This window comes from Myotis daubentonii, chromosome 2 (assembly GCF_963259705.1).
Source record: "Myotis daubentonii chromosome 2, mMyoDau2.1, whole genome shotgun sequence".
In the NCBI taxonomy this organism is placed as follows: domain Eukaryota; kingdom Metazoa; phylum Chordata; class Mammalia; order Chiroptera; family Vespertilionidae; genus Myotis; species Myotis daubentonii.
This window is the reverse complement of record NC_081841.1, coordinates 192444254-192588432: the sequence shown is the minus strand read 5'-3', so window position 1 is coordinate 192588432 and position 144179 is coordinate 192444254. Positions and strand designations below refer to the sequence as shown.

Below are 144179 nucleotides of genomic sequence, written 5' to 3'. Positions count from 1 at the left end.
TTGATTTGTTGATGATAGCCATTCTGACAGGTGTGAGATGATAACGCATTGTCGTTTTGATTTGCATCTCTCATATAATTAGTGACTTTGAGCAGGTTTTCATATGTCTTTCGGCCTTCTGTATGTCCTCTTTCGAAAAGTGTCTCTCTATGTCCGTTGCCCATTTTTTTATTGGATTGTTTATCTTCCTTTTGTTAAGTTTCATGAGATCCCTGTAAATGTTGGAAATTAAACCCTTATCGGTGGTATCATTGGTAAATATGTTCTCCCATGTAGTGGGTCTTCTTGTTGTTTTGTTGATGGTTTCCTTTGCTGTGCAAAAGCTTTTTATTTTGATGTAGAGTTGCGCAGCGGAAGCGTGCTGGGCCCACATCCTCTTTTTGATAACTGGGCCTGGAAAGCAGTAAACTTTGGTGGGGTTATTTTCATGGAAGAGATATTAAAAAATATTAATTAACTACTTTTTCATTATAAGACACATTCATGTTTTTTAAAATTAAAAATAATGCAGAAATGTATAAAGTGAAAATTGAAAGCTCCTTCCTCTCCCAAACCCCTAATTCTGCTCCCCAGAAGTGTGTGTATGTGTGTGTGTTCCTTTTGTCTCCATAATATTATATTCTAGTACTTGCTTTTTCACTTAATAAATCATCTTAGATAATTTTCTGTGTCAACATGTTTAGACCTACATTATTCTTTTCTAAATAGCTATATTGAGTTTTATTCTCTAGCCCCATCATATCTATTTCTCCAATTTCCTAGTGATAGATGTTCATATTGTACTCATTTCTGTTATCACGAAAAATTCCAGAGTGAACCCTTGCTCATGTGTATGGCCATTTGTCTGATGGTGAAGCCTTAAGTGGAATCTCTAAGACTGTGTATTGTAAATTGAATTCATATTGTCAGATTTCTCCCCCCAAAATTGTACCACTTTATACTCTCACTAGCAGCATGTGAGAATACCCCAGTTTCTCATCAGACCCTCTTAAATGCTGGAGGGCTCATTAATAGGTGTGAAATACTATTTAATCATTGTTTTAGTTGATTCTTCTCTTAATTCATTGTGAAATTGGTCAGTTGGGCCGTTTTATTTCCTTCTTTCTGAACTGCTTATTCAGAGAGTTTTGCTGTTGTGCTTTTTCTTTGTAAAACTTACTTGCTTAAGAAAATTAGGCTTTTGTCATATGTGTTGCAAATATTTTCACAGTTTGACCCTTGTTTTTTTCCTTTATGCATTCTTTTTTTTTTTCTTTATTGCTTAAAAACGCTAAGTTTCTGTAGTCAAATTTATCAGTCTTTTTTCCTTTTGACTTCTGGGTTTTCTGCCATCCTTGAAAATGCCCTCCCCAGTACAACATGATGTGCCTTTGTTTTCTTCTAATGGTCCTATTTAAAAATTTGTCTTCACCTTGTACTCATGTGGCTATATGGAATGACGGAGGGTTACAGAGCCCCTTCCTCACCACCACCAGTGATGTCCCAGGACCATTTAGTGAACAGCCCAAACCATTCCTCATTGATCTGAAATAGCACTTCTCTCAAATACTAAACGCACCTATACACCTAGGTTTATTTTTGGATTCTATTTTCTGTCTAATGATCTGTCTGCCTACACCCACACCAATTTCAGATCCTTTTAAGTCTTGTGGCTTGCTTCTTGTTTTGATAACTCCGCTTGATTGCAGAGCTCTCCTTCTGACAGACTGCTGTAGAGTCACTGTCACTGGCTCCTGCGTGTTATAAAGTGGTTTGTGTCTCTGTGCAGATTTTTATCAGAATTGCACTAATAGTTGCCTTGGTAGTACAGTGGTCTGGGATGTTAAGGGGATAAGTCAGAGAAGGGACTGGATATAAAATCTGTCCAGAATGATAAGATGAGCACACTTAGGCCCTTGGTTTTGCGAACCCCAGGCATGCAGTTCATAATAACCTGAGAGCAAGCTTGTCAAACTCCAAGGCTAACACAGGCCAAATAAATGAGGCATGCGGCCCGCCGGCGGAGAGCTTGACATGCTTGCTGTAGAGGACAACCCCTCAGGGGTATATGGCCAGAGGGATAACAAGCCACGGAGGTAGACCAGCAGCCCCTTCCTCTGCCTTCTCCTCACACACAGCCTGCAGCCTGTCCACCTGCACAGCCAGCCTTACTGGGGGTCAGGTGAATCTGGACTTCAGGGCTCAGGCCACAGGGTCACCACTAAAACCTTATTAATTGGCTGTGTGGCGCCTTTTATTTCCTAGGTTAATTTCCCTTTCGTTCCCAGGTTAATACTGCTGAAGTACTTGCTTAATGTGTCTTGTAAGTAGCCTGTATAAAACAAAAAGCAAAGCAAATTGCAGTTTTCTTTGACCCAAATCTCTTCAACAAAGAATTCTAGTGCTGAGACTTGAAGTATATCATATTTCCCACAAACTAGATTGTTCTCGCTCTGCACCTCCAAGAAGAGAGCCCAAAAGGGACGTTTTACTTCAGCCATGTCCAAACAGCTCTGTAAAATCATAAAACACCTTTTTTGGTTAACAGTTAATATGTGCTACCGAAAAATAATGTTAACTCCAAACCTCAAAATATGTTTTGTTATAATAATGTTTAATAAAGCAATGTGGAGTCAAAGGTAAAAGCATAGTATGCTAATTTGACTGGATGTCCTTCCAGATGTCTTTCTAGACAACCTTCCAGATGAAGCTGGGCGGGGGTGCTAGGGAAGCCAGGGTCCTAGGTGCTGGAGGGAAGCTGATGCCAGCAGCTGGGGGAAGGAAGGCCTATTCTTGCATGAATTTCTTGCATGAATTTCTTGCATTAGGCCTCTAGTATATATATATAAGCCTAAGCCACTGAATGACCATCCAGTAGCTATGATGTGCACTGACCACCAGGGGGAAGATGCTCAATGCAGCAGCAGAAACCAAGGCATGGAAACATGGAACAGACTGATGAATCTCAGAGGGAAGGAGGAAGGGGGAAAGATGGAAAGAGATTAACCAAAGATCTTATATGTATACTAGAGGCTGTGCACCGGTGGGGCCCCTGGCCTGGCCTGCAGGGATTGGGCCAAAACCGGCTCTCCAACATCCCCCAAGGGGTCCTGGATTTCGGAAGGGTGCAGGCAAGGCCGAGGGACCCCACAGGTACACAAATCCGCGCACCAGGCCTCTAGTTTTCAAATACTTTTCTTCATTCTATGGGCTATCTTTCTTCTTTCTTAATAGTATTATTTGCAATACAAAGTTTTTAATTTTGATGGCAATGTATCTATCTTTTATTGGTTGCTTAAGCTTTTGGTGTTATGTCTGAGAAATCATATAAAATTTTTTATTTTGGGTAATGAAAGGTCAGAGAGCAATGATTATGTCTGTCTTGTTTACTATTCCCAAACTTAGCAATGCCTAGCACATAGTAGGGTCTCAAAAAATATTTGTTGAGTGAACACAGCACAGCAGGATCCATGTGCCCCAGGGCTTGTTTCCAGATGTAGAATCTCACCCTGACAACCTCTCACTCATTGCTCTGTGTCTGAGGTTTGAGTGGCTTTCTTCCTGGGTGCCTTTCCTGATATCTATGCCATCGAGTTTCTTGCAAAGATGACACTTTGGTAGCAACCACCTTCCTTCCCCAAAGCAAGCAGTAAGTTAAGACATTAAAGGCTGTGGGCCCCTGACCTAGAGGGTGTAACACATATGGGCCTGAGCCATAGCTGAGCCTAATGAACAATAGGCTGGGTTGAACTATGTGAAATTGCCTCTATTTAACCTATTTTGCCTAAAAAAAATGGCAGTTGAGCATGGTTCAACACAAAATTTTATTTTGAATTAGATTTAACCTAAGAACATTAAAATAAATTTAGTTAAAATTTATTCTCAACAAATATTTTTTTTGAGAGCCTATTATTAGGTCTAGGTACAGCACCCCTTTTTCCCCAGATAGAGCAAGATGCCGTTAATGGGCATATGACACACTGGCACTGCCTGTCACCTCCTTTTTCTCTTTCTGTTGTTCATCGTTCCAATTCCCTTCGTTCTCTCCTTCCCAGGTGACCAAGGACTAAGATTCCTATTAGAGTAGCTGAGACCTGCCAGTGGTCATGACAGCTGCTGTAGCAGTGCCCTCTGTCCATGTTTGTTTTAGGTTCATGTTTCATGTTTAAGGCCTGATGCTTTGCAAGCTGGAGATAGAGCTTTGCTCAAATTCCTTACTTCCAAGAGATAAAGTCTTGCTGAAATTCCTTGCTTCCAAATGCTCTTTTGTCCTAAGGGAATGATAGACCTTTAATTTCTGAGGAGAACTTCTTTAGTCTGACAAATTCTTAAAAGTTCCCTGAATATTTCTTACAAATAGTTGGAACAGAGCCTGTGGGGAACACTGAGCCCCTGATACTAGGCAGGGATCAAGGACAGGGGACATTTTGTACACAGCAAACCAATGACATTAAGTGAAGGTCTTCATAAATGATGATTTTTTTTTTCTGGATACACCAAGAGGAATTCCTCTTGGTCAGCTTAAATTTAAGTGCTTGTAATATTTTGTTGTCACTGTAGATCTCAAGTACTTGAATGATTTGGAGTTTTTTCTTTTCTTTTTATGTCACTAAATTTACTTTTTCATTTTCTAAGTGAAACTTGATAAGCATCTTGGATAGTACAATACATTATTCATAAAGAGCTGGTTGAAGTGAGAAAATTTAAGTTAGCCATTTTCTTTAGCAATTCTACTTGTATAACAAACTGTGTGGTTTAACTGTTGATGATCTATGCTCATGAATAAGACATGCCTATCAGGAAGGTATTCTGCAGCAGTTTCATATTCATTTTTGCTCTTCAGACTCTCCTTTCATAATTGCTGTGCTTTTCTTGTGTACCATATAAGGTCCAAGATTTCAGTAGGACAGTAAAGTTTTACAATTGAAGAGGCTGCATTATAATCAACTTCAAAGGCTGATTCATAAAAATTGGAGGTCATTTAAAGTTTTGAATGGCAAAATTCTGATTGTTCTTTGAAGGCCTTATCAGCTTGACAAGTGTTAACATTGGGATTCGCAAGAGTGCTATATGGTGGGTTACACTGAGTCTTGGAAAGTTCATAAGCACTTCATGACTTTTAAGTCTCAGGGCCTCACAGTGGGTGAAGCACATCCTATATAATAAAAGCGTAATATGCTAAGTGTCGGACCGATTGGTCGACCTCGACCAGTCACTATGATGTGCACTGACCACCAGGGGGCAGACGCTCCAACTGGTAGGTTAGCTTGCTGTTGGGTACCGGCAAATCAGGACTGGGCGAGAGGGCCAGACATGCCCTGGAGCCCTCCCGCGGTCCCTCCCGGGCTGGCCAGCCCCCATGGGCTCTGATTGCCAGCCAGGCCGAGGGGCCCCACCCATGCACGAATTTGTGAACCTGGCCTCTAAGTGTTTAATAAGACTCGGCTTGCAATCCAATCTGCCACCTCCCAGATTTGAAGGGTGCTCTATCACTCTGTCTTGCTGGATTTCTACTTTTCTTGCTTCCTTCAAGGAGATCATATTCCTTCTAATGCTCATAAGGTCTGTGTGGTCACTCGGAGGTGCTTCACACGCTTGCCAAAAGTACTTTGGGAAGTTATTTGTTATAATTGTCTTTGAGTTCTACCTTGAATTGTTCTTTAAATTTTAAAGCTTTTGAAGAGACACCTTCTAATTTATTTGCTTTCCCCCAGAGACTACCAGTGTTAGCAAAACAGAACAGCATTCTCCTGCTTGGTCTTCTCCACTACTGAGCTCTAAACCAGCCATCTCTTGCAACCTCCATCCCCAAACAAACAAGAAAATGACTGCAAAAATGTAGGAAATCCACTGTCCAACATGTGACTTACATAGGAGAAATAATAGCAGAGTCAGGAAAAGGGAAAAAGACCGACTCCACATAGAGAACAGACAGCTGGCCATGAACTTTCGGAGCAAAGTGTTAGAATCCTTAGTTTGAAAATCGAGGCTCTGCCTAGAAATTGAATGAGGCAACGCTCCACCACCTGTTCAGCTGTCTCTTTACTGGACCTGGCACACCATAGGAATTCCATCTTTTTCCAAATATCTTCAACCAGATGACATAGAGCATGAGGGATTATGCTAGTGTGAATCCTCAGTTGGTTCCACGGCACTGTTGGGGAAAACATGGCCTTTGCGTGTCTCTCAGTATAAATAGTGTTTCCGCCATGTCAGACCCTGGCTGCTTCAGATCTAGTTAGAACTAAAGGTTACCAATTGTTACAGTACACAGGTAGATATTAATGAAAGAGAAGGGAGACAGACATCTAATTTAAGCTGGATTAACTAAGAAGGGCAGCTTCACAGACCTCCAGGGGATAGCCACATCCTCCCTCAAATGGATGCTAATCCCCAGGTAGGCAGGAAAGATGGCTTTCCAAACTCCCCAGGGAACAACTGTCCTGTTGCCGTAGACTAACAGGGAAAGGGGACAGATAAACAGTGAGGGGAAATTCCTCTGCTGAGACATGCTCAGTAGAAGCCAAGATGGTGCAGGGGGGTGGTCCTTTTACTATGAGGCATGCACAGTAGGAGCAAAAATGGCACCATAAAAGAGAGGAAAAAACCTGGGGAAAAGATCAGATAGGATAAGGGCATGAAACCCCAAAGATCCAGAAAAGGGATTGGATAGTTTGAAAAAAAGCCTGTTCTTCCCCAAGCCCAAGGAAATATAATTAAAGCTTAACAAAGGCCCAGGTCTTGCGCGCTCCCTCTCTCCCTTCAGCAGCCACATGGCCTGAAGTGCACGCAGCACCTATGGCAGGCCGGAAGGGAACAGGTTAAGCTATGCTACTGGAGCCTCAGATGCTGGGCTCAGGGCACAGCAGCTCTGGGCCCTGGCCCTCCTCCTGGGCTCGGAGAGGACAAGTGCAGGCCTGCGGCCCCAGAGGCTGGACTTCTGAGCTGAGCCACCTGGTTGTGAAGGAGACATCACCTGAGCCCTTCCTTTGTTTTCGCTTCAATAAATCTTGCCACTGTACCTCACATCCTCCTATGCATCCCTGGAAATGCATTATGGATCCCTGAAACGCATTTTCTGAGAAACCATAGAAAAGTCCTATTTCTTCCGGCAACACAACCCTTCTTCTTATAGATGAGGAAACTGAGGCCCAGGAAGGGTGCATGGCTCATATAAGGGCGTGAGGCAAGATCACGGGAAGATCCTTGGCAGTCCAGAAAGTTTGACCTAATGATATTATGGAGAAAACCCTCTCTTGGCAATAGAATTCAACCTCAGATAATTTTGCTTGCTTGCTTGTCTGTCAGTTAAAATATTTCTGTGATCCTTGCCCTGCAACGGATTTTGGGGGCCGAGACCACTGAAGGACAGTCCTGAAGCACAACAGAGGGTCACCAGGTGTCAGTGGGACTTTGTTTTGCCTGAATGGGGCATAGAAAATGAGCACAGAGGTAGATTATTCACAATCACGGAGAGAGAAGTAGGAGCTTCAGACAGACTTGGTCGGGATGAGCAAAAAGAAGGGAGGAACTTAGGAAGAGAACACAATTGCCTCAAAGTAATTATGTTAAATTTCTGCTGCATGATGGGAAATATAAATTCCTTCCCCATTAAAGCGTCTGTAAAAATGTTTCTCTTACATGAGTATGATGTTGAGTCTGTTTATAGGGGAGGGGCAGTGCAAAGGGCTGGGTATGGATGGCCTCAAGGTGGGGACAGGATGAAAACAGGATAAGCTTTGTTCAACTGCCTGGGCTGCAGGGAGAATGCAGCCCCACCAGCATTTCTGGTTTTACTGGCGAGGCTTCTGAGGGACCCAGAAGAGAAAAAATGGCCAGGAGTTTTTCAATAGAGTTGGAAGGGTCCATGGAGGTGAAGACCCAACCTACCACCTTCCAGAGGGGAATAAGCGTTTCCAGACCATTATAGATTCTAGTGGAGGCTGGCTACTCAGAGGTCACCATAGGGACCTCTAGAAGTAATGTAATAAAAGAAGCTGCAAAAGTGTTCTCTTCCGGAGTGTTTGAGCTCTTGCTTCCCGGCATATGTTGTCAATTTGGCTCAAATTAACTCATAAAACGTCCCTACAAACTTCCCAGGAGTAGAGGAGGATAAACATCTTTCCTTACTGGTTGCCTGGGCTATGAATAGGAAGGGGCGGTGACTGGGGGTGTTAGAAATGGTCTAAAATTGGATGGGGGTTATGCTTGTACCAGTACAACTCTGTAAATTTGGCAAAACTGATTGAATCATATGCTTAGAAGGGGTGAATTTTATGGTATATCAGTTATACCTCAATAAAACTGTTTGAAAATAATAACAAAAACATTTCTCTATAGGCTTGGATGTTTCTTATGTCGACAGAATTCAAAGTTTTGTGGCCAAATGAGTGCTTCTCCAATTTTAGACCAGGCAATGCCCAGACAAGGAAGTACAGTCCAGTGTACCTACACCTTGTGTTACCCTTCAGTTACAGATGATGGAACTCCCACTACGAAACTGAGCATCTGGTACGTCCCAGAGGAGCACCAACTGACACAGCACAAAATACAGGGTGGCACTGACTCCTCATGAAGGCACAGTGGTGAGGGGCACCTCCAGGTGCTTTGTGTGTCCCTGGGCCCCCAGTGCTTGAGAAGTGCTGGCCTGTCGAGTGGTGCTAGAGAAATATTTATGGAAGAATGAAAATATGAAATGTTGATTTTCTTGGTGTCCTGGACTAATGAATACTACAGTTGATGTTTTACTTGCATAAACTCTACAGTCCCAGGTAATGCAGGGAAGCCAAATTTGAATAAATATGCTACTTAAATCCTGAAACTCACAAATTTAGAGAATCAGATCAAGACCAGCAAGTAGAGTGCCTGGTAGCCTTTTTCCTTGCCTGACCCCTTTGTTCCTTGAAGGTCCTAATGGTCATCTCCACTCACCATCGCCCCTCAGCCTATAAGCCTGTATCCCTGTTACCCTTTCCCATGCCAGTGGATTAAGTCCCAAGTCATCTGAGATAAGCCTGGAGGTCAGTATTGTCAGCTCCACCCGGGCCCCAGCACCTTTATGAAAGTGCCAAATCCCTGTGAGCTCCACAGCTGGGTGCCTGCTCCTTTTCCCTCCTAAGCGGGAGCGGGCCACAAGGCCTGCTGTGAGACATGACAACTGACGCAGGGCAAGGAGACTAATTCTTCTCCTGCCCATCTGATGGAATGAGGAAGTTCACCATCGCTTTGTCAGTGTCGAGGAAACAGAACAAAACACACACAAACACCGAAAGAATTATCCCAAACTCTTCCTGTTGGTAAATCCTTTTTCCAAGATCATTTTCACCGATTTAGCTGTGAAATTTGTAACTCGATCAGGCCTGTGAAGAATTAGGTAAGACCCCGAAACAGAGCCTACCTCGGCCACATTCCGAAGCTCAGCACTGATGGCCAAACAGGGATGTGCAGTTTTATTTTTCCTTGGGTTTGAGTACAAAATCTCAGTGTGATGTTTGGGTTGAAGGTGTGACACAGGTCATATTGAGAGGGTTAACTTGAAATGCAGGCAGATAGGGCAGGGTTCCAGTGGAAAACAAAGGAAGGTGGGACATAGGCAGGGGCAGACACAGCAGTTTGTGCAAGCTTAATTACAGAAACCAAACCAGCAGAAATAATAAAACGTTTTTGGACACAGAGCAGAAGGCATGGGAAACCAAGGGAGGGCCTGCAGCAACAAGGTGTACCTACACATAGAAACAGAGAAAGTTCAGGTCCCTTGCTGGGCAAGAACAATGAAGGAAGCAATCGGATGACGACACAGAGCAGGCTTGTAGCAAATATGTACCCCTGGACTACAAGGCTTAAGGGGAGCAGCCCATTATTGGCTCACCCTCCCCGTGAGGGGAGTCTGAATCTTCCTGTAATAAATTTCCCACAGTTTTGCTTAAATCTTCTGGTCCACAGAGCTCAATTTTCATGAGACATGACATCGGAAAAAACCCTGGGCTCATTGTTCCAGTTATCAATATCTCCAGAGCAGTGAAAACATGGAAATGAAGCAAGTGTTTCTGATTTTTAGCCCTCGTGGGGACCACTGAACTAGCTTTTTCTCAGCACCTGGACAGAAATGGTCTTCATGCCAAGGGACAATGTCTAGGACTAACCAGGTTGAAGCAAAGCCACAAAAGTCAACCGTAACCAAACATTCGCTAATACCCATTTAGGTATTCATTTGGTTCTTATGATGCTTGAACAGACTATGTGTTACACAATCTCTAGAATAATCCTGGGATATTCATTCACCCTGTTGAGGGGGAGAACAAATTTGGTCCTTTTTTGCCCTAAGAAGAGATGAGCGCAGGAGCTCCAGGTGGTTAGCTGAGGGATAAACAGAAGGGCATTCAAAAACCGAGGTGAGTGAATTAATTATTAAACAGCCTAGCACAATCAATACAATATTGCTGGTGTGTTTCCTTGTAGATATTTCTGGAGTTTGCTTCAATATTTAATTTAACCCCAAACTGTAGGTCATTAGAAAATGTGTATTTCAGGTTACCACAAGACACAGCTTGCATTATGTGGTTGCACCACAAAAGGACTAAAATTCTGGATGCAGATTTTGGGTCTGGTAGCTATCGTTTTAAAGACTTCCCCTTCAAGGAAAGGTTAAAAGACACTTTCACATGCTTTTCTCATTTCTGCCTTAAAAAAAATACACAAGTTGGCTTATTACTTCATTTGTAAATTCCTCTTAAATTAAAGAATTGCCAAAGAATTTGGTGTGATAGGGTCTTTGTTAAAGGTTGTAAGAAATGGAGTAATTAACATCAAAGTGCCGTGCCATGTGTTTCTCGTTATTGGTATGCAAACAATGAGACCAAAGGGGGAGAAAAATGTTTGTGATTTTGGTGTAATTGATGATGTAAAGGTAGCATTCTGCTCAAGGGCATGTGACTGGATTGCTTTCTTGGCAGGGGAGGGGGACATTAAAATTTTTTAAAAATTGATTGGAGAGAGAGAGAAGGAGGGAGGGAGAGAGAGAGAGAAAGAGAGAGATCAATTTGTTGTTCCACTTATTTGTTGATTCATTTGATGCATTCATTTGCTGATTCTTGTATGTGCTCTGACCAGGATTGAACCCATAACCTTGGTGTACGGGATGACACGCTAACTCACTGAGCTCTTGTGAAGACTTTTTTACTTGGCCTCAAAAAAACAAACAGAACCCCCCACACATTTCACTTTCGTCCTTTTGAAATTTGTTGGATTATTTCATTGAAGGATTGAATGAATTTGCCTCCTCTCCAGGCCACGCCTCTCTCCAGTAGGGAGGGCTGAGAGGAGTGATGGGTGAGGTGATCAGGATGTCTGTTGTGAGCACTCCTTGGAAATAAAATCACAATTTCACATATTGACATGATTTTTGTTTTTGTTTTTTTGTTAATCCTCACCCGAGGATATTTTTCCATTGATTTTTAGGGAGAGGGAAAGACAGAGAGAAACATCGATGTGAGAGTAACACAACAATTGGTTGCCTCCTTCATGAGCCCTGACCGGGGAGTGCCCGGGTGGGGAAGAAGCCTGCCCTTGACTGGAATGGAACCTGGGACCCCTTAATCCCCAGGTCGAAGCTCTATCCACTGAGCCAAACCAACTAGGGTGTTGTGTGTGTGTGTGTGTGTGTGTGTGTGTGTGTATGTGTGTGTTTAACACAGTTGCTCAGAAGAGCAATATCAAAATGTCTTTTGGATGTGAGGGTGATCTGGCTGCGACATCTGTCACCCCATTGATCGCCAGGGTTGATTTGGCTGATCTGGCTGGCTAGGCGGGTGTCCCCCTCCTCCCTCACCGATCCATGTGCATCCCTCCCGAAGCTGCGCACTCGGTCGACCTCCCCCCCACTTCCCCCCAGGAGAGGACCGGTCTTCTGTCAAGGGTATACGAGTAGCTGTGCTCCCCTGCTAGAACCTCCAAACAAGCTCTCAAAATGTCTTTGTTTGCTTCAAAACGTGCATATCAAAGCAGCTTCCCAAATGCTCCTTTTTTATTCTGAGGTGTGACAGGAAGGCCTTCCTTCCACACATATTCTTCCTATTGTGTCACTCTCACCATTTGAGAATTTTATTTTATTTTTTAATTTTGTCTTATTGCTTAAAGTATTATAAAGGGTAGTACATATGTCTCCTTTCCCCCCCCTTGACCTTCCCCTGGCCTCCCCTAGCCCCCAGTGTCTTGTGTCCATTGGTTATGCTTATATGCATGCATACAAGTTCTTTGGTTGATCTCTTAATCTCTTACCCCCGCCCCCCCCCCCCCCCAACCGTCCCTGGCCTTCCTGCTGTAGTTTGACAGTCTGTTCGAGGCTGCTCTGCCTCTGTATCTATTTTTGTTCATCAGTTTATAATGGTCTTTATTATCCATAAATGAGTGAGATCATGTTCCTTCTGGTCTGAGTCATTATCCTGCTCTTAGACAGGGCAGCCTAGTCATCAACACCTCCTGTATTAGCTTCCTGTGGCTGCTGGAACAACGTACCACAAACAGGGCAGTTAAACAACAAAAAGTTATTGTTTCACAGTCTGGAGGCCAGAAGTCCAAAATCCAGGTGTCAGCAGGGCCCTGCTCCCTCCAGTAGCTCTAGGGGGGATCTTTCCAGGTCTCTTCCAGCTTCTGGTGTTTGCTACCAATCTTTGTAAAGACATTACTCCAATCTCTGCCTCCATTGTCATATGGCCTCTTTCCCTCCCTGTGGGTCTGTGTATGTATCCAAATTTCTCTCTTATGAGGACACTTGTAATACTGGATTAGGTGTGAGCAGTATTAGGTGTGACCTAATTTTAACTTGAATACATCTGCAAAGATCCCAAAAAGACCACATTCACAGGTTCTGATTGGACATGACTTTGGGGGGGACACTATCCAACCCTGTGCACCTACCACTGTCCTTCCAGTGTGGCAGCCAGAGGGCAGTGATGATATTCATGAGGCAGGACATGTGGTCAAGGCTGTAGACACTGCTTAGGGAGGAACAGGACTGCTGAAGTGTTCTCTGAGGTGTGGCTCTGGGGCCTATGGTATGGGAGACAATGACAGGGGCACAGGAGCTCAGAAAAGAAACATTATCCAATTAACTTCTGCCTTGGACCATGCATTCCAACCAGCTCACAAATTCCCCATAACTCAATGCTGCCCACTATGCTGACTGAACCAGAGGAGGACTGTGAGTAAGTGCCTGTCTGAGTTAGGGTGGGGGAGGTCTGTCGCCATTGTCCCAAATCAGTGTAGGCAGGAACCACTGTGGGGCGTCTTCTCCAAGCCCCACACTGGTATTCGACTTTGTGCTTGATGTTCATAGCTATGCCTAAATAGGATTACTTTTTACTGATTTTAAATAATATTACTGTTTTAAAAAATATTTTTTTATTGATTTCAGCGAGGAAGGGAGAGGGAGAAACATCAATGATGAGAATCATTGATTGGCTGCCTCCTGCACGCCCCATATTGGGGATCGAGCCTGCAACCTGGGAAAATGCCCTTGACTGAAACTGAACCCAGGACTCGCCAGTCCACAGGCCATGGCACTCAACTAAGCAAAACTGGTTAGGGCTAAGATTGCTTATTTTAAAATGAAGAGTGTGTTTGCATTTTAGCTTTATGCAAAACTTCAATGTGTTAATGGAAAGCAAATTCCAAATGTCTATAAAGAAACATTCAAATCATTTACTAAATTGTCTTGTGAATGCTAGAATTTCTATTTCTAGTTCTGAAACAGGATACATTAAGGGGGCATGCTGGGGTCCAGCCCCAGCAGGTCCAGGGGTTCCCAAAGGTGTGGACGGAGTCCGCGAAGAAGGAATGACATGGAGACAGCAGCGTTCAGTTGATCATCATAGCGAGGTTCCTTTTTTTTTTGGTCCTGTAACATCTGTATTTATACCAGTTGATTTTAATCCTATTCATTCTATTTCAAAGATTAGGGCCTTTGTTATCTCCATTCCAAGGTTGTTCATAGTTAAAGTGATTAACTAACCGCCTGGCACTTAGTTAAGGGGTATTACTGATGCCCTTCGTTAGTCCTGTTAATCCTAACATAAGGGAAAAATCCTCACCTGGGGAAAGGTGGTCCTGTTTAAAACACATAGCGCTAAGAGGGGGAGCAAACATATGCCATATATGCCAGGTCCCTTGAAACAGGAGCTGTGCAGAAGTTTCTTCCCTGCAGCGACTGTGTCAAGCAGCAAGGGTGGACCAGCTTTCAGAAAATCCCCCCTTTTTTATTTTTTAAAGGATAGCGCGTGTAAACCAGTCCCCACCTCTCAGATTGGGTTGTTTAAGACTCCAAAGACCTGTTTGTGACTTTGCCAACAGGTCAGTTTCCAAGGCTTAACCCAAAATAAAAAAGGGCGAATTTGCCCAAACTGACAACACCTCAAGGAGTCACCAAGTTCTCTTGCATCCTTTCACTTGGATCTCTCTCTCAGTCTTTTTGTGGAGAGAGGGCTAAGAAAGAACTTTTTCTTGAAGATGCTAAACAGTGGCATCAAATGGACAAAATGTTTATCAAGGGACTTTAAAAATCTGACCCCAAGGAATCTAGGACACATACAGGTCATTCAGAGGTATACTTCTGATCTGGGGCAAATTCTAGACTAAAGAAATGATCGTCTTGGGTAAACGTTACAATAGATGAAACTAAGTACAAAGTCTGTTTCCTTATCTGTTAAATGGAGCGAAAAATACTAATCATCTTGCAGAGTTATTGGAAAGATTAAGTGAGTTAATACAGGTAAAGCATTTTCAACACCCCTTCCCCCTCCCCCCCCCCACACACAAAGAAACTAAGTGCAGGTTTTTAGAGACAGAGCAAGATATTGAAAACCTCTTTGAAGAAATAATGACAGAAAACTTCCCCTACCTGGTGAAAGAAATAGACTTCCAAGTCCAGGAAGCGCAGAGAACCCCAAACAAAAGGAATCCAAAGAGGACCACACCAAGACACATCATAATTAAAATGCCAAGAGCAAAAGACAAAGAACGTATCCTAAAAGCAGCAAGAGAAAGAAAATCAGTTACCTAAAAGGGAGTACCCATACGACTGTCAGCTGATTTCTCAACAGAAACGTTGCAGGCCAGAACGGAGTGGCAAGAAATATTCAAAGTGATGAATACCAAGAACCTACAACCAAGACTACTTTATCCAGCAAAGCTATCATTCAGAAGTGAAGGTCAGATAAAGAGCTTCACAGATAAGAAAAAGCTAAAGGAGTTCATCACCACCAAACCAGTATTATATGAAATGCTGAAAGGTATCCTTTAAGAAGAGGAAGAGGAAGAAAAAGGTAAAGATACAAATTATGAACAAATACACATCTATCAACAAGTGAATCTAAAAATCAAGTGAATAAATAATCTGATGAACAGTATGAACTGGTAATTGTAATAGAATCAGGGACATAGAAAGGGAATGGACTGACTATTCTTGGGGGTGGTGGGAAAGGGGTGTGGGGGGTGCGGGAAGAGATTGGAGAATAATCGTGCACCTATGGATGAGGACAGTGGGTGGGAACTGAGGGCAGAGGGTGGGGTGGGAACTGGGTGGAGGGGAGTTATGGTGGAAAAAAGAGGAACCAATGTAATAATCTGAACAATAAAGATTTAATTTAAAAAATATATATTTTATTGATTTTTTTACAGAGAGGAAGGGAGAGAGATAGTGAGCTAGAAACATGGATGGGAGAGAAACATCGATCAGCCGCCCCCTGCACATCCCCCACTGGGGATGTGTCTGCAACCCAGGCACATGCCCCTGACCGGAATCGAACCCGGGACCCCTCAGCCCTCAGGCCGACGCTCTATCCACCGAGCCAAACCGGCCTCGGCTTTCATGAGTTTTCTGTTTTGTTTTTTTTTTGAAATGTCCTACTATCACGTTCAGCTATCAATCATTTCTGAGAGCTCAAGCAGAAGGTCATCTTCGTGTGTCCCAGGATCCAGGTCGATCTCGGCTTCCAATTGGCCTCCTGAAATCTCCCATATGAGTTTCTCAAAACCATCCTCTACAGAGAGGGGGCGGGGGGGGGGGGGCTCTCCTGTGGAAGCAGTGCTGAGTCGGCGAGTTTTCGTGGCCATTCGGGATGAGGAAGGGCCGGATACTTGTGGCGGAGAGGGCTCTGACGAGGAGAGGGGTAAGAAAGAACGTTTTCTTGGAGATGCTAAACAGTGGCATCAAATGGACAAAATGTTTATCAAGGGACTTTAAAAATCTGACCCCAAGGAATCTAGGACACATACAGGTCATTCAGAGGTATACGTCTGATCTGGGGCAAATTCTAGACTAAAGAAATGATCATCTTGGGTAAACGTTACAATAGATGAAACTAAGTACAAAGTCTGTTTCCTTATCTGTTAAATGGAGCGAAAAATACTAATCATCTTGCAGAGTTATTGGAAAGATTAAGTGAGTTAATACAGGTAAAGCATTTTCAACACCCCTCCCCCCTCCCCCCACACACACACAAAGAAACTAAGTGCAGGTTTTTAGAGACAGAGCAAGATATTGAAAACCTCTTTGAAGAAATAATGACAGAAAACTTCCCCTACCTGGTGAAAGAAATAGACTTCCAAGTCCAGGAAGCGCAGAGAACCCCAAAGAAAAGGAATCCAAAGAGGACCACACCAAGACACATCATAATTAAAATGCCAAGAGCAAAAGACAAAGAACGTATCCTAAAAGCAGCAAGAGAAAGAAAATCAGTTACCTAAAAGGGAGTACCCATACGACTGTCAGCTGATTTCTCAACAGAAACGTTGCAGGCCAGAAGAGAGTGGCAAGAAATATTCAAAGTGATGAATACCAAGAACCTACAACCAAGACTACTTTATCCAGCAAAGCTATCATTCAGAAGTGAAGGTCAGATAAAGAGCTTCACAGATAAGAAAAAGCTAAAGGAGTTCATCACCACCAAACCAGTATTATATGAAATGCTGAAAGGTATCCTTTAAGAAGAGGAAGAAGAAGAAAAAGGTAAAGATACAAATTATGAACAACAAATACACATCTATCAACAAGTGAATCTAAAAATCAAGTGAATAAATAATCTGATGAACAGTATGAACTGGTGATTGTAATAGAATCAGGGACATAGAAAGGGAATGAACTGACTATTCTTGGGGGTGGGGGCAAAGGGGTGTGGGGGGTGCGGGAAGAGATTGGAGAATAATCGTGCACCTATGGATGAGGACAGTGGGTGGGAACTGAGGGCAGAGGGTGGGGTGGGAACTGGGTGGAGGGGAGTTATGGTGGAAAAAAGAGGAACCAATGTAATAATCTGAACAATAAAGATTTAATTTAAAAAATATATATTTTATTGATTTTTTTACAGAGAGGAAGGGAGAGAGATAGTGAGCTAGAAACATGGATGCGAGAGAAACATCGATCAGCCGCCCCCTGCACATCCCCCACTGGGGATGTGTCTGCAACCCAGGCACATGCCCCTGACCGGATTCGAACCCGGGGACCCCTCAGCCCTCAGGCCGACGCTCTATCCCCCGAGCCAAACCGGCCTCGGCTTTCGTGAGTTTTCTGTTTGGTGTTTTTTTTGAAATGTCCTACTATCACGTTCAGCTATCAATCATTTGTGAGAGCTCAAGCAGAAGGTCATCTTCGTGTGTCCCAGGATCCAGGTCGATCTCGGCTTCCAATTGGCCTCCTGAAGTCTCCCATATGAGTTTCTCCAAACCATCCTCCACAGAGAGGGGGGGCTGTCCTGTGGAAGCAGTGCTGAGTCGGCGAGTTTTCGCGGCCATTCGGGATGAGGAAGGGCCGGATACTTGTGGCGGAGAGGGCTCTGACGAGGATTGGGCTGGAGGCAGCACAAGACTGTCTCTGGGTCCCTCTGCCTCAGGCCGAGTGCCCGCTGTGTCCTCAGAGATGAGCGGGACCAGAGCCATGGCTGCTTTTGGGGCCGGGCTTTCCTGCCGGACCCCGCTGGCGCTGGCGCGGAGCCGCTTCACCGCTGCCATGACAGCAGGGTGGGTGTCCTCTGCCTTGCGCTTGGGGGCCAGTTTGGGGGAAGAGACCACTTGAGCCACTAAGGGCTTCACACTGGCTTTGGGTTTCGCTTGGACCCTTTCCTCCAAGGCCTGTGCCGCACACTTCGCATCCAATGTGGAGTCGCCAGTCCCTGCGGTTTCCACCTCTGCCTTGTGGGGTGACTCGGTGGGAAGCCGCTTTGTCAGGCTCAGGCTCAGGCTCAGGCTCAGGCTCAGGCTCAGGCTCAGGCTCCGTGTGATGCTCAGCGCAGTGGCCAGCACTGGCGGGTCTGCTGGCGGGGCATGACCCGCCTCTCCGTCTCCCCAGGGGGGTGGCAGGACAGACCTTTCCTTCTGTGAGGTTGCTCTCGCTGGCTGTTTCTGGATGTGCTTTCCTGGCATGGTCTCACATTTCTTGACTGGAATGTGAATGCCCCCTCCCGTTGTCTCATGTGCAGAAGCCTCTTTAGCCTGGATTCTAGCAACACTGCTCTGACATGCAACTTCACTGTCTTCTTGAGGTTTCTTGTCTTCTTTCATCCCTGACTTTTCGGTGATTCGGAAAAGCCCCCTTGGCCCCGGGGTGGCCTCGGGCTGAGGCTGGGAGCTGGGGCTGCTCTTGGAGCTCTGCAGCCCCCTCAGTGCCTTCTCCCGTTTAATTTCCTCCAGCGTCTTGACATGCACCTCCTGCATAGACTTTGTTCTCCCTGCAGGCTCCTCTGATTGTCCTTTGTTGGCCACCAGTGGTGGCAAAACCGATGATTTTTTAGTATCACTGTCCTTCTTTAACTCGCCACAGGTGACATTCTTTTTGCTTTTCTGTCTCTGTGCTTCCTGCGGCCGGTGTTTCTTTTCAGCCAGGACCTCAGAGAAGGTTTTGATTCGAATGGTGGAAGAGCTTCTTGGCCCTGAGGTAGGATCATCAGCTTTCGAAGGGCCTCCTGCCTTGCGTTTAGGTTGCAATTCTCCGCGTTTCTCACTGGCTCTTTCCAGAAGGATTTCTGCTAATGTCTTCACGTGGATGTCGCCAAGGTCAGTAAGTCTCTCTGCTGCCTCCTCGTTGTTTTGACCAGCTGACACACCTACTCGTTCCTTTAGAGACTTGGAAACTCGAACTCTCTTTGGTGTTTTGTCAGTGTCTGAAGCACCCATTTTCTTCCCTAGGCTCTGTGCAAGGGCACGCTTAGGTGGAGGACCACTGTCACCACCTTCAGAAAATTTTCGTTTCCCCAGTCTCTCGGTGAGGCTCAGTCTTATCAAGGGTTCTTCTCCTTGTTTGTTGGAGAGAGTCCCTGTCCTCACCGCAGTCTGGACATTCTCTTTTTCGGGACCGGGGAGGGGCTGAGGCTGGAGTAAAAGACGGGATACTCCTGAAGAACCTTCACCTTGCATCTTGGACTTTTCCTGCATTTTCTTTGACTTAATTTCCTCAAGAGTTTTCAATCCAACATTCAAACTTTCACCTTGTTCTAAATTGACCCCGGGTTTCCGGGCAGAAGCCCCTCGTGATCCATTATGAACTTTGGGAGTTGGTTGCAGGGTTGGTGTTTTGGTTTCATCACCTTCCTCAGAAAACTGATCATCATCGTCTTCATCATCGTCGTCTTCATCAACATCTGCAGCATTGATCACAACTGGCGGATGTGTGGGGGTAGGAAAATGTTCTGAACTTTGTACTTTCATCACACTTTGCAGTTGAGGGGCGGGATCAGACTGGACAGACAATTTGTGTTGTTGAGCTGTGAGCTGGGAAGCCTTCACTTGCCCCTCTGGTGACTCAGGCACAGTGGGCAACACAGTTTTGCTTGGAGGTAGAAAAAGGCCATCCACATAACGTCCTCTGTTGTGATGAAAGGCGCAGTTTAGCTTTCGGCATCCCCTTGGTTGATTTTCCCAATAACAAGGAATCTCACTCCGTTTTTTATCAATCTCCATGTGCCGAAACCTGCACACCCGCCGAAAACAGCGTCCTTCTTGCCAGAATGTGCAGACAGTTTCGTTTCCTAGTGCAGCTGCACAGTGACGGAATGGACAGCTGTCACCTTTGGTACATGTAGAATAGAAGAAAAAATAGCAGTCTTCTCCTTGCTGAGGCATGCTGGGTAGATCCTGAGATCAGGAATGTCTTCTTGCAAACAAGGCACTGCTTTCTCAAGGTCAGGAGCAGCTTCGAGTCCTCTTGAAGTGGACTTAGTCCTCCAGAAGACACCTCAATCACAGAAATTGCCTTTAAAATGTAATGATTAGCTGGTTGCCCTCAACAGGAACACCTGTGTCTTCACTGAGTTCCAATCTCTCACGCACTTAGTACTAGTCAATTTTCCAGGAAATTTCTGGGCAGGCAATATCCCCAAATCGAACCGAGGACACTATCGCCGGCTCCCGCTTGCTGCCACGTCTTTCTTCTTTGTTGGCCGCTGCCCTCCGCCACTGCCGGGCTAGAGCCCCAGCAGGTCCAGGGGTTCCCAGAGGCGTGGACAGAGTCGGTGAAGAAGGAATGACACGGAGACAGCAGCCTTCAGTTGATCAGCAGCCTAGCCAGGTTCTCGTTTGATTGTCCTGTGACATCTGTATTTATACCATTTGATTTCAATCCTATCCATTCTAAGCTACAAGGAAGTAACTGAAGGAGATTATCCTCAGTAAAGTTTATGTAGCTGAAGCATGATTGTTCATAGTTAAAGGGATTAACTACCCGCCCTGGCACTTAGTGAAGGGGTTTCACTGATGCCCTTCCTTCTTCCTGTTAATCCCTAACTGCAAGGGGGGAAAAATCCTGACCTGGGGAAACAACCTTTCTCCGGGAGGTGGTCCTGTTTAAAACACATAAGAGGGGGAGCAAACCTATGCCATATACACCAGGTCCCTTGAAACATAAGCTGTGCAGATGTTTCTTCCCTGCAGTGACTGTGTCAAGCAGCAAGGTTGGACTGGCTTCCGGCAGGGGCATTAATTTACTTTTTTATAAAGTCCAATTATTTTCAAGAGTAAATTATTTTTAGCAGTAATGGAAAGACCATGTGGAAAAGATCTGTCTTAGCAAATGATTGACCAGTCACTTAGAGTCCTATTATTTCATTTTTTGTGAATTGTTGTTCCTTTCTAGTTCTTCTGAGGTTTTAGAGGTTGCATGGAAGAAACAAACTTTCTTCTACCCTGCTATGTTCTTTCAGCTGGTCTATAACTCAAATTGACATGAGACAGACTAAGAAGAGAAAATGACCAAATTTAATTACATACATACGTATGGGAATCCCACATACTGAGAGAGTCAGACACCCCACACACATGAGTGATTCAAAGACAGAAAGTTGAAATGATGTATAAATGACATTTCGAGCTAAGCGTCACCTTAGGGCAGTGATGGCGAACCTTTTGAGCTCGGCGTGTCAGCAATTTGAAAAACCCTAACTTAACTCTAGTGCCGTGTCACATATAGAAATTTTTTGATATTTGCAACCATAGTAAAACAAAGACTTATATTTTTGATATTTATTTTACATATTTAAATGCCATTTAACAAAGAAAAATCAACCAAAAAATGAGTTCGTGTGTCAGAGGTGTCCCAGCTCCCAGTGTCTTAGGTTCGCCATCACTGCCTTAGGGCTTCACAAGGGGGGAAGGTTAGTCACGAGATGAGAAGAACAGATGTTCAGTAATTAGAAGTTGCCCTGCACTACAGATAAGTCCTAAAAGGTTATTTCTAGTGATAACTGTTTTTATGGCCCCTAATTAAAATTCTTTGAGGGAGAGGTAAAAGTATCTTGTGAACCTGCAGGGTTTTGATGCGTTCAGCTAAAAATAATTCACATGCCAGAGAGGACACCTTGGGGAGACCAGTTTTAAACTTCTTCAGAGTCAAAAAGTAACAAGAAAGCAGAATCATCATTTCAAATAAACTATAAACAAAAGAAAAATATCTCTTCTGTAAAAGGTAGAAGTGTTATGGGAATACTAGAGGCCCAGTGCACAAAATTCGTGCACAGGTAGGGTCCTTAGCAGCTGCTGGCTGCTGGCCAGGGCCTCCCTTCATTCCCACTACCCCCTGGTGGTCAGCACATGTCATAGTGAGCAATCAAACTTCCAGTCGGTCGAACTCCTGAGGGGACACTTCACATATTAGGCTTTAATATATATAGATTCTTTTCAACTTGAAAGTAAAATTGGTGATACTCTGAGGAGGCTTGCACCCTTCTTGGTTGCAGCTCCCAGTGGCCCTGAGGGCACGCAGCCCATCCAGGAAGCCCCCAGAGGCAAATGTGAGCAGGAGCAACGGAGTCCAAAGAGGAACGAGCAGTAGAAAATCTCAATATGGAAAATGCCCAACATGAAAATGAAGGAGGGGACCAAGCCCCTGTGCAGAATGAGGAGGAACCTCGCACTTTGGGAGGAGGCAAAGCCCAGAAGCCTGGAAGAAATGTCAGGGTGGGGCGGGTTAAGCGACTTGTCCCTAATTTTCAGGGGTCCATATCTAACAAGTGTGTTGATCACAATGCAGTGGGAGATAGTGTAGAAAAGATCACAAAACAGCAGATGGATATCAGGAGAAAGACTAAGGAGCAGCAAATGAGGCATGTTATATGCTTCCAAACTCCTAAACCTGATAATCATTATGACTTCTGCTTTATATCTTGAATCCCAAGGTTTTCACTGAGGCTAATAATTTGGCCTCTGTTCCAAAAGCTAGTAGTTTTGTGATTTACTTTTCTGTAAACCTTTTGCTGTTTCCTCTTACTAGTTTCTAATTGAATAATGTTTTGTCTCAGTTTAAAACTCTCTGTCCAGCAAGGCAATTTCACTTAGTTTCTGGAAAAAATATTCTTTTCATGATGTAAAATTAATAAAGCAACTTAAAAAAGAAATTAAAATTGGCATTGAGTTTATTAACATTATAGTGATTCCTCTGAATTGGCAGCTGGTTCACAAACATGGCATGAAAGGGTGAAGAGTGTCAATATGCCTCTATATTGCAGTGAGATAAACCTTTAGTGTGATAATGAAGGTCACACTTGTTTTTAATAATATATCTAAAAATACTGAAGGAATAACTTGAGTTTAACTTTTATTAATAAGTAAACTCATTAATAAACCATGTTTCTATTGACCCACCATTTACCATTTAAAACATTTTTTATTGATTTATTTGGAGAGAGAAACATCGATTCTGTTGCCTTCCATACATGCCAACTGGGGATCAAACCCACAACCCAGGGGCCATGACCAGGAATCAAACCTGAGACCTTCAGGTGCACAAGATGATGCTCAACCAACTGAGCCACTCTGGCTGGGCCCATTTGCCATTTTTTATCTTACTTAAATTTCCTCAGGAAGAGAAAGGAGGAAAATCTTCAAATATTAACAAATAAAATATGCCCCTATATCCAACTCTGGAAATGAAATTGAACAGATTATTCCTAGTTTACAGGAAATGCACAATATGGAGCAAAGGATAACCGGAGGGAACAATCAGACAAATCTAGAATATAGGGTATTCTACACAAAAACTGGCCTGGTCCCTCCAAAAGGCCAATATTAGGTAAATAATGAAGGGAGAAAGTTTTGGGACTGTTCTAGATTGAAAGAGATAAAAGAGACATAAAAACAAAATGTAATGCACAAGTCTTAACTGGGTTCTCTAATAAAAGGCATTGGACTTTATATTAGACTAGGGGCCCGGTGCACGAAATTCGTGCACTGGGTGTGTGTGGGGAGGGGAGAGTCCCTCAGCCCAGCCTGCCCCCTCTCACATACTGGGAGTCCTCAGGCGTTGACCCCCATCACCCTCCAATCGCCTGATTGGCCCCTTGCCCAGGCCTGATGCCTCCGCCAGAGGCGTTGACCCCCATCACCCTCCGATCGCCTGATCGGCCCCTTGCCCAGGCCTAACGCCTCCGCCAGAGGTGTCAGGCTTGGACAGGGGACCCCCATCTCCCCCCGATCACTGGCTCTGGCCCCCGCCCAGGCCTGAGGCCTCTGGCCCAGGAATCATGCCTGGGCAGGGGACCCCCATCTCCCTCTGATCGCTTGCTCCACCCCCCGCCCAAGCCTAACGCCTCTGACCCAGGCTTCAGGCCTGGGCAAGGGGACCATTATATCCCCCCAATCCCCGGCTCCGCCCCCACCCAGGCCTGATGCCTCGGCCAGAGGAGTTGACCCTCATCACCCTCCGATCACCAATCACCGGATTGGCCCCTTGACCAGGCCTGAGGCCTCCGGCAGAGGTGTCAGGCCTGGGCAGGGGACCCCCAGCTGCAGCGGCCCCGCGATAGTGGGCTCCGCTTTAGGCCCAGGCAAGGGACCCCTAGCTCCCGGGACTGCCAGCTTCGACCGTGTCCAGCTCCCATCGCTGGCTCCACCCCTACTTCCTGCTATCACTGGCCAGGGCGGAAAAGGCGCCTGATTCTCCGATCATGGCTGGGGGGCAGGGCAAAGGCGGCCCCAGGGCCGCCTTTGCCCTGTCCCCCAGCTCTTAGCTCCCCCCTGGGTTTCTGATCACTGTCAGTGGCAGGGGGCTTCTTCCTGCTTTCCCTTTCACCTCCCTGCATTGTGCCTACATATGCAAATTAACCTCCATTTTGTTGGCAGTTAACTGCCAATCTTAGTTGGCAGTTAACTGCCAATCATAGTTGGCAGTTAATTTGCATATAGTCCTGATCAGCCAATGAAAAGGGTATCGTCGTACGCCAATTACCATTTTTCTCTTTTATTAGATAGGATGATATTAAGGAATTAGGTTTTTGGCAAGAGTATTGTGTGCTGGAGAACAACCTTACTTTTTAGAGGCACACGCTGAGATTGTTTAGGATGAATTGCCATGCTATCTGTACGAAATGGATCAGAAAAAAGGATAATACAAATAGTTAAGTCAAGGCAATAGGTGTTTTATTTATGCTTCCACTAAGTTTGGAACTATTTGTGAAGAAAAATGTGACAAAGAACGATATATGTAGATGACTTGATCGTGAGGCAAAGCCTTCTGTTTTCTTGGTCCGAATGTTTTCACTACCATTCAGTGACACAGCAAAGCTCCTAACATTCAGTAACAGCACTTGGGCACATTGAAACAATCTCTTGTGTAAGTTTTCTTGTATCCTGTTTAAGAAGCGGTAATAAACTGAGAACCTCAAGAGAGCACATGGCACAACTGAAGGTGAAGGGCAGCGTTCTACTGTGGGAGCTGGAAACTGTGACAGTCAGTCTCTGAGGCATCAAAAGGAGAGACAGCACTGTAGTTAGTTGCCAACTATTGGTAAGAAGTGCCATGTGCTCTCTTGAGGTTCTCAGTTTATTGAGCTGCACCTCGTGCCACTGGCTCTCAAGCAGGAAGAATTAGACTCCTTAATCTTGCATCCTGTTTAAGAAGCGGCATCCAGACAATTGGTCTTTCTGGGGAAAAGTAGATTTGGAGACCATTGCTTTGGAACCGTGAGTCCTGCAGTGTCTCAATTTTCCGATAACAATAGGTAACAATTACTTGGTGCTTGGCCCTAAGTACTTTATGTACATTAACTTTACAACAACATTAGGTGTACCAGTAGGTCCACATACATAAAGAGACATTGACTCACCCAAGATCACCCAACTAAAATGTGGCAGAATTATGCTGAAGAGGAACTGCGTTAACGACTGCAATTCATTTTGAGATACATAAATAACAAGATGGATTGGTGAACAGAGAACTGACTAGATGAACAGATGTGGATAAAATGAATCTAGGCGATGGCTACACAGGTGTTCACTAAGCAACTCATTCGGCTTTTCTGTGTTTAAAAGTTGTCGTCACAAAATGTTGGGGGAAAATGTTTAAAAGTGGCAGAACTGAGATTCAAACCAAGACAGCTTTTCTCCAGAGCTCTTGGCCACCATGTGCCACTGCCTCTCAAGCAGGAAGAATTAGACTCCAGAAGCTTAAGGGAATTGACCAAAGTCTTGTTGCAAACATGTGATAGGACTTTATACTGAAGAAGTTATCTGGCCAACCCCTTTCCTGATAGATGAGTCTCAAAGAGAGGATGATCTGCTCAAGGTCTAGAGAAGGATTAGGACACTATCTCCGACTTTCCACTGCTCATCCCCTATTCCAAGTTGCCCTGTCTTCTCATTGGAGCAGCTAGGCACCATGATGTGTGATCCTGTTTATCATCTACTTGTTTTGGTCACAAAACAGGCCTTCTTACCAATAGTTGGCAACTAACGACAGTGTTGTCTCTCCTTTTGATGCCTCAGGGACTGTCACAGCTCCCACAGCAGAACGCTGCCCTTCACCTTCAGTTGTGCCATGTGCTCTCTTGAGGTTCTCAGTTTATTGAGCTGCACAGGAAATTTCTACCCCCGAGTTTAAACTTCTTCTGGTTTCACTCCTGTTTTAACACCTTGGATTCATAGAGCACTTTCTTTTGATGAGGTCAGGCACTTCACAGACATGATCAAATGACTCTTCCCAGACTGGTGGGTGACCAGCATTGTTAACCAGATGAGAAACAACAGCCTTGAAGAACTCAGATGATTTGTATGTGATTGCTGGGCAGATGAAAAAAAAAAAAGAGACAGCTGGTTATCATACTTGAAATGGAATCTTTATTGTTTGAGTCCTCTTTTAGGGGCCTGGGAAATGGATAACAGCATTTTGTATAAGGGAGTGATGTTGAAGAATAGAATTATGCTATCTCAGTGCTAGAAGGGACTATGGCGATCAGCTGCTGCAATCTCCTCATTTTATTGATGGGTAAGATTGGGAAAGTTGGGGGACTTGCCCAAGGTCACAAAGCTTATTAATGGCAAATCCTCCAGCAAGGTCCTCCATTGCAGGGCTCTTGGAATTCCAATTCTCAATGATTAATATTTTATTTCTTTTTAAGTAGTATTAAGTCACACACATAATTCCTTGCTCTAGGATCACACAAGCCCTTCTCAGCTCAGGGCAATTACGAATATGTCCTTCAGGGAAATTAACTTGGAAGATTTACTTCAAGCCTAGAGATCTAGAAGAGTCTGTAAATTTGAATCCATTTTCCTAGTATGTTAGCACAGACAGCACACACTCTGGGAGAAGAAATGAGGTGTGCTGTAGGGTCCCGCCTGAATGATCAGATCTGGAGAATGGCATCCACATGCATAGTACACTTAGGGGCCCACTCAACCTTGGGCTTCATTCATTCAGCAGTAAGTGACTGGCTAGTTAGGGGACAACAACTCAGAGCAGGTCTGGTACAGGCTCAGAACTGTCGCCTGGGGGCTTCAGAATTCAGTCTAAGCCTCAATGAGCAGGACACATGTGTCCTCCATAGTACTATGCCCTGGGCTCAGTGAATACTCCGCAGGAATGTGGACAATAATCATAGCGCAGTTTCATCACTGGTCAATAGATGATAGGCGAGTTATTAGTAGTTATTTTTGATAATGTAATAAGCAGCTACAAACTCACCACCCCAAATGAAAGCTAGGACTGTGACAATAACCTACTTTTCATGATATAATTCCACCTCATCCCATGCCCCGATGCCAAACTCCTTCCTTTTCTCATTCTAGGTAACCATCATCCTAAATCTTTCATTGATTCCCTTGCTTTCATTTTCATACAGTTTTGTGTCCATGTGTATTCTTAAAGGTCTGTGTATGAGTGTAGTTGTTTTTAACTTCATAAAAATGGTATTGCACTTTTTGTAGTATTTCTAGACTTACTTTTTCTTTTTTTTTTAAAATATATTTTATTGATTTTTTACAGAGAGGAAGGGAGAGAGATAGAGAGTTAGAAACATCGATGAGAGAGAAACATCCATCAGCTGCCTCCTGCACATCTCCCACTGGGGATGTGCCCGCAACCCAGGTACATGCCCTTGACCGGAATCGAACCTGGGACCTTTCAGTCCGCAGGCCGACGCTCTATCCACTGAGCCAAACCGGTTTCGGCAAGAATCATTATTCTTTACAAGTCACCAAGCACATTCTGCTGGTCCTTGCAAGTGGAGAACCACTGCCCTAGGACCTCACTCAGGGCTAAGTGTAATATAGGGGCTCCTTGACTTGGTGCTTCATTAAATTGGACAGATGCTTCTACCCCAAACCACAGGACAAAGACCCAAAAGAGTGCTTATCAAACTGAATTGTTATCTGGCAGCTTAGAGAAAACATCAATCAAGGGCCACACCCCAAGCGATGGACTCGGAAGACCTGGCAGTTGAGTCGTGGCCAGGTTTGTTTGGGAAACTCCCCAGGTGAAACTACAGCCCCAGAAAAGAAATGAAGACTCAGACTGTTATGGGTTCAATCAGCGAGATAGACCACCAACCCAGAATTTAAATTTAGGAGCCTTTATTAAGCTGGCCAGCTGACTACAGCGCATCCCTCCCCCTCTGGGAGCTTCGCAGCTTGTAGTGCAGACTAAGGGTCCCACGAGGCTTTTCATTTGTGAGAACTACAAAGCATTAACTGGCAGGGTTAAAAGTTCAGTAGGAAAACAGGATCACACCTGGCTGGGTTGAATCATAATACAATGTTTTTCTAAGACAATCTAGCAATTTCTCTCTGCCACGGCCCCTGACCCTAACACAATCAGTTACCTTTCCATGCCTCAGTCCCTCCCCCTAGCATATTCCGTAACCTTTCCATGCTGCAGTCCCTCACCTTTCCATGCCTCAGTCCCTCCCCCTAGCATATTCCGTAACCTTTCCATGCTGCAGTCCCTCACCTTTCCATGCCTCAGTCCCTCCCCCTAGCATATTCCGTAACCTTTCCATGCTGCAGTCCCTCACCTTTCCATGCTGCAGTCCCTCACCTTTCCATGCTGCAGTCCCTCACCTTTCCATGCCTCAGTCCCTCCCCCTAGCATATTCCGTAACCTTTCCATGCTGCAGTCCCTCACCTTTCCATGCTGCAGTCCCTCACCTTTCCATGCTGCAGTCCCTCACCTTTCCATGCCTCAGTCCCGCCCCCTAGCATATTCCGTAACCTTTCCATGCTGCAGTCCCTCACCTTTCCATGCCTCAGTCCCGCCCCCTAGCATATTCCGTAACCTTTCCATGCTGCAGTCCCTCACCTTTCCATGCTGCAGTCCCTCACCTTTCCATGCTGCAGTCCCTCACCTTTCCATGCCTCAGTCCCGCCCCCTAGCATATTCCGTAACCTTTCCATGCTGCAGTCCCTCACCTTTCCATGCTGCAGTCCCTCACCTTTCCATGCTGCAGTCCCTCACCTTTCCATGCCTCAGTCCCTCCTGCTAGCACAAGACGCTCACTTGCTGTTTGCTTAGTGTCAGCCTCAGCATCATCGCAGGAACACAGTGCCGGTCAGGGGACGCGATCCCTCACTTTAGCTGGGTTTTCCGTTCATTGCTGCTGAAAGCATTCTGACTGTCACAGCAGCTTTTTCTTGGCATTCCATCACACTCTTAAAATAAAAAGGGAAACCCAGTTCTTCTAATTCTGGGTTGGCAACTTAGTTAATTTGTGTCCCTAATTGCTAAGCTTTGAGCACGGGCTTGACAGAGACAGCTAGCAGAGTGCCGCAGAATAGAAACCAAGGCCTGCTGGTGAATGAGACAGAAAAAGAACCGGTTTGAAAGGACGGGCAATTTAAATGCCGAATGAAGGAAAACACAGGATCCTGTCTTTGAAAGAGATGTTGATTTTTTTCCATCAGAAAAAAGCAAAGGCAGAGTGTAATTTGGGATTCATCACAAATGAGTAATCAGTATCAGCTAAATCAAATCTGATTTAAACATGTGATTTCTTAAACGAGTTTTTAGTTAAAAAAAAAAAAGTCACTCATGTTCTATTAATGTGCTTCCAGGATTTTTCACTTTTCCTTAGAAGATGCCCAAATTCTGAAATAACTGGAGTTAGCCAGAGTTCAGCTAGCCCGAATAACTGAAATAGCACCTAAAAACGGGTGTTGGATGTTTTCATCTAGCACATTCCCTTCGTTTCTGTCAGGCCTGTTCCCATAAGCCCAGGGGCAGGTGTATGAATTCTGCTGACCTTTGTCAGTGACCGCAGGGCACAGAGAACACAGGGCAGTGGTGTGGAGCAGTTCAGCTCCTCCTCTTTCTCTGTGACCCTTGGCTGTCGGGACATTGTTCAGTGCTGCCTTCTCTGCGCATGGGGTAGGGTTTGGGGATACCCTGACGTCCTTCCCTCTTCCTGCCCATCTGACCTTTCAGGGCAGAAAAGGAAGGCAATGCAGAGGCCGTCCAGGGCATGAGATATACCCCTTCTGCCTGCAGGCATTTGCCCAGCTGCTTAAGTAACAGAAAGAAATTGTAGGAATTCAAGGAAAAGGAGAGACTCAGATGAGGGCTGTTGATACCCCTGGACCTTGCTGGAGAGAGTGGGCCAGCCCCTCAGCCTGCATGCACCCCACCCCAAACCTCTGTGACTTTGTGAATGCTGCTCTCCCCTCCCCGCTAGATAATAGGGCGAACACCATAGATGCCTTTTATTGTCATTAAAACAATCATGCAGCAAAAGGCTGGGGGAATGGTCCAGAGTAAAGGAGACTAGGAGATGAGAAAGTTGAAAGCAACATATGACCCTAGAATAAATAGATCCTGTGCCAGAAGAAAAACTGGGCTGAAAGACATTATTGGGTCAGTGATAAAATTGGAATGCAGATAGTAAATTAGATAAAAATATTGTGTCAACGTTAAATGTACTGAACTTGATAGCTGCACTTGGTTATGTTAGAGAATATCCTTGATGTAGGCAACTTACTCTCAAATAGTTTAGCAGGAAGGTCTCTCTCTCTCTCTCTCTCTCTCTCTCTCTCTCACCAGCACTCTCTGAAGCAAATGGGCATTTGTTAACAATAGCTAACTCTGGGCAAAGAATGTATGGATATTCTTTGTACTATTCTTTTTTTTAAATTTTTTTTAAAAATATATTTTATTGATTTCTTAGAGAGAGTAGGGGAGAGGGATAGAGAGTCAGAAACATCGATGAGAGAGAAACATCGATCAGCTGCCTCCTGCACGCCCCCCACTGGGGATGTGCCCGCAACCAAGGTACATGCCCTTGACCGGACCCGAACCTGGGACCCTTGAGTCCACAGGCCAATGCTCTATCCGCCGAGCCAAACCAGTCAGGGCCTTTGTACTATTCTTGCAAATCTTCTCTAACTTTTCCAAATAAAAAGTTTAAGATCTCTGGGCTGAATTTAAGAAACCTCCCTGTTTTCTGGTCTGTAGTGATTCCTTAGTCTTCTCTGTCTTCCATGACCTCAGCAGTTTTGAGGAATGCTGATCATGCACTTTGAAAAATGTCCTGGGGAGGCATGTGGTGGCCGCTCAGGCACCAGGGCCTTTAGAATGATTAAGCTGCGTCACCACGTCAGGAATCTTCCTCATCTCAACTCTAGGGCACAGCCGCCGTTCCGCATGGAAAAGAAAAGCTCGGCAGCAATTCGCACAATAAACATCAAGCTTGTCCTCCCACACCACAGACCCCACCCTCAACTGACATAATTGTTAACCCTCCGCCAACAAAAGCCCGTGGAGGATGCTCGCCAGCTTTCTCACACCAGAGGTGGGACGTGATCAAAATGGACACCCTCCAGCACAAATCTCTCCATTAGCTGCAAAGCCCTGAAAAGTATTCTGGAACATTGTCCCCATTTTCTAAGAGCAATTCTCATTCCAAATGAATGAAATGCAGACTGGTTCTTCCATATACAATTGTTCCAGATGAGGCGTCTCTGATTAATCAGTAATAAACTAAGGTAGAAAGGTGTGGTTAATAAACTGAAGTCAAAGCTCTGACTTGTGTGACCCAGTTGGTTGAAGCGTCACCCCGCACACAGAAAGGTTCGATTCCCAGTCAGGGCACATACCTAGGTTGCAGGTTTGATCCTGGGTCCAAGACACCTACAAGAGGCAACTGATTACTGTTTCTTTCTTGTACTGATGTTTCTCTCTCTCCTTATTCCCACTCTCTCTCTACCTTCCTCTCTCTCTAATAAATGAATGAATGAATGAACGAATAAATAAATAAATACATGTCCTTGGGCGAGGATTAAGAAATTAATAAACTGAAGTCAGGAATGCAGGTGGGTAAACATCTTACTTCCCACCTATTGTTTATCTGTGCTTGGTCTTGGGCTATTATTCTCTAAACAATAGTTATGCATCGTCTAAGTTGCTTGTTTCTTAATGCCAAAGGCAAGTTTCCTGAAACCCAGCACTTCATGTACAATTATTTCCTGCTTCCTCCCTTCTAGCTTCTACTGTTTCCGATTACCTTTCTCTCCCTCAACACATGAAAAATGGTATTAGTTGTATACTTTTACGTTATTGCTTTGTAAATTTTCATCCAAAATTTCATGCCCTGTCTCTCAATGGCCTAATCTTTTAGGTAACAACACCTCCACATATTGTCTTTACAGTTCCAAGGAAGTGGGGGAAAAACTTGATTTGACTTCCTCATGATAAAGGTTCCCATAAAACATTTGGAAACGTGCCTTCAAATGCAGGTTGATAGTAAAAATCCTTTAATCTTGAATTTTTGCCAAGAACTTTAATTCCCAGAAATTCATAATATTAAAGCAGTTTTCTTATTAATAAGTTGGTTATCAAAAGTTAATTCTAGGGATAATTTAATGTAACCTTTTATCTTTACTAGAGACACAGTGATGTTTTACTGTAAAACCTTTTACCCCCCCCCCCAACCCCCATGAAATTATCCCTATCACATAAATCAACAACACTAGCTTGATTATAAAGTTCTCCTGTTTCTGGAAGAGATTTTAAAGCCAGAGTTACCTGGCTTTGTGCAGGTAACAAAATGCTCCTGGCTTAGGAAAAAGGGGAGGCTTATGAGAGAAGAGACACAGTGAGACCTGTGAGAATTCGGACATTCCCTGGACGCAGCAGGTGCACCATGCTGCTGAACCTTCTCCCGCCCAGACACCTTTGGCAAGACGAATTGGTGGTGTCAGCCAGCGCCTTAGGTGCACAACATTTTCTTTCTGGCTGTAAATAGGTTTGTTTCTTTTTTCTGAACACCCATCTATCAAATAAATGTGGGCAAACAGTAGATTAAGAGTATCATTTGTTTTTTTATTGTCTTTGCTCTTCTCTAGTTTGTTGGAAGAGCTCCGTTGGCCATAAAGTAGGTGACACACTTAAATCATCAAATAATAAGAAATTACTATTCTTATTGTATTGCAACTTCTGATAATATATCATCTGTACAACTTATTTTAGAAATAAGTTCGCTCCATCCTCCTCTCTATTTACAGCAACTAGAGATCTTAATTCTTCATGAAACTCATAAAGCTTCTATCCCTTCATAAAAGGAATTTTCTCCTCTATGCATTCACTTATTCATTCCATAATTACTGTCTAACCCATCCCAGACACTGTCCTAGGTACAGGTCTGCCCTTTCTTGTACGAGGTGTGAAGGGGTAGGGAGCCACAAAAACATCTGTTTCAAAAAGCTAGGAAGCCAGGCCAGTGTGGCTCAATGGTTGAGCATCGACTTATGAATCACAGTTCAATTCCAGGTCAGGGCACATGCCCGGGGTTGTGGACTCAACCCTCAGTAGGGGGCATGCAGGAGGCAGTGATCAATGATTCTCATCATTGATGTTTCTACCTCCCCTCCCCCTCCCCCTCCCCTCTCCCTCTCCCTCTCCCTTCCTCTCTGAAATCAATAAACAATAATGTGAAAAACACACACAAGAAAAGCCAGGAAGCCACCATGATCCTTTTGAAGCACTGGAGAAACTGAGACAAAGAAACTATTTTCCCAGAGTTGAGGGCAGAGATGCAATGTAAGCCCTGAGTTACTTTAATTCTCCATCCTCCACTCCATCTCCCTGTGAGTCCATGCACTTGCAGCTATTATTTTACACAGACCATGGGAAAACGACGTTTGGGTAATAAATAGTGCAGTCCTTTGCTGGAGTCATTCAGTGTTCTTGGCACCTCACGTCAGCATGGGAAGGGTGGAAGATCCATATTGGATATATTAGCCTGCCAGCTCTTTCCTGTTGGCCTCACAAGTCCTCAACTTTTCATGTACAGGAAATATAATACTATGAGATTATGCTAAGTTAATAAACTATCACTCTAACCCAGAGCTAGGGCAGACTTGTAGACCAGAATCTATATGCTAATTTCAGGGGAAGCTATGCCTGGGACCCGGAGCAGGATGTGCTTGGAGCCCTCCAGCCCAGAGGGTGGGTGGGCCTGGAAGCTTTCCCTGGGTGCTTCTAAGTTGTCCTGGTTAGCCTAGTTTATTTTCCTTTACTTACGCAGGTGTTATTTATTTATTTATTTATTTATTTGTTTGTTTGTTTATTGGTCTAAAGAGCCAGGATTGTCACATAGAATAAGGCAGCCTCTTACTTTGATAGTGCTGAATATACATTGGGTAATATTCTAGCATTTGTATTACAGGTAAAACCCCAAAGCTGTCCCTTCCCTTCCTCCCAAGCTACTAGAATATGTAATATTGGGCAGGATATATAAACTCAAAACCAGACACCTCTTCCTGGGAATGTCAGGGAAGAGTCATGATGTCCTGATTTGTTCTGGCTCGAGGAGTAGTCTTACTGGACCTCAGACATCAAGACCAAGAGAAAAGAGAGAACAAGACAGGAGCTAGGGCCCAGCTGCTGTTGCTCAGTGGTTTAGCATTTACCCATGAACCAAGAGGTCACTGGTTTGATTCCAGGTGGGGTTCGATCCTCAGTGGGAGGCATGCAGGAGGTAGCCGATTGATGTTTCTCTCTCATTGATGTTTTTATCTCTCTATCCCTCTCCCTTCCTCTCTCTCTAAAGTCAATAAAAATGTATTTTTTTAAAAAAGACAAGGACTAGGAAAAATCATTTTAGTTTTAGGTCTGGCCCTAAAGGCCAGGTGAATTCCAACCTCTGGCTGAATTTGTAGGAACTAGGGCTGAGGTTGGAAGTGAACTAGACCTGACCCAGGGGTTGTGGGGCCAAGAGCCATATTGGAAAGAAAGCATCCTTGAGGGAAGACGAGGGGCCTAAGAGTAAGACTGAAGGGCTTCCCACCAGACTCCCTGCTTCTCCCTCCTCCCATCCTTACAGCAAGCTCAGAGCCCTCACTGGCAGCCATAGCCCTGACAGAGATCCGGTCATGCACTGGTTCTTCCCAAATTTGGCTCCATGGCAGCCACCCTGCTCTGGCCCCATACTTCAGCATCGGTAACTAGGTTCCTATTCCTTATGTCCAAGTCATCTTTTGAAGCCCCTTTTGGTAACCGGGCCCCTGTCTTGGCTCTCTGCACGTTGCCCATATGTCATTGACATTAGGAGTGGGTGCTACCTGCCCTCTTTAAAGAAGTGCCCTACATCCCTCACCAGGAAGCCAGGCTGAGGTAGAATATGCAAAGGCTCCCCTCATCTCAGACTGGCAGCCTGTGTCTAGTCCTTCATCCCATCCAAGATAGAGACTTCTGCTGCTATTATCCCAGTGATATTGGGGAAGGATGTGGGTTACTTGGCTGAAAACCACAAAGACAGCTGCGTATGGAGTATGCTTTTACACCCAGAGAGGAGGAAACAGCATATGCTGTTGTCATTGTAATCAGAGCTTGACTTGAGCTGCCAGAGTATAAGAAATGTATATTCTCAAAGTCCAGCCATTTCTATGCCTTTCTATTTCCTTTGTTGCTGTTGTGTTTGGATTTCCTAGGTTTCCTTAGGAAAAGCTTTCCTCAAAATTCCAACTGTGTCTCTGGAAATTCAAGAGGACAGGAAAGTTGTCCAGCCCCTGGCCACTGAAACTGGAAGGGCAACTAGCCTTAGAAAGGAGAGGACATTGACTGTGGAGGATGTGGCTGGAAAATGGGGACCAGTGGGTAAATCGGGCCAGAGAAGTAACAAGGACACTCAATAGAGCACCGGTTCTCAACCTGTGGGTCGCGACCCCTTTGGCGGTCGAACGACCCTTTCACAGGGGTCGCCTAAGACCATCCTGCGTATCAGATATTTACATTAGGATTCATAACAGTAGCAACATTACAGTTATGAAGTAGCAACGAAAATACTTTTATGGTTGGGTCACAACATGAGGAACTGTATTTAAAGGGCCAGAAGGTTGAGAACCACTGCAATAGAGGCTAAGGGTGATGCCAGTGATCTCAAAACCTTGCCCATTTAGGTGTCTTCCTTATGTATGAAGTTGGTTTTATTTGCAAAGCTATGGTTACTACCCCAACTCCACCAGACTGAAATTGTCTGCCCACCAGCATTCTCCTCCCTGGCTGTGTCCAGATGGCCCTGATGTCCTGCTTGCCTTGCTCACCAGGACATTCTCCTGCCACCTGCCTCCTCTCATGCCTATTCAAACTTTCTCCTGTCCTTCTTGCTAAATGCTTCCTCAGTTCCCCTTCTACCTTTTGGGGAAGGTTAATCTAATTCTGGGCTGTCCTCAGAATAGCCTGATCCATTTCCGACTTATGGTTCTGTCATTCTCAAGAGTCTCAATGCCAGGACATTGTCATCACTGGTTTCACTGAACAGATTCACAAATTGTCTGGATGAAGGACCACACAGTGACACCTACCTCAGGTATTCCAGGAGGAGGCAGGCTAATGAGGTATGACTTTCTAAGTTGTGTTCACCTTGCTGATGGAGTGAACCAGTGTGTCCTACAGCAGACAGGCCTGAGTTCAAACCCCAACCAGCCACTTATGACATATACCCACCTGGGCAGGCCCCTTACCAAGCCGAGGGCTAATTTTTTCATGCACAAGTGGGAAATCAGATGTCTATGTCATAGATAATGTGAGGATTAGAAATAATACGTTAAGCATCCAGGAAAGCCTGCAGAACACAGCAGGCATATGTTCTCATATGATGAATATAATAGGAGTGATAGAATATGAGAGTAAATGATAGAGGTGTTGAGCTGCGTATTGTTGAAAATAAATAAACAATATAGAGATAAATAACAGGTAATGTTCACTTTAGCCCTTTTGCCAGTAGAATGCTATTTAAATATTTGTATCTCTGTGACGCTTTTCATAATTTTATTTTATTTTTGATTAATCCTCACCCAAGGATATTTTTCCATTGATTTTTCAGAGAGAGTGGAAGAGAGAGGGAAAGACAGAGAGAAACATCGATGTGAGAAAAACACATTGATTGGTTGTCTCCTGCACGCACCCCAACCAGGGGCTGGGCTGGGGAGGAGCCTGCAAAGTACCCTTGATTGGAATTGACCCCTGGACCCTTTGGTCCACAGGCCGACGCTCTATCCACTGAGCCAAATCGGCTAGGGTGCTTTTCATAATTTTATGTCTTATGGTCCTAATAAGATTGTACACTCTTTGAAGAATAATAACAGAATAATAACAGGCCTACTCTGTGGTAGATACTAAACACTTTACATGCATTATTTCATTTGACTTAGGTCTCACAATAGCCTCATTGGGTAAGAGCTATGATTATCCCAGTTTTGAAGATTAGGTAAGGGGGGGGGGGGCAGATTCCTCTGTCTGCATAGTTTGTCCTTCTTATCTGTTTTCTCTTGAAGGTTCCTCATACTTGTCATTATATCTTCAGGCATCAACTTTTCTGGGAAGCATTCTTTGAACAAGCCAAACTAGTTATACTTTCTTCTTAGCAGAGCTACTGGACCCCTATGCACATGTGGTATACCAGTTATCCTGTTATTCAGTAAGTGCATGTCATCTTGCCTAACTCATGACCTTCAGGACAGACACTGGAGTTTACTTCTCTTTTGATTCCTAGCACCAGCACAATGCCTGACATATTGTAGATACTAAATAGCCTTTTGAATGAATGGATGGATGAACTGGGGGTCTAGCAATGGAAGTGAAAGAAAAGGGTGGGTTTGGAAGGAACGCAGAAGGAAGAATGGATGAATCTGGTGACAAGAAGAGGGTAAGAAGGAGTCAAACCCAAGAATTTTAGGTTGTGATAAGAAGGACAAAGGTACAAATGCAGGAAGGCAGGTGGGAGAGATGACGAGGCTCATTTGCAGACAGGTGGCATTTGAGGTTAAGAGAAGCATCCAAGTGAAGTATTCTGGCCCAGACAGATGAAATTGAAACCCAATACACTGCTGCGGTCAACAAAAATGTCAACAAAATATTGCTGTGCATCATCAAGAAGGATGTTGGGAACAGAGCAGAAAATATACTACCAATTTCTGCACCTGGAAATCTATATATATTTTTTTGGTTGTCAAAATTGAGAAATACATAATAAAGCTAGGAAAAAAATGCAAGAAAGCTATTAATATTCTCAAGCATACAGAGAAAATAGGTTTACTTTCCAGTTTGAAAATAGGCAAAAGAAAACATATATCTTAGAAAAATGTAATGATTAATAGGTTAAGCAAATTTTTGATTACCTGATTTCAAAATAGGAAGGGCAGAGAGCATGCACACAGCCTGTAAATAGTTAAATTCAATATGAATTGATATAATAAAAACATACATACATGTACCCTCACAGAGAACTCACATTATGCCATGACTCTTTGGAATACCTTCACATCCATCATACAATTAAGTACTCACAATCTCCTTAAGGCACCAGCATTATTGTTTTAGTATTACCCATGGGTAGACTGAATACTAGTGAAATTAAGTTGCATTAGTCAACCAATTAATATAATAAAAACATACATACATGTACCCTCACAGAGAATCCTAGTGAAATTAATTTGCATTAGTCATCCAATTAGTGGCAGGCAGAATTTTTGAAACAAAATAAGTACTAATACATTCAGCAATAAAAAATTGAAATTTGTTTTTTATAGATTAGACCCATCATTTCAAACATATATATATAAAACACATTATATGTAATACACTATAACTTACCTATTTTATGCTGCTGTTTCTCAAGCTGGAGAAATATATGGATCTCACTTGAAAAAGAAAATACTGTTGCTCCACAGTTTCAACAAAGTATTTTTAAATTATGCTAGCACTTAAATATGTACAAGTGTGAAATCATGTATGAACTCATATTTATAGCAAAGAAAATAAGACAAATCAATAAAATCCTAATTAACAACATTTTTTCATAATAGATGAGTTGTTTTGGTTTATGTAAAATACCAATTAATTTGCCCATTTTGTGCTTCAGTAGCCCAACTAATTCTTTTGATTGTGAGCATAGTACATGATCAGTTGAGTCATCCTGATTATATTTTCTTTTTCCCACCAAATTCATTTCACCAGGATTCATTTAGATGAGCCAATCTATATATTTAAAAGCCAGTCGCTGTGATGTGCACTGACCACCAGGGGGCAGACGCTCAACGTAGGCGCTGCCTCCTGGTGGTCAGTGTGCTCCCACAACGGAAGTGCTGCTCAGCTGACTGATGGGTGCCAGAAGCCGGGCAGTGGAAGCCTCCGTGGCAGTGCTACCAGGCGGCGGCAGCAGGTGCAGCAGTGCGATGCCTGGCCCGGGCTCGGGCTCCTCCCCAGCCACCTGCCGCTTTGCACACTACTACATCCCCCATGGGTTCCGGATTCCAAGAGGGCACAGGCCAGTCTGAGGGACCCAAATGGTGCACGAATTCGTGCACTGGGCCTCTCGTCATTTAATAATTATCATCAAAACATTGTCTCTCTAGGATGCTATCTGCAGAGTACTGGTCATAAGCACAATCAAGAGTACAGATAGGGCAGGGCTCTGGCAATACTCACTCAGGTAATTCTCATTATGCTGAATGTCTTCAGATTAAGATGGAAAATACATACGGCATCATGTAATAGAACTCTTGGACCCTAAAAAATAGAGCACAACCTCTCTCTTTTAGTTTTTCTATCTATTATCTATCTATCTATCTATCTATCTATCTATCTATCTATCTATCTAGAACATTCATATTAAAAAAGGATTTAGAAACCTTCTTAGGAATGGATCCATAATTCCAAGAAAGATCCATAGTTTGTAAGGTACGAGGCATTGAATACCACCATGGACCCAGCTGGCCTGATTTGACCTATCGAACTGTCTGACTTTGGGCCCTCAATTAATTCTCTATGCCACAGTTACCTCATCTTTAAAATGGGGATAAAAATAGTTCTTACCTCCCAGAATTGTTGTGAGGATTAAATAAGTTAATATCTATAAAGCATTTAGAACAGTGCTTGGTACATAAAGACATGCCTAGATATTATGACTATCTATTCATCCTCTAAAATATAAGAATCTATATTTTTTACTTTTTAGTAATAAAGAATACAGAATCATTGATGCAAATTTATTTCTTAATATGACTCTCACTAAAATATGGAATGACAGAGAGCCCTATTCATTTCATTATCATATAAGTCAATTAATCTCAGCTATTTTATAAAGCAACTAGTCTAATAACCATACACCCAGAAGGTTTAGGAAAATCAGGGGCTGACAGTGTAGATATGTCCAGAAGGACAATCCCAGCATTCAGCTTAAAATGATCATGCCCACCGGGTGCTAACCACCATCAAAAGGACTCTTTGGAAGGATAATGGTAGAAACTATTAGAATTTGTCATAATCCTGTGACATCAAGCTTTAGAGTTGAGGACACTTAGTTCAGGCAGATAGGTAACTCACCCAAGATCAGACAACTTGGAAATAGTGGACTTGGACTTGAAACAAGCACAAGTCTGGCTCCAAGTCCTTTGCTCATTCATTACCATGCTGTCTCCAGACCAAAGATGGCAGAGAAAGACTGTGGGAGTAGGTCAGGGGAACCACTCTGGTCTCCTGTTGCTAAGGCCAGCTCTGGTTGCTGGGGTAGCTTTAGAGAGAACAAGGGGAAATGAAGAGAGCTCTCAGCAAATCCTCGCATGGGCTCAGCACCATGCTGGATTTCTCATGGTGCTTAAGTCAACTCAGGGTGGGAACTCAGTCATTACTTATTGGCTGACTGTGTAGTTTGTGGGTTCACATCTGAATAGGGATGCATTGAGACTTTACAACAAGCACAGTTTGCCATACGTTGTCATGAGGGGATGAACCGTTGTGTTGGGGGATGAACCATTGTGTTGAGGGATGAGCTACCACTGTCCTGTCTTGAGATGGTCTTATGCAGTTCTTGTGAGAAAGGGCCCCTCTGTGGAATGTTTCCAGTGAGGAAATTCAGGCCCTGGGATACTTGTATTTGGAGAAGACAACAAACAGGCAACTGAGTGAAGTCCTCAGAGCTGCATCTTCACTTGGGGTGGGGGTGGAGTATCTCCAGATTCAAAGGCATGAATTCTCCATTTCCCAGCCCCAAGCTTGAGCATGTGGAGTCTGAGGGTGTAATGTTTGTCGAGCATGTTGTTGTTTGAGCTCCCATGGGACCTCTCCAGCACTTGGCCAGGCTGAGTCTTCTGTTCATTGCTTCTCCTCTAATCTTTTTCCCTCTTTAGGAGGGGTCATGCAGGCCCCCCCCCCCCCCCGCCAGGTCTTTCTATTTCTGTCTGAATCTCAAGACCTGACAGAGGAGCACACGTTGCAAGCAGGAGTGGTGTGCATACATTCAGCCCTGTGGACTTTACAACAAAGACAGACGAGGCGGTTGGAATCTAGCCAATCGAAGTCAACTCCAGTCCCTGGGCTTGATAAAGCCACCTTACACAGAGGGTAGAAGTGAGCAGCTCTACACTTTGACTTAGCAAAGGACAAGAGGAAATAAACACATGGATTCAGGTTATAGTTGGAAAGAAGTTTCCTGTCAGAAACGATTCTTCAAGATAGGCTCGATGTATCCAGGTCGAAAGAAGGAGATGTTCCAGTAAGAATTGATTGCTCGGTAAGGAAGTGGAATCACTTTCTCTGAAGGACTGTAAAGACAGCATTAATTTCCTCCTGTCTAGGATGGGTTAAATAGGTCCTTCTGAAGGGAAGAAAATGGATCAGAGTTGCTGTCAAGGTCCTTCTTAGCCCTAGTGATTCTGCAGTTTCTTCACCACTTGAAATAAGGATAGTTCAGCTCTGAATGCATTTTGGAAAATTGAGAAGTCTAGATGGATTTTGCCTGGACTTACAGGTGATCTGTTTGCATATGAGGTGAGAAGTAATTCATATTATAGAAAACACTTTGTATTTGGTATCTTATCAATAGCAGCTTATGAGTACAATGAGTACAACAAAATGGCTTAGGTCATCCAAAAAGGCATTAAAGATAAATGTAGCCTGGTCAGAGTGGCTCAGTTGGTTGAGGGGCATCCTGTGCACCAAAAGTTTGCCAGTTCAATTCCCAGTCAGGACACATACTTGGGTTATAGGTTTGATTCCCGGTCAATCAATTGATGTTTCTCTCTCACACTGATATCTCTCTCTCTTTCTCCCTTCCTCTCCCTAAGCATCCCCTTGGGTGAGGATTTAAAAAAAAAAGATAAATATTACACTTTAGCATATTTTAGGACAATATTCTAGCATGAAATCCATTCCAGAAATACTAGGATAAGTTCCAGGCATGGAGGAAGCAAGAGAAATATCAAGAGACAATCAATTGCAGTAGTCACTTCTTGGGAAAAAAAGCAGATTAGAAAGACAATTATCAGTCTGGAAATAGGAAGCCTTCAAGGGCAAGACTGAAGTCTGTAAAACCATGAAGATCAGAGGTAGAGTGCACTGACTGGTTGTTATACTCAGGATCCCAGAACTGGGGAGAACCTCCTTTAATTCAGAAGAGGCAAATCTGCTACTTCTCAAAGAAGCTATTCGTTTTTCACAATTAGTAAATTCATGGAACTCCTTATCTGTAATTAGCAATAAGAAGATTTAAACAGCTTGAACAAAAAACAAAAAAACAACTTAGCCTTGGTCAGCGTGGCTCAGTGGTTAGAGCGTTGGCCTGGGCACCAAAAGGTTGCAGGTTTGATACTCAGTCCGGGTCAGGGCGTGTGCGGGAGGCAACTAATCGATGTGTCTCTCTCACATCAATGTTTCTCTCTCTCCCTTTCCCTCCCCCCTCCTTCCCTCCCTTACTCCCTCCTTTTTACTCCCTCTAAAAACCAATGGGAAAATATCCTTGGGGGAGGATTAAAAAGAAAAAAAAAAAGAAGAAGATTTAAATGGCTTAAATGAATTGGGGGTCAAGTTACAAATTACCACGAAGGAAAGTGGGATATTTAACCATCTGATGTCAGCAGTGAGAACAATCACAGCACTCACAAGGCGCGCTTATACATAACACTATCCTAGGAGCAGGGAGCCCTGGGCGGATGGACCTTGGGTCACTGCAATGATGACTTAAAAGCCCTCGCAGGTGGAAGCTGCCATCATCTCCGAGGAAACTGCGTGCATTTAAGGCAGGCTAAAGTCCTTGTCAATTCAAAGAAATAACTGTTTTCAAGTTATTGGTTTTATGCCAAACAAATGAATATCACACATCATTTATGTTATTTCACAAGGCCAAAATTAGGGGTAAAAGTATCTTTTCTTAGCCTCGTAAAGTGCTTAAGTCCACTTTGGTCGTTCCTCTAAATATTTATGATTCACAAATGGTCTTTCCCCTAAGTGCCTTTTGAATCGTATTTAATCAGCATTTATTTATTTATTCATAGCGAACACTTATTGAATGGCAATATATCGATATTGGGATATAGGTATTAATAAAATGTGGCCTCTGCCCTCCAGGAGTTCACAGTCAAATGGATAAATCACGGGATGACTGGTGAGGGCTGTGTCCAGAGGGTGCTCTCAGTGTCTGGCCCTCATCCCAGCCCTGACCGTTCCTGGGCACCTGAGACACCTTCCAGAGGTTGATGAAAGAAGGAACCATGGAAGGAGACAGAAACAATGATCAACTGGTTTTACAGAAGAGAGTAGCCTAATGCTGGGGAGAACTCCAATGGATGAGCTCTGACCTGGGCAACTAGGAGATCATGGGTGACCTGGGGGATGACTTGCTCGTGAGGTTTGTCCGTTGGAATTAGTGCTACTGAGGCACAGAAAGAGTTAGGTAGATGGGGCGGGACCACGGGGAGGGGAAGTAAAACCCAACGAGGTGGCATTACTAAGACACCCCAACCTGGTGGGGAAGGAAGGGCCTGTGTGAGAGGCATGAGCTTTACAATGTTTGAACGTTAGTGGTGGAGCCACAATGGATACCTGACATTCCTGTTGCAGGAACGCACATCCTCCGCAGGCACATGGACTATTAGACTTTAATTTTAGCTTGGATGCTAAACTACTCTGCACGCTGGTAAATGGCACTTCCCATCGCCTACGTGGCTTGTGGCCCTGTGGGACTCTACACATAGACTAATAGTCTGTAATTTGCATGAATGTGCTCAATAAACTTTGCTCCCATTAATTGTTTTTGCCTTCATTCTTTGTTTTCGAGAGACAAGAATTCGGACTCAAACACGCACATTTTTGGCTCCACTACAACTTAACTATTCAGCGTCTTTGCACTGACAAAACCATGCTGCATTTGTTGTACCGTATACTCATCACAGCCCCATGAAGTAGACAGGATAGGTATTTTACCCCCAGTTTCCATGGAGATAATTCACCATTAAAAAAAAAAAGAAAAAGAGTGCTGAGTTAAAAATAAAATGCCTAGCTGTTGTTTTCACTGCATTTTGGTAGAGGTCGGAAAGAAGAGTCAAAATCCAGAGGCAGTAAGAGCAAGGCTTTGTTATGAGGAAAAGCAGAGGGAGCCAGAAGCCTGAGGTTGGGAGGGGGGATGGAGGGCAGAGGGGTGGGAGCATCTCGTGCTATCCCCAAGGGATGAGGCCTAGGCTGCACATGAAAATCACTTGGGGAGATTTTTTTTTAAAAAACACCCATCCTGGGCCCAACCCCAGAGATCCTGATGGAATTTTTGAAAGAATTCTTCCCACAATTTGTGCAGCCAGGATTGAGAACCATGGCTAAAGGTGTCAGCTAGTACATTTTCAGGGATTGTTGTGAAGATAATTTATGTAACGTCCCTGGCACTTAGTAGGCACACAATACATTTTGGTTTCCTCTCCATCTCTTTTACTACCATCTACATAATTTAAATATATGACAATAGCTTTGCCCCCAACCCCCAGCCACCTGCCACATATTCTGCAAGCCTTGCAAGAAATGTGTCCTTGCTTTCCAAATTGTGACCTATGAGATCATTACAAAAGAAAACCATTTTTTAACCCTCGTTTTCTTTATTTTGCCAAAATTGCACTTTTGAGTCTATTGCTGGCAGGGACCACAGCATCGTTTTTAAGCATTATCGCACAGTCGACGCTGGCATTGTGGAAACCTGACATAAAACACGCTTTCTATCCTGCTTTGATATTGATTTAATATCAGAAGACCATTTTCTCTTCATCTCGACCAGATGCTAAAAGGAACTTGAGGTGGATAAGAAGGACATTTCCTGAGCAAGATAATGCTCATTTAACCTACAATAGAAGTCAACTTTTTCCTTCCACTTGAAATATCTTCTTGCATTTTTATAGTTAGAAAGGGACATATAACTGTGTGTTAAGAGGCAAAAGGATTCTGAATAATAAAGATAAATCTAAAGGACACATTTACCTATTTAATTTATGTGTATCCTTCATTTTTCCAGTTTTATTGAGATATAGTTGATAAATAACATTGTGTAAGTATAAGGTGTACAGTGTGATGATTTGATATGCATGTGTATAGTGAAATAATGACCCCATCAAGGCTAATTAACACATCCATCACCGCACACAGTCACCATTTTTTTGTGTATATGTATTATGGCAAGAACATTTACGATCTTAGCGTTTTTGTTATGGTTGCTTTAAAAATCTTGTCAGACAATTTTACTATCTGATTTGCTGTAGTGTTTATGTGAATTCATTTCCTTATCAAGTTGTGCTTTTCCTGCTTCTTATTATGACAGGTGATTTTCCTTTATATTCTGTACATCTTAGATATTATATTAGAAGATTTTTGCTCCTATTCAAGTCTCTTATTTTATATCTTTTATTATTGATTTCAGAGAGGAAGGAAGAGGGAGAGGGATAGAAACATCAATGATGAGAGTGAATCATTGATTGGCTGCCTCCTGCATGCCTACATTAGGGATTGAGCTTGCAATCTGGGAATCAAACCATGTCATCCTAGTTCATAGGTTGATGCTCAACCACTGAGCCATGCTGGCCAGGTAAATCTATTTTATCAGGAAGTCATTCTTGGTTATGCTTAGTGCATAAGGTCTGGCTTATACTTACATTTGTGAGCTGTAATTACAATGACAATTTATTGTTCAGGGCCCTTTCAATGCTATTCTGGCCTACTTCATATTTCACGAAGGTTCCAAATTTTACTAAGCATGCATTTACTTTCTACTTAGAAAAGTGAACCCTCAATATGGACATATATTTTATACCCCATGTGTTAGCATGGAAGACCAAATGAGCACCAAAATAATGACCAGGATTCCTGGCTGGGAGAAGAAGAAGCAAATAAACAGTTCTGGAGTCAGAGGATAAGCAGTAGTTGGACTTAATCCCAGGTAGCAGTCGTTTGCTGGTATGAGGTCTCTTGGTGCCTATGGGTTAAGATGTGTCCATCTCAAAGATACTCTCCAGCATCTCAGAAGTGTTTGCCCAGTGGCCAAATGTGGATTCAAATGTAGGACTTCAGACTCTGGAGCCGGAATGCTCTTTCAGAAAGTAAGATATAAGACAACATGATCTGAATTCATTAATGAATTAGTTAACTTTACTCATTTAAAACATGGTTGCAGAAGTTTTCCCTCGTATATGTGATCTTGTTTGTGACTCATCTATTTCAAGTGGACGGTGATAGTTTAGAGACAGGTAGATAAACTTCCGTGCTTACAGAATCAATGAATCTCTACAGACCAGGCCTCTGATCATTGATTACTACTATTGAAATAATTTTACATGTTTAGGCTTTTTGCTACTTTTCAAATGATCTTTGATTAATTTTTAGGACATGAAATAATTCAATATTCACATGTGTGGAATGCTGAATTAGGTTTCATTTTTAAATAGATTCAGTGTGATAAAATGAATCTCTCTGTTGGTCTTTCTAATGTTTTCTTGAAAAAATTCATATATTGACATCTACTAATAGACCTTCCATAACCTCTGGTATAGCTAAGACTTTCTTTCTTCCTTCCTTTCTTTCTTTCTTTCTTTCTTTCTTTCTTTCTTTCTTTCTTTCTTTCTTTCTTTCTTTCTTTCTTTCTTCCTTCCTTCCTTCCTTCCTTCCTTTCTTTCTTTCTTTCTTTCTTTCTTTCTTTCTTTCTTTCTTTCTTTCTTTCTTTCTTTCTTTCTTTCTTTCTTTCTTGCTATGATTTTTAAATACTCCCCCAGGTACTTAAAAAAAAAAAAAAAAAGCTTGTAAGGTAAAAAAAGATGTTCATTTTATCTTAAGGATGAGAGAACTGAAATTTGAAGAAATAACTTGTTCAGAGTCACACAGGTAGTAGCAAGATTTGAACTGAAGGCTTTCTGAAGAACTTTGCAATATGCTTGGCTGCCTCTCCCTTTTTCTTACTGATGGCAGAGTGGAGCAGTCTGGCAAGCATTCTGAAAATGAGATGGACTATTCCAACAATAGCTTTTTTCAGTAAAGCAAAGATTTAGGAGTAGTATAGGAGAGACTTATTTGCAGAATTATGAAAATTGTGTTATTAACATAACACTTATTAGATTTGTTCTCTAAACCAATTGATCTGATTAAGCTCCAATTCCAGTGTCTCAGGGCTGCAATTCAGATCCCTTGGCCAGCAGAGGGCAGCACTAAGCTGGCTCATGGAGGATGGTCCCAAGCAGGACCAAAGTCATCCTGACCTAACTCTACTAATCACCTGGTGAAGCTCATCCCAGGCCCCTGAGGGGCACTGGTGGCCTGGCTCGATAAGTCATGGAGGGTCTAGTGGGCACGAGAATAGAAGAAGGGTGCCCTTTCTTCTTCTCCAGGCTTCCTCTCTGGTCCTGTGCATGTTTACAGAATGGAGAAAAAAGTTGTGACAATTCTGAACCAAATACACATTTTCTCAAGTACCTCATTCCACATAGTGATCCTGTCAGTAACTGATAGTGCAGTTATTTTTTCTGCACTGAACACATTAATTGCTATCTTCAAAAGTATTTCTCTGGCTGTATGTCCTGCAGCAAAAATTACAAATGAAATTACAAAAAATCTTGAGTTTTTATGCAACACACCAGTGACTTTTGGGAAGAAAACAGTGCTCACCAGGGGAAAAAATGCTGTGCTTTAAAAAAAAAACCACACATAAAGAAATAGCAGCTTTGTGACATGGTAGAAGTCAATTGGTAAAGATTTTTTAATATACAATTTTTTATTGTTTTTATCTCTTAATTTTTAATAGTATTAAAATAAGAAGTATTAATATATTTACAGACCATTATTATTTAAATAGAGATTTTAAAATTAGATTTCAATTGGTAACATTTTCAATAAAGACATAGAGCGATTGTCTGCTCCAAATTCATGACTTTACAAATGGAATTTTGGAAATAGAGCTTAAGACTTTTTTTTCCTGGAAATCTGTTAGAGCAGTGGTTCTCAACCTTCCTAATGCCGTGACCCTTTAATACAGTTCCTCATGTTGTGGTGACCCCCAACCATAATATTATTTTCGTTGCTACTTCATAACTGTAATTTTGCTACTGTTAGGAATCGTCATGTAAATATCTGCTATGCAGGATGTACTCTCATTGTTACAAGTTGAACATAATTAAAGCATAGTGATTAATCACAAAAACAACATGTAATTACATATGTGTTTTCCGATGGTCTTAGGCGACTCCCGTGAAAGGGTCGTTCGACCCCCAAAGGGGTTGCGACCCACAGGTTGAGAACCGCTGTAGTAGAGGCTCCTAGGGAGAAATGCTAATCTGAACAGAAAAGTTAGACAGTTTGACAGTTAAAATAAGAGGGTTGGAGTGTACATCTGGAGCAGAGCAAGCAAACAAAATTCCCACCACGCAGGCAAAACCAATTTCTGTCCTTTCTTCCCTCCTTCTTGGGCTTTCCTTACTCCTTCCTACCTGCTCTGCTTCCCTGAACATTACTTTTGACCCCATTCTGTAAACCAAAGATGAAAAAGTTAAGTGCGATACATTTGTGCATGGATTAACATTTTGGATGGTTATGTTGAACTCTTAGTAGCTGCTGAGCTTAAAACCAAAGCAAAATAAATTTACAAAATAAAGATAATTCGTAATTAAATAAAATGATCAGGAAAGAACAAGGACTAGCCCAGTTTGAGGTGAGGTACATTCTGAAACAACCCGCATATAAACACCAGGACAGCCTTGGAACCTGCAAAGACGAACATAGCTGTTACCTTGGAGTGTAAATCTGTGACTGCTGATGGAGGAGCCTGAAGTGTAACAAAATTAATAAAATACTAGTTTTGTTTTTCCGATTGGAAGGCAGGCCAGGAGAATTAAATGATTCGCTCTGTAAGCAGCAGGGCCGCCCTGTCTTTGGTTTCAGTGTTCTGTCTGTCCTTTAAATCTGTTGCTTTGAAACTGCAAATTGAGTTTGGATACAATGGACTTTAGAATGCAGATCTTGCCTTGGGAATATCTGCACAGTAATTTTATTTAATTTACGTTATATACTGGCTGTTAATTTAGTAAGGGCTTGCCTAAGAGTGTAATTAGTGTAAGTTGAAGAGTGAATGTGTGAAACACAGGACAGAGGCACTTGGTTGTGATTCTGTACTTCATATGCTATAGACTTGCCTTTTCTATTCCTGCTGTATCTTTAAAAATACAGTAAATGAATTTTATGGAGCACGAACAAACAGTAGCGGTCATGCACGATAGGTCCCTAGTCCATTCAGTTGTTTTGTGAGGCACAGCAAATATAAAAACGTGACAAAGGACAAATGTTGTTCTCTACTCTGCAGAGGTGCACGGAATTCTGCCGCTGCCAAGGGAATTTGTAATAGATAATTATAGAAATAAATGAGCCGTCCAGTCACTCATGTGCTTCAAATCAACCACTGAGCACAAAGCTCCATGCGCGGAGGGGACGGGGGCCTGAAGAGCCTCCTTCAATGCCTGTGAGGACTCAGCTCACCGCGAGGGCTCCTGGAAGAGTTTGCAGCTGAAGGTTTTGTGGGCAAAAGAGGCTTCCTATCTCCTTCACATTATTAACTCGGTGAAGTATTTGCTCAAGCGAAAGGGGAATAAGCGCTCTAATCATCCGTAAAACTAATTAACTTCTTTTTTTTCCCCCCAAATGTCTTATCAGATTTCTTCTTTGTAGCTTTCCTCCAATTCCTCAGGACTCAAGGACTCGAGAGTGGTTATCAAAAAACGCATTAAGCAATCAGACATGTCTTCGAAGGAGAGGTGCCTTTGCAGCCCTGAAAAGCTCCAGCCTCAGAGGCTTGCACCAGGGATTTGAACCCTGGGTCTTCCCCCCGCTCTCATCTTGGATGGGCAGTTTATAACTTTCGCTTGAGTTTCCGCTTCTGTAAACTGGGGTGAACAGAAGTGACCTTGTGAGGTTGTTATGAAGATGAGAGATGTAAGTCTACTGTGCTTGACCCAAGAGCAGCTAGCACGACTGATGTAAAACAGCAGTGGTGCACGAGGTGGTTCTAGTGGCCAAACAGAAGTGTGTGACCTGCAACGTGGAGGACACCGCATTCCTGCGGATTTGGCCCCGAGAGGCCGGGGAGTCAGGAACTGGCCAGAGATGGTCTGGGCCCCAGAATTTTATAAGGCTTATTTGGCACATGGTAAATCCTTCAATGGAAGTCAGGCAATGTCACGGGCAAGTCTGGTCCAGTGGGTGCTTCACCAAAGGTTCATAGGCCCTGGAAGGAGAAGACACATAACTGCATTTGCCTGGGGATGGTGAGGCGAGGGCGGAGGGGGCGGAGGAGCTAATCAGGAGGGTCTGCCCAACTGTAACTTCAGTGTGACTTCAAAGGTGCTGCCCTGTCCTTAATCTTGGGGGCAGGTTTAATCTTCCAACAAATTAGAACCTGGCCCATGCCGACCTCAGAGCCCTACACGCTCGAAGCACGCAACAGCCTTCACTATTTGCTCTCAGCTCATTTCTTTTAGATAGAGTTCATCTATCCCTACCCCAACCCCAGAGAACAGCATACGAACATTCAACCAGTTTATGAGTGAACTGGGAAGATAAAGTTCACAGTAAGTGCCCTATTAAATGAGGGAAATATGAGAAGTGACAAGATAAGAGAAGGATTAAAATATTAGCCATAAAATCCTGTGCCCAAACAAAGATATTTCATCACCATTATGCAAAGCCATTTGTATTCTTTTTTTTATAGTGTTTTAAAATTCATTAAAATACTTTTGGAATTAAAGGGGCAATGTTGCCCTAGCCCAGGGGTGGGCAACCTTTCTGTGAGTGCGTGGCAAAACCAGCAAAATCTCTGACTCAAAATTCCTCTGCGTGCCAACCCTAATTTTTTGAGAACATGTTACGCCTACTTGATATCTCTTAAGGTGTACATATGTGAAGAACCTTGAAGAAATAATAAAATTCATTCGAGCGACAAAAACACAGTATATGATGATGAAAAATACATTTATTTTTTAATGTATACATGTACACTGATAGTCCGACAGAAAACTTTATGACTCCGTTTGATATTATCAGTGGGACTTTTGCTGCTGCATCACTGATGACAGAGATTTTACATCAGGTTTATATTTCGTGACCTTCAGAGATATGCACGAGCTACTACTTTCATCCGTCAGGCTACTCCTATTATGAGACTTAACAAAATTCATCACTGAGAACAAAGATTCATAAGCGTATGTGGATGAAACCAAAACAATGGTTGGATCTAGGAAGGCAGGGAGAGTTAAGGCAGAGGCATAGAAATTGCTCTTCCCCTCTCTCATCAATCCATGTCTATGGTCTTTAAGATAACTTGTTATGTAAAATTATTTATTTATCTAAGATGCACCTACACTGAATTTGTCTGAAAAATTAAAAAGTTGATATTAAGAAAAAAATTGTAAATGGAAGATTATAAGAGAAGGTTTCACGTGCCAGCAAAAGTTACTGGCGTGCCATGTTTGGCATATGTGCCAGGGGTTGCCCACCCCTGCCCTAGCCAGTTTAGCTCCATGGATAGAGCGTCAGCCTGCACACTGAAGGGTCCTGGGTTCGATTCCAGTCAAGGGCATGTGGCCAGGTTGCGGGCTCAATCCTCAGTAGGTGGTGTGCAGGAGGTAGCCAATCAATGATTCTCTCTCATTATTGATGTTTCTATCTCCCTCTCTCTCTCCCTTCCTCTCTGAAATCAATAAAAAATATATATTAAATATAAAGAGGCAACGTTCCAGTTGAACACCATACTAAAAAATGTAATATGCTTCAAACATTCTAAGTATATAATTCTGAGCAGTAAAAACAATACAGGCAAAAACAATTATAGAAAAGAGGGGGGTAGTGGCTTTCCTTTGCTAATATGGAGAGATAGGTGGAAGCAATATTTAACCCCAGTGATATTTAGAGGAAAGCCTTGTCCAAAGTTAACCTTTGAAAATCAATTTCAATTTTAAAAAAGAAGAAACACTACATACTCAAAACAAGATAACAGAAAGAACAGTGGTTCAAAAGACTTCTTGACTTCAATCAATCAGAACATCTACACTAATAAAAAGGTAATATGCTAATTAGACCAGGAGACTTTCTGGGAGACCTTCCGGATGTCCTTTCAGACAAAGCCATGGTGGCAGGGCCAAGGCAGGGGCAGTTAGGGGTGATCAGGCCAGGAGGGGAGGGCAGTTGGGGGCAAGAAGGCCGGCAGGCAGAGTGGTTAGGGGCAATCAGGCAGACAGGCAGGTGAGCGGTTAGGAGCCAGTAGTCCCGGATTGCGTGAGGGATGTCTGACTGCTGGTTTAAGCCTGATCAAATTTCATGCACCAGGCCACTAGTCCTCCTTCCTATATTATAAAAGCATAATATGCAAATTGGACGGTGGAATGACAGGTTGCTATGACTTGCACTGACCACCAGGGGGCAGACGCTCAACACAGGAGCTGCCCAGTGGTGGTCAGTGCACTCCCACAGGGGGAGCACTGCTCCGCCAGAAGCTGGGCTCATGGCTGCTCAGCTCAGTGGGGCAGCAGCAGGGAGCCGGCCTAAGACATCAGTTGGACATCCCCCGAGGGCTCCCAGACCTCAAGAGGACACAGGCCAGGCTGAGGGACCTCCCTCCTCCCCCCACCCCCCCTGCCAGTGCACGAATTTCGTTTTAGTCAATCAGAACATCTTTACAATAACTGAGTTGGGTACTGATATACTCCCATGTCTTCTGAAGGCTGAGGCTTGGAATTAGAACAGATCTTCCACTACATCTCAAAAGGCCCCCTTTAAAGTACCATCTGACATCGCTGCGCTCCAGCAGGATGCCTCAGGGTGGTCCTGTTTGTAAGACTGGGCATTCTCCTCTCACCCTGGAAAGTGAGATGTAGACATTTTTCTCCTACTCAGCTCACTTAGTTGTTGAAAGGTGATTCTTTTTTTTCCTGTTATAGTTCAGGCCATGTACAGATATAACTTCTTTTTATCTTAATCCCCAAATCCCTGGAAAGAAATTTAGGTTGGTCCAAGGTGGGATAATCTACTGTAGCTTCCAGGATCCCACACCTTGATCAGTTAATGTGTGTATTGTGTCATTTGTTCCTGAATTGGGCAGTTCCCAGTACCTGGGGTTTTTCTCGCACTCACGTTTAAGTGTCTATAATTGTCTTTAAAATTACTTGCAATTGCCTGTTTATCCGTTTCTCTTTGGGCCTTTCCCTTCTCTTCATCTGACTGCCTCCAATGACCATAGTTACCTGGGATTAGGAGAGTGAGGAATGGGGCTCGGGGATGGTGAGAAACCACACCCTGCTCTTGTGAAAAGCTGGATAGTGTAGCAGGATAATGTCAGCGCCCAAGCAAATGTTAAAATTATTAAATCCTGTATATCTTTAAACAGACTTCTTACACCAAAAGTGTGACTCGAAACTTTTTTTTTTTAAATTATGGACTATAAAAGCGCTCCTGGGCACCAACCAGTTTCACAGCAAGTCAGTGACCGCACCTTTTGGGGCCAGAGCACTTGGAGCAACACGTGCAGACAGCAGCTGGGCCGGAACTTTGCGCACCAGGCGGCGGTCAGCGCGGGGAACCTTTAGGCTAGCGCACAGGCGGCCCCGCGCGCCCGGAAGAAGCGGGGCATTGTGGGAAGCGCCCGCAGTTTCGGCGGGTTCCGTTAAAATGGCGCCCTTGTCGCCGGCGGTTCCCGCGGGGCCTTAGGTTTTTGGGGACACCGGGAGCCCGTGGGGCACGTGGCGGGCACAGGCGGCGGGGCCTCCTGAGCGCGCCGGCCTCGAGGCTGGCGGGCTCGGGCCGGCGGCTCCGCGGGGCCCCCGTGGGCAGTCTCCGGCGAGGATGGCGACCCCCGACCAGAAGTCGCCGAACGTCCTGCTGCAGAACCTGTGCTGCCGGATTCTGGGCAAGAGCGAAGGTAGCGGGGCTGGGCCGGGCGGCTCGGGGTCCGAGGCGGGGCCTGGAGGCCGCTCCCTGCGAGTGCCGTTCGGAGGCGTCCCAGGGGCTGGCGGGGCCGTGGCGGGGCGGCAGTAGCGGAGCCGCGAGGGGCGCGGCCGGCCGCTGGGGTGCTGCTGCCTCCCGGCCGAGGGAGGGGAGGCCGGGGTCCCCGGGCAGAGGGCAGGAGGGCAGGGCCTGGCGTGGGCTGAGTCACCGCTCCCCCCGCGCCCAGATCCCGGGAGGGAAGCCTGGGAAGACGTCAGCGCGCGAACCGCGTCCACCTTCTCTGAAGCCCCAGGACGGGCGGGCGGGCGAGCGGCGGGCTGGCCCCGTCACACGTCTGTGACCGCGCTGCGTGCGGCCGCGTCAGGTGCCCCTTCCCTTAGGAAGGGATCGCAGGTTTGAGTGTGATGCACAGGGGGTGCTTACGACCTGTCCCTGCCATGCGTTTCTATGAAGGGCCGAGGGCTGGATTTCATGCAAAGCTATTTCTGGAGAGCGCACGAAGCGAGCGAATACTGCTACCCGCACCCAGTTCTGTACAGTATGCAAAGCCATTCTGTGGTCGTGGTACTGTAAACAAAAAAAAAGGGGGGGGGGACTGTATGTCGTTTCTTGATATAATCTTTTTTTTTTTTTTTTTTTTTGGCCGGAGGGAGTGGGGAGTGGGGATGCACCATGAAGGAATTTTCTGGGTAATCGTAGCAACTGGGTTACTTATTCCTTAAGCACCATAATGTGCAAAAGAAATCGTGCAGTGTTTGCGAGACGACTTGAAGCAAAATTACGTTTCAAATAGTAATTTATGATTGTGTACATACTTGTGTCACGATTTATGACAGTGCACATATTTTTTTTGGTGTTCTGTGGTAATGTTATGGGCAAAAGATGGCATTTTGGGGGGTCAGTCTGTTAAATGGCACTGACTTCACATATATCTTGCTACTTACGTGAAGGTTCACTCTGTCGAGAACTCTTTGGGCACCCCCACCCCCAGGCACTCTGCTAGGTGCTGGCAGGCAGAGCTGCACAGACAAGGCTCCCCTCTTGCGCGCTAGTGGGGACCTGATACAGTAGGTAAATGGATAATGTTAAGTAGTGATAAATGCTGGGATACAACTACAGTCATGCAGAGGGGTGCTGGGGGAAAGCCTGTGAGGAGAGACTTAACGCAGACCTGAGTGGAGGGAGGGAGGGAGGGTGGGCCCCGGGAACACCTGGGAGGGGTCTGGGTGGAGGGTGCAGTGGCCGTGTGATGGGTGTGAATGTGCGGTGTGGGCTGCGTGTCCTCCGAGTTACCCGTCTGACTCTGTTTCTAATCGTGGAAGAAACCAAAGAGCGAACGAAGGCTGTTGGTTGTGATGCACTCACTTTAGCACCAGTGTTTGCCTTATGCCTGGACCTTAACTTGTTCTCAAGGATAAGCCCCGCGTTCCCCGTGTTCACAGCTGGACTTTGGAGGCACTCAGGAGGTAGCATGATGTTTCTGAATTTTAAAAGAAGTTAAATTTGAGACTTCTTTTGGTTGACTTACTTTCTTCTCTTCAAGGAGGTTGAAACACCTTTAGCAGAGTGCTGCATCTCTATTTAGAATTGTGTCTAAGTTAAGAATAAATAGGCTTTCTAGGATATTCTGAGGGGATCCATTAATGATGATGGTCTCTGCTCTGGACAAGTAGGGTTGTCAGTCATTATATTTGTAATTCCAAATACTGCTATTAATAAAGAATTTACAAGTATTTATTAGCTTGCCTTGTCCTATTTTAATTCGTCCTACCTTAGCAAAGGAGCAATATTAATTGCTGCCTTTATTATTTTGACATTAAAATTTTTTCTTTTCATTAGTGTGTATTTTATCTGGTAACTAAGTAGAATATTTGATTAATTTCTTCATTTTTTAATGACGTTACAGTTTGCCTTATGCTTTTTTAATACTATGAAATTGGGGTATAATAGACACTTGTTACTTTTAATGTGAATTTTATGAGTCAATTTTTTATAGATAATTAAAAAATTTTTTTTACAGTTGGTTTCAAGAGATTCAGAAACAAACCACCTACCCTAAATAGTGCTTGACATTTTTATAAAGTTGTATAACCATTATTTCCTACCTTTCCCAGCTTATAACAGCTGTGAATTTGTTTGAAACAATTTTGCCAACCAGTGACAGGAAAATTCTCTCTCCACATCCCTGCCCCTTCCCCAGAGCACATTTTACTTATTATATCTTTGGAAACAATTTGCTTGATGTTATAGTGTTTCAACTCTGTCAGAGGCAATACTCCTTTGCATACTTTGTAATTCACGTTCTAGCTGCAAGAAAAAGGAGAAATAAAGGAATTTTTATTAGATAAGTATTTCAACATAAATGCTTAAGTACGACTGTGGTACACTACATATTAAAGTAAGGTGATTGCCCTAATCTGTAACACCTCTGAGTGTACTATGAGCCATGGTTCAGACAGATAAAGGAAGGGTGTCATGTTGATTCATGGACCCACAGGAGAGGGAGAAAGAGATAGAAACATCAGTGATGAGGGAGAATCATTGATGGGCTGCCTCCTGCACGTCCCCTCACCGGGAATTGAGCCTGCAACCTGGGCATGTGCCCTGACCGGGAATTGAACTCCGAGTTATAGGTCCATGCTCAAACCACTGAGGTACACCCAATGGGCTTAAACAAAAACTTTTAGGGTTCATCAATCATAAGAGTATAAAGGGACCCCAAGACCAAAAAGTTTGAGGACTGCAAATCTAGAGCAATGTTTTTTATTTTGTTTCAGTTTTAGAGCATTGCTTTTCAACTAAAGCTGTGCATCAGAATCATCTGTGGTTACACAAGAAACTGGTAGCTTTGATTGTGGCAAGAGGAACTGGTGACTAGACAGTAGTCCAGGAAAGAGGACTTTATTTTATTCTATCTTGGTGCCTTTGGGATTTGAATTCTCTAAATGTGATACTTATTCAAAATTAATCTTATGGATCCCATCTCCAGAGATTTTGATCCTCTAGATCAGTGGTTCTGAACCTGTAGGTCACGACCCCTTTGGCGGTGGAACGACCCTTTCACAGGGATCGCCTAAGACCATCCTGCATATCAGATATTTACATTACGATTCATAACAGTAGCAGCATTACAGTTATGAAGTAGCAACGAAAATAATTTTATGGTTGGGTCACAACATGAGGAACTGTATTTAAAGGGCCAGAAGGTTGAGACCCACTGCTCTAGATCTTTTTGTAGCTTAGCATCTGAAACATTAAACACAGTCATTCTGACCTTCGTCTGGCATGGGGAATTGCTGGTTTATGTCCTGGACAGTGTTAGTTGGCTTTCCTTTGCAACTCACTGTCCCTTTTCCTGTCCTTTAGAAAAACAGCATCATGTACAGAGAGGAGATGCAGGATGGCAGAAAGTTTTCTTGCCAAACAATTCAACGCCCCCCCCCCCCCCCCCCCCATCACTTTTCTCTTTCATGGGTGCCATGTTCTTTGGAAGCTTGTTTAGACCAAGTTAATGGCTTTTTAGGCTTCCTCCACATGAATAGGAGTTTACTTTTTGAATAATAAGAATTATATGTCACAGGGGGGCATCAGGATTTTAGAGATGCGTAGGTGGGGCATGCCCCCCCCCCAAAAAAAAAAAAAAGTTGGGAATCACTGTTTTGTTCCTTTTCTGCTTTGCAGCCAGGGGTACTTTCTAGACAACAAATCTAATCAGATCTGTTAAAGAGACTTAATTTGTTCTCTATCTGTAATCTATAGGATGAAGACCAAATTATCTTGCTTACAGTTAAAAACTATGGGTGCTTTATTGAGTTGTGATTTTCATGGCTATAGTAGGCAGCATGCATTTAAACAACATTTTCAGTTTAATAAAAATAACATTTATTGAGTATACTATATGATTATACTCTGAGATAGTGTATTTAATTCACAAATGACTCAGGGAGGTTGGAATAATTATTGTTAACCTCATTTTATTGGTGAGGAAACTGGGACTTGGAGAAATTTAGTAGTTTGCTCACTGTCACCCAGCTAGTGAATTGTAGGGCCAAGATGGAAACCAGGTCTCTGATTCCAGAGCCTGTTATCTTGAATTAATTCATTCCTACTCTTCTGTGTAGAATCTGACTGCTTATTTCTCATTGTGCTGACTGAGGTGGGAAAGTCACAGCCCTGCCGGAGGGATGGCCTCTCTCCTCTGCCCTCATCAGCTTGTTTTGTGTTAGCAGCACATCTGCTTCTCTGGAACTTGTCACACAGTGTATCATTGATTTCACTGGTGTCCAGTTCTTAAAGAAATGTTTTCAGAGGCTTGGCAGAGGAGTATTACCTGCTTCCCTTTCCAGGCTCCTGATAATCACCCACCCTCATGCCGGGGTCCAACCCCAGCAGGTCCAGGGGTCCCCAAAGGTGTGGACGGAGTCGGCGAAGAAGGAATGACACGGTGACAGCGTTCAGTTGATCAGTAGCCTAGCCAGGATCTCTAGCCCGGATCTCCAGCCAAGTTCTGGTCTGGATCTCCAGGGAGGTTCTGCTTCGGATCTCCAGCCAGGTTCTGTGGCCATGTTCCCTCGCTAGGTTCTCCAGCCAGGTTCTGTCCAGGCTCTCCAGTCAGGTTCAGTGTCCAGGTTCCAGTCAGGTTCTCCTGCCAATCTCTGTAGTCAGGTTCAGTCCAGGATCCCTTGCCATGTTCTCCCGCTAGGCTCTGTCTCTAGGCTCCGAGGCCAGTCCCTCTCCAGGATCCTCCGGCATGCTCTCTCCAGCGAAGTTCTTCTGTCTCTAGAGAACGTTCTGTGTAGGTTCTGTGCCTAGGCTCTGTCTCTCTTGGTCCTGTCTTCCAAGCCCTGTCTGAGTTCTGTCTCTTGCTGTCTTGTTCTGAGTTCTGTCTCATGAGTTCTGTGTTCTAAGTTCTGAGTCTGAAGTTCTGAGTCTTGCTGTCTTGTTACAACTGTATTTATACCAGTTGATTCAATCCTATCAATCTCTATTACAAAGGTTAGGGCGTTTCTTATCTCCATTCCAGGGAGAAAAGATTATGTAGTTTAAGCATGATTGTTCGTAGTTAAAGGGATTAATTACCCGCCTGGCACCCAGTTGAGGGGCTTTATTCCCTCCCTAACTTCAGGGGAAAATCCCTACCTGGGGATTCAACCCTTCTTGGATAATTTCAGTTATTTTATATTTAATACGGCTTATTTTGTGACCCCCCCCCCCACCCCTGCCCCCCAAATGTAGTTTGCCTTGAGGAGTGTTCCATGTGCATCTGAAAAGAATGACCTTGACCTTTGTTGATGGATGGAGTGTTCTGTAACTTGAATGTAGTTGGGTGTTGTTGTTGAAGTCGATATGCTGGCTCACTTTCCCATCTATTTTTCTGACTACCAAGAACGGCACTTCTCATAGTGGAGTCTGTGGGCTGGGGATTTAGTTTTGTTACTGGTTTTTATTTGGTGTAGGATTTGGCAGCACACTGCAGTGCGGTTGAGCTTTAGTGGAAAGGTGGAGCTGGATGTAGGAATTTTCACTCCCAGTGTGGAGGTGGGGGTGGGGAGGGGGCTGGATCCTTAACGTTCTGTCCTCTACTTTTACTTCATATTCTTTTCTCTCTTGGTGTTCCATTCAGACCCTGTTTGGTTTGCTTGGGTAGGGCAATCAAGCAGTTGTCAAGGATCCAGGAGTCAGTTTTCTATCCAGACTTTCAGCCAGTCCTCCTCCTGCCCTACTTCATCCACATCTTCTGAGGTACTGAGATCCCTTTCTGGAGCCTCCCTGGGCTTCTTTGTTTCTTGGCCTTTGTCTCCCCTAACCCCCTTACCCCAGCAGGCATGGAGCTTCAGGTTTCACTGTCCCCCTGAATCAGTTCCCACCAGTCCCTTTGCTTTCCAGCTTCTCACATTTTGTTGACTTCTCTTTTGCATTGTTTCTGCCTTGTTTTCTTTGCCCTTATTGATTTATGACTTAAAAAATACAAACAAACTTTGGCCCTGGCCTGTGTCACTCAGTTGATTGGAGCATTTTCCTGTGCAGGCGAAAGGTTGCTGGTTCAATTCATGGATTAGGGCACATACCTAGGTTTTGGGTTCAGTCCCTGGTGGGGGTGCATATTGTGACTTTTCCTGTTCCTTTAAAAAAAAAAATGATTATCAGTCCAATTTGTTTTCTATCTCTTAGAAATTTTTCAGATTATCTGGCCTGCTGCTGTCTCACTTTCTTACTTTATAGAACTGTTATTTAGTTTATTTATTCATTTTGATTTCTTTTTTTTTAATTTTTTTCTGTATTCTTTAATTTATTTATTTTTTTAATTAAATCTTTATTGTTCAGATTATTACATTTGTTCCTCTTCCCCCCCCCCCATAACTCCCCTCCTCCCAGTTCCCATCCCACCCTCCGCCCTCACTCCCCACCCACTGTCCTCATCCATAGGTGCACGATTTTTGTCCAGTCTCTTCCCACATCTCCCACACCCCTTTCCCCCCCAAGAATAGTCAGTCCATTCTCTTTCTATGTCACTGATTCTATTATAATCATCAGTTCATTCTGTTCATCAGATTATTTATTCACTTGATTCTTAGATTCACTTGTTGATAGATGCATATTTGTTGTTCATAATTTGTATCTTTACCTTTTTCTTCCTCTTCCTCTTCTTAAAGGATACCTTTCAGCATTTCATATAATCCTGGTTTGGTGGTGATGAACTCCTTTAGCTTTTCCTTATCTGTGAAGCTCTTTATCTGACCTTCAATTCTGAATGATAGCTTTGCTGGATAAAGTAATCTTGGTTGTAGGTTCTTGGTATTCATCACTTTGAATATTTCTTGCCACTCCCTTCTGGCCTGCAAAGTTTCTGTTGAGAAATCAGCTGACAGTCGTATGGGTATTCCCTTGTAGGTAACTGAGTTTCTTTCTCTTGCTGTTTTTAAGATTCTCTCTTTATCTTTTGCTCTTGGCATTTTAATTATGATGTGTCTTGGTGTGGTCCTCTTTGGATTCCTTTTGTTTGGGGTTCTCCGCGCTTCTTGGACCTGTAAGTCCATTTCTTTCACCAGGTGGGGGAAGTTTTCTGTCATTATTTCTTCAAATAGGTTTTCAATATCTTGCTCTCTCTCATCTTCTGGCACCCCTATAATTCGGATGTTGGTACGCTTGAAGCTGTCCCAGAGGCTCCTTACACTATCCTCGCATTTTTGGATTCTTTTTTCATTTTGCTTTTCCGGTTGGATGTTTTTTGCTTCCTCGCATTTCAAATCATTGACTTGATTCTTGCGCTCCTCTGGTCTGCTGTCGGGAGTCTGTATAATATTCGTTATTTCAGTCCGTGTATGCTTAATTTCTAGTTGGTTCCCCAATATAAGATCGAGGGTCTTATTAGTTTTCGTGTAGATCTCATTAAGTTTATCAGCAGCTTCTAAACAGTTCTTGAGAGACCTTAAAAGTGTGGTTCTGAACTCTATCTTCCATTGTTTCTTTGTCTCCGCATTTTGTTATGCTTCCTTGGTGCACCCCCTAGTGGTCTTTGTTCGCAGTCTTATAGTTAAATCTTGATTGTTGTAGCTAATTCCAGGGAGGGTTTGACCTCCAGGCCAAGTGGCTATGAGAATCAGCTGTGTCAGCAGTGAGAGAACTTCTGTCCTCTAGGGAGGTGCTAATCTAGCCTTTGCCTGAGGCTATCCGGCAAATGGCTCTGTGCAGGGCTTGGGCGGGGCGGGTCGCACAGGATCAACAGGGTGGGCCGGAGAGAGCAGTTATGGTGGCTCTCAGTCCTGTCCCCAGGGGCTCTGCGTCTCTGAGTCCCAGCACCCGCTGCAATGCTCGGAGAGAAAGCTGCACTCGCTCTGACCGAAGCCAGACAGTCCCGCTTCTCCCGTTTGAGTCTGGGTCCCTAAAGACTCGCCCGGATCTGGAGCTCAGAGTCTGCGACTCCCTCCGGATTGAAAACGCCAACCGCGCCCTCCGCCGCCAGCCCGCTCCGCGCACTCCGCACCTCAGAATTTGACTTCAGCACTGCGCCTCCTCTGAGTGTCCGTGTGCGTTTCTCTTTCCTCCTAGTTGTAGGACTTCCACTCAGCCAGCCTTCCTGTGGTTCTGGGTGATGTCCCTTCCGTTTTTTGGTTTCACTTTTGAAGTAGTTGTTCAAAGCAGCAAACTCCGGCGTTAACCTATGCCGCCATCTTGGTTCTCTCCATTTTGATTTCTTAATAGCTTTTCCACCCTCTCATTTTAAAACCTTGGGAAGGTGGAAGGTAAGTACATGTGCCAGTCCACTATCTTGAACTAGAAGCTTCAGGTGATCAAAAGTGATTGGCATACAACAGACCAAAGAATTTCTGAGGGAAGGGGGTGGGAAGATTAACCAAAGAATTTATATGCATTATGCGTAACCATGGACAGAGAATAGTGCAGTGAAGACCTGGAGAGGGGTAGGGAGTAGGATGGAGGGGATCAATGGGAGAAAAAAAGGATACATCTGAAATCCTTTCAACAACAAAGATAAATTTTTAAAAATTAAAAATAACCTTCAAGACAAAAAAAAGCGATTGGCAATAATTTGCATTCTTTTATTACCTTTCAGCTGATGTAGCTCAACAGTTCCAGTATGCTGTGCGAGTTATTGGCAGCAACTTCGCCCCAACTGTTGAAAGAGATGAGTTTCTAGTTGCTGAAAAAATAAAGAAAGAACGTACGTATTCTTCCTAAATGTTAAAATGTGTTGGATTCATAAACTTGCCAAACCTTAACATGCATGCACACACACAGGGTGGGGCAAAAGTGGGTTTACAGTTGTTGGTATGGAAAATAATGCATTAATAAATAATAATACAAAAATAAACTCTGTACTCACCACTGTTAACCTACTTTTGCCCCACCCTGTATGTAGTTCCTAAGGCACTATTATCTATTTATCTATATGTTTCTTTGTATGTATATGTATATATGTGTGTGTATGTATGTTAAAAATAAAGACAATTTAATTCTGTCTTTTGTTAGAACATAGTGTAAGAGAATTGTTTAAATACTATTATAACAACACTAGAGTCCTGATGCATGAAATTTGTTTTTGGGGTGGGGAGGGGGAGGGGCGTTTCCCTCAGCCCGGCCTGTACCCTCTCCAATCCGGGACCCCTCGGATTTGAAATGGGCTTTGGCCTTATTTCTAAGTGTGCTGGCAAACCGGTAATGACATCTTCTAGATCTGTTCTTGGCACAGTTTCCCACCCTAGCTCTTGTATTATTAACTATTTGGCCACTGATCTGTGTGGATGTCCTTTTTCAGAACTGTGTAACTGAGCTGGATGGTGAGGTAGCAGGTGCTAGAGTTGAGGCTGGGGCATGTGAGTAACTGGATCTGGCCATGGCTACATTTACATGTTTAGAGGTTGATGAGCAATGCAGGTCTGAAATGATGATTCTGCTGATATGAGTCACTTAGTGTGTATGTCTTATTTAAGGTAGAGAGGTAAAAATGCAGTATTTATCCAGCTATCTATATATATAAAAGGCTTATTTGCAAAGTGTCCCCTCGGGAGTTCGACCAGGAGACCAGGAGTTCAATCGCTTGCTATGACGTGTGCTGACCTCTAGGGGGGCGGCATGAAATGAAGGAAGGCCCTGGCTGGGAGCCAGGGAAGGGAGGCCCCAGCTGGCAGCTGGAGGACGGCTCAGGCCAGCAGCTGGAAGACCCTGATCGGCCCGATAGCTGGCAAGGCCTAGGGACCCTACCCGTGCATGAATTTTGTTCACTGGGCCTCTAGTTAACTTGTAAGAACTTATTTTCCTTTCTTATTATAAAGCTGATATATAAGAACACTGTACTCTGTTCTTAAACACTGATGATTATTACATTCTAGATTATTTTTACATTTTAGGTTATTTTATATTTTATATTATTAATGAGAACTCCATCTTTTTATTGGATACTACTTTAACAGACCAATCCCTTTGCAAATTTACATTTCCAGGCCTCCTGGTGAGCATGCTACACATATGTGTAGTAGCTAAAAAAAAGTTTGAAATTCAAACTTAGAGAACTGGCAGCTACATTGTTGCAGTATATGGCAAAGAAGTGATGGAATTTCTTTTTTTAATAAGAAAATACTAACCATGTACAGTCTTTTTCCTGTGTATCTTCTGTGTTTTTGAAATAAGACTTGCTGTATATAGACACAGTTTGCCTCTCTGCCCATTCCCACCAGGTGTTCACAGCTTGTTAGGTACCCCTGCCATTATCCTCCCGGAGTCCCCAGCACTGATGTAGCCCAGCTATAGTTCATCGTTTTTTTTACTTGAGTTAATTTTTACATAAACTATTTGATTCCAAACTAAAGTTGTCCATATTTTCCAAATGTCAGAGAGATTACATGAATTGACCAATTCACAGAGCTGAAATGCCACTCATTGTCTACTTTTTTTTGATTCTTAAGCTCAGGATTCTTTTCAGACTCGAGTTATTTGTTACTATAGGTGAAATAGTATAAAAATGAATTTTGCTGTATGTGATTAATATGCTTATTTTCTTTTATAACTTTACAGTTATTCGACAAAGAAGAGAAGCAGATGCTGCATTGTTTTCAGAACTCCACAGAAAACTTCATTCACAGGTATTCACAAGTATTCTGAAAGCCATTCCAGTAATGGTGAGGCCGTGAGAGTGATCTGCAAACATCTGAACATTTTTCTGTGATATCATTAAACTTTCTGTATTGAGTAATGGCTTTTAATTGTGGATGGAGTTTGCTTTTTAAAAGATTTTCAATGCGAGAAGTGAGTTTTAGCTGGATTTAGTGACACATTGCTTATAGAGTTGAAAAAGGCTACATTGGGAAAGTAATCAGACTTACATACACAATAAGTATGTTTTACAGAAGCCTTAAATCTGTTCCTGGGAGGAAGCACATTGGTATAGCAGCAAAAGCTTATCTTGTTGATATACTTCATTGTTTATCCAATCCTAATTTGTTCTGGTACAGTGAATAATTTAAAAATTGATTTTGAACATTTTGTGATTGGACGTTGATACTTGCACACAGTGGTTTTTCTAACCTATTTTTATAAAAGACTGCCAGCTTATGAACCAATAAATTAATTGAATAATAGGGTGAGATTTTTGTGATCCTAATTTATCTAGCTGTCTCTACTCTTTATGGAGAAGAGAGTTAAATCCAGAGAAGTTTAATATTTTGCTTAACAAATATTAGGGTATTACAGCAATAAAAATCACTGAATTGCACCTAAGGCTGCTCATAATTAACTCATTATTTTTCAGGTCTTTTATTTATTTGTAAAAATAAGCTTAATTTATTTTGCTGACCACTTTGATTCCTTAATTCAACTTGATTTACCTAGATTCACTGTTTTAATTATGCTTTTTCATCTTTGATAATATTTACTTTGCTGGTAGTAATTCTTACCTGCTTCACCACCTCTCGTTTCCCTTTCCCTGTGCAGTTGCATCTCAGTGTGCAATCCCTCTATCAAACGCTCTTCAGCAGACTGATCCTGACTGTTGAATTACCTATTCTTCTATGTTAAAAAAAAAAGTTGACACCACCTTTAAATATGTTGCTTACTAATTTTCTATATGCAGTTTTGGGGGTTTTTTGGTTCTTTCTCCACTCTCCACCCCTATACATCTTTGTTTTTCTGAAACAGCTGAGGATCTAACCCAGGACTGTTGCTGCACAGGTAGAACATCTGCCGTGTTCTTGATGCCTACTAGGCATTTTTATGTAGCCGCTCCTTAGGAAACACTCATAGGGGCTTGCAACTTGGCATCCTGGGAACTGAAAGGATCATACTTTAAAGACTTCATACTTCTAGGAGTCCATTCACATCCACCCACATTAAACCTGCTTCTCATTCCATGTTCTCCCTTTTGATGAATGATAACACCATTCATCGATTGCCAAAGACTAGAAATCTGGATGTCATTTTGACTCTACCTCTCTCCCCAAATTTGATCTGTTCCCAAGTCTTATTGAATGTTTCTCTTATCTGTTCTTGTGGAGTCAGGCAGACCTGGGTTTGAATCCTGGCCTAAAGCTTTGTGGTTAAGTTATATAACTTTCACTTCCGCTTCATTTATTTATGGAATGAAGAGAATAAAGCTGTGTCTCAGTGTGGTTGTGATGATTATGGGATATGATGTCTGTAAGGACTTGTCCCAGCAGGCCTCCTTTAAATGACAGCTGCTGCTGACTAACTGCCCTCTAACGCTCAAAGGAAACGGGATTGGTAGAGAGAGCCCCAGAGGCTCAGCTTATGGGGTTTGTCACAGTTACCTTAGCAGATAGTCAGAGAATCCCAGCTGAGCCTCTGGTCATTTCCCCTCCAGATAACTGCCATTGCCTAAGGAGGGCCTCTGTGTCTTGGTTTTATCTCCCCTGTAGTCCATTCTCCATGGGACTGTCAGTAAGTGCATCCTTCCTGCATGGAATCCTTCAAAGGCTGCCTATTGTCTTCCCTTAAAAATCCGAATTTCTTGGTACAGCATACAAGGCATCCTTTGATCTGATCCTTCATTCAGTTTTCAGTTTCTATTCTCATGTCTGGCTTCAGCCAAAATTATTTCTTTCAGTTCCGTGAAGAAGCCATGCCTGTCCCCCTTTTCTACCTTTGCATCACCCACCTTTCTTTCTTTTAAATTTTTATTAAATATTGTATTGAATTTAGAGTGAAAGGGAGAGGGAGAGAGAGAGAGAAACATCAATCATGAGAGAGATTCATTGATTGGCTGCCTTCTGCATGCCCCCTAAGTGGGATCAAGCCCACAAACCAGGCATGTGCCCTTGACCAGAATTGAACCTGGGACTCTTCAGTCCGCAGGCAGTGGTCTATCCACTGAGCCATTTTGGCTAGGGCTGCATCACCCATCTTTCTGAGAGATTCACATTTCCTCTGGGACTCCTTTCCTGAGCCTGGAGCACTTGAATGATCCTCCTATGCCAAAATGTAATTTGTCATACTGAAATAATTTGCCCATTGTCAACTTACCACTGGACTGAGGACTCTGTCAGAACTGGGCCTCTTTCTTCCTGTGCTGTCCCAGCTGGAGACTTTGTTGTTTCTGCAAAGTTCTGTGTAAATCAATTTTTAAAATTAGGCAATAATTTAAATACCCAGGTTGAGCTTATTCTTTAGAGAAACTTTCAAGGAACATTTTATATAATGAACTTGCATAATGTAAGTAACCACCCCATAATTTGTTTTGTAAATAAATATATTGATATAGTCTAGCCTGTGCATAAAAAAGGTAAGGCTATATGAATAAAGTAGAATGCTCTGGAAATTTGGATGAAACGTATTGAGGGTGTGCTGCTGTTAATGGTTGTGAATCAGGGCAGAGGGTTAGGTAATGGAAAATTAATGAAATCTGTCGGATAACCTTACATAGAAACCTAGGAGTTAATTATCCTGACAACTAAGATCTTGAGTTTGGGTATGTGTGATGCCGAGACTTATATCTTGCACTTTTGAATTCTTTAAAAGAATTTTTTCCAACTTACTATGTTTTTAATCCTCGCCTGAGGATATGTTTATTGATTTTAGAGAGGAAGGGGGAGAGAGAAAAAGAAAACATTGATGTGAGAGAGAAACATCCATCGGTTGCCTCCCATATGCATCCCAAATGGGGATTGGATCTGCAATCTAGGAATATGCCCTGACGGAATCGAGCCTACATCCTTTCCATGTACAGGATGATGCTTCAACCAACTGAGCCGCACCAGCCAGGGCTAAAATAATTTTTTATAATACTCTATTTTGTGGCCTAAATGGGACATTGATAAGGGTAGGAGCAACACGAATTTTATGATGGCATTTTTCTTATAATTACTATATTTGGAAAGTTGGTTATTATAAGAATTATTTCAGAGGGAAAATATTGTTATTTAGGAATAGGGTAATTTAAAAAACATGTTCTTATTAGGGACTTTAGAATTAGTTTTCAGGGGATTAAAGGTTCCAAAGAGCTGAAACCGGTTTGGCTCAGTGGATAGAGCGTTGGCCTGCGGACTGAAAGGTCCCAGGTTCGATTCCGGTCAAGGGCATGTACCTTGGTTGCGGGCACATCCCTGGTAGGAGATGTGCAGGAGGCAGCTGATCGATGTTTCTCTCTCATCGATATTTCTAACTCTCTATCTCTCTTCCTTCCTCTCTGTAAAAAATCAATAAAATATATATTTTTTTTTTTAAAAAAAAAAGGTTCCAAAGATACTACCTCTTGAGAACATTATCTGTAGCCTTCTGATGGATAGTGCTTGGAAAATAAACAAATTTAGATTTGATGTTACTATGTGAATTTTAAAATATAATTCTATTTTGGAAATAAGGATAATTTAGAAGAAACAAGGGTAAAACTGGGGAGTAGTACAACATTGCCCTTTTAATGTTTTCTTTCTAAACAGGGAGTTCTGAAAAATAAATGGTCAATTCTCTACCTCTTGCTAAGCCTTAGTGAAGATCCACGCAGACAGCCAAACAAGGTGAGAAGCTATATTTTACCAGCTCAATACCTTTATAAAGGACACTTTCCATTTGTGGTTGGGACAGTTATGCCAAATTTTTATAGAAATTGGGTTGTTATACTTAAGAAAATAGTATGAGTAAAACAAGCTGGTCTTGTATTTTGGGCAGTCATGGAAGACTAAGAGATTTTTTTTCCTTTTTTTAAAGGATAATTTTAATCATTGTTCTGTTTTCTTAAGATGTTTTGCAAAATTGTTATTTAAATATAACAATGTTCAATTAAAATAGAGCATACACTAGCAGTTTTCAAATTTTTTACTGTTGTGACGTTATTAGTATTAGCATAGCTGCGTAATTCTTTGAGTTAGGAGACCTTTTATAATTTTTTTGTGTTTTTAGATATCATTATAAACATTAATTAGTTATACCAGTGAAAACTTTGTTGTCATACAGGTTCAATTTTTGACCTGTGCAGTGTTTGAAAAAGCAATTTGGCTGCTCCATGTGCCAGCGTGCTTGTTACAATAAAATGCTCTACTACATTCTCTCTCTCTAAAAAAAAAAAAAAAAAATCAATGAAAAAAAAATATTATGACTTCCTCCCTCATTGATGTTTCTATCTCTCTATCCCTAGCCCTTTGTCTCTCTCTCTAAAAAGAAAAAAAATCAATGAAAAAAATACTCTATTACAGAAATTTGAGTGCTTAAAAGTTGAAGAGTATGGATGAAAGAGTCATATTTATATCTAAAGTCTTATTCTGAGTAATGAGCATTCTTTCATTATATAAGATTGCCAAACTTAAAAAATTTGAGTAATGAGAGTTTTAGTTTGCATGGATTCTGAATAAAGTGTTTAGTTCTCACATCACATGGGAGTTTTATTGTTCAGAAAACTTCTAAAACGGTATCAGTTCTGGCATATTTCAAAAGTATAACAACTAATTTATTGTCTGATAAGTGCAAAATTCAGTTACAGAAATAGATCTAAAATCTAAACACACATTATCTTTGTTGATTTGGGAAAAGTGTTCTGAAATTTTATATCTCCATATACTTAATACATTTTAATTTATTTTCAGGTTTCTAGCTATGCCACATTATTTGCCCAAGCATTACCAAGAGATGCTCACTCAACTCCGTACTACTATGCCCGGCCTCAGACTCTCCCATTGAACTACCAGGACCGCAGCACCCAGTCAGCTCAGAGCTCTGGCAGTATGGGAAGCAGCGGCATCAGCAGTATCAGCATGTATGCCCTAAATGGCCCGACCCCTACACCACAATCTGTTCCAGGGTAAATCAAGTCTACATGATTGATCCCTGAAATAGTAGAAATAGGAAAGTCCTCAGGAGTTAATCAGGCATTTTGTGTTCACTGAAACTACCTTTAGAAGCTTGGACTAGTATGTGTCGGAAATGTTGTAGGCACTGTGTCTGATATGTTTGGTCTTTGGATATTACTCTCTCTAAATACTCAGTTTCAGATGGGAATTCTTTCCACTTCTAATCTTAGTTGACTGTAGATTTTTGGCTAACTCAAGCTATTAATGCAAATGCATATTAGTTCACAAGCATGACGTGCAGAGCCTTCCACTTTGAGGTAACTGATTGACATTTCTCTTGCTACATTCTCATATTTATCTATCAGTGAACATTGTCCCCTTAATTGATGTATGCGATTCTCTTCATTGAGTTATTTTGAATAAATGTAAATTAAAATAAAGCTGTCTCCTCAGATGCGAGATCTTCAAACTAAGAATTATGGCATCTTAAAGTACGAGTGAATTAAGATGAGAAACTACAGAACACACGATACTTTGCAGCTTAACCTGCTGTTACATCTAATTACATTTTGCAGAAATATAGAATTTATGGTTGAGAATACAGCAGATACCAGAATTTCAAAGTGTACTAATGGACTTAGAACTTTGGTTGTTTATTTTTACATACACATTTCAATGCACAGTTCATTCCTGGAAATCGTATTAAGGTAGACTATTATAAAATACCAGAAGAATAATGACCAAGGATTCACCATCAAATGATGTTTTCCACATGAGCATAATATAATTATAAATCATTGTTGACTTAATAAAATTATGTTCAAGTTATTAGAAAATAGAATGTACCATACACATGGATTGTAAATGGAGTCTAGAGTTCTAGAAAGACAGCATTACACATTCTATAAGTTTAATCTCAAACTTGTATCCTGGTTAAAAGAGTAGACACTTTCTCATTTTCACCTTAAAATTTGAAATAATTATTGTCATGATATGAAAAAAAAAATCTTTGTAGAGAACTTTGAACTGAAGTGGTTTTTTAGAATTTTTCTCTTAAATTTAGAACTGTATTCAAAGACATAGTTTTGGTAGTTATTTTCCCCATTGAAAATAGAAAAATGTAAGAGCTGTTTCGGTTTTTGCTTTTCTCTCTTACTTCATCAGTGGATTATAGATGGACCCACCAGTATTTTACCAGTAATAAATCAGCTCTGCCACTTGGAAGAAGCAGTGGCATTGTTGAAATTTTTGTTTTTGCATTTATAGTCTCAGAAGTGATAATTTTGTTGCAGTTTTCAAAACATATGTCATTGGAAATCAGCTGTCATGTTCTTAGATCTTCAAAGAGCATCTTTGACATAGTCTCCCAGTTATTTAAAGTTAACTTTTAGACCTTGGATGTGTTTTTTCCTTAGATTTTGTTTGTACATTTACAATGTATTTTTTTTAATATATTTTATTGATTTTTTTACAGAGAGGAAGGGAGAGAGATAGAGAGTTAGAAACATGGATGAGAGAGAAACATCGATCAGCTGCCTCCAAGGTACATGACCTTGACCGGAATCGAACCTGGGACCTTTCAGTCCACAGGCCAACGCTCTATCCACTGAGCCAAACCGGTTTCGGCTGTTTGTACATTTAAACAATTAATTATAAATTAGGTTTTTCTTTTCCTATCTAGCACCATGAAGGCTGGGAGACAAGTGAGGTCAGGGAAGAGAGACATAGTCCAAGTTTTATCACTCCTGTGCTCAATAAATGTTGAGTGGATGAAATGGTGTTAATATTGAAGTTAAGCCCAGCCGGTGTGGCTCAGTAGTTGAACAATGACCTGTGAACCAGGAGATCATGGTTCGATTCCTGGTCAGGGTACATCCCAGGTTGTGGGTTGGATCCCCACTATGGGGTGTGCAGGAAGTAGCCGATAAATGATTCTCTCTCACCATTGATATTTATATCTCTCTCTCTCTCCTTTCCTCTCTGAAATCAATAAAAATATATATTTAAAAAATATTGAAGTTAAAATTAGTAATGAATTTCAAAGTGGTTTTAGAGGAGTGGTGTATGTTATATGTTTGTAAAGAAAAGTCAAATAGATTTTGGTTTTAATGGTGGGAAATATGTGTGGAGGTGGCAGTAAGAGCTTGAATGCCAGCTAAGGATCCCAAGGAGACTTTGAATTGATAATTGTTGTTATATTTGGATATGGTTAAATCATTCACCTGTCTCAGATTTATAAGATTATATAATTCAATGTAGTCATATAAGAACACTTTCTGGAAGTGTTTTTGTCTCTTCATTGACTAGCCTGGGTATTTGAAGATATAAAATGCGCTTTTCTTTTTTTAGACAGTCTCATCAAGCTTCAGGAGTAGGAGACTGTCTTCGACAACAGTTGGGGTCGCGCCTAGCATGGGCTTTAACTGGAAACCAGCCTTCTTTACAAACCACTACCTCAAAAGGTATACCCAACACTGTTTCTCGCAATGTGACAAGGCCAAGGAGAGATTGGGATGCAGGTGGTGAGTAAGGATATATATATATATATTTTTTATTGCTTAAAGTAATACAAAGGGTATTACATATGTGTCTATTCCCCCCCCCCCCCGCCCTAGACAGTCCCCTAGCCTCCCCTATCCCCCAGTGTCTTATGTCCATTGGTTATGCTTATATGCATGCATACAAGTCCTTTGGTTGATCTCTTACCACCCCACCTCCTGTCCCCCAACCCTCCCCGGCCTTCCCGCTACAGTTTGACAATCTGTTTGAGGCAGCTCTGCCTCTGTATCTATTATTGTTCAAAAGTTTATAATGGTCTCTATTATCCATGAATGAGTGAGATCATGTGGTATTTTTCCTTCATTGACTGGCTTATTTCACTTAGCATAATGCTCTCCAGTTCCATCCATGCCGTTGCAAATGGTAAGAGTTCCTTCCTTCTTAGAGCAGCATAGTATTCCATCGTGTAGATGTACCACAGTTTTCTAATCCATTCATCTACTGATGGGCACTTAGGCTGTTTCCAGATCTTAGCTATGGTGAATTGTGCTGCTATGAACATAGGGGTGCATATATCCTTTATGAGTAAGGATATATTTTAATGTAGCTTTTTTTTGAATATTTAGAATTTATGCTTCACTTGTTTTAAAATACTGATCATAACTTCTGAGTGGTTTCTGGTTCTCATGATGAAATTCAGAATCATAAATATTGTCTGTGATACTTCGGAAGTTTGGTTTTGTCACCGCATGTTACCCTACCTTGTATTCACCAGCGTCATCCACTTTTTGGGTCATTGTCTTAGTGTTTTTCTCTGTCTGGACCTCTCTCCCCTTTCTTGTCACAGTCCCCTTATCTTTTTATTCTGATTTTCTTCCTGAGAAAGGGGGCTGGATTAGGCCCCCTAGTAAAAGTGACCACCTTCCACCACAAGTCCAAGTTCCATGAAGGAGGGGCATTTCTGTCTTGTTCACTGTGCTAGTAACTAGCATAGTGCCTAGAATGTTGAAGAACCTAGTTGAAGATTTATTTGGTGGGTTAATTGAATGCCTCATTGAATTTTAAAGTTCTGTTAGATTCCAAAGAAAGTTTGAATTTCTTACATGAGAACACACAAATAGCGATATTTGGAACATTATTATCCTAAAAAATAGAAGAATGGGTTTTATTATTGGTTCATAATCTACTGATTCTGAAATTCCTCTAGCTATTTTCTATCCTTGTGTAGGATGGGAGGATGAGCTGTGCCTTTTAGACTTGTGAGGACATTCATACACAGCTTGGCCTGTCCCCGTGTAGCTGCACTTACCAGCCTCTAGCTGTCCTGTGACATGTGACAGGTGTGTGCTCTTGGGTGCAGAAGCTAGTTCCTAGACCAGCGGTTCTGAACCTGTGGGGTCAAACGACCCTTTCACAGGGGTCGCCTAAGACCATCCTCCATATCAGATACTTACATTACGATTCATAACAGTAGCAACATTACAATTATGAAGTAGCAACGAAAATAATTTTATGGTTGGGTCACAACGTGAGGAACTGTATTTAAAGGGCCAGAAGGTTGAGAACCACTGGCCTAGACGGAGTCAGAGTGCCCTTCTCTGCTTCTTTCTTTTTGTTTGCTATGACTCCTGATCCCTAATCAGTGCCTTCAAATCTGTGTTCTATACAAAGCTAAGAGATAAAAGGACTTAAAAATGTACTTGATTAATCCAAAAGAGCAGAAGAAGTACAAAGGAAGAAAACGGTGGGATAAATAAAAAACATACCAGAATAAGGTACGTTTAAATGCAAGCATATTGGTAATTACATTAAACTCATGGGGATAGATACTTTTTTCAAAATACTTAAAGAAAAAAGAGACATTTTAAATATAGGGACACAAATAGGTTAAAAGTAAAGGGATGAAAAGAATACTTCTTATAAACACTAACTAGGAAAAAGATGGGTGACTATATTATTAAAGTCGATAGTGGCAGGAGTGTTAGAAAGGACAGGACATTTCATAACAACAAAAGAATCAGTTGTTTGGGAAGAAATAATGCTCCTAAATATATATATTCACCTACTGACAGAGCTTCAGATGCACAAAGAACAACTGAACGAACTGCAAAAAAACCAGACAAATCCATAATTACAGTTGTAAAGTTCAACCTGTCTCTCAGTAATTGATGGAAAAAGTAGATAAAAATGGTCAATAATGATAAGTAAGGGTTGAGCTATACTACTAGCAAATTGATGTAATTGATATTTACAGAATATTTTCCCTACGACTGAAATACAAACCTGTTCTGACTGTGCTTTCTGGGTTCTGAGAGTGCTGATCTCTGACTGTATATTCTGACTGTGCTGCCCTGGTTCTGACAGTGTTGATCTCTGACTATGTACTCTGATTAAGTTTCTCCTGTCACTGATATAGTGGGTATCCGGGCATTGCTTTTGACTAACACCTAAATTCTGACTTAGCTTTTGTTCCAAGGTTTCTGGAAATTATAAATAACTTTCCTGCTGTATTGGGAATGGACAAACATTGGTACACTTGCTGTATAGTAAGCCAGTTTTTCCAAACACCATCGATGAAATAATTATTCATCCCTTTGTGATTGATTTGTGCTGCTCTTTGATTATATATTGTTTCCACATGTTGCATTGTCCTTTGAAAAGACTTCTGTATGAGGACTTTGTGATCTCCATATTTTTTTCAGAAAATTCTTGTTTCTAATAATTTCATGCTCTCTTTTCCATTTTAAGCTTGTTTACTTAGTTTTAAATTTTTGTCCTGAATGCAAATATATAATCTGGAACTAATTGTGTCATAAAATTAATTTCATTTAAAAAATGTGTTTTTCAGTAATTGCTCTCTTATAAAAACCATTTTACAGGTGCTTCAGAAGTTACCGAGGCAGCCCTTGTCCGAGACATTTTGTACGTATTCCAGGGCATAGATGGCAAAATCATCAAGATGAACAACACTGAGAATTGTTACAAAGCGGAGGGAAAGGTACAGTAACTAAAACCCCTTCTAAGATATTAAAAAAAAAGAGAGAGAGATAAATGTGATTAAGACCAAATAGGAGCTATTAATTTGTGAGGTGTTATTGCAGTAATGAGGGCTGGACTTACAGAATTGTGTGTACCACCCCCCCCCCCAGCTGGTTTTGCTCAGTGGATAGAGCATCGGCCTGCAGACCAAAGGGTCTTGGGTTTGATTCCGATCAAGGGCATATACCTTGGTTGCAGGTTCTTACCCCTCCAGGTCCTTGTTGAGGCATGTGCAGGAGGCAACCAATTGATGTATTTTTCTCATATTGATCTTTCTCTCTGTCTTTCCCTCTCTCTTCCATTCTCCCAAAAAAACAAAATTGTATGTACTAACCAAGTTGCACTATTAAATTCTTGTTTATATTTCCCTGTGCAGTTTGTGACTTAGGTAGTCTTGTTACAAGGCCCTTGGTCAGTCTTTCCTATCCTTTTGCATCCTTTCCCTTGCATTTCTTTCTTGTTTACACTGATGCAGTCCCCTTAAGTTGATTTCTGTATCTCGTGATGGTGTTGTTGGAGGTACCTGAGGGACAGGATATGGATTGGCATCTCTGCTGCTGGATATTGGCTTCCAGATAAGGTGCCTCGGCTTGCTTTTCCTTCACATTCTAGAATCTGCCTTTTCCACAGCCCCTTCTTGTTGATGGTGTGCTCTTCTTGACTCTCAGCTATTTCACAAGGTGACTGACATCACAGACTGTCCCTGCCATGCTTGGGGACCCTGACCAGTCACTCCTTGGGGTGATGCTGCTCAAGCTTAAAATTTACTCAGAGGTGTTTTACTTCTCTGCCTGTCACTTGATGCTTTTGTTTTTCAGAATCTCATTGTTCTCACTTTAATGATGATGGTATATTAGTTATTTTTAAATTAAATATGTCGAAGCCCAAGAATCATATTAAAAGTACAAATGGTTGAGAAAAATAATAATTAAAATTCTAGTGTTAATTTTTAACTCTTGATATTTACTTTTTAGGCAAACCTGAATAAATCTTTGAGGGATACGACAGCCAGACTTGCTGAGCTGGGATGGTTACACAATAAAATCAGAAAGTACACGGACCAGAGGAGTCTAGACCGTTCATTTGGACTTGTAGGTCAGGTATGTTCATTATTACTAGAACGTTTGGGATGCCATTCACTTTGGGAAATGCTTAATCCACTTAAAATCTTATGAAAATAATTCTTTAGAGGGTTCTTCTTAAGTAAAGAAGCTTTGGTAATGTCTACTGTATCAGTCATGATCCATTCAAGAAAATAGAAATCACAGTAGGTATTGACAAAGATAATCAAATATAGCACATTGTTTCCATAGCTATTGGAGGACTACAAAAGCAAAAGAATATAAACCAGTGATGGTGAACCTTTTGAGCTCGGCGTGTCAGCATTTTGAAAAGCCCTAACTTAACTCTGGTGCCGTGTCACATATAGTAATTTTTTGATATTTGCAACCATAGTAAAACAAAGATTTATATTTTTGTTATTTATTTTATATATTTAAATGCCATTTAACAAAGAAAAATCAACCAAAAAAATGAGTTCACTTGTCACCTCTGACACGTGTGTCATAGGTTCACCATCACTGATATAAACACTAGTTAAAACAGAGGTAAAACTTGGGAGCAGAGAGAACGTGTTGGGGTTATCAGAATACAGTATGTTGGAAGAGGGGCTCCTAGCGGACACAGCTCTCTGAGGGGGTCCTGCTGGGACACAGGCCTGTGAACTAAGACACTCCCAGCTGCTGTGTGTGCCCTGGGCAGCACAGTGAGACTGGACTGGGAATGCTCCAGAAGCTAGAGGGAAACCAGCTGCTGCTGCTGACCTGAATGGTCACAGCTAGAGCAGTGTCTAATTGGTCGTCTGGATCCTGACAGGAGGCAGCCAACTCCTTTAATGGTTAAGCAGCATAGGATTTTGCCCTCAAATTGATTTTTGAGCAGTAATTATTTCTAATGAAGTCTCAAAAAATTATTGAGGGGGAGAGAGAGAGCTGAAGTAAACTGCAAGACAGCACAGCACAACACAGCGATGTGGCTGGTGATTAGGAGCGTGGCTTTAAAGTGAGACTGCCCAGGGGTCACGATGGCTTCACCTTTTAATAGTTATGTCATCTGGCACAAGTTACCTCCCCTTGGCCTTAATTTTTGTGTATGTAGAAGGGAGGTGATGATATTAGGTAAAATGAAGATAATCTCCAAGGTGGTTAGCATTAGGAGACAGTGCCTAGAAAGCTGTTCTCCCGAGCCTAGCACTGCTGTTAATACCATTCACCAGTGTAGAGAATTGGCGAGATGGGTCAGGGACCCTTTCCTCTCATTGTAACACAGGTAGGAAGTAGCAAGGCCTTCAGGACTCCCCCTGAAGGTTTTAATGATAAATGGAATTTGCAAGCCAGTTGAGCTCCTTGGCCATCCCTCCCAGCTGCATGCTTTGATTTCTGTGAGTTGTTGCACTCTTTTCAGAAGGGACCATTTTATCATATCTTTGTATCATTCTCTCATGGATGCAAATTCCACTGATATAGCCTAGTCAACTTACTAGATATGAAATAAAACAAACCCACAATGAATATAGGAAAGTTAAATAACTATTACATAGATGTTCTATTAAGTAAATTGCTAATCACTACAGTAATGTCATATAGTATTTTATATTGCTGGATTTAAAAGCCTTTTCTCTCATATTTACTTTGAATAACAGCCCTCTAAAATTAGTAGGGCAAATGTAATTGTCCCCATTTTACAGATATAAAAGTTGAATTTCAGAAAGTTTAATTGAGTTGTCCATGTTGTCTTGACTAGTAGAGGCAGATATGGGATCAGAATATGACATGTAATTTCTACTCTGTAGTTCTTTGCATTCCACTCTCAATTTCTGTACTACCTGGGTACTGAAGAAGTAGTGGTTTAGCTTATTAGAAGAATCATTGAGTGCTCTTTTGGAGTGGTCATTTACTAATGTTGTGGCCCCACCCCATAACAAAGAAACAGAATTTCCGGAGGATGAGGCCCAGAAATCAGAATTTTAAAAAGATTCCCAGGTGATTTTAATGTGCAGCCAAGGTTGAGAACCACTGTCTTAAAGCACTGTACTTGTGCAGTTCAAATGAGTTGATGTATAATGACTGTGTTGTGTGTAAAGATTATGTTGTGCTTTAATTATACTTACCCCTTTCTGCACAGAGCTTTTGTGCTGCCTTGCACCAAGAACTCAAAGAATACTACCGATTACTCTCAGTTTTACACTCCCAGGTAAATACCTTATTTTTACTTGAATTTCTTCATGATTTGAAGTGTTACAAAATGATAGTTACATAGAACTTTAAAGTTTTTCACATATTACTTTTATAAGATAAAAATCTGTTTGTTAATACTGTTTGAGAGGTCTGGATATCTATAAAGTTTCACTGTTTTCCTAGAGGCAGTTAATTGCTAATTTTAGGGTCCTGTCTACCATTTAAACAAATCACTTGTAGTTTGAAGGAACTATTGTTCCTATTTATTTATTTATTTTTTTGAGTTTGAACACTTTTCTTTTTTTGTTTCTTTTTTAAAAAAATATATTTTATTGATTTTTCACAGAGTGGAAGGGAGAGGGATAGATAGCTAGAAACATCAATGAGAGAAGAACATCAATCAGCTGCCTCCTGCACACCTCCCACTGGGGATGTGCCCGCAACCAAGGTACAAGCCCTTGACCGGAATCGAACCTGGGACCTTTCAGTCCGCAGGCCGACGCTCTACCCACCGAGCTAAACCGGTTAGGGCAAACTGTTGTTCTTTCAGAGGGAAACTTTTGCTTCGTTTTTATGAGAATAATCCTCTCTCCATATTTACTTTACCTGAATTAAGAAATGGTTGGCATATTTAGTGACCTGTACTTACACATTATATCTTTATTGTTTTTTAGCTACAGTTAGAGGATGATCAGGGTGTGAATTTGGGCCTTGAAAGTAGCTTGACACTCCGTCGCCTCCTGGTTTGGACATATGATCCCAAGATAAGACTGAAGACTCTGGCGGCCCTGGTGGACCATTGCCAAGGTTGTTTTGCATCCGATGGACCTGCTTCATCTCAAAGCAGGATATAGGGAATGTCATCTGGGTTTATTTTTGTGCCTGTTCTTTTGTATCTGTTTTATAGCTGTTTATCTAGATTCCTCTTTTACTTGACTCTTAGCCAGAAGGCTTTTCTAGAGTTTCATTCCTCCTGAGATTATGTAGGAATGTTTAGCTATATGTTACAAGTTCCCATGTTTGTATGTCTGGCTTAGTTCTCTCCTGGACTCTCGGTCTGTGTTTCTAGTTGCCTTCTGGACCTTTTTTCTTATTGTTTGTACTACCACGGCCAAAATATCTTTCTTTTTTTTTCTCATTTGTGACATTGGGGCACTAATAGTCTGTACCTCTTGAGATTATTACGACTGTGAGATGTGAGATGCCAGTCATCTGCTCGTAGTTCATGCGTCAGTGTTCAATGCTGTTCTCCTATTGGATGATTCGTAAAGACCTTAACTTCAGCATGTCTAAATCCAAGTTCATCATACCATCTGTGCTCTGCCTCCTCCACCTTTATACTCCTCCCAGTCCCCTCTCCCCCCATCTGTTTCAATATCCAGTTAGCCACTAAAATCCTGATACCTCTAACTCCTTCATAGGTCTCAAATCACTGCCTCTCCCAAATCAGTGTCCTCAAACAGGATTCTGTTTGAATCCTGCTCTTTATTCTCTCCGTGCTATTGTAATAACCTGCTCACTGACTCTGTCCTCAGTCTCACCCACCTCCATTTTTGTGCATGCATGAAGAATCTTATTAAAATCAGGTAACCTTAGTCCTTCTCTTAAAATCTTTCAACAGTCTAATAAATTCCTGAATTCTTAACATAAGAAATTCTTCACGTGCTTATATTTTTGGACTTGATTTTTGCCACTCTCAATTCATTATACTGAGCTATGCCCCCAGGATACAGGGGACTGTAATCTCAGTGTAGTGTAGTGTTTTTAGGAAGTTGAGATTAGCATATTATATCACAAGAGAAAAGGAAGAAAATAGAAACTATTAATTAAAGTGTAAGTATTGTTTTGTAAACATATATATTTATATTATTTGTATATTGGATTGCAGTATAAAGTGTGAATCTTAATGTGTTTCTCAGTCAAAAAAGTTGAAAAATCATGTTCTGAATCATATAACAAGTCAAGTTTTTACTACTAAAAAACTCTGTAGGGATCATGGAGAGTTGAGTGACTTGCTCTGATCCATGTAAAGCCAGGGGAAGACTCTTGCTCTCTTGGCTCTTGATCCATGACATGTTTATTGCTGCTTCTATGTCCAAAGTGGTATCAAGAAAACAAACATACTTTATCTTCATTACTTGACCGTTTTGGTTAGTATTAAGTTACCGGTTTCTACTGTGAGTCTAAATTTGGGTGTTTTTCATGTATTCCCCCTCAGGAAGGAAAGGAGGTGAGCTGGCCTCAGCTGTCCATGCTTACACGAAAACGGGAGATCCATACATGAGGTCCCTGGTGCAACACATTCTCAGCTTAGTGTCTCATCCTGTCCTGAGCTTCCTTTACCGTTGGATATACGATGGGGAGCTTGAGGACACCTACCATGAAGTAAGGAATGCTACTCGATTGTCAGACTTGGATTTACGAAGCATGAGCACCCAATTACTGTTTTTCCCCTTGTGATTACTGTTTTCCCTTAACGGTAATGCTACCACACTTTATTCGAATGCCGTGGATATTTTGTACAGTGCTTGAAAGCCAATTATCTCGTTTTTTGGCAGAACTGTATTTGGTTAATGGAAAATTGTTATCCCATTTTTAATAGTGTGAAACTCATCAAGGTCAAATCACTTATTCAAATTTACTAGCAATATCGAAGTTTATGGCAAAGTTAGGACTAGGTCTCCTAAGTCTTAATCCAGTTTTCCTTGCAACACAGTATTATATGTTCCGTTGCTTTGCATGATTACATGAAACTAACTATGGTGCTAACAATTTTAATGAAACAAGTTACTTGTATACGTACCCATAGTACAGTTAGTTCTGCTATAATGCGATGTGTGTTCCTAAAACAATCACCATGCTAAAACCACAGAGTAAAAACCATAGAACTTTTGACAAAAGGTAGAATGAAGGGGGCATCACACTAAAAATTCTTATCAGTGGTGTTAAATAAAAAAGTGTATAAGAACTTCATTGAAGTTGTAGCACAGTTTTAAACACATATTAAATTGTCAAATAATATATAAATTCTAGAATAAATGTGGTATTTGCCTTGAAAGAGCCCTAATGTTGGCTTGTGGACATGGGCCAAAGGAGGCTTCTCTGAAGTGGAACAGAAAGTTGTGGTTGCTGACACGCATGATGATGGATTAAGGCAGCTGGTGGTTTGAGATGTGTCTCTGTGTGCAATTTGTGGATTCCTGTGTGGCTGGGTTACTATTTTCACCTAGTTTCTCATGGAAAAAATTGCCCTTAAAATAATCATGAAATTTGTGTTAACACTCAAAGTTTCCTAATTATCAATGATGCCGTAATAAGTTTTAAAAACACGCACAATAGCAGAACCCACCGTATGTGGTATTTTGTGGTGCTTTTGGAACACATAAGGGGTGTTCTGTGTTCTCTGTGCATATGTATTGTGCAAATCACTCAGTATGTCTTGTGGCTCTTTCCATGGCAGTATTATAGTTGTACTTTATTACTGCATGTTATTTCACTGTATGGACTTAATATTTTATTTAGCAGCTCTCCTATTGATGGAGATTGTGTTCTTTGTAGTTTTAAACCTTATGAATATTATTAAAATCAACCTCCTTACATGTGCCTCTCTGTGCATATTTGTGAGTTTCTCTCAGGTAAGTATTAGGAGGTGGGATTGCTGGGTGTGGGGAATGCATACTTTAAATTTTGATTCTGACATTTGAGCTCTGGAGTGGCTCAACCAGTTTTCCTGACAGTCATCAGTTTCCTGCTAAGGTTCTTGTTCCTCCTTCTTCATTAGCATTTCATATTACCTAACTTTAACAAAAGTGTTTTTAACCTTAAGTATGAGATGTAGCATCTCCAGTGGTATTTATTTGCATTTTACTGGTTACTAGTGAGATTGACCAGCTTATCATGTTTATTCATTATTTATTTCCTCTACTAATTGCTATTTATATTCTTGCCCAGTTCTCCTGTGGATTTGTCTGTCTTTTTAGCGTTGAGTCATGGAATAATTTTATACATTTGGGTAACTCATTTGTAGTGGTACTTTTTTCCTTTAATTATTTTTCTTTTAACTTTATTTTAACATTATTCAGGTTGAGAGAAGAGTTGTTAGATAGTACAAAGAATCATAGTCTTGACCAAAACTCCCTGAATGTTTTGCCACATTTTATCATATAGTAAATTCCCATATACACTTGAATCTGCTTCTGGACTGTTTTTATATTGTTGGCTATTTGTCAGTATTATTTAAATAACTATAGTTTTATGGTTTCATATCTGATAGGAACAGTTTGTTCTTTTTATAGCTTTCCTGTCTGTTTTTGCACATTTCTACTTAGATGTGAATTTAGAATCAGCTTGTCAATTCTGCCAAATTAAAAAATATATAGGGATTACACATTGATTTATAGATTAATAAGAAATATTTTCATGCTTTCTGTGTTCTTTTTGTTAAATGAGCTATATTTTTAAACTATGAATTGAAAACTTTGCAAGGTCTGATATATATGTTTTCATTTGACTAATGATTACCTTTCAGTTTTTCAGAACTTTCTTTAACCTATGTTTTTCTAAATGCTAATGTTAAGAATAAAAATCTGTTCCTACTTTTAAGGTAAGGAATTTTGTGTTGCCTCAGATTCTTTTCTGCCATGCAATTAATTTCTATAGCTTTTGCTGTGTTGTATTATTTTCAACATTTTTATATTCAATTTGTAAAAATTTCCTGCTCTTTTAAGGTTTTAATTTATTTTACTTTGCCTTTAGATTTCTATCACTTATTTAGACTTACATGTTTTATGTTTAACTGGTCTTATTCCTTACCACTAAGCTCAATTATAATTTCCTTTATTGAGATCTACATACAGAGGAGTACACAAATCATAAGAGTAAAGCTTGATACCTTACTACAAAATGAGCTACCATCCAGATCAGGATAGTATCTTATCGGCACCCTCATTGTATGCTCTCCTTCCCACCGCCTCCCACTCACTGGCCCTTTCCTTATTCCTAAAGGTAAACACTTTCCTCACTTCTAATAGCATAGTTTTGTCTTATGTTAAATTTTACATAAGTGGAGTCAGATTTTGTATATGCTAAAATACATTTTACATGCCATTTGAAGGGAAGCATCTTTGTATTTATCATCGTTAAGTATGAATCTTGAAGTTTAAATTTCTGGGAAGTGTTATATAATTGTTTTTTAATTAAAACTTTAAATCAAACAAATATGGTGAAATGGAGACTTTAATTCTTGTGCAGTTAAGTTTTTATCACTTTTGTGATAAGGAAACTTAGGTAGTGCTTTCATTTTGATAAGAGTGAAACATCATTTTCGATTAATTTGAGGTCTGTTAGTCTATAATTACAGGATGAGGTGAATTTTGGAAGCTGTTTTTACAATGCATATATTACTAGTTTTACTTTTGAGGTTTATCTGTTTATCACCCATTAAAATTAAACGTATATAAAAAATAATCTTTTAAGGCAGCCTTCTAAAATTAAATTGTTAAAGGATGAAAATTTATTTGTTTATTTATTTTTATTATTAGATAGGATCTTTATTGTTCAGATTATTGCAGTTGTTCCTCTTTTTCCCCCCCATAGCTCCCCTTCACCCGGTTCCCACCCCACCCTCTGCCCTTACCCCCCCCGTCCCCCCTCCCATCCCCCCCCCCCACGGTCCTCATCCGTAGGTGTACGATTTTTGTCCAGTCTCTTCCCGCACCCCCCACACCCCATTCCCCCCCGAGAATAGTCAGTCTACTCCCTTTCTATGCCCCCGATTCTATTATATTCACCAGTTTATTCTGTTCATCAGATTATTTATTCACTTGATTTTTAGATTCACTTGTTGATAGATGTGTATTTGTTGTTCATAATTTGTATCTTTACCTTTTTCTTCTTTTTCCTCTTCTTAAAGGATACCTTTCAGCATTTCATATAATACTGGTTTCGTGGAAATGAACTCCTTTAGCTTTTTCTTATCTGTGAAGCTCTTTATCTAACCTTCAATTCTGAATGATAGCTTTGCTGGGTAAAGTAATCTTGGTTGTAGGTTCTTGGTATTCATCACTTAGAATATTTCTTGCCACTCCCTTCTGGCCTGCAAAGTTTCTGTTGAGAAATCAGCTGACAGTCGTATGGGTACTCCCTTGTAGGTAATTGACTGTCTTTCTCCTGCTGCTTTTAAGATTCCCTCTTTGTCTTTTGCTCTTGGCATTTTAATGATGATGTGTCTTGGTGTGGTCCTCTTTGGATTCCTTTTGTTTGGGGTTGTCAGTGCTTCCTGGACTTGTAAGTCTATTTCTTTCACCAGGTGGGGGAAGTTTTCTGTCATTATTTCTTCAAATATTTTTTCAATATCTTGCTCTCTCTCTTCTTCTGGCACCCCCATAATTCAGATGTTGGTACGCTTGAAGTTGTCTCAGAGGCTTCTTACACTATCTTCATATTTTTGGATTCTTTTTTCTTTTTGTTTGTCCGGTTGGGCGTTTTTTGCTTCTTCATATTTCAAATCTTTGACTTGATTTTTGCGATCCTCTAGTCTGCTGTTGGGAGTCTGTATAATATTCTTTATTTCAGTCAGTGTATGCTGAATTTCTAGTTGGTCCTTTTTCATATCCTTGAGAGTCTCACTAGATTTCTTGAGGGTCTCACTAAATTTATTGGCGGTTTCTAGAAAATTCTTGAAAAACCTTATAAGTTTGGTTTTGAACTCTATATCCAGTAGTTTGTTTTCCTCCATTTCTGTCATTTGTGACCTGTTTCTTTGTCTCCACATTTTTTATGCTTCCCTGTGTTGATAGAGTGGCTTTCTGTGCTAGGTGTCCCATAGGGCCCAGTGACTCAGCCTCCCCAATTACCTGAGGTGGACACTCTTGATGCACCCCTTTGTGGACTTTGTGCACAGTCTTGTAGTTAAGCCTTGATTGTTGTAGGTATCACTGGGAGGAATTGACCTCCAGGCCAGTTGGCTGTGAGAATCAGCTGTGTCTGCAGTGGGAGAACTTCTGTGCCGGAGACACCCTTCTGGGGCAAGACTTGCTTCAGTGGGGCTTTGGTGCTCACTGAGTCTACCCCCTGAGTGTGTCCCTTATGGATCTGAGGAGTTCTAATCTGGATGGTCCCACTCTGACCACTGGGTACACTGGCTCTTGGATCTCTAAGGAGGTGCTAATTTAGCCTTTGCCTGAGGCTACTCAGCAGGAGCTATGGAGAGATCTGCAGATTCCTCTTCTTTGTTTGTGGTTTGGAAGTGCCCAGATGAGGCCCAGCTATGAAGCAATGCAAGCTGCTGTGGGGCCTTGGGCCTTCTTTTGGAAGCTCTGGGTCTCTCTGACCCAGCTGCAGTTTGTTAGGTAATTTTCAGATTGCAAAGGGCCAGGCCTTTCATATGCAAAAGCCTCTGCACACAGCTTGGGTAGGGCGGGTCTCTGGGAATCAACAGGGTTTAGCAAACAGCTATGGCTGATCCTCAGTCCTACCCCAAGAGGCCCCACATCTCTGTCCCAGTCATCGCCGCAAGCACCTCTGAGAGAAAGCCGCTCTCGAGTTCCAAATGATGCCCGACAGTCCAGTTTCTCCCCGTATGAGTCTGGGTCCCCAGAGACTCGCCTGGAACTGGAGTTCAGAGCAGTTGGGAGCTTGAGACTCCCTCCGGATTGAAAAAGACAACCACGTCCTCAGTTGTCAGCCCTCTCCACATGCGCCTCCGTACCTCTGCACTTACTTCTGCACCTCCTCTGAGTCTCAGTGTGCTTTTCTCTTTCCTTCTAGTTGTAGAATTTCTACTGAGCCAGCCTTCCTGTGGTTCTGGATGATGTCCGTTTTGTCTTTTAGTTGTATTTTTGAAGTGGTTGTGCGAGGCAGCAATTTCCGGTGTTTACCTATGCTGCCATCTTGGTTTCTCTGAAAATTTTTTATTTAATAAAAAATATATTCTAATTCCTCCCTCATCCAGTAATTAATATGTTACTTATAATGTGAATTTGTTTACTGCTATGAACTTCTTAAATAGCTGCTGATCAGTTAACTTGATGAACCTGGTTTTCCTCAGAGGTTGGCTTGGGAATTGTCTGAGATATATAGTGCTACCAAATAAAACAAAAATTAAAGCCACAACTGGCTTATTATTTTTTTAAAGTTCGGTGCCTAATTTCTACTTTTGTCTTTTTTCTTGAGAATAATTTAATTCGTATTGTCTAGCAACCAAATTTTTAAAGTAGTCCTTAATTATATTACAAATTCATTGTAGACATCTGTGTTTTTAAAAGAGTTTTAAAAGTACCACCAGTTTTTTATTGATTGTATGCCTTGTGGGTTATTCAGCCTTATTTATTCACTTATTTTATTGATAGTAATTATAGGACTTGAATTGATGTAAAATGTAGAGAATTGGACACAAACTTCCAAAATTGATTTTCTTTTGGACCTTTTCTTTACTATTTCTGAATATTGGTTCACTGAGGTAAAACAAACTTTTTAAGACTAGTATAGGTTAAATTTGGTGTACTTTTTTTTAAGAAGTCTTGTTTCATAGAACATGTATAAGGCAAAGTTCCAGGTTTTATTTATTTAAAGATAAAATACAAAATAAGTATTTATGACTGTTGAATACAATATTAGCATTAGTAGCTCAAATGATCAATCACTTAACAAACTTATCTCAGCTTGCCTCATTGGTAAAGTTATTTATTTTTAGATGTCTTTATTTAACTGTAGACTTCTGGAAATGTTGGAAGAATTATAAAAAACATTCCCAGGTACCCTTTCCTCAGATTACCTGAATGCTAACATTTTACTGCAATAAATTTATCTTTTTAAAAAGATTCTATATTTAGTTGTATTCATACTTAGGATCTGAGTTCAAATGGGACTTTAGGAAATTAAAGATTTGTAAATTTTTATTTTTTAAAATATATTTTTATTGATTTCATGGGGAAGGGAGAGGAAGAGAGAGAGAGAAACATCAATGATGACAGAGAATCACTGATCAGCTGCTTCCTGCACACCCTCTACTGGGGATTGAGCTTGCAACCTGGGCATGTGCCCTTGACTGGAATCGAACCTGGAAACCCTCAGTCCACAGGCTGATGCTCTAAACAATGAGCCAAACCTAAAAGCTAGAGCTAAAGATTTGTAAATTTTTAATTTGCTAGTATTATACCTCAGATGTTACTGTTTACTAGTTTTGCTTGTGGGATTTTAAAAAATTCATTGTGATTGATAGAGCTAAAGTTAATCCTTCTTGACAATATATTTTATGTTCTTTGTGATGGGCTTGCATTGTTTAGTTCTGCTATGCCATTGGCTTTATCACTTAATAGTGTCTTGTTATAACTCATCTGCTTTATTGCTGTGGGGTAGAGCTTAAGAGCTCAGGTTCTGGAATCACATAACTTGGTTTTGACTTTCACCTTCAGTTTCTAATGGCTCTGTATCCTGAGTGAGTAATTTAGCTTCTCTTGGCTTTACCTTCTGCATTTTTATATGTGCAGAATAGTAGTGCCTATTTCATGGGATTTGGTGTATGTGTGAAGATTCAGTCAGGCAAATAGTAAGCATGCAATGTGTTATCTGCTGATAATATAAGAAAAACATTGCATACAATTTGAATATCCAGTAGCCCTAAGATGTCGGTGGCCTTTCTTTTATTTTCATTGTTCTCTGACTTGTGTGTTTTCTGTTGAACCCTAAATTTATAAATATTCATTTAAGTCTCTTTAATTTGTTCTGGGTTCTCTTTAATTTATTTTAAATCATATGTTTACCATAATAATTTGGTAGTTTAGACAATTGTATTCTGTGTTTGATCCTTAAGTAATTAAAATTTGGGAATTATTTTTTTCTTCAGTTTCTACATGGGCTAATTTTTCCTTAATTTGCACAATTAGTTATAACTTGGTTGTAAAATCAGTTGTCTTCAAGTGTATGTATAGTTAACTCTAAACTGGTATACATGAGCTTTATAACAACCCATTTAATAGTAATTTATTTAATATTTGCATAAAATTGCTACTTTCTAGAACAAAGAAAGCACAAAATATGAATAAGCAGATAGTAAAAAAGGAACCAAATAGAAATTTTAGAGTTGAAAAGTACAATAACTGAAATGAAAAAAATTATTCATGGGGCTCAACAGCAGGATTCATGGGATTCAAACAGAAAGAAGAAAATAAGCAATTTGAAAATAGATCAGTTAAGATTATCCCGTCTGTGGAACCGAAAAAAAGGGTGGCAAGATGAAAAGAGCCTAGGAAAACTCCTGTGCTACTGAAATTTGATGAAAAAACATTAATCTCTACATTCAGGGAGCTCAACAAACTCAAAGTAGAATAAACTAAAAAAGATCCATAGTCCCAGGTTCGATTCCAATCAAGGGCACATGCCAGGGTTGTGGGCTCAGTCCCCTAGTAGGGGGTGTGCAGGAGGCAGCCGATCAATGATTCTCTCTCATCATTGATGTTTCTATCTCTCTCTCCCTCTCCCTTCTCTGAAATCAATAAAAATATATTTAAAATAAAATAAAATAAAAAAGATCCACAGTAAGACACTTTATAGGCAAACTAGGAAGACAAAGAGAAAAACTTGAAAAACCTCAAGCGAGGAAAACTCATCATATAGAAAGGATCCTCTATTATATTTAACAGCTGATTTCTCATAGAATCCACAGAGGCTAGAAGGCAGTAGTATGACATATTCAAAATGCTGAGAGAAAAAGGCTGTTATTTAGGAATTTTGTACTCTATAAAAACTCTCTTTCAAAAATGGTAAAGAAGATATGAAGATATTTCCAGGTAAATAAAGCCTGAGAGAATTTCTAGAAATTAGCTCTCAAATGAAGAAATAGAAATTGTGAATAGATCTATATAACAAGTAAAGAGATTGAGCCAATAATCTAAAGAAACTTTGCAATAAAGAAGAGCCCAGAATCAGATGGCTTCTCTAGTGAATTCTACTAAATATCTAAAGACCTAACATTAATCCTTCTCAAACTCTTCCACAAAATAGAAATAAAAGCCAATAAAATACTAAGCATAAATTTAACCAAGGAAGTATAAGACTTGTATGCTGAAAACTACAAAACATCATTGAAAGAAATGAAAGAAGACCTAAATAAATGGGAAAACTTTTTGACTTCATTACTTTTGATTTAATGTAATCTCTCAAAATTCCAATGGCCTATATTGCAGAAATGGAAAAGCTGATTGTCAAATTGGCATGGGAGGTCACAGAGCCCCAAATAGCCAAAATACTCTTGAAAAAAAAGAACTAAGTTGAAGGACTCACACTTTGTGGTTTCAAACATATTAATAATGCAAACTAATCAAAACATTATGGTACTGGCATAACTATAGTCTGGTAGATGAAGTAGAATTATTCTAGAAATAAACTCATTCATTTTTGTGGACTTGGTTTTTAATGAATGTCCAAGATCACTTAATGGAGGAAGAATTCTTTTCAACAAATGGTGCTGGGACAACTGGATATCCACATTAAAAGAATGAATTAGGACCTCAATTGCATTCCACATATAAAAATTAACTCAAAATCAATCACACACCTAAAGCTATAAAACTTTTAGAAATAAATGTACATATAAACCTTTGTGACTGTGGATTAGGCAATAGTTTTTTTTAAATATATCACCAAAAACATGAGCAACAACAGAAAATAAATTTTATAATTAAAAATGTATGTACATCAAAGTACATGATTTAGAAAGTACAAAAGAACCCACAGAATAGGAGAAAATATTTATAAATCATATATCTGATAAAGGCTTAGTATCCAGAATATGTAAAGAACTATTATTACTTGACAACAAAAAGATAACCCAATTAAAAAATAGGCAAAGTACTTACAGATATTTTTCCAAAGAAGATAGACAAGTGGCCAGTAAACACCGGAAAAAATTCTGATCATTGTTAGTCCTCAGGGAAATGTAAATCAAAAACTACAGTTAGATACCATATCACACTCACTGGGATGGTATTGAAAATATAAAGCAAAATAATTGTTCATGAGGATTTGGAGAAATTGGAATCCTCATACATTGCTGGGGGGGGGGGGATATAAAATGGTATAGTCATTGAAGAAAACATTTTGGCAGTTTTCAAAAAGGTAAATAAATGAAAACATACATTCATATAAAAACTTATGCGTGAATATTCACAGTATTATTTATAGTAGTCAGGAAGTAGAAACAACACCAGTACTCGTCAACTGATAAATGAGTAAGCAAAATGTATATCTATACAGTGCAATATTCTTCAGCCTCAAAAAGGAATGAAATTTCAATACATTCTGCAACATGGATGAATCCTGAAAATATTAGGCTAAGTTAAATAAGCCAGGTCACCTTGTATAATTTCATTGATAGGAAATGTGCAGAACAGGCAGATTCTTAGAGACAAAGTAGATTGTGTTGTCAGGGTTGTAGGGGAGATGGGTAGGGGAAATCACAGCCTAGTGAATATGGAGTTTCTCTTTGGGTGGTGAAAATGTTCTGGAATTAGTGGTTGCACAAGCATATTGTGAATAATACTAAAAAGTATTGAATTAACACACGTTAAAATGGTGGCCTTTATATTATGTAATGGGTGCTAGCTACATCTGGCTTCTAAGATTTAACTTTCTGGCTCATTTGCTTAGTCTTCTGCCTCATTGCTGGTTAAAGGAGTTCCTTGCTATCCACCACTTAGTCTCTGTGCCTAAGTAGAGCTCAGTGGTTCTGAATCTGCATGTCCCTTTGACCCACACTTGGGAACCTCATAGGGAGTTTAAGAATTTCCAAATCTCCGTGGTGTTTGTGATATGTGGCAATGCTTGACCTGGTATGCCCACCTTCTGAACCCCTGCAGTACCAGCCAGACTTGAGTGGGACATCTGCAGAATTTGCCCCAGAGATTGGGGGTTACAAAAGGGAGAGGAATTCAGAGTTCCTCCTTATTCCACAGCAGCAATCATTTATAGAAACTTTCCTTGGGAGTTTTTCTTTGAGGAAAAAAAAATGTTTATAGTCAATTAAGAATAGGAAACAATGCATACTAGAGAAATTCTATAGTAAAGAACTTTTATCTAGTGTTTCTAAACTTAATATTAAATTAGTAACATAGTAATAATGGATGTGTGTGTTTTTTTAAAATGTATTTTGTTGATTTCAGTGAGGAAGGGAGAGGGAGAGATAGAAACATCAGTGATGAGAGAGAATCATTGATCAACTGCCTCCTTCATGCCCCCGAGTCCGCAGGCCTATGCTCTATTCATTGAGCCAAACCAGCTAGGACTGGATGTGTGTTTTTATTAACATTCAATGAGAATGCTTAGTGGCTATTTTGAAGTATGTGCAACGACTTAACGTGCAAAGGGGACATATTTTCTATTGGTGACAGAGTCACAGGAACTGTTGCTTGTTATTTGAAGGAAAAGCCACATTTCAGATAGAGGATAATGCAAATAAGGTGTAATAAACTTCCTAGTCACAGACCTCTCTGCATTCTGTATTTGTGGACTCCCAAGTCCAGAAACCCTTAGTTAGAACAGAACTTAAATAACGTCTTGAACTGGCCCTGACACCATGGAATGGAGTTAGCTTTAAAATATATATATTGATTTCAGAGAGGAAGGGAGAGGGAGAGATATATAGAAACATCAGTGGTGAGAGAGAATCATTAATTGGCTGCCTCCTGCACGCCCCCTACTGGGGATCAAACCCGCAACCCAGGCATGTGCCCTTGACTGGAATTGAACCTGGGACCCTTCAGACTGCAGGCCAACACTCTATCTACTGAGCCAAACTGGTTAGGGTGAATGGAGCTAGTTTTCTGCAGAATTATCACAGGGGTGAATGTGAACATCCATCTCTAGGTTTCCTGCCTTGGAACTGGTGGGATGCCAGTCACATGTGGGTCTGGGAACCATCTCTGCCCTTGTCTGTTTTTGTCGGGCTTCTTGGACCTCCTTTTTCTGTGGCCCAGCTGTGCACTCCTCAGTAACTTTCCTGCGTTGGGCTCTCTATGATGGCTAATCAGAGTTCACTTTAGGTGTAAGTAGCTTTGTTGCTGTTGGCCTGGGAAGCTCTTTCAAATGCCCAAGGTTCCCTGTTTCCAGGAAAGGCTTTCTCTTCCCTTCCTGCTGCTGAGTGATGCTCGGTGTCCTGCCTTAACTGCTTCCGGGTTTGGCTGATTTGCAACCCAAGGATGAGTTTTTGCTCTTTTTACCTGAAATAAAAACTTACAGGTGGCCTTTGAGCATTGCTCTTTCTGGTTTGGCATCATTAAAATTGGTCTCTTGGTCCACTAGTTAGGATTTTACTTTTAATTGTTAAAAAATATATTATTCCCTAGCCCAGTGGAACAGGGACTGGTGTCCAACTTTTATTTATTTTTTTGTATAAAATGCAAAGGCAGGCAAAAATAGAAGGCTATAATAATTTACAGATGTTCTGAATGATTAGTGTAGAAAGTACTTTCAGCATTTGGGGAGAGGTTTCTATTTGGCTTTTTAAGGGTAGCACTGTAGAAGAAAACCAGTTTTTTTTTTTGTTTTTTTGTTTTTGTTAGGCTTTTTAGTAGCTTATCTGGATTCTCTCCATGATAATATGAGTGAGGTAAATAAATATGCCAATATGTTCAAGGTAAAAACAAGATAGCTTAGTGTTAGTTTTTATTATTATTATTACTACTAGAGGCCCGGTGCACAAAATTCATGCAGGGGGGTGGGGGCGGTTGTGTCCCTCAGCCCAGCCTGCACCCTCTCTAATCTGGGATCCCTCTCACACTCCAGGACTGCTGGCTCCCAACCGCTCGCCTGCCTGATTGCCCCTAACTGCGTCTGCCTGCCAGCCTGATCACCCCCTAACCACTCCCCTGCCAGCCTGGTCACTCCTAACTGCCCTCGCCTGCAGGCCTGGTCCCCCAACTGCCCTCCCCTGCAGACCTGGTTCCCCCCAACTGCCCTCCCCTGCAGACCTGGTTCCCCCCAAATGTCCTCCCCTGTAGGCATGGGTCCCCCCCAGCTGTCCTCCCCTGCTGGCCTGGTCACCCCCAGCTGCCCTCTCTTTCAGGCCTGGTCCCTCCCAACTGCCCTCCCCTGCAGGCCTGATCGCCCACAACTGCCCTTCCCTGCCGGCCATCTTGTGTCCACATCGGGGCAGCCATCTTTGACCACATGGGGGCGGCCATCTTGTGTGTGGGAGTGATGGTCAATTTGCATATTACTCTTTTATTAGATAGGATTATGATGATGATGATGATGATGATGATGATGATGATGATGATTGGCCTGGTGCAAGAAATTCATGCACTGGTAGGGTCCCTAGGCCTGGCCGGTGATCAGGGCCAATCTGTGGGGTGACTGGTCAGGGTGATTGGGCCCCTGCTCACACCGGCCTTGGTGCTGCCCGCTTGCTGGTCCTGTCCCCTGCTCCTGCCGCTGGTCACCTCCTTCTGCAGGGCGACCTGCGGGGCGTTTGGGGGGCCCCACTTTCACCTGCCTTGGATGGCCTGGCACCATCAGTTCAGATGTGCTGGTGGTTCTGATGTTCGGTCGATTTGCATATTAAGGTTTTGTATAGATAGATTGTTGCCTTCTGAATAAACTTGGCAGAGCTGTATAGGATAGGGGCCTCAACTAGGAGCAGGAAAAGAAGAGAAAATTAAAAGTATGATCTCTTGCTTTCAAAATTAGAAAATTTTCCATTTTGCTTCAAATGTTTAAATGCTCTAATAATCTCCATCCTTGAATTAGAAGGTCAGTAAACTATAGATAATGTAGGGACTGCTTTTGGGATTATCTGTCTTGTGGATCCATTAAGCTTTCATTATTTTGTTCCTTTTATACTTTTGCTGATAATTATTGAAATTTAAAGGTTTCCCATATACATATTTTATTGTTTTGGTCCTTTTATGCTCCACCACTGAACTAGCGTAATTTATCAGTTTACCTTGTCAATTCCCTTTTCAGGCTTCCTCTGACTCAGAGCCTTTTTAGCTTCTCTAGGTGTGAATCTCTTGGTATTGCCTGCAGGATTGACAGGTTGAAGTTGGATCTTTTGTGGTCTGTATTAATGGATCTGGTTCTTAGAAACTAAGTTCCTTGCTAAGAAAATTACCCTTTTCACTTCTGTTTTTAGTAGGGAGGCCTTGGCATTTGTCCAACAGTTAATGAGAAATCGTGGTACAATTATGTTTTATTTTTCCCCTCAGTTCTTTCTGTGGTTGACATAATGCTGAAAATTAAAGAACCTTGAGTGGAAAATGCATCAATAAAATAAAAGCATATTGCAATTATATTCTGACCTTGATTTTTTCTCTATAACTATATATTTTTCACAGGATTAATTAAATTCTAAGATGTACCCATTCCTCTCAGTGTTTGCTACTAGATGTTTGCTAGTAAAGTAATTGCATGCTACTTTGCCCTCAGATGAAGTGATGCTTTCATAACTTCTAAAGAAGACAGAATTGTCTGAGGTTCTTATCTTTGAAATTAAATTTTCTTATTGTTCATACTGATAAAAATCCCGCTGCACTCCAACTCTCAGGATAAATTGGTGTGTTGTCTGGAGAAACTAGCTCTTCTGTCTAACTGAATAGCAGATAAATGCACTTTATATGCAATTAATCTGTTGAATGGCAAGCTACGGAGCAGTCATAGCATGGTGATTGAGTAACCTTTTAGATTAGTACTCCTGGTGGGATTATAACATGTTTTTATTTCTATCAGGGATAAATTAAGTATATGTTAAAGTGATGATAGTCTCATAATAGTAGTATTGTTTATCCCGTAGAAACATCATTAGTTATGTGTTTAAAATTAGAAAGGGAATATAAATTAAGAATTAAAAGATAAAAGATCAATAAATACTTTAGTAATTTAAATTAGAGCCTAATGATAAGAAATTTGAATTGAAAATAAATATAGCGATTTCATTGTGGTCATAAAAATGTTGGCATTTATTCAAATGCCTATACTTATAACGGAGACTGTACAAAATTGATACCATCTAGCCCTAACTTACAAGGGTCAAATATAAGATTTTGACATTAAAAATTCTGTTTCCTTAAATATTTACCCTTGGTATTACATTTGTGTCAACAGAAGAAACATCTTTTTTAGTTGGTTGCCCTGGGAAAATGTAGTTGCTAAAACAATTCCTGCTGGTATTATATGTTTACTCACTGGCTTGAATTACTCAATTTTTTTGAACAATATTTTTTCTAATTTAAAAGTATTTGTGTAATTACAAAATTTTTGAGCATTTAAACAGTAGAAAAGTAAAATTTATTAGTAATCTCATGATAAACAGATAACCTGTGTTAATATATATTCCTTTTTTTAGTTTGTTATACATTTCTGTATGTATCATAGCATTTTGTAAACTTTTTTACATGAAGTCAATAATGAAATTAATTTCATGCCATTAAATATTATTCTTTTATACCAAGTCTTCAAATATAATCTCTGAAACTCCTGAGTAGTACATAGGGTTATATGGTTTTGTGGATATATGCATTTTTCCTGGGAAAAAGATATGTACTTGTTATATGGTTCTCAGAAGGGTTTGTGATAGTTAAGAACAAACTTTAGTTCGGCTGGCGTGGCTCAGTGGTTGAGCATTGACCTATAAATCAGGCTTGATCCCCAGTAGGGGGCACACAGGAGGCAGCCGATCAATGATTCTCTCTCATCATTGGTGTTTGTATCTTTTTCTCCCTTCCTCTCTGAAATAAATAAAAATATATTTTAAAAAAGAACAAATTTTATTTTAAATGACTACATAATAATGTTTTATAATTCATTATATATTTCCTTGCTTGTGCCCTGACCAAAAATATTTTATCCCAGTAATGCAAGGGTAATATTTTATTCAGAATTTCATCTATATTCGTAAATGAAACTGACTTATAATTCCATTTTGGGTATTTTATCAGATTTTGCTAGTGTTATACTGGATTCATAACTAGCATTCTGTACAGTTTTCTGTGATTTAGAATACTTTAAAATAACAAGAATGATAACTTAAAAAGTAAGCTCTTTATTTGTTTTTATTATACTTAAGTTTAAAAGTCTGGGTTTTAAATGCCTTAGTGATAACATCTAAACATATTGCTCTTTTTAGAGTCTCCCCTCTCCTTTTTCTTGGGTTAATTTTGGTTATTTAAATTTTGCAAGGAAACCATTAATTTTATATTGCTATGAAAATAATAAAAACATTTTAAAAATTATTTAAATCCATTTAGTATCTGTGGACACACCTTCCTAGTCAGGTTTGTGTGTTTACCTGTTTGTGATTTGGAATTTATTAAGTATCACCAAAAAGGCACTTTAGGTATTTTATGACTTAAATGGACTTTACAGTCTGCTTGGGGAATCAAGCCGCCATATATAGCAGAGCCAGTGCTGAGCCTGAAACTATCCAGCTTCCAACTGAAACAACTGTCAGGTACTGAGGTTGTGGTCCAAATGCCATTTCTCCTTAAAAGGAACTAGAGCTCTTTGGTAAATTGACTGGATGTAGGTCTGGTATAGAAACAAACAAGATGAGCCAGGAGCACCTTCTAAACCAGAAACAAGGAAGACAACTCAGGTGAAGTCTGAAGAACTCAGGAACCTGCTTGAAGATGCTCCCACATCCCAATCAGGATAATAACTCATGGATTGAAACTCCAGATATATGTAAATTCATGTTCATGATGATAAAAAGCTAATTAGTCACCACTGGAGGATGGTAAATAACATCAAATATCTCCTCTTGATCTCTTGATATAGTCAAATTTCCCCCCTTTCAATCTATTGATATAGTTATAATGGTAATTTCTGATGAGACATCCCTAGCTCAGAGGAAAGGATGGTGTGTATTAAGTAAAAGTTGCTGACCTGGCCATTAAAGAGAAAATTCTGTCTAGAACAGCCGTGGGCAAACTACGGCCCGCGGGCCGGATCCGGCCCGTTTGAAATGAATAAAACTAAAAAAAAAAAGAGACCGTACCCTTTTATGTAATGATGTTTACTTTGAATTTATATTAGTTCACACAAACACTCCATCCATGCTTTTGTTCCGGCCCTCTGGTCCAGTTTAAGAACCCATTGTGGCCCTCGAGTCAAAAAGTTTGCCCACCCCTGGTCCAGAAGGAAACACAGTTCCCTTTATCATATTTTATCTAAGATAAAGTTTGAAGGAAAGAAAGATCTAAATAATAAAAACACAATTGGAATACTGAAAGAAAATAAGGGAGAATATTCTGTAACCTGGGAATGGGAAGGTTTTAGGAAGATAGGAAACTCAGAAGCTATAAAGGAAGGCATTTACCTACAAAACACAAAAGTATAACAAAACATAAACAGTGGCAAATCATTAACTTGGAAAAATTAAATTTGTAATACTTAATGATTCACAAACGGTCACCATACCTAATTAACAGTCTGTTGCTAAGAAAAAGACAATAGTCAGTGATGGCGAACTTATGACACGCGTGTCAGAGGTGACACGCGAACTCATTTTTTTGGTTGGTTTTTCTTTGTTAAATGGCATTTAAATATATAAAATAAATATCAAAAATATAAATCTTTGTTTTACTATGGTTGCAAACATCAAAAAATTTCTATATGTGACACGGCACCAGAGTTAAGTTAGGGTTTTTCAAAATGCTGACACGCTGAGCTCAAAAGGCTCGCCATCACTGCAATAGGTCAAGGACCTAAAAAGAGTTCACAAGAGAAGAATAGCAAATGGCAATCAGCATTGTGAAACATGCCCAACTCCCTTTGTTGTCAGTAAAATTGCAGTATAAGCAACCATGATTTTGCTTAACTGACTGGCAAAATCTAAATGAGCAAGGAGGCAGAATATCGAGTATCCTGCTGGTAGGAATATTAATCTACACAACTATTTGGAAGAGAAATTGGCATAAAAAAATAAACATTTGACTCACCAGTTCTGCTATTAGAAATTGAGTTTATAGAAATAAAAGCACAAGTCTATTAGTATATATGACTAAAAAATGAGAATGGCCTCATTGGAATAGCAAGCGAACTGGAAACAATAGCAATTTAGTTTTCTCCTTATCATTCCTTGTTTTTTCTGATGTCAACTATCAGGCTGGTTGGTGGGGGAAGCAAATGTGAGAAGCGTAGTAGACAGGGGACAAGCTTCTGAGCATGGGTGGTTCTTGGGCAGAGCTACAGGAGAAAGTCACTTCCTGTTGTGCCATTAGGTACACTGGTGCTGGCCATTCCCCCTATGTCATGGTCGTCCTGTAGCCGACAGTCTGAGCAGAGTATGTTAGCCTAGGCACCTCTTGTTCTTGACTCCGGGCTCTGCAAGAGAGCCACAGAGGGCTGGCACACTGGTAGAAGGAGACACAGCTGAGTAGATGGAAGTAACAGACGGAAAACTATGAAGCAGGCTTGAATTGAATATTCAAACAGCTCTAGAAGTCGGTATGTTTTTACTAAGGTCCAAAGCAGATTCAGTAGTCCTCATACTTAGATCTTTGCTGATACACGGTAGAGGCCGTAATTAATACTCATAATGAAAAAAACCATGAGTCTTCAAGAGAGCTTAACTTGTTCTCCTTATTCTTTGGTTTTAAAAGTCTGGGAAATATGTGATTTCATTTGAAGAGATCTATCCAAAATGCTTTTCTTTTTTTTTTTTCCAAAATGCTTTTTAAAACAAATTTTAGTATATAAACGGTAAGGTTCCCTGTATTTAGATAACTTTGCTTTCTAGAATAACATTCTTCGATATTGCTGTTAGATAATATTTTGCCATGCATATAGCTTATTAATGTTTCAATGCCTCTTTGTTTTCAGTTTTTTGTAGCATCAGATCCTACAGTTAAAACAGATCGACTGTGGCATGACAAGTATACTTTAAGGAAGTCGATGATTCCTTCATTTATTACGATGGATCAATCTAGGAAGGTAGGATTAGAAGAGATTTTTGGGATTTTGATATTTTAATGCTATCTCAACCTGGATCATGTGACAAAATTAATCTTCAGTTAAAATTTTGTTGCATTTTAGGATTAGCATTCTTTTTTTAAAAAATTTTATCTTTATTGTTGAAAGTATTACAGATGCCAGGACTTCATCACACTATTATCTGGGTCCATGGATTATGCATATATGCATATAAGTTCTTTGGCTAATCTCTCCCCACCCACCCACCCCAGCCTTCCCTCTGAGATTCATCAGTCTGTTCCATGTTTCTATATGTCTCTGGATCTATTTTGTTCATCAGTTTATTTTGTTCATTAGATTAGATTAGGATTAGCATTCTTGAGGCAAAGTATATATTAATTGGATACATCAACATATTAATATGTGTTTGTTAATAACATCTTTTCAGTTGCTAGAATTCACTTCATACCATCCCACATGTTCTTGTTATTTAATTTTTAATCAGTTAATTTGTTTCTTATGAATATTTGTTATAGTTGGATGATTGACCATTTTAATTTTATATAAAGGTGACTCTAGGATATTTTCCTTTTTTAGGTTCTTTTGATAGGAAAATCAATAAATTTCCTGCACCAGGTTTGTCATGACCAGACACCCACTACAAAGATGATAGCTGTGACCAAGTCTGCAGAGTCACCCCAAGATGGTAGGATGATGGTCATTGTGGTGATGGTGGTGGGACTGTGATGATGGCGGTGGTGATGATGGTGATAACGATAATATATATTGCTTGAAGTATTTTTTGTTCAACAGGACTAACACATTTTCTAAATTATTATCTAAAAATACCTTAATACAGGTATAATGTGTATAAAATGTTTATTACTATTTAAATGTTGCTCGCCTTTTTATACGGTTAAACAATAAGTGGTGGAATAGGTGTAAACTGTTTTACTCTTATTATTTTTTAATCCTCACCAGAAGGCATGGTTAGAGAGGGGAAGGGAGAAAGAGGGGGGGTTGGAGTGGGAGAGAGAGAGGGAAGGAGGGAGGGAGGGAAGGAGGGAGGGAGGGAGGAAGGGAGGGAGGGAGGGAGGGAGGGAGGGAGGGAAAAACCACTGATTTGAGAAAGAAATATTGAGAAACACTCATCAGTTGCCTTTAATTGGGGATCGGCCCTGCAACCCAGAAATGTGCCATGATTGACAGTTGAACCGGCAACCTTTCGGTGCACAGGACATTGAGTCAACTGAGCCACTCCGGCCGGGCATGTATTGCTTTTTTTATGTAGTGACAGTATGCCAAAATAAGAACATAAAGAAAAAATGTTGCTAATGCTAGCCACACTTGGAAACTCAGAGGCTTGTCTAGAAATCAGCAAGGATTTACAAGTGTTTATTGTATTGAAAATGCTAAGTATCTTTCTGCCTGCATTAAATGACTTATGGTTATTCCTCATTCACTGCTATTTTCTATTTTTCCATTTGCTGCCTGCCTCAGCCTCAACAATTTCATGGTATTTTGTGTCTTGTCTATATTTGCTATTTAGATTGTCATCTTGGTTCATTCAAGTTTACTTTTCATATGACATTGTGGTAGCTATAGGGGAAATAATATGAATTCTCCATGGCTGTGCCTTTCATTAGCTTATAATCTAAATGTGTAATAGAGGCTGTTTGAACCTGAGTCTCATTTTCTTGCCTTCCTCCCTTAACAACATGAGCTTCAGCGGCCGCTCCAGCTTCTCCACAAACTGCCGGACCCTGGGCTCCATGCAGTTGTTCAGCCACTGGGCCCAGCCAGCCAGCAGAGGGTTCAGCATCTGTGCAGGTGCTGGGGACTTGGGCTCCCAGATCTCTGTGTCTCACTCCACCAGCGTGTGGGGCAATTGGGGGTCCTAGGGCCTAGCTGCAGGGATAGCTAGGGGTCTGGCAGGCATTGGGGGCATCCAGAGCAAGAAGGAGGTTATGAAATGCCTGAATGACCACCTGGCCTCCTACCTGGAGAAGGTGAGAGGCCTGGAGGCTGACAGTCAGAGACTGCAGAGCAAAATCCAGGAACACCTAGAGAACGAGGGACCCAGGTCAGAGACTGGAGCATTATTTCAAGACCATGGAGGACCTGAGGGCTCAGATCTTTGCAAGTTCTGTGGACAATGCTTGCATCTGGGTGACATCCTAGACAACAGCAACTCTATACAATCCATCCAAAAGATCGTCACCTGCAGGATTGTGGATGGCAAAATGGTGTCTGAGGTCAATGACACCAAAGTTCTAAGGCACTAAAGGCAGCAGAAGTGGGGTACTCCTTGGGGGAGGGGGCAGGAGGTTATTAAAAAGTTAAGAAATTTAAAAAAAGGTGTGCAGTAAAGTAATAAATAAAAGGAAGAAAGTGATAAATGAATTGAGATGTACAGATAAAGTGTTTTAAGTATATAATACAGTAGAGAAGAATATTCTTAATTGTAGACACCATATAGATCATTGTATAGACTTGCTATATAGGTCACCAGATCTTATAACCAATGTGCTACTATTTGCTTCTCTAAGTTTATTTCAGATTTTACATATAAGTGATATTGTTCAGTATTTGTCTTTCTGTGTTTGGCTTATTTCACTTAGCATAATGTCCTTCAGGTCCAACCATGTCACAAATGGGAATTGCCTTTTTTAAGGCTAAATAATATTCCATTATATCTATAGATTACATTTTCTCTACCCATTCATCTGTCACTGGATATTTAAGTTGTAATTGTAAATACCTTGGCTATTGTAAATAAGGTTGCAGTGAACATGGGAGTGTAGGTATCTCTTTGAGATTCTGATTTCAATGCCTTTGGATAAATATCCAGACGTAGAATTAATATATCATATGGTAGTTTTTTTTTTTGAGGAACCTCCATATGGTTTTCCATAGTGACTGAATTAACTTACATTCCCACCAATAGTGTACAAGGATTCCCTTTTCTCCACATCTTCACCAACATTTGTTACTTCATGTCTTTTTGATAACGGCCATTCTAACAGGTGTGAAGTGGTATCTCATTGTGGTTTAATTTGCCTTTTCTTGATGATGAGTCATGTTGAACATCAATTCATGTACTTGTTAGTCCAGTGTGATTTTCAGTATCTTAGAGAACGCACTAGGGCAGACTTTCAGAATGTATTGAAAATGTAAACTTTTACAAATGGAAGCATAAGATATGCCTGAATCATCCTATATAATAAAAGCCTAATATGCTAAGTGTCCGGTCGTCCAGTCAACCAACCAAAGAGTAATATGCTAATGATATGCTAAGGCCACTCAACCGCTCACTATGATGTGCACTGACCACCAGGGGGCAGACAGTCAACTGGTTGACCAGTCGCTATGATGTGCACTGGCCACCAGGGGGCAGACACTCCAACCGGTAAATTGGCTTACTGCTGGGGTCCGGCCAATCGGGACTGAGTGAGATGGGTTGGACACACCTTGGAGCCCTCCTGCGGTCCCTCCCCAGCTGGCCAACCTCCCACATCCCTCTCCAGCCCAGATCATGCACTGGTGGGGTCCCTCGGCCTGGCCTTCCCCCTCTCACAATCAGAGACCCCTTGGGTTTCAGCCTGATCCCTCTCAATGCAGGAGTGCGCCACTCAGCCAGAAGTCGGGTTCACGGCTGGCGAGCAAAGCAGTGGTGGCGGGAACCTCTCCTGCCTCCGAGGCAATCGGACATTCCCTGAGGGCTCCTGAACTGTGAGAGGGCCCAGGCCAGACTAAGGGCCCCCCTCCCCCTGAGTGCATGAATTTCATGCATTGGGCCTCTAGTTAAGGAATAAGAATGTACAGGGAAGCTCTGGATGGTATGTCTTCTGCTAGGCCACTTTGGGCTAAAACTTTTAAACTTTTTTTTGGAATGAAAATCTTTAGTGATTCAAACAATGGTATAGTAAAAACATTTCTGGGAGAAAACATCTGGATTTTTTTTTTAATTAAATCTTTATTGTTCAGATTATTACATTGGTTCCTCTTTTTTCCCACCATAACTCCCCTCCACCCAGTTCCCACCCCACCCTCAGCCCTCACTCCCCACCCACTGTCCTCATCCATAGGTGCATGATTATTGTCCAATCTCTTCCTGCACCCCCAGCAACCCTTTCCCCGCCCCAAGAATAGTCAGTCCACTCCCTTTCTATGTCCCTGATTCTATTCAATCACCAGTTCATACTGTTCATCAGATTATTTATTCACTTGATTTTCAGATTCACTTATTGATAGATGTGTATTTGTTGTTCATAGTTTGTATCTTTCCCTTTTTCTTCTTCTTCCTCTTCTTAAAGGATACCTTTTAGCATTTCATATAATACTGGTTTGGTGGTGATGAACTCCTTTAGCTTTTTCTTATCTGTGAAGCTCTTTATCTGACCTTCACTTCTGAATGATAGCTTTGCTGGATAAAGTAATCTTGGTTGTAGGTTCTTGGCATTCATCACTTTGAATATTTCTTGCCACTCCCTTCTGGCCTGCAAAGTTTCTGTTGAGAAATCAGCTGACAGTTGTATGGGTACTCCCTTGTAGGTAACTGATTTTCTTTCTCTTGCTGCTTTTAGGATACGTTCTTTGTCTTTTGCTCTTGGCATTTTAATTATGATGTGTCTTGGTGTGGTTCTCTTTGGATTCCTTTTGTTTGGGGTTCTGTGAGCTTCCTGGACTTGTAAGTCTATTTCTTTCACCAGGTAGGGGAAGTTTTCTGTCATTATTTCTTCAAATAGTTTTTCAATATCTTGCTCTCTCCATTCTTCTGGCACCCCTATAATTCGAATGTTGGTACGCTCGAAGCTGTCCCAGAGGCTCCTTACACTATCTTCATATTTTTGGATTCTTTTTTCATTTTGCTTTTCTGGTTGGGTGTTTTTTGCTTCTTCATATTTCAAATCTTTGACTTGATTCTTGCGCTCCTCTGGTCTGCTGTTGGGAGTCTGTATAATATTCTTTATTTCAGTCAGTGTATGCTTAATTTCTAGTTGGTCCTTTATCACAACATCGAGGGTTTCACTAGATTTCTTGAGGATCTCACAACATTTATCGGCGGTCTTACCAGTCTTTTTGAGGATCTCACTACATTTATCGGCGGTCTCACCAGTCTTTTCGCGGGCCTTACTCAATTTATCGGCGGCTTCTAAACAGTTCTTTAAAGACCTTAAAAGTGTGGTTTTTAACTCTATATCCAGCAGTTTGCTTTCCTCCATTTCTGTCATTTGTGTCCTGTTTCTTGGTCTCGGCATTTTTTATGCTTCGCTGTGTCGATAGAGTGCCTTTCTGTACTAAGTTTCCCAAATACCTGAGGTAGACACTCTGGGTGCACCCCCTTGTGGGCTTTGTGCACAGTCTTGTTGTAGTTAAGCCTTGATTGTTGTAGTTATCACTGGGAGGAATTGAACTCCAGGCCAATTGGCTGTGAGAATCAGCTGTGTCTGCAATGGGAGAACTTCTGTGCTGGAGACACTCCTCTGGGGCAAGACTTGCTTCAATGGGGCTGTGGTGCTCACTGAGCCTGCCCCCTGGGTATGTCTTTTATGGTTCCACAGACCTGCAAACTGGATGGTCCCACTCTGACCTCTGGGCTTCCTGGCTCCTGGATCTCTAGGGAGGCGTTAATCCAGCCTTTGCCTGAGGCTATCCAGCAAAAGCTTGGGCGGGGCTTGGGCGGGGCGGGTCCCACGGGATCAACAGGGCGGGGCTAGCAGTTATGGCTGCTCTCAGACTTGCCCTCAGAGGCTCTGCTTCTCAGTGTCCCAGTAATCGCTGCAAGCCCCTCGGAGAGAAAGCTGCCCTTGGGTTCCGACCAATGCCAGACAGTCCCGCCTTTCCCGTATGAGTCTGGGTCCGTAGAGACTCGCCTGGAACTGGAGCTCAGAGCCTGAGACTCCCTCTGGATTGAAAACGACAACCGCGCCCTCAGCCGCCAGCCCACTCCGCATGCACCTCTGCACCTTAGTATTTTACTTCCGTACTGCGCCTCCTCTGAGTCTCGGTATGCTTTTCTCTTTCCTTCTAGTTGTAGGATTTCCACTCAGCCAGCCTTCCTGTGGTTCTGGATGATGTCCGTTCCATCTTTTAGTTCACATCTGGATTTTTAAAACTACATAGATCAGTGATGGCGAACCTTTTGAGCTCGGTGTGTCAGCATTTTGAAAAACCCTAACTTAACTCTGGTGCCATGTCACATATAGAAATTTTTTGATATTTGCAACCATAGTAAAACAAAGACTTATATTTTTGATATTTATTTTATATATTTAAGTGCCATTTAACAAAGGAAAATCAACCCAAAAAATGAGTTCGCGTGTCTCCTCTGACATGCGTCATAGGTTCGCCATCACTGACATAAATCAACAGAAATATTCACTTTCTCCTTAAACTAGGTACACAGCTCACTGAGTAGTGTCCTCATGTTATTGCATCATCATACTTCCCCTTCTACAGAAAATAGGGTATGTTTTCCTCTGTGTGGGCACCCTGCTTTTCCCATACTAATGTGTAATTGGAATAGTGGCAATGCTAAAATAGGTCCTTTTTTCTCTCTCTCTCTCTTCCCAATTTATTATGCATCCATTTAGAAATATTTGCCTATACAATTTTCTATGTTTATAGTTCCCTCTTTCTAGCACATACTTATACATATTTACATATATGCAAACATGGAAGCCTAATGTACTTTGAATTTTCTCATTGAATTGTATAGCTTGTAGTTTGTTCCACATTGCACAAAAAAATCTATCCTACTCTTTTTAATGGATGTGTAATAGTCTATTGTATATTTGTATTTTTCTTTTGTTCTCTCTCTCTCTCTCTCTCTCTCTCTCTCTCTCTCTCTCTCTCTCTCTTTTTTAGTAATTGTTGAAAGTATTACAGATGTTCCCCTTTTCCCCCCATTAACTTCCTTTAGCACCCCCACCCCAGGCTTTCACCACCCTATTATGTGTGTCCATGGTTTATGCATATATGCATACAAGGTTGTTGGTTGTTTGCCTCCCACCCACCCACCCTCCCCTGCCTTCCTTCCGAGGTTTTGCATTCTGTTCCATGCTTCCTAAAATAGGTTCTTCTTAATGGGTCTATTATTTTGAAGAACAAGTAAAAACAATTCTAAAGTCTTCTGGTATTTTCAAATTGATAACAGGTAGTGAGGGAGACTTAACCTGAACTCTGCAGACCTTGCCTCTTCTTGTTTAACTTTGAAAAGTAGTGTTCTACCTTTTTATTTTTTTAATGTATTTTATTGATTTTTTACAGAGAGGAAGGGATAGGGATAGAGAGTTAGAAACATCCATGAGAGAGAAACATCGATCAGCTGCCTCCTGCACACCCCCTACTGGGGATGTGCCTGCAACCAAGGTACATGCCCTTGACCGAAATCGAATCTGGGGCTCTTCCGTCCACAGGCAGATGATCTTGCCACTGAGCCAAACTGGTCAGGGCTGTTCTACCTTTTTTGAAGCCTAGATTGTTTCTCGACATTGGGATTATTTGCTAGCTCAAGTGTTAATTATAGTTTTTATAGAAAAGTAAGTATATAGATATAAATGGTTTTGTGATATAAATTAGCATTAAAAAGCATTGTTAATCTTTACCTGTGATTTCTTTTCAATTTAAAACTGTGGAAATGATGGGTTTTTGTTGGTTGTTGTTGTTTTTTACATTACTGCTTACAGTTAGGCTTCTGTGTTGGTGACAGTCTGCTCTTATTACATGTCCCCTGGAAAATCTTCAGATCTTTCCTTAGTTTACTCTCTGATACTCTGATAATGGCTTTATGACAACAGCACCTAACCTTTACACTGAGTTGCACAATCCACAAAGCTCATTCATTACATGTGCTATCTTGTTTATTCTTCAAACTAGTTTTGAAATGTCTTATAGGCATTTGTAGGTGTTCAACTTTGACCCGCCATGTTCTCTTTGCACTTTTCAACAAAGTGATATTTTTTAGTTAGTTCCATTGTAAAAGGTAATTTGAACTTTTTTAAAAATCTGTGATGAACGGTGCTGTTAGAGGTTCTCCCGTAGGTCACAATGCAAATGTCTGCTATAAATCCAGCCAGATATTAGTATTTTCAGTTTCTTGGGCTCGGGACTCTAGTTTGCCTCCCAGCCCATGACCTGTTTGGGCTGCCACCAATGCCATTTTCAGGCATTGGCAATGACTTGTACATGTGTGTGCCTTCAACTTTTCCTTTGTTAAAATACAAATTACGTATGCATGTGTACTTTTCCTTTTGTTCTTTACAGCTGCAGACTTATTCACAGATTTGGAAAATGCATTTCAGGGGAAAATCGACGCGGCTTATTTTGAGACCAGCAAATACCTATTGGATGTTCTCAATAAAAAGTATAGCTTGCTGGACCACATGCAGGCCATGAGGCGGTACTTGCTTCTCGGTCAAGGAGACTTCATAAGGCACTTAATGGATTTGCTCAAGTATGAAAACCATTTTGATTTTCATAAATATACAGTAGATTTCAACATAAGAGTCTTACAATTTTTGTTTAAAGAATAAATGACATTAGAGGGAAATTTGTTGCATTTCTATACAACATATGGTAAGATAAAATCAGGAAAAGAAAATTGTCACATTGTCGTGTGAAAGTCTTTATTTTTGCTTGTTGTGTGCTTTGTCTCAGGAGAAGCCTGTGCACTTCACGAACACTGTGGCCCTGGCAGTCTAGTGTATGAGGAGCACACAGCATAGTCACAGTTTGCTTAGCCTAACTTTGAAAGTAGTCGTAAAAAGAAAATGTATTTTAAGACTGAACTTTTTAGTTTAAATTGCTTCTTGTTCTAAAAGTAACTCAGAAAAACAGCGATTACTACTCTTTTTGTTTTGTTCCATTAATTAAATGTGCCCTTCCCCTCTGTCCATCGCGATGCAGACAGCTCTGTACCAGAGCCCGTCATGCTCCTGGCTCTAGAGTAGACAATTAGACCCTCCGGATGCAAGCCGGGGCTCCCAGGCAGCACTGGTGAGAGTGAGCATGCGTGTGTGGGCCACAGCATGGGACTAGTGATTTTCCCAGGCATGTAAGGATGGAAATTACTATTATTTTTTTGGTGTTCCCTTTAGGACGCTTAAAAAAGTATACTACTTCTCAATCATATCTGTGCTAATCAAGCAGTTGTTTCGGAGTCCCTTAAGGGGCTTGTTGAAATGGATCGCTGGACCCACTTATAGAGTCTGGTTCTGTAGATCTGGGGGAGAGCCCAAACATTTCTAACAAGGGCCCAGCTGAAGGTGATGCTGCTATGTGAGAACCCCTATTTCAGTCACATAAGCTCCTGTAGCCCCACCTCTAACTAGAAATCAGTCTAGTTATGAAAAATAATCTAGATTTTGGGGGCATATATGACAATAACTGACCTGCATGCTCATGAAAGAGTTGATTATCTGCTAAACATGAACTCTTTGTGATTATACTTACTCAAATAGCATGTCTGCACTGTAAGTAGAGAAGGGGTTGCTTCTTAGTTAAATACTGGTCACGAGGCCACTGCCTGTTGGAAGGGTGAGTGGTGGTGAGTGTTTTAAGGGGAAATGTTCTTTAAATGCCAGAAGGGTAAAATGGGAGTACATGTGAGAATGTGGGATGAGCAGACCCATTGGTGTAGCTGTGCACGTTGACATAGAGGTAGAGATTAGCAAGGTGTTTCTTACAGTTTAAAGTTAAAGCAACATTTAGAGGATGGCAATAATACAGATCAGATCATTTAGCTGATTAACATATTAAAACTATGGTAGGTTTTAATATTTAGAACCGGGGTGGGGAAAGTCTGGCCCAAGGGCTGTATAAGGCCTGCAAAATCATTTGGTCTGGCCCTGCCAAGGCATTAGGGGAGAGTTAATTAAATGTTTCACCAAATAGAGCAGGCTAACTTTTAAGTTGGTAATTTTGTGTGACCCACAAATGATGTTATGAATATCCAAATGGCCCTTGACACGTGGGGATGACAGGCTGCATTCTTAACTTGATCAGCTCTCAGTCACAGTTTCATATTTGGAAACTGAGATATTAATACCCTTTCACGAATTTTTACTCATGATGAAGTAGTTTTTAGCCTTTAGAATCATGACACCTACCTCTATCTGATTGTTTTGATTTAATGAAGACCCTTCTTCCCAGTGGACCCGTGTAGGAAATTTTACACTAGTTCATGCTACTATTGGTCAGCCTCTAGTTGGAAAACTTTATTTGTTAACATGGATGGCACTTTTAAATATTTTTCATTTAAGCTGAATAAAAATTAATTTTTTTTTGAAATTTTAAGGAAATTTATTTCCCCAAATACTTGGTGAAATCCTGTTTACAGTTAAGTCTGGGAAAGTTTTGTTACCATGTCATATTGGTGCCATTTGTCTTTAGTTTTTATAACTTGAAATCTTTTTATAATTTTAAGTTTCTACATAGCTCATTAAGAATTCAAGTAACATTTTCTTTTTCTTTTTAAAAAATGTTAAGACCAGAGCTTGTCCGTCCAGCTACGACTTTATATCAACACAATTTAACTGGAATTCTCGAAACTGCTGTCAGAGCCACCAACGCCCAGTTTGACAGTCCTGAGATCCTCAAAAGACTGGATGTGAGGCTGCTGGAGGTACTGTAGCTTCAGGGTCAATACAGTCTGCACAAAGCAGTGAGCTCTCCCCTACCAGCAGCTTTCCCCTGATGTTTTCCATGTTGTTTAAGGCGCGGCTAGTCTAGTGGGGAAGAGCCATTACTGAAAGACTGGGCAACCTGAGTTTGAATCCCCAGTATGTCGTCTGTTATGGCGTTATCTTAGACAAGTCACTGCCTATCTACATCACACTAGGTTTCAGTTCTCACATTACAAAGGGCTCTTGGGCAGAGAACATGCAATACTTATCACAGTGCTTGGCGGCCCTCACGGATGCCTAGTAAATTGAGGTACGGTTAATGGTAACGTTGATAGGAGGCACAGTGATGAGGTAGAATTATAATAATAATATTTATCAAAAATAGATGTTTTTAGCCCAGCCGGCATGGCTCAGTGGTTGAGCATCAACCTATGAACCAGGAGGTCACAGTTTGATTCCCCGTTAGGGCACATGCCCAGGTTGCAGGCTCAATACCAGTGGGGGACATGCAGGAGGCAGCCCATCAATGATTCTCATCATTGATGTTTCTGTCTCTCTCTCCCTCTCCCTTTCTCTCTGAAATCAATAAAAATATACTTTAAAAAAGATGTTTTAGTTTTAGTTTGATAGAAGATAACATTTCTTAGGGAAATGAGTATCATAAACATCAGATACTGTTTGCTTAGCTATGATAAAGGACCATTAGCAGGACCTGTTGGGTTTTTAAAAATATATTGATTTTTAAGGATTTGGAACATATAAGGCAGTAGGTTTTGTCATAAAGAAATGGTGATGAATTTTAAATACATTTTATATATTCATTTAAAAATATTCCATTCATTCCAAAAATATTTGTAGAGCACCTACTGTGTACCTATCATTGTCTAAATGCTGAGGATCCAGGAGGTACAAAGAAATGCAGTTCTCTGCTGTCATGCAGCTAACACTCAAAACTGTTGAGCAGTTTTTAAAAATTGGGTTTTATTTTATTACCTTTACTTTGAGGATTTGACAAGTTCTTTGGCATTAAGCTTAACACTGGTGGCAAGTCCTGCAGTTGTTTGTTTTTGCTCTTAGGTGTCTCCAGGTGACACTGGGTGGGATGTCTTCAGCCTGGACTACCATGTTGATGGACCGATTGCAACTGTAAGATCATTCTGGGTATTTTTATAATAGTCACAGCTATTTAGCTTGCTAAGCATTTTGCTGTTTTAGAATTGGCTTTCTTCTATAAGAACTTCTAATTAAACTAATCACTTGACATCTACGATATACTCAAGTGAATGAATATTTAAGCCCAAATTGTGTGTGTGTTTTAAATAACCATTAATGAGTGCTGAAATGGTGTATTATTTTAAGAATTCTTAAAAATATCAGTTGTTCCATCACAGGTTTCACCAAGTATTTAATAAATGGATATTCATTTTGTTCCATTATTCTTAGACTGTAGTAACTAATTTAGGATAACTTGAAAGGAACTATAAAATGTATTTTAGGGAAGTTGTATTTTTATTTAGCTAAAGTTTGATATTTAGTATTCATTTCAACTGATGAGGAAATAGCAGCACTATTGTTCATAGTGCTTTTACCATGCTTAAAGGAAAGTACTGTTTCTTTTAACAGTTACCAGGTCATGAAAGATTGACCAGCAGAGTTGCCTTTCTTGGGCCTGCAATTTAAATGCCCCTTCTTAAGTGCTCATTCTTTCTTTATTCAGACTGGCATGGAATCTCCTTGGCTGAGATACCTCTTTAAACTTATTTCAGCCATTTTTATATCTGAAATATTGAGAAAGGACATTCATTTTTTTAATTATTAGGAAAAGTATTCTGTTTAGAAGTAATATATTTTGGGTCTAAAATTTCTCCTTAGTGGTTCTTGCAGAGTTTTGACTCCATGGCTGTTCTGTCTCTCAAGGTATAAGCCACACATGCTGCTAAAATACTTTCATCAAAGCCATACCCTCCCTCTTTTCACTTCCAAGTTAACAGATTTGCCACTGGCAAATGGCTCTATCATGTCTACTGTGAAAGGTAGCTACTGGTGCAGTTCTTTTTACAAATAAGTTACTAATGTTTAAACTTTACCAGATCAAATCTACCAGATTTTAAATGCGTAACTGCTCGCAAATTTAATTTTTGGTCATATTCAAGTTAGTTTTTAAAATTTTTTTATTATCAACCTCATACAACAATTTTTCTAGTTTATCAACTCATACATGTTTAAAAGTGATATCTTTACCTAGCAAATGCTAATTTGGTCATTTTGAAGGTCAGTCTTCATATTTTAAGAATTCAAACTTGTCTTAGCAGAGTAAATAATAAGCTAAGTTAGTAAAATATTTAAAAGATAAATACCTTGACCAAAACTATAAATCAGTAGTTAAACAGGTTTCTGCAACTGATCATAAATCTCAAACTCCATATTTTAAACACACTTATTTTTTTAGAGGCATGGAACAGGCCAAGGATAGGAATAAATGTTTTCATGTTTGACTTATATCCTAAACAGTTTTAAATAATTTTAATATCCGAAACAGAATATTTTAACAAATTATTTAAATTAGAAATTTTCATATTATCTAATTTGTTAATATTGTATACATTGCATATTTTTTCATAGTATAAAAGATACCATAGTAAAAACAGTTGTATCAATTACTTCACAAAATGTAAGTGCCTTGAGTGATAAAGTGAAAATGGTCTATAAAACTGAAATGGTTATTTCATAATATTGCAACTCTTACTAGTGAGTATCAAAGTTCATGCATTGCAAACTGTGTGTATACACTATTAAGTGTGCAATATTTAAAAAATTTTTAGAGTTTTGAAAACTCTAGTAGAGTCGAAGGAAGTTTATATAATATTTATTTAAAAAAACAAATTAAGGATATATTCCTATCTATGGCCAATAGGTACCAACTCCAGTGGGTTGAATTGGGAAGGAGAAAAGGATCTCATAATTTGATTAGCAAGGCCTTCCAGAGATATCTTATGGGAAATATCCCTGGAATGTCTGGTCTTTGCTGTCCAGTCTTAGGGTTAGTTTATCTCCTGGGTTAGTATATTTTCAGCTAAATGCTTTACCTATAGTCATATTATTGTACAACTGCAGGTATTCAGGCTAATATTAGAAATTGAAATAATTTTTAACAGATTAAATTTTATGCAGTGGTATGCAGAAATTACAGGAAAGGTAAGAGAGGACGATTGCATTTAAAAGTATACTCTTAGAGTCAAATTTTGAGAGAGAATGGTTTTCTGCTTTTTCCCTGTTAAATTAAATTACAATATTATCCATTCCCTTTCTATTCTCATTAATTGAGATTGTCATTTTTGTACAGTTAGTTATAATAGGTACATATCTTATATTAGCTATATAATTACATCTTATATAACATATAATTTTAGCTTCTTATTAACTCTGAAAAGGGATGTGGAAAGATTATCTTTAATCTCCTCTTTTTGATAATGGGCAGGATGAAATCCAGGTATTTCTGTTATTGGTCTCCAGGGTATTAGATAAGGTATCAGAAGCATATTTGTTTACTTTTATCTAAACTTTATTTTACAAATAGGCGATGAACTGAAAAAATATATACCTAGCAAAACTAAAATGTGAAGGATGTTTTCCCCTGTGTAAATGCAGTGGAACATGAATTGTTATTAAACAGAATTTCTGTAAATCAGGTGATGTTAAATGTGCTCGGGAAGTTTGGTACTTAAGGGAGCCCTGTAAGATATTATTTATATAGCAAGGAATCCTTTAATTTATTTGTAAAATTATTTAATTTGGTCACCCTTCATTTAAGTAATTGCAAGAATATTAATAGTGTAAGCAGCACATTAAAATGGGTAATTTCTAAAGCATTCATAGTTGGTGTTGGAGTCTCTCAAAGCAGCTCCTAATCACTCCTATTTAGACATGTCATCATTAGTATTGAGCATCTACCAAATACTGGCACAGAAAAGCATACAGAAGAATAAACAGATAGTCCTTGTAAAAGGTAAAAAGTGCCAAGAATATACCAAATAAGACAAGGTAAAACATTCTATAATTAAGTGCTAAAATTGTAAGGGTCAAGCAGTAAAGAGGGGAAATGGTGAGACCATGGAAAGGTATGGCCTTTGTCCTTGAGGCACAGGTGGGGTTTGGGCGGAAGAGAATGATGGGCTAGGTCAGTGATGGCGAACCTTTTGAGCTCGGCGTGTCAGCATTTTGAAAAACCCTAACTTAACTCTGGTGCTGTGTCACATATAGAAATTTTTTTATATTTGCAACCATAGTAAAACAAAGATTTATATTTTTGATGTTTATTTTATATATTTAAATGCCATTTAACAAAGAAAAATCAACCAAAAATATGAGTTCGCGTGTCACCTCTGACACGTGTGTCATAGGTTCGCCATCACTGGGCTAGGTCATAGGGCAGTAATGTGAGTCAAGGCCCAAGGACGTGAATGTACAAAGCTGGGCACAAGAGTGAGACGCAGACTTTAGGAGAAGAGCGCGCACTCCTGAATGCTCAGCCTTGACCTGCTGCTGAGTGCCAGGCCCTGCTCAGACCAGTTACTTTCAGTAACACATGTAAATGGGTTCTCTGTAAATCAGGTCATGTTCAGTGTGCTGGAGGCATTAGAAAGGGATGAAAATGTGCCCATGTCGGTGCTGCACACATTATGTGTGTCAGAAAAGTGTTGGACTGAAATCTGCAGAAAACCCTGTTACCTTTATGCATGGGACATACTTACACTAGAAAATTATTTATGGTTTATCTGACATTCAAATTTAACAGGGTGTTCTGTGTTTTTATTTGCTAAATCTGGCCACTATAGGAGGGAGGTCGGCATAGAAAGCAGGCCTGGCCCTATCCCTACCCACAGAGCTTATTCTCCCTGGTTGTGAAACTACTGTCTTCAAAAGCAATAAGTACATGTGTTCAGATAACCTGGAGGCCTCTTTTCAGACGAGAAGATTCTTCTTGGTCCTCCTTCCATGAGATTCACCACCCTCACCTATCCTTCAGGTGGGTGGGGGTAGAAAACACTGCTATGCATTTGGACTTGCTATGAAGATGAGGGTTAGGCCAGGTTTAAAAATCTCACTAGACCATTTACTAGCTGTGTGACCTTGCTTAGGTCTCTATTTCCCATCTGTAAAATTGGCATATTATTGTGAGTTTACTTGGCATGCTGCTTAGCATGTAAATAATTAATGTCGTTGTTATATAATGATACTTTCTTAAAATGTACTATATTAGTTGCTTACATACTACTTAGCATCTATTAGAGTTGATTGTGTGTTCTCTGCTCTGGTTTTTTTGTTAAAAAAGAAAAAATTATTGAGACCTGTACTGGGAGAATCCTTATCTCACAGAATACTATCATCCTGTCTTCTGCTGTTCTTTTTAGGTGTTTACCCGAGAATGCATGAGCCACTATCTAAGAGTGTTTAACTTCCTTTGGCGGGCCAAGCGGATGGAATATATCCTCACTGACATACGGAAGGGGCATATGTGTAACGCGAAGCTCCTGAGAAATATGCCAGGTAACTCCCATCAGAAGAAGGCAGTCAGGTGAACTGTGCGTCCCACCTGGTGCATGCAAACCAGCAACTTCACCCTCTGTGTTGTGTCCAGCAGTTTAGCAAAAATGAAAGTTGTCTTAAAAGTAATTGAACTGAAAAGTGCTTCATTATTGTGCTTTTGGATTGGGCTTTTGTGATAAGGTTCATTTGTAATACTGCTTATCTTGATCTCAGTGCAAATCAGACAAACAACAACATTGAGTCAAGTTAGATTTTTTAGACCATGAAATTTATTTTAGAATCACATTTGTTTTTCACTGTAGTATTCATATGTGTACTTTAATTTAAAAATAATTACTTTTAAGAAAAGAAAGTTGTTTAATAAATCACTGACTCATTTAAGATTCACTTAGTGTTTTAATTAAAGTCTATTTGTGTATTGCCTTGATGTTTTGTTTTGGTTCATAAACCAGAAGATGGACATATTTTATAATATTATTTTGCAATTAATAGCTATAGTAAAAATTCTCATGTCAGATAGTCAAAGTTTATTTTAATGTTATAAATACTGAATGATTTCAATTATGAATAATTTTGAAATCTTTATATTGAATTTGAACAAAGCCTTTGAGAAAATATTTCAACAAGTATGTCTTTAAAGAAGAAATAAGCTATTATATTCTTAATCTTTTAATTGGTAAAAGTAATTATTTAAAAAGAAGCAGTTGTTTAAAGGATGGCGGACGTGACCTCTGCTTGTTATTTAGGTCAAGGCTGGTCCTTGAGCCAGCTCCAAAGCTCCAGGATAATGGCACCCCAGAAGCCTGAGGTCTAGAGGGCACCTGTCCACATGCTGACATATGGAATAGGCAGTTTTTACTGAGTGTCCGTGTGTTCTCTGTTGCCAGCAGGTCTTTTCCAATGGATCATGATATTCCTGCTCTTGGCCTAGCTTCCTCTGGACTCATTTTATAGAAAATTAATCATAGGGATCCTCTGAAATAGCTGAGAAGGAAGTGAGGGGGACATTTTCTTTTAAATGCTGTAATGGTTGTGCACAGTAAATACTGCCTTCAGCAGCCACTTTCTAGTAAATGTGGAGTGACTGGCACGTGGGTGCCTCTTGAAAGGAGGCAGAAGGAGTAATCGGTTGAGGAGAGAACCTCACACTGTCTCCCGGCTCTGCATCTCAGGAGCCTCTCTCGTGGTGTGTCACAGGATTACTCACGTATTTCCTGGGTGTGCACTCGCCAGTTACTCAGTTTACCTGCAGTGCTCCTTCTCTGCGTTCTTTTTAATACTGTTGAGTAGAGCGGTTCTTAACTGTCACTTCTCTGTGCCAGCATCTTTCTTGTCTGATTTAGATCAATCCCAGGTGAAGCAAATACTTTGTCATTGTATCACTCTTCTCCTTTCAAATAAGCATTAGTATTATGTTTAGCCCTGGGAAATCTATAACAATTTTAAATATTAGCTGGTTCTGATATATTTTTCTGATTTGAATATCAGCTTAACAATGTCTATAAATTTGCTTTTCTCTTGTATTGAGTAATCAGCTGTGAGTTTTGTTTTCTTTCAAAGATAACTAATACATTTGTTTGATCAGTTTTCTATGTATGGGAAAAATATATTTATCTTTTATAAAATCAATAACTTTAATTTTACTTGATCTTATTATGTATAGTTTAGTTTCAGCTTCTTTCACTAATCCCTTTTCCTTAATAAAACTTCTAGCTGGGCCAGGGTGACTCAGTTTGGTTGAGCATTGTCGTGTTCACCAAAAGGTTGCTGGTTCAATTCCTGGTCAGGGCACATACCTGGGTTGCAGGTTTGATCCCCAGCCTGGGAGTGCATGGAAGGCAACTGATCGATGTTTCTCTCATATGTGATGTTTCTCTCCCCCGGCCCAACTCCTCTTCCTCCTATCTAAAAATCAGTAAAAACATATCTTTGGGTGAGGATTAAGAAAAAATAGAACTTCTAAAATATTTTTAATAGTATAATACTTTCTTTTTAGTTGAATGTGTAGTCCTTTTATTTAATCTTTTCCCCCCACTAATATAAATAATGCCATAAGCTTTTTTTTTTTTGATAAGTGTATATTTATATAAGCCTCTGAATATTTCTTTAGAATAGATAAATTGGAAATGGAGAATTGGGAGGTTAACAGGCATGAATTTTAGTTTTACTTTATACCTGCTAATACTTAGTGTTTCTATTTTCACTTTATTGGTACGTATTGTCTGTTTACATTCAGGAAAGTTACAATTAATTTACTTCCCCATAAGCACAGCTCTCCCTGCTTGAAAGTTGTCTGCATTGCTATTTTTGTGGCTAACATTGGATTATTATATTCAAACAAATTATCAGTTTGATAGGTGAAAATGGAAGTTCATTTTAATTTTAAAAATGCCTTTAAAATTATTGATCAGTGTCAACACTTCTTTTTCTCCTCCCATGCCCTCCCCTCCTCTCCCCTCCCCTTCCCTTTCCCCTTCCCGTTCCCCTTCTCCTCTTTCTCTTGTCATTTGTGTTTCTTGAGGGAAGTTGTGTGGTTTTTTACCTTGTTTCTCTTGGGATGTAATGTTCTTACCTTTAGTTTATAAGGAAGTGTTTTAAAGTTGTTAGTGGCCAGGCAAGTTAATGCACAGAAATCAGCCAGGTAGTTAGGCTTGTTAATACAGCAAATTTAGGAATGTCCCGCCAACCATAAATCTGAGGCAAAAATATAAAAAGATTCTATAAAGTACTTCTGTAAACATCCTTTGGAATTCTACACGTATGCACAGTGTGTGTAGGTGGTTTGATCATATGTATAATATCAGTAATCACTCTAGGAATCATTTTAATAATGTTCATCAACATAAATGGGTTGGAGTAAATAGTTACCCTTGAAAATGATGTGTTTAGGACAAGCGTTTTTGATAATGGTCTACCCAGATATTTATACCCATTTTTATCTATTTCCCATTCAACTGAACAAAAAATTGTTGTTGTTGTTGTTGTTGTTTTAAATTAAATCTTTATTGTTCAGATTATTACAATTGTTCCTCTTTTTTCCCCCCTTAGCTCCCTTCCACCCGGTGTCCCTCCCGCCCTCTGCCCTCCCCCCTCGCTCCCCCACTGTCTTCATCCATAGGTGCACGATTTTTGTCCAGTCTCTTCCTGCATCCCCCACACCCTTTCCCCCCCAAGAATAGTCAGTCCACTCCCTTTCTATGCACCTGATTCTATCATAATCACCAGTTTATTCTGTTCATCAGATTATTTATTCACTTGATTTTTAGATTCACTTGTTGATAGATGTGTATTTGTTGTTCATAATTTGTATCTTTACCTTTTTCTTCTTCTTCCTCCTCTTAAAGGATACCTTTCAGCATTTCATATAATACTGGTTTAGCGGTGATGAACCCCTTTAGCTTTTTCTTATCTGTGAAGCTCTTTATCTGACCTTCACTTCTGAATGATAGCTTTGCTGGATAAAGTAATCTTGGTTGTAGGTTCTTGGCATTCATCACTTTGAATATTTCTTGCCACTCCCTTCTGGCCTGCAAAGTTTCTGTTGAGAAATCAGCTGACAGTCGTATGGGTACTCCCTTATACGTAACTGACTGTCTTTCTCTTGCTGCTTTTAAGATTCTCTCTTTGTCTTTTGCTCTTGGCATTTTAATTATGACGTGTCTTGGTGTGGTCCTCTTTGGATTCCTTTTGTTTGGGGTTCTGTGAGCTTCCTGGACTTGTAAGTCTATTTCTTTCACCAGGTAGGGGAAATTTTCTGTCATTATTTCTTCAAATAGGTTTTCAATATTTTGCTCTCTCTCATCTTCTGGCACCCCTATAATTCGGATGTTGGTACATTTGAAGCTGTCCCAGAGGCTCCTTACACTATCTTCGTATTTTTGGATTCTTTTTTCATTTTGCTTTTCTGGTTGGGTGTTTTTTGCTTCTTCGTATTTCAAATCTTTGCCTTGATTCTTGCGCTCCTCTGGTCTGCTGTTGGGAGTCTGTATAATATTCTTTATTTCAGTCAGTGTATGCTTAATTTCTAGTTGGTCCTTTATCACAACCTCGAGGGTCTCACTAGATTTCTTGAGGGTCTCATTAAGTTTATCTGTGGTTTCTAGAAAATTCTTGAAAAACCTTAAAAGTGTGGTTTTGAACTCTATATCCAGTAGTTTGCTTTCCTCCATTTCTGTCATTTTGTGTCCTGTTTCTTTGTCTCAGCATTTTTTATCCTTCGCTGTGTCGATAGAGTGGCTTTCTGTGCTAAGTGTCCTATAAGGCCCAGTGGCTCAGCCTCCCCAAGTACCTGAGGTAGACACTCTTGGTGTACCCCCTTGTGGTCTTTGTGCACAGTCTTGTTGTAGTTAAGCCTTGATTGTTGTAGTTATCACTGGGAGGAATTGACCTCCAGGCCAATTGGCTGTGAGAATCAGCTGTTTCTGCAGTGGGAGAACTCCTGTTCTGGAGACACCCCTCCGGGACAAGACTTGCTTCAGTGGGGCTCTGGTGCTCACTGAGTCTGCCCCCTGAGTGTGTCCCTTATGGATCTCAGGAGTTGTAATTGGATGGTCCCACTCTGACCACTGGGTATACTAGCTCTTGGATCTAAGGAGGTGCTAATTTAGCCTCTGCCTGAGGCTACCCAGTAGGAGCTACGAGGAGATCTGCAGATTCCCCTTCCTTGTTTGGGGTTTGGAGGTGCCCAAATGAGGTCCAGCTGTGAAGCAATGCAAGCTGCTGTGGGGCCTTGGGCCTTCTCTTGGAAGTGCAGTGTCTGTCTGGCCCAGCTGCAGTTTGTTAGGTAATTTTCAGATTGCAAAGGGCCAGGGCATTCATATGCAAAAGCCTCTGCCGCAGCATGGGTGGGGTGGGGTGGGGTCTCAGGGAATCAACAGGGTGGAGCAAACAGCTCCGGCGGATCCTCAGCCCTGCCCTAAGGGGCCCCGCATCTCAGTGTCCTGTAATCGCTGCAAGCACCTTTGAGAGAAAGCCGCCCTCGGGTTCTGAATTCTGCCCGCTTGCCAGACAGTCCAGTTTCTCCCTATATGAGTCTAGGTTCCCAGAGACTCACCCGGAACTGGAATTCAGAGCAGTCGGGGGCTTGTGACTCCCTCCCTATTCAAAAAGACAGCCGTGTCCTCAGTTGCCAGCCCTTGCTGCGTGTGCCTCCATACCTCTGCACTTCCGCACCTCCTCTGAGTCTCAGTGTGCTTTTCTCTTTCCTTCTAGTTGTAGAATTTTCACTCAGCCAGCCTTCCTGTGGTTCTGGATGATGTCTGTTTTGTCTTTTAGTTGTATTTTTGAATTTGTTGTGGGAGGCAGCAATTTCCGGTGTTTACCTATACCGCCATCTTGGTTTTCCTCAAAAAATAGTTGTTGATACTAAAATAGTTTAAAGATTTTTTTCCAGTGGTTTGGAATTTTGTTTTTGGTTATATTCAGTTAATCTAAAAAGTATATTAATGGCAACTAACTTGTATTTCAAATAACATTTAACAAAATGAAGTAGACAAATGTAGGTAAATAAGTTTATATTCTTTCTCAGCCTTCTATATTGGGAGGGTGTAAATGAAGGATCACGTTCCCAAAAGATTGGTATTAAAATAATCTCTTTTTGTGGTCTTTATTAAAAATAGAATTGCACATAGTAGGGGCAAGAGAGGTGGTCAACTCCCTTATAGGTGACATGTTGCCATGGAAGTGTTATGACATTTTGTTAGTTTAAGTGACAGCTATTTTTCTTTCTTGGTAGTTAATATAATAATGACGCATTTTACACTTGACAGTGTTCCAGACTGAGTGAAATAGCTTAAAGATGAACAGACATTTTCTCTTTAAAAGTTTACTTTTGTCTCACTTTTGTATGTATGGATGAGTCAGTAGTCCTGACTAATGATACATTCATAAGAAGTTCTCTCTGCTGGACATTAAGCCGAGTGCTTGGTTTGTTAGCACAGATGCTGGGCTGCATTGTCCAGCTCAGTCCCCACAACACCAGCATCGGGCTGTGCTGTCAGACTGTGACCTCAGGCTGATTTTCTCGTCTTCTGCCTCACTTTCCTCATTTGGGTTATCAGGATTAAATCTGTGTAAAGTACATAGGCTAGCACTGCCTCGGGCAAGCACTCTGTACAGTTGTTGCAACGTGCCTGATGATACAGTGGATGGATGATGTCTGCAGGAGGACCTTAACCAGGATTAGAGATACTGAATATAAGAGCTGTGGAGAATGCTACCAAGTCCTTTGAATCCTTAGCCTTGAGAAATAAATCAGATGGGTAATTTGATGAAGTCACTTTTTAAAATATGGTAGCATCAGTTATAAATATAGGTTGGAGAAGGTGATTATGAAATTGTGAAGAAAATGACTTAGGGTATTTTAAAACAAGAAACATTTATAATTTTTAGCAACACTCAGCTCTGTTTATGGTGCATCTCCACGTGAGTAGGTGCTGCTCATTGAAAATGCCAAAACCATATGGTCAAGTCCTTTATCTTTTCAGAGCCATTTGTGTTTTTTAATCGAAGTTGAAGTTCTTTCAACAACCTTTAGAGGGCAGTAAAGAATTATAAATGAATCTAATACCTCTTAAACTAGAGAATGATCATTCTGGATTTTGTATATACTACTGTCTACTGTTAGTTAGTCTAGTGGGAGATATATTGTATTTATTGGACTCAGTGCAAATGTTGCTTTGTTTTTGGGAGTCTTAGAATTATATAGTTCTTTGTGGGTCAACTATAAAAACACAAGTACTTATATTTTAACCTTGTTTTAAATGTATTTTCAAGGTGCCGGGTAAAGAGATTCAAGGGGTGTTTCAGGTGTGAGTTGTTAAATTGTAAGTTTTAGGAATTAAGGGACCAAATTATGCATTGTGATTTTAATCTTATGAATAGGGTTCAGAATCAATGAGAAATTATGAAATACAGCATATATAGTGTTTGATTACTCACATGGGGAAGAGAAAGAATTGTAGTGCTGCAGGGATTTTAGACTTCTATTATGTGGACTCTTTTATCAGATTTCTTTTTAGCAGGCAGTATCCTGAGAGCAGCAGCCATAGGTCTACTCATTCTCAGAGGTTTTCTTTTAAGAGAGTGCCATTAAGATGCATTTTAGACACAAGAAAATGTGATTTTTCAAGAAAGAAAACATATTATTTGGTAGTACTTTAAGACTGTAAAAGAAAAGAACACATATTTTAACATTGTTGTTAAATTTGCCTTGTTCATGGAAACCTTTGAAAAGGATATGAGTTTAAATAGTCATCTGTTTAAATAGAAGAATACAGACTATCTGCTTTAATTTTGAGGATCTAAGTCCCTCATTCAGTCAGTAATAGTGAGGGCCTACTTTGTGCCCCTCTCCTTGGTATCCAGTGATGGATATGACAAACAAGGTGTCTGTGGTCACAAGGTGCTTATGGGCTTCACGTTTATTGCCCCTTAGGGCCAGATGCACACTTAAACAAGAGCTTACAATACACTGTGATAAGTTGTTTGACATGGAAAGACCAGATGCTATAGGAATACAAAAAGACACTTGTGCACAAAAACTGGTTGCTGAAGAGTTTTGTTTGTTTAAAGGGCAGTTTTAAATGTTGATGGGAAGAAGGAAGTAGAGGTTGATGAATCCTAGAGTGAAAGAAAGAGGACATTAGGGCACAGGTGGTGCTGGGTTAGCTTTGGAGCTGTGCTGCTGCCACATGAGTGTGTGGGCTCCGTGGCCAGTGGTGGGGGCAGTTCCCACCTGGTGGCTGCTTTTCCACATGACCTAGGAGGGGGAGTGGAGAGAAGGAGGTGGATCAAAGTGTTCAGGATTGAGAGGGCTAAACAGCTGCTTTAGAGTAAGGGAAAATGATGGATTTCTCCACACCATGGAGATTAGCTGAGCTCGGATGCCATGAATTTTGGGTTGACACCAACATTACATGGTGATTGTTTCTGTAAATGTTTTTGTTTTATGGTCATTCAGTTGCATTTTCATTTCCAAATGTGGGTGACATTAAAGATTCTAGAAGATGAATCAGTAGTGGAGAAATTGTACACTCAAGTAAATCAGAAATTATCAACCAAATTAATGAGTTAATTACTACAGGTCTACTTATCAAACTGTCTTAATGGCAGAAAAAATATTTCTGGTTTGCCAAGGAGCTCAAAAATGAAATGTGAAAATGTTAGCAAAAATGTGCCACCTGCTACTAAAAACCAATGCATTAAATGTCTAAGTACTGCAGGTTTGATTGTCAGTGCGACTCCAGTGAAAAAAACTCCAGAGGAGACCCCAAGAAATACAGACTAAAAGAAACAATAAAAACTTGAGCTTTCCTGGAATTGAGCTCTTTTTATTATGCATAGAAAATTGATTTGGAGCTAGATGGTGAAAAGTAGCCATGAAAAAAATATTTTATGCTTCTGTAGTAAGTAAAGGGTTGCCCAGAGATAGCAGTGAGAGTAATCTAGTTAATACTTTCATAAGAAATCTACAGGAGTATATGAAGAAATTACAGCTTTGTCAGTGATGTTAAACTTTCTCTGGGAGAAAAATGTCAAGGTGGATAAGCGTAAACTACAGTATTCACAAGGCTGGAAAACAAGTTGATGGCGTTCACTGTGAACACATGCAAAGCAGTGCATTTTAGGAAATACTCATTTAGGAAATGGAGGGTAGATTCAGAGACATTGGATATCACAATGAGACCTGAGTGTCATTATGTTTGATTTGTGAAGACATTACTCAGTTTGTTTCCCTGTGAAAAAGTCCACCAGAATTCTGTGATAAAATGAAGAGCATTAAAAAAAAAAACTTCCATAAATGATATCTAGATTTATATAACTTTGTGTCACTAAAAGAAATCACACCCTAGAAAGGTCTTGCGGACCAGTATGTGCTGTGCACGCCTGCACAAATGATGCATGTTTACATATAACAGACAGTGTTTCAGGTAAGGCTGCCTGGCTCCAGGGGGGAGGATCCAGTCTGTCATCCCAGCTCAGGGTTAAAACCCAAAATGGAAATGGTAGTCACCATTGAAATGGCAGTAAATGGGAGTTACTTCTCTAGAAGCTTACTTAAACCGTAATATGGATGAATACCACTTAAAACAGCATTTTATTATGCTCTTTACATTGAAAAGTAATTTTGGTTAAATAGGCTATGAGTATTAGACTAGAAATCTTAGCCCCACTTGATAGTTTCAGTGAAAAATAAAGTACATTCTTCATTCTAGGCTTACAAATGAAATGCGAAGCTTATACCCTGTTCTTTAGAAGAATATTTACCATATTCATGGAGTACGGATTCCTAATGGTGTGGAAGAGATCAGGTGTATTTGGAGCACGTGCTGATCTTCTGAGGTGGCTGTGCTATTTCTTCACTGGCCAAATAGTACATGTTAGACCAGGCCAGCAAAATCCCCAGTGCCACTTAATTCTGGAGTATTTGTAAAAGTATATATTGTGACTGTTATTTTTTTCACAACTGTTCATATATTTTACTTCCACATTATTGTCTGAAGAAGGGACAAGAATGATTTTTCAAATAACTGCATACAGCAAAAAATTATTTATCCAGGGAGCTGATTAAAGGTATATGGAGTTATAACAATATGTCAGGTCTGACCCCTATTTAAATCTCTATGTAGTCGTCCTCTGAGGGCCCCATCTCTGATTGAATCCTCATGTACAGTAGTGCCCCATCATACTTGGGTAGTTTTTGAGCAAAAATTAAAAGTGCAAGCAGAGAACGGCTGCTCCGTGGTGACCTTCAAGCCTTTTGATGGTTTTATAATCTCATAAAGAATAGAAGCAGGGTCGGCTCCCTCCAAGGTTCATTTTTCTCTCAGGTGACAAGGTCACATTCGGGTCCTTAAGGAAATGTCACTTTTGTCTCCAAATAGCTAGGGAATAGTAACTGTTTCATGCACAGTAGGGAGATTAATTGTAAAGAAGCCATAAAATTGAGCTTGCATTTATTCAAGATCCTGCATTATTATAAGATAAAAATTTTTATTCAATTTTCAAATACAATTATTTTGTTTTATGCCATTCTTTATTAGCTCCTTATATTCTGTAAAGTAATATAGTGCTACTTGAATAGATAGCTAAATCCTTTTTTTTAGCTTGAATGGCACAGACATTGATTATGAAAGGGTTGTTTCTTAATGGGTGAGGAATTAAAGCTAGTGATTTTTTAAAAAATATTTTATTGATTTTTTACAGAGAGGAAGGGAGAGAGATAGAGAGTTAGAAACATCGATGAGAGAGAAACATCGATCAGCTGCCTCATGCACATCTCCTACTGGGGATGTGCCCTTGACCGTAATCGAACCTGGGACCTTTCAGTCCGCAGGCCGATGCTCTATCCACTGAGCCAAACCGGTTTCAGCAAGGTTTATTTATTTATTTATTTATTTTAAGATATATTGTAGATACACAGGAGGGAGAGCATGGGGTTGATTTTCAGTGCTTTTCCCTGTGGCCTCTAACATCAGTCCTTTGACTCTTGCAGAGTTCTCTGGCGTGCTGCATCACTGTCACATTCTGGCATCTGAGATGGTCCATTTCATTCACCAGATGCAGTATTACATTACATTTGAGGTACATTTGAGTCATTCCTTGGTTTTAGTTTAAATAAGTCATGTCTTATGACTTTGCATGGTATTATTTATGGAAGATACTATACTGGGAAGAACACAGTCTTACCCTAAGTTTCATATCATTTCCTAGGTGCTTGAATGTTCTTGGGATGAACTTTGGAACAAAGTGCAGCAGGCCCAAGATTTGGACCACATCATTGCAGCCCACGAGGTGTTCTTGGATACCATCATCTCCCGGTGTCTGCTGGACACCGACTCCCGAGTAAGGCTGATGTGTGGTTTAGAAACAAGAAACAGAAAAGATCGTAATCTCCTTTTCTTGAGTTCCTGTCTAATGGAGAATCTTAGTTGCCTGATGCCCACAGTAGTGATTAAGACAATCTTATTAATAGTTAAATGTTCACAGCGCACTGTTTGTAAATACAATTGGAACAATAGTGCTGAAACAAGCATGCGCTCTAAAGTGGATGTGAAGATGGCAAAGAGTGGGATAATGTCCATTCATTTCCTAGGTGTAATAATATTCTCTTGTAGTTGTTCAAAAGAGAAAAACTAATCATGAGTGATGGCTTTGATGTGTGGAGGGATAATATCTGAACAAAGTAAACCCAGCAAGGCATGTGAGAACAAAACAAGCAGTCACCTGTCTGAAAGTCCAGAAGAATGGTGTGAGAAAATGCAGGGCTCTCCGGGCTCCATGCTCATTTTCTTTTTTTAAAATATATTTTTATTGATGTCAGAGAGGAAGGGAGAGGGCGAGAGAGATAGAAACAACAATGAGAGAGAATCATTGGCTCCCTCCTGCATGCCTCACACTAGGGTTTGAGCCCGCAACCCGACCATGTGCCCTTGCCCAGAATCGAACCCAGGACCCTTCAGTCCGCAGTCCAGCGTTCTATCCACTGAGCCAAACCAGCTAGGGCAAGTGGTTGTTAAATTTTAAAACACAATTTTTTCTCCTTGATTATTGAAGTTATCTTTTTCCTCCTCACATTATTAATGGTTTTTTTAAAAAATCTGAGATGGCCAAGGATAGAATTGATTCTCTTTAGTTGTGGCACATGGTGCCGTCAGTCCAGGAAAGAGCTCTCATGTTCGTTAGGTTCCCCTGACCCATTCACACCATTGGCGCCCGTGTCAATGTGTTTGCTATATAACCTTGTGCGTATATATATGCATATATAATTTTGCATGGACATAGTGTTTATTTACGTAAATGATTTTGTGCTGTAGGTCTCATTCTGTCTCTTCTTCCGTGCTGCCCTAGGAGAAAGAATAACTAAACTATGGTAGCTGTATACTGAAGACCACTACACCACAGGCAGTGAGCGAGGGAAATGTTCTGTGGCCTTGATGCGTTTCAACACATTTAGAGTCCCGTCCCCCCGCCCCCCGCCAATGGGCAACCACCTTTTCATTCCTAGTATAAAATATGATACCATCCTATCTAATAAAAGAGAAACATGGTAATTGGCGTACGACCGATACCCTTTTCATTGGCTAATCAGCGAGATATGCAAATTAACTGTCAGCCAAGATGGCGGCCGGCAGCCAGGCAGCTTGAAACTAACATGAGGCTTGGTTGCCTCAGTGATGGAGGATCGTTGGAGGAAACCAACGTTCCCCACCGTTCCCCACCTGCCTTGCCGGCCTCTGAGCGGGCAGTTTAAGAAACTCTGTAACAAATACGCCCAACTTCAGCCAGCAGATTCGCAACATTGTAAGCAAAGGCCAGAAACCTACTTTCAGCCGGAGGCCTAAGTGCTGGAGCCAAGCCTCAAGCTAAAGCTGGCCCAGAATTAAAAAAAAAAAAAAAAAAAAAAAGGAAAAAAGGAGCATTTGGGAGTTCAGTCACCCCCAGCCTGAAAACAGCCCTCAGCCCCTCACCCAGGCTGGCCAGGCACCCCAGTGGGGACCCCCACCCTGATCCAGGACACCCTTCAGGGCAAACCAGCCGGCCCCACCCGTGCACCAGGCCTCTACCCTATATAGTAAAAGGGTAATATGCCTCCCAGCACCGGGATCAGCGGAGCCGTGAGGCCTCCCGGCACTGGAATCAGCATGACAGGGGGCAGCACCCAAACCCCCTGATCGCCCTGCGGCTCTGTGTGTGACAGGGGGCGGGGCCACAACCTCCCTATCCGCCCTGCTCTGTGCCTGATAGGGGGGAGCTCCCCCACCCCCCCACGGGCCCTGCTCTGTGTGTGACGGGGTAGAGCCATAACCTCCCCATCAGCCCTGCCCTGAGTGTGAGAGTGGCGGCGCCCCAACCCCCTGATGGGCCCTGCTCTGTGCGTGACAGGGTACAGAGCCCCAACCCCCCTGATGGGCCCTGCTCTGTGTGTGACAGGGGGTTGCTCCACAACCTCCCCATCGACCCTGCCTTGAGTGTGACAGGGGGCGGCGCCCCAACTCCCCAATCAGCCCTGCTCTGAGCCCGACCAGGGGCTGCACCTAGGGATTGGGCCTGCCTTCTGCCACCCGGGAGCAGGCCTAAGCCAGCAGGTCGTTATCTCCCGAGGGGTCCCAGACTGCTAGAGGGCACAGGCCAGGCTGAGGGACCCCCCTCCCCCCCCGAGTGCACAAATTTTTGTGCACCGGGCCTCTAGTTTTTTATAAAAACCTTGCTGAATTAAAAAATATATATTTTATTAAAAATTTCCTTTCTTATAGTCTTGGTGTGTGGTTTTGCTATGAATCACCAAACCAAAAAAAAACCAAAAACCCTTGAAGTATTTTCCATTCCTTTCCTTTCTGAACTGTAGAATAGTCCAGCTCCTAACTCAACCACTTACTAGTAATTTTGACACTCGGGGTAGCGCTTCAAGTTTGTAAGGTTTTTGTGGGAATGGAGGTAATTTGCATAGAGAGCTTGGGGTATGTCATACTGGTGTTGCTATGATGATACAGAACTACTATGGGATTTTGCCAGGACCTGGTATGGTGCTGCTACATAGTAGGTGTTCAGTAAATGTTTGATAATGAATGAATGAACAACTAATGAGCATTTTGAGAATGTGAGTTGGTACCTTGTTTTATAGTATCTTATTACTAATTATCAATATTTTATTTGGAAAACTTAGTATGTTGGGGCTGTATTCATAAAAAAAAAAAAATGTCATCTCTTTAGGCACTTTTAAACCAGCTTAGAGCCGTGTTTGATCAAATCATTGAACTTCAGAATACTCAGGATGCGATATACAGAGCTGCCCTGGAAGAGCTGCAGAGACGGTTACAGTTTGAAGAGAAAAAGAAGCAGCGTGAAGCTGAGGTATGGTTTTTATACTAGTGGATTTGTTAGTTTAAATAATGAACGTATTGCCATTATAATAACAAATAAAACAAATAGTTTTCATGCTGAAATGTTCCTAAAGCTGAGACTGTGCTCACATCCACATTTGGAGTCCTGAGGAAGAGCTGTTTTAAAGGGAGAGGTCACCATCACTACCATCATGCTTTAAGAAATAAAGGTGACAGTTTTCACAAGAATCACAAATCTCTTGCCACTTTTCATTAGTAAGTGTTGAGGTGCAGATATCTATATGTTGCTGCCGTATCAGAGTGGTACCCGACTCTGCAGTGTTTTCTGTTTGAAGCTGTGGATTCATATATACTTATGGGAACCAAATTTCTACACATATGGCTCTTTTCAGTGACCTCACTAAAGTATTTTGTGTCCTCCATGACCTTGAATTATGAAGATTTATTGATCAAGTTTGGCTGTTTATGAGATTTTTTGTATTTGACATAATTTGTATAATTTATTTTTTAAAGATGCTTATTCTTGGGTTGGTGACAGAGAATTATTTTGGTTAATATGTCTTGATTAGTTTTATTTTGAGTATTTGTTGCCTTAAAATTAGTGATAGAGGATCATGTTTACCTTGAAAATTTTACAACTTTATAATTTTACACAAATTATTTCTTCTGGATATTTTAGAAACAGAGTAGTTGCTTCATTGTTTTTTTGCCAGGTGTGGTTGTCTGTGATTATGAAATGTCAGCGTTTGCATGCACTGAGAGGCACACCTAGACACCAGACAGACTGAAGTTCAACCCCAACCCCAAATCACGGGCTCTGTGCCTTGTGGTGACTTGACTGACTTCTCTAAGACATAGCTTCCTTTTTGTAAAATAGGAGTGAGTTACTTATTTACATGTGGTAATAATATGTCAATTATTTAGTGTTTAATAGTTATTCAGTAAATGCTAGCCACTACTGTGATGTTTAAAACTGCCCAGATGCTCCAGAGAATTTGCTCTTCTGGAAAATTACTAAACTATGTAAATCTACAAAAACCAGTCTTTAGGATTTTCAACTCTGATAATAGGATGGCAGCCAGTTGTGTGGGAAGTGACGATTCTCTCTCCAGACTGTTAACCATCAGTGCTGGAGTAGAACAAGATCTACATAATAAGATTTACTCAATGTATTTTATTCAGATATGCTTAGGGATGGATACAGGAGAAGATCTAAAAGCTGAGAATTTATTTAAATTCATTAGGCAAAGTAACTTATGAAGCAATCATTTAGACCTAAGGTCCAATGACGTTTTAAAGAGATTTTGCAAGACGACTCATAACAAGATCTCAGAACCCTGAGATTGCTGAGAGTAATAAATCCCGAGTCTGATGGAAGCTGGTTCTGCCTGCTTCACTCTCAGCAAGGTCTAAGGCAGTGGTTCTCAACCTTCTGGCCCTTTAAATACAGTTCCTCATGTTGTGACCCAACCATAAAATTATTTTCGTTGCTACTTCATAACTGTAATATTGCTAACTATTATGAATTGTAATGTAAATATCTGATATGCAGGATGGTCTTAGGTGACCACCAAAGGGGTCGTGACCCACAGGTTGAGAACCGCTGGTCTAAGGGGTGCCAGTCTTTGACCCATCTGGTTCCACTTTTATGTATATGCAAAGTGATGGAAAGATACAAGGCTGTTTATTACAGTATTGTTAGTAATAGCAAAAGACTTGTTTGTGACAAATTATCTAAATTGTTACATGTTCTAAAGTATAATACTGTAGTTATTTAAAACAATGAAGGAATTCTGTATTTGCTCATATGTATTGATATATTTCCAAGGTACATTATTAATTGGGGATAAAGTAAGCAAAAGAATAATTTGGCATCAGAAAATTATTATAGAGTTTTTAGTAGTATAGAGGGACGTGGAAAGCACCCCCCCACCCCACTCCTGACATTTCTTCTCAGCCCTACACTAACAATATCTTCCATCTAGATTTCAATTTAATTTGGTACTTCTGACTCTTCAGGGTCAGTGGGGAGTGACAGCAGCAGAGGAAGAGGAGGAGAACAAGAGGATTCAAGAATTTCAAGAGTCTATACCAAAAATGTGTTCCCAGTTGCGAATATTGACACATTTCTACCAGGTACATATTAGAGCAGTGATGGCGAACCTATGACACGCATGTCAGAGGTGACACATGAACTCATTTTTTTGGTTGATTTTTCTTTGTTAAATGGCATTTAAATATTTAAAATAAATATCAGAAATATAAATCTTTGTTTTACTATGGTTGCAGATATAAAAAAATTTCTATATGTGACACGGCACCAGAGTTAAGTCAGGGTTTTTCAAAATGCTGACACGCCGAGCTCAAAAGGTTTGCCATCGCTGTATTAGAGTAACACAATGCTGTCCAAATCACATTGCTCATTTTCTGTAATGGACAGTTGGCTGTCAAAATGACTAGGAAGGAATTATTTCAATCAATGTAGTAGTGAGTAGCACCCACAGTGGTTCCCAACCTTGGCTGTGACCTGTGGTGCAGCCAGGTCTGAGAACCCCTGTCTGGGTGGTTCTAGTGTTATCAGTGTCGGGGGGCAGGAAAGGGTGGCAGCTCTGAGAAGACCAGCATGCATCTCTGCAGCTCAGACCTGGAGAGAAGTGCACAGGGAGGTACATCAGGATCATAAGTGCAAGGAGCTGCCAGGCAGCCAGGGGGCTGAGCTCAGGGAGAACAGGTCTGAAGTTGCTGAGGGAAGCTGGTCCACAGAGTCCATATTTCTATTTTGTGGGTTTGGTTTCTAATTTCATCTGTTTTTCAGTGTGATTTTCATGTTGAAAATACAGAGGAAAAGATTTTCATGAAGAATTTTTCCATTTGGTTGCTAATAACTAATTAGAAAGGCAAATCAAACTTTTAAAAATTACATTTTTGTGTGCTATGATAGTCATGTGGTTCAAAACTTAAAATGAAGCATCACCACATTGTACCATAGGCATATAGTGTGCTTCCTGCGATCTTCATAGCTTTGAGTTTTATATTTTTCTTGAGTATATATATCAAAGGGGAAAATGTGTCCCTTTTGCAAGTGCTCTTACTCTGGCGTTAGCCTACTATTGCATTTTGTTGGAAACATGTTTCATAAGTGGTAGTAATGACTGGTTTATGTTCATACAGACATTTTTGTTGGATTGTGTTTTGATAATTAAATGCTTTCTTTACCCAGTGTGTTGTACATATAGTATGTATTCATGGTTCTTAAAAATGGATTCCTAATGATTAGTTCTACTAGAGGCCTGTTGCACGAAGAGATTCGTGCAATAGGCCTTCCCTTCTCCTGGCTGCCGGCACCGGTTTTCCTCCGGTACCTGGGACCCAGGCCTTTGCTCCGGCTGGAGCCGCCTTCCATCTTCCGTCTTTGTGGCTCCAGCCCACCTTCAGTCTTCACTCTGCCGCTTGGAGCCTATGTATGCAAATTAACCGCCATCTTTGTTGGCAGTTAATTTGCATATCACGCTGATTAGCCAATGGGAGGTGTAGCGAAGGTACGGTCAATTACCCTGTTTGTCTATTAGTAGATAGGATACTATTAATTGAGAGAGTTGTACAGCTGCAAATGAATAGTATATAACTTAAAAATGTGTCCATGTGCTCATTTCTAAAAGGGACAGTGATGGTTACACATTTTCCTGATAGAGTTTGTACATTTTTTAAAAAAGTAATCTTCATCAGTATAATCCCTAGTGTTACCCCTATTACAGAATTAATCTCTGTAAATCATTACCATTCACATGATTGCTTTTCTTTATCAGAAAAAAAGTCCTTTTCTCTTTGTATTGGTATGAAATGGTAGGGCATTAACTGTCATTATGAATAAACTGCTTATGAATAAACATGCAGAGCCTCAAACCTGTAGAAAGAAATATTCCTCAGGATCCCTTTAGTGACCTTCACACACCATCATAATTCATCACTCAACAAGAAATCACTGAATATTGTTAAGATTTTTATTTTTCACTTACAGTGGACATACAATATTATGTTGTTAATTTCAGGTGTACAATATAGTGATTAGACATTTATTATCCTATCTAATAAAAGCCTAATATGCTAAGTGTCTGGTCGTCTGGTCATCTGTTCAACCAAAGTGTAATATGCTAATGATATGCTAAGGCCGCTCAACTGCTTGCTATGACGTGCACTGACCACCAGGGTGCAGACAGTCAACAGGTTGCCCAGTCACTATGATGTGCACTGACCACCAGGGGGCAGACAGTCGACCAGTAGCTATGATGTGCACTGACCACCAGGGGGCAGACACTCCGACCAGTAGGTTAGCTTGCTGCTGGGGTCCGGCTGATCAGGACTGAGCGAGAGGGGCCAATCACTTCCTAGGGCCCTCCTGCGGTCCCTCCCTGGTGGCCAGCCTATCGCATCTCTTCCAGGCCCTGATCATGCACTGGTAGGTTCCCTCGGCCTGACCTGCGCCCTCTCGCAATCCAGGACCCCTCAGGGGATGTCAGAGAGCCGGTTTTGGCCCGATTCCACAGGCTAGGCCAAGGGACCCCACTGGTGCACAAATTCGGGCACTGGGCCTCTAGTTTTTTAATTATATACTTTTAAAAATACTTTTTTATTGATTTTAGAGGTAGGAAGGGAGAAGGAGAAAGGGAAACATCAATGATGAGAGAGAATTAGTGATTGGCTGCCTCCTACATGCTCCCTACTGGCAATCGAGCCACAACCCGGGCATATATCCTGACATCCTGACAGGGAATCAAACCATGATCTCCTGGTTCATAGGTCGACACTCAACCACTAAGCCACACCAGCTGGACAGACGTTTTTATATTTTTAGCAGTATAATCCCTTAAGAACTTTCTTGTAAGTCTTCAGTCATCTAAAAAGACAAAGTGATATTCACACACATGCACACTATATGCTTGTTCAAATATAAAATTACTTTGCATAATATATATGAGTCTCCACACATATAGCTCTCCAGAAGCAAGGAGAGGGAAAGTGGCAGCTGTTAGAGTTTAGGAAGGATTGACAAGTATGGGGGTGTTTCAGTGACTTTTTCTCTGCAGACAAGTACTTTCCCAAACCTGAAAGAATGGAGACAAAATAGCACATACCTTGATAAATAAATGTCTGCTAGCTGTGCCACAGGTTGTGCAACTTGATGGGTGGAGTTTGTACTTATTAAGTAACTCCTTCAACCCTAGTAGAAGCAGTGGGTCAGTTTGTTGTATTTAAGTCTGAGTAAACTCTGACATACATTGTCTTTACTGAGCCGCCTTGGAAAGGAGGTGATACAGCCACATTCTGACCTACCCTTTAGGATGGAACCCTAAAAATATGGTTGAGAGCATGTATCCATTTTTTATATTCTCAATTTGTTTTCTCAGCAGGGCTTTGTGATTAAATGCTCTTACTAGTATAACTCATATGAAAGATGAAAAGTTTAACACTAAGTTTTTAAGGTAAAAAGAATAGGATGTTTTAACATCATTTGCTTTGCTCTTTTGATTGTTCTTGTAGAACTTGGGGCAAAATGGAAAAATCTATTGGTTAGTTCTTTTAGATAAAATTTATTGATTGCTAATTTGTATTTGTAAAATGGACATCTCTTCCTAATGTGGGTTCCATTAGGTGGGTAAACCGCAAGGTTCTGGAGCAATTCCCATTATTCAGGACACTTGCCATCGTGGTGTTTATGTTTGGAAGGAAAAATTGACCCCATGTGGGAATACATTGGGGGGTGGGGAGGCGGGGGCACGTTTTGTGGATAGTTCCTTTCTGAAAAGAATATTTTGCTCTTTTTGTTTCTTTTTAGGGGATTGTGCAGCAGTTTTTGGTGTTGCTGATGACCAGTACTGATGAAAGTCTGCGGTTTCTTAGCTTCAGGTTGGACTTTAATGAGCATTATAAAGCCAGAGAGCCAAGACTTCGCGTGTCCCTGGGCACCAGGGGGCGGCGCAGTTCCCACACCTGACTGTTTCCTACCGGGTTAGGGAGCTGCAAATGCTATTAACTGCATTATTTGACATTAATATTCACATTTAAATTCTCAAGGCAACTGGCATGCTGCGGGCACCCACCATTCCTGCCCACAAATACTTCAGTGTTTTAAAGGCATGGCATCTGGTAGAATCAAAGTCATGTTTTTCATACACTGGAGTTGAAGATGTTTGTAATAGCACTAAATTAAATAGGCTGGTTTGCACTATTCACATTTATTTTTTAAAGTCTTCATACTTCAAGGATACCACACTTTGTTGAGGCTTCTTAAGCTCTTCATGATATAATTTATATTTGTCACTTTTTAAAAAGGTCACAGTTTCTTTTAGAGAACATTAGGGCAATGGATATTAATGAGTTAAGATGGTAATGTCATTGGTATTTTTTTAACACCCTCTTTAGAGGCAATTTTTGTTAATATAATCAAATTAAATCTAAACAAAATGTCCCTACTAAGAAAATATATAGAGCATTTTATTTTGTTTCTTAGTGTTGTAAAATATTAACCTCTGTAAGAACCTTTATATCTTAGTGCATTTACATGTTTTTTCTTTTCAAAGTTTACATTTTTTATATTTAATTTGCGCTTTCAGATGACTGCTAAAATAGTGTAGAACAAAGTAAGAGTGATGTGGAACAAAAACATCCTTAAACCTAGATTTTTTGAAACCATTGGCTGAAGTGTAAATATGGATGACTAGAAGGTTAATGAAGTATTTTATTTTCAAAATTCTGATAAGCATTGGGAAGAAATTGACTTGAATAATGAAGGTTTCCTTTTTCCTTGCCTATTTTTTCATTGTAAATATTTATATACTACTGACCAGATGTTGGAGGGAAATGTTTTTGTAAAAATGTCATATTAAGTCACATAAATCTGCCTTTATTATGTTGCATAAGTGAAAACTTAGAAAATTAAAAGCAATTATCTTTCACACATATTGGTTCTTTCTTGAGGAGTCTATGGGACACAGTCCACTTGCCAAGTTTTGGGGGCAGGGATTGACAGAGTTCGATTTGATTGCTTCAGTATATGAATTATTTTGTCAGCAAAACTAACAAATTAGACAGTGTGTAAGTTTCAATGTAGAGTCAAAGGGAATATTACCCACCCAGTATTTACATGATATAGGTGACCTTTCATAGCTGTGAGTTCTGCATCTGCAGGTTCAACAAATCACAGATCAAAAATATCAAAAATAAAAAAAGTCATGCTGTTGCTGATGTGTAGTTAGGCCTCCATGGTTGTGTCTGCACTGAACATGTACAGATTTTTCTTGTCATTCCCTACACAATACAGTATAAGTTATTTACATAACATTTATGTTAGGTATTCTAAGTAATCTAGAGCTGATTAAAAGTGTACAGGGAATGTGCGTAGATATATGCAAATATTACGCCATTTTATGTATGCAACTTAAGCGTCCTCGGATTTGGGTATGAGTGTGGGGTCTGGAACCAATCTCCCACAGATACTGGGGATGACTATATACCCTTTTAGTTATCTGATATCTGCATCTGATTCCTGTGGAGTCCTGGCTATGTAGAAAGGAATCCATGGTGAAGGTCAGAACTTCTTAGGATATACATTTTATTTAGTTAAGAAATTCGTAAAAGCAGAAACTTGAAGCAGCTTTCCCGATGCAAAGCTTCTCAGAAATGGAATGTGTACTACAGTCTTCAAGAGAAATTGCCCAAAGTGTTTTGACCGTGGAGCTTGCTTGTATTTGAAGTTTTCTTCAGAGATTAATTCTCAGTAGAAACCATTCTAGACAATTCTACTTTGGGGATTAAAACTCCATCTGAACTTGGGGGCCATCAAGCAATCAGGCCAGATTTGTGGGTTATACAGGAGCTTCTGAGAAGGGGACCCCCTCTGTGGAACCAGGACAGTCCTGGCAGGGCCAGGATGCAGGTCTCACTCAGAACAGAACTGTGGGTCTGGGAGATGGAGATGTGGACACAGAGGTCAGGGCAGTCCAGGGATGATGGTGACATGAGGCTTTGGAAGAACTCATTGCAGACTCACTGGAGAAGTCACTAATGGACAGGCAGGCCTGTCACAGAGCAAGGTCCCATCATCCAGAATCAGCAAAGGGTTTGGTGAGTGGGGGACACCAAGTGGTTGAGATGTGAATACCCACCACAGTGGGTGAAGCAGCCCTGGAGGTATGGCCCTGGGAGGGTCACTTCATCCAAAGAAAGGTAATCATTCTTACCTTTCAGGGTTGTAAAGATTACTAGGTGTACTGGTTAATTACGCGGATTTTGTAATCAAAGAAAACACGATAATTTCAAGAGAAACATCAAAAGTGCTTTATTCAAAGTAATGTCCATCGCTAGCTACACATTCCCCCATCTTTAGGTAATTTGTGGATACCGTCCCAATAGAACTTTTCTTGTTTTGAGGCAAACAATTCAGAGACCCAATTCATACATTTTGAAGTGCTGCTCAGAAAGTGCGTGTGCCATCGATCAGAACAAGTGGTAATCTGAAGGAGCAAGTTCTGGTGAATACGGCGGGTGGGTTAATACTTCCCAGGCAAGATCTTTTAATGTGTCTTTAAGTGGTTTTGAAGTGTGTGATGGTGGTGCGTTATCATGAAGGGAAATTACTTTGCTGTGTCTTCTGGCACATTCTGGTTGTTTCACGTTCAAAGCATGGTTCAAATTATTTGTTGTTGGTAACGATCAATATTAACGGTTTCACCTGGTTTTAGAAGCTCATACCTTCTAACACCACACCTTCCTGATCCCACCAAATGCAGAGCATTGTCTTCTTTCCGAAGCGATTTGGCCTTGCAGTCGATGTTGATGGTTGACCTCGATCAACCCATGATTTTGTGCATTTGGGATTCTCAAAATAAATCCACTTTTCATCACCAGTCACAATTCGATGCAAAAAAGACTTTTGTGCCATTGAAGCAACATTTTACTGATGACTTTTCAGTTTTCCATTTGTCTTTCATTCAGTTGATGTGGCACTCATTTTCCTTCCTTTAAAACAGCAGTTCCCAACCTGTGGGTCGCTACCCCTTTGGGGGTCGAACAACCCTTTCACCGGGGTCACCTAAGACCATCGGAAAACACATATATAATTACATATTGTTTTTGTGATTAATCACTATGCTTTAATTATGTTCAATTTGTAACAATGAAATTGGGGGTCACCCCAACATGAGGAACTGTATTAAAGGGTCGCGGCATTAGGAAGGTTGAGAACCACTGCTTTAAAATCTTTCCCATTGCTTGTAAACGATCGGAAATTGTTTGCTGAGCAACAGTCTTTCTGCAAGTTGTTTTTGAGTTTGACATGCATCTTCATCCAGTAATGCTTGTAATTGTTGGTCTTCAAACTTTTTCGGTTGACCTGGACGTTCTTTGTCTTTCACATTGAAATCATCACTTTTAAAGTGTTTAAACCAGTGTTCGCAAGTATCTTGAGATGGAGCATGTTTACCATAAGCTTCCCGAAGTATACAATAGCTTTCAGCAGCACTTTTCTTCAAAATAAAATAATGAATTAAACCTTCCTGCAAATGCTCTTTTTTGGGCACGAAATTTGATATTTTTTAGTGTAAAAATATCTATGATGTTAACACCTTCAGAAAATTTGACATATGAAGTTTTGAAGCTTATCAATACAAAATATCATACATATCAACTCGCATATATATCAATATATGTGTAACTCCATCTATTGAAAAAAAATCGCATTATTAACTGGTACACCTAGTAGAGCTAATGCACACATAGGGTCTGGCTCATGATTGTACGCCATAAGCATATGTAGACGTAAGCGGTGGACCTTCCCCACACGCCACGTGCGTCTATTAAAAAAATATGTTTTCCCTAAGTGGCAGCCCTGACCATCTTTAAAATCATTTTTGTTGAGAATTTTCAGCTGAAAATATTCGAGAACACCTGAATTGTGAGTAATATATTAATTTTTATAATACTCGTTGCAAATTGATTTTTTTTAATTAAATTCAAAATATTGTGACGTGGGGGATGGTTTCTGTTTTGGACACATGGCAGTTAACTGGATGAATGGTGCTCTTATGGTCTGGTAAAGTGAAGGCTCTTGTCCTGGGCAGCTCAGGTAAGCTTCAGCCTAGATTTTCTGTCATGGAGGATGCCTCTGGCCCAGGAAGTTCAGTTACTGTGGCGGACGGCACAGTTATCCTCAGGGTGGAAGGACTTGCCTCTCTCATGTACTGCTGCATTAATAGGTGTGGCTGGAGAGGGGAGTAGGCCTGCCTTTTCTCCTCGAGTATCCACACCAGGACAATTCATGGCGTTGTGATTTCCCTATTCCTATGGAGAATGTGTCCTCCAGACTTGAACATACAGACAGAAGGGTACAGCCAACTTGAAAATGCCACTTATTAGGAAAAGAGCATTTCATCAAATAGCCATAGTCACATTCCAACCGAATCAGGAGGCACAAAGTCTATGTAGAAGGTCAGGTGTTGCCAGAAACTGCCCCACCTGTGGGCCGTGTGGACAGCTGAAGCTGTGGGCTGGGCTGTGGGCCGCGGTGAACACGGGCTGCTTGTGGCTGTAGCTACAAGTAGCGGTGAGAGGCCTCCTATCCCGGTCTTCCCAGAAGAGTGCTGTAGACCTGAGGGTGGCTGGCCGCTCAGGTGAGCAAGAGGAACAGATTTATGAGTCCAGGATTTTAGAGGAGAGGCTAGAGCTAGAGATACTCGTTTGGGAATCATCAGCATAGGTAGTATTTGAAGGCATGGGATTCAATGAGATTGACCGTGAAGAAACTACAGAGAAGAGGATTCAGGACCAGGTTTGAAGTTCCCCCAACATTTAGAGGCTGAGCAGGCGTGTTGGGTGTCACAGGTGACCAAGAGAACAGTATTGCAAGAAATCAATGGTCAACTCTTTAGCTTGCTGAAAGCCAGAGTTCGATTATGATAAGAGAAATCATTGCATTTGGTGAGAAGATGATTTTGACAAGAGCTAGTTCATTGGGGTTCTAGTTGGTAAGTTTTATTGGTGTTTTTTGTTTTTGTTTTTAAAGAAACAACTTTGGGTTCCATGGATATTTCCTACATAATTAAATTTTGAATGTATTTAAGACATGTAGAGTTTAAAGATTAAATATAAAGCCAGAAGCCATCCAATGTTCTACTTGCTGGTATGAAATGTAGAATATGACCAGTAACCTGGAGCTCCCTTTTGACTCTTCCTGATTCTATTTCCTGCTCCCTCTGTGCAGGTAAGTCACCTGGCTTTTGTGGCGTCACTCCCTTGCTTAAAAAAAAAAAATTATCACCTATGTATGCACTCCTAACAATAGATTGTTAGTGAAATATTTATTTCAACATTTTATATGGGGATCCTGTTGATCCGTATAATTTAAGTGTGTTAATAACTAACTGATAGCTCCAGCTGTAACTGAAGTTCACTCATTGCTATTAACTACAGGCACACCTCCTTTATTGTGCTTTGCTTTATTGCACTCAACTGATACTGCGTTTTTCACAAATTGAAGGTAAGACCCTCACCAGCAAAAAAGATTATGACTTGCTGAAGGCTCAGATGCTGGTTAGCATTTTTTAGCAAAGTATTTTTTAAGGTATGTACATTGTTTTATTAGACATAAGGCCATTGTACACTTAATAGACTACAGTATAAACAACTTTTACATACAGTAGGAAATAAAAAAATTCATGTGACTCGCTTTATTACACTATTTGCTTAATTGTAGTTGTTCTGGAAACGAACCCGCAATATCTTTGAGGTATGCCTGTATCAAATGTTTTTATCATACCACATTTTACTCAGCCAATCTATGTTAATGGATGTTTGGATTATTTGCAATTTTTAGTTATTACAAACAATGCTGATGTGAACATTCTTGAATATGTTTCTTTGGGCTCATATGCAAGAGTTTTTCTAGCGTAAATACCAGGAGTGGAATTGCTAGGTCATAGGATAACTTCAACTTTACTGCATAGTGCCAAACTACTTTACAAAATGTGCCCAATGTCATTCCTACCCCCAGTGCTTGAAAGTTCTTGCACAGTGTCCTGGAACACTTGGCATTGCCAAAGCTTGGCCAAATCTGGCTGCTATATGATGGTATGTTGTGGCTTTAATTTATATTTATTAAATATTGATGAGGTTGGATATTTTTAAATATTTTACTGGTTATTTGAATATTCTCATTTTTTGATTGCGGTTTCTATCTTTTGTACTTTTTGAAGGGTTGTTTGCCATCTTGTTACTGGTTTGTAAGAGTTCTTTATATGTCTGGGGAGACTGTTCTGTGAGCTTCTTTGCAAGTCAGTGAGGCCTGAGTGTGGCCCATCTGGGCTAGGGCAGTTTCACTGGGAGCCTGCACCCTGGCTTTGGGATCTAAGAACCTGTTGGATCAATGCCCAGGTAACTACGGTTCTGAAGACCTCTAAGGTCACCTGGCAGGTGTGTCCCTTGGGGTCCCAGCCTCACCTGAGACCTTTGCCCCATGGTTTCCCAGCATGCTTGCCTCACCCTTGTTTTGTTGTAGCGGTCTCTTGGCAGGAGGGACTGTTATCATAATAGTCACAGCACCTGATGCTCACCAGGTACCTCCTACAGTTTACCTTTACCTGCACAGCCGCCCAGCAGGATGTTTTTGGGCCTGTGTAATTTGAGGAGATCCAGGTTCAGGAGGAAAAGTGGCCTGAGGTCACCTGGCCCAGTGAGGGCAGGCCACCGAAGCCTGTTTGGCCCTACACCAGCCATTAAGGCCAGCCTCAATGGGGCTGTTCCTCCCACCAGCCCAGCTCCTCCCACCATGCTGGCAGGCTGCCTGGAGGAGGTGTTAGGAAGGCACTGCCACTCCAGCCTCCTCCTGCTTTGCTGGGGAAGAGAGTAGGGGCTCAGCACCCTGGGCCACCCAGCCTAGCCTCTGCCCTGTTCAGAAGCACATCTCCAAGCTCAGTGAGGCGGGTGCGGGCTCTAGGAGGAGAGGAAGGAGAGTGGTGTGAATTGCACATGTCTCTTTGCACTCTGGAAATACACCTCTGCTTTCCAGAAAATTGAGTCAAATGGTATGGAAATTTGGCTAAGTGCTTATGGATATTGTTCTGTAGACATGTTGCCAGGTGTCTCTTCAAGAAGAGAAATAAATTTGTATTTATCTGCCTTTATTATGGGCTTAAGATTTTAATAAAAATGCTGTAAGGGAATATCACAAAGCAACTTGCCTGGGGCAGAGATGAATGTTGCTGACAAAAGTTTCAGACTGTCTTGTCTCAGACCTCAGCAGGCCCCACATGGCTGCACCTGAGGGCTGGGGGTCCCTCAGCTCTCCTGCCCCTAAGGAAGGTGCGGGGGTCCTCATGTTTTTATGGCCTCTGCTGCTACACTCTCAATCTCAGCAGGCCATTGTTCCTGTCTGGGGGCAACCTCTTTGCTAGCTGTCCTGCGCTTTCCTAATCTTCCTCCCATCGCAGATAGCTGGAGCAGGGACTGCAGGTTCTCCTTGCGTCCTGGACACACAGGTGCTATGGACTCTCGTCCCACCCCCACACGGCCTTTACGCATTGTCTCCTTCTTTTGCTTGGAGGTTTCCACCCCACTGCTCCACCGAGGGCAACATCTGCGTGGGCACCCATTGCCTATGATTGTGTAGAGGATCTGGGTTGTTCTCACTTCCAGGTGGGAGTAACATTTCTGCGTGGCCTTCCGCAGTCTGAGTGGAAGCAAAGGTGTCAGTTTAGTATTGTAGCTCGTGAAATATTTGCACTTTGTAAGGAGATGGGAAGTGACCCTGAAACTCTTTTTGTAACACACAGATTTGCCAGTTACCTCAGGGCCAAGCACTAAAGAGATGCCAAGGTTTTATAAGAGATTCAGTTTTACAAAATGTGTGGATCTTCTCTGTGAGAAGAAATGGCCTTCAATAGTACGCTACTGAGCAGATCTTTTCAACAGTGTTAAGACAGTCAGCCCCTTGCAAGGTAAAACCTCACTAATAATTTTTAAATTTATATTTTTATTCACTAATGATATTTTGACATTGAGTGAGGCATCTACCTTTCCAAAGGAATGTGTCTGAAGAAAAACATTTCACAAATGAATGTTCAGTAATGTTATTTTATTATGCAGTTTTGTTGCTAAGAATGATGTGTCATTTATTTTTTAAAAAAAGAAGTTTGACTTAAAAATTAACTTGGAAATATAGTTTTTAAATACTCCAGGCAGCCTAGCTGGCATGGCTCAGTGGTTGAGCGTCGACCTATGAATCAGGAAGTCACTGTTCGATTTCCGGTCAGGGCACGTGCCCG

At 41.0% G+C, this 144179-nt stretch overlaps 3 protein-coding genes across 5 annotated transcripts; 2 read left to right on the top strand and 1 right to left on the bottom strand.

Annotated features, from left to right (window-relative positions):
• Nucleotides 1-17556: 17556 nt before the first annotated feature.
• LOC132226422 (zinc finger CCCH domain-containing protein 11A-like) lies at nt 17557-20085 on the bottom strand. Its single transcript, XM_059681090.1, has one exon. It carries the CDS (start codon nt 20083-20085, stop codon nt 17578-17580), a length of 2508 nt encoding a protein of 835 aa, XP_059537073.1. The 3' UTR covers nt 17557-17577.
• A 1551-nt stretch (nt 20086-21636) lies between these two features.
• LOC132226780 (protein BEX4-like) lies at nt 21637-22623 on the top strand. Its single transcript, XM_059681215.1, has 2 exons — nt 21637-21643; nt 22256-22623. Exons 1-2 carry the CDS (start codon nt 21637-21639, stop codon nt 22621-22623), a joined length of 375 nt encoding a protein of 124 aa, XP_059537198.1.
• A 31494-nt stretch (nt 22624-54117) lies between these two features.
• On the top strand, nt 54118-136822 carry TUBGCP3 (tubulin gamma complex component 3). Of its 3 annotated transcripts, none has more exons than XM_059685138.1 (22): nt 54119-54401; nt 63000-63107; nt 64958-65025; nt 68830-68907; nt 69970-70139; nt 72523-72695; nt 75552-75670; nt 76686-76811; nt 78895-78963; nt 79622-79754; nt 81166-81332; nt 99759-99869; nt 100446-100554; nt 108117-108306; nt 110340-110475; nt 111554-111622; nt 115888-116023; nt 126519-126607; nt 126737-126868; nt 129737-129877; nt 131887-132003; nt 135701-136822. In XM_059685138.1, the coding sequence occupies exons 1-22, from the start codon at nt 54326-54328 to the stop codon at nt 135857-135859; spliced, it is 2676 nt and encodes an 891-aa protein (XP_059541121.1). In that variant the 5' UTR covers nt 54119-54325; the 3' UTR covers nt 135860-136822. The 3 variants fall into 3 exon arrangements, with proteins under 3 accessions (XP_059541122.1, XP_059541121.1, XP_059541120.1); XM_059685137.1 differs by having other exon boundaries at nt 69970-70184; XM_059685139.1 differs by lacking the exon at nt 111554-111622 and having other exon boundaries at nt 54118-54401; nt 69970-70184.
• The last annotated feature ends 7357 nt before the right edge of the window (nt 136823-144179 follow it).

Bases quoted from the DNA above. Each gene is read 5' to 3' on its own strand.
- LOC132226422 (XM_059681090.1), bottom strand. From the start codon at position 20,085: ATGCCTCAGCAAGGAGAAGACTGCTATTTTTTCTTCTATTCTACATGT.
- TUBGCP3 (XM_059685137.1), top strand. From the start codon at position 54,326: ATGGCGACCCCCGACCAGAAGTCGCCGAACGTCCTGCTGCAGAACCTG. The intron at 126,608-126,736 runs GTACATTTGAGT...ATCATTTCCTAG, and splicing joins AGTATTACATTACATTTGAG to GTGCTTGAATGTTCTTGGGA. The intron at 126,869-129,736 runs GTAAGGCTGATG...TCATCTCTTTAG, and splicing joins TGCTGGACACCGACTCCCGA to GCACTTTTAAACCAGCTTAG.